This window comes from Muntiacus reevesi, chromosome 4, assembly GCF_963930625.1.
Source record: "Muntiacus reevesi chromosome 4, mMunRee1.1, whole genome shotgun sequence".
Classification (NCBI taxonomy): Eukaryota; Metazoa; Chordata; class Mammalia; order Artiodactyla; family Cervidae; genus Muntiacus; species Muntiacus reevesi.
Genome location: NC_089252.1, coordinates 118,171,544 through 118,310,717, shown reverse-complemented (window position 1 = coordinate 118,310,717; position 139,174 = coordinate 118,171,544). Strand labels below are relative to the sequence as shown.

Sequence of the window (139,174 nt, the reverse complement as noted above, 5' to 3'; positions counted from 1 at the left end):
AAGACCCCGAAGGCGACACCCCCACCAGAGTCGCGCGGGATTCCTCCTCACTTCAAAACAGTGAGGGCAGGACGGGGTCAAGTGGAAAACAGACCTCAACAGAGCATGCAAATAGCATATCGCTGCCAAGGGAAGTATCTAACCTCACCACTGATCCAAGAAACGCCAAATACCCTTTCATCCAATTGATCAGGATATTTTAGAGTGATTCCACTGTTGGAAAGACGTGAAGTTAGTACCTTCCCAGGAAGCAACCTTGAATTTTGTACAGCAGCCCTGAGTCAGTACATGTCCTTTTAGAGCCTGAGCCCAAAGAAATGAGCAGATTCGCAGTCAGATTTATGAACAGACTTCTTCTCAATATTACTGACACTTGAGAAAAATTGGAAACCAACTAAAGTCCAACAAAAGGAAAAAGTGATAATGGAACCGCCTATGTAGCAGAATACCATTTGTCTGTTTCAATCAGGATTTTAAAAGACTTGCTGTTCACTCACTAAGTCGTGTCCAACTCTTTGCCACCCCAGTCCCTTGTCGTTCGTTATCTCCTGGAATTTGCTCAAACTAACATCCAGTGAGTCACTGATGCCATCCAAGCATCTCAACCTCTGTTGTTCCCTTCTCCTCCTGCCTTCGATCTTTCCCCAAATCAGGGTATTTTCCAGTGAGTCAGCTCTTCGCATCAGGTGATCAAAGTATTGACGCTTCAGCTTCAGCATCAGTCCTTCCAATGAATTTTCAGGGTTGATTTCTTTTAGGATGGACTGGCTTGATCTCCTTATAGTCCAAGGAACTGTCAAAAGTCTTCTCCAGCCCTTGTGCTCAGTTGCTCAGTCGTGTCTGACTGTTTGCAACCCCATGGACTATAGCCCACCAGGGTCCTCTGTCCATAGCATTTTCCTGGCAAGAATACTGGAGTCAGTTGCCATAGTTTAGAGACTTCTCCACTCTTTAAAAGACTATCTGATGAAAGTTAAAGTGAAAAAAAAAGCAGGATGCAAAAATCTATAAAGGTATACTCTGGATATGATTATTTAAAGAAAAAACATTTGTAGAAGAAGAAATAGATATCAAAGTATTTACAGTGATGATTTTTAAGAATATTTACTTTGAAGTGATGAAATTATAGTTTCTTTTTTTAAGCATTATCTCTTTCACTTTTCCAGATTTTCTAGAATGAATTTGTATTACTTCTATAACCAGAAAAAATTACGGTTCTGCTGTAGGGTGATGGCCAAAAATTCCTCCAGTTCTTAGGTAAAAGTAGAAGACACATTGTTTTCATTTTCACCAAGGACTTTATTGAACAATATATTCACCATTTTGTCCCACTGCCTTCCGCCATTTTTCAGACAGCTTCATAATTCCATCTTCCTAAAACTTTTTATCTTTTTGAGCAAAGAACTGTTCCAGGTGCCTCTTACAATCTTCCAGGCAATTGAAATCTTGTTCCATTATGAGAATTTTGTAAAGACGGAATAGATGGACATCCAAAGGTGCGATGCCTGGTGGGTACGGAGGATGAATCAGAACTCCCCAACAGAGCTGTAACAGTTTCTGACTGGTTGTCAAAAAATCATGGGCTCTTGGTTATCCTGAGGGAAGATTGCGCATCTTCTCTCGGCCAACTCTGGAGGTTTTTCATCAAGTGCTGCTTTCAGCTGGTCTAACTGGGATCAGTGCTTGTTGGAATTAATTGTTTGGTTTTCTGGAAGGCCCTCATAACAGAGGACTCCCCTCCAATCCCACCACATACACGACACGCTTTCTCAGATGAAGACTGGCCTTGCTGTGTTTGGTGGTGGTTCATCCCACCTGCCCCACGATCTCTTCTGCTCCACAATATTGTATAGCATCCACTTTTATCACCCATCACAGTTTAAAAATGGAACATTTTCAATATGTTTTGAGTAGAGAATCACATGAAGAAATACAGTCAAGAAGGTTTTTGCTCACCTTGTGTGGAACCCAGACATCAGCGTGAGAATGTCACCCAGCTGGTGCAGATGATTTTCAGTCCTTAATGTGGGTATTTTGAGTATGGCAGTGTCTCCTGTGTGGTACGATGTTGATTGTTCTCTATTAATATCTTGATTGGATTCCTATCAGCTTTAGCTGGTCTACACGATGTGGAGCATTGTCCAGCAAGAAGCCTCCACCACGAGCTTCGCAGACTGCCTTTGACACGTTCCATCAGTTACAGCACCCACCCCCACACTCTGCACAAATCAGTTTTTGCATTTCAGTTCCATTTTTACCTTTCATGAAATAACAAAGTATAGTATGCCAAAAATGTTGCTTTTTTTCTTCCATCTTTGATATTAAAATAGCTACACAAAAATGTACAAATTTGATTCTTTTTAATGCATGCTGGTATGACAGCTGTCACACTACAACCTATCAAAATTGCTTCGAATGAGATTAGAGACCACAAAGCCCTACTAGAACCATCTCACAGGAAAAGCAAGTGGCCATTTTGGTCAGCCCAATACGTCTGATTGCGCGATTTAGTGCGCTATTTTTGAAATGGCTTTTTAAAGTGGTATAAAAATTACTGTTCTCACTGCCCAAAATATCAAAAAGTACAGACAAGTATAAAAAAAGAAAGGACATTCATAATCACACCATTGTTAACATTTCTTGCTATATTACAAAAACGGAAAATTGAACTGCTTTGGAGCCTTTTTTAAAAAATGTGACAAAAAGTGCATGATGTAAAATTGCCATCAGAGCCATTCAGGTGTGCAGTTTGTGGTGCGAGGTGTGTTCACATTGTGGGGCAAACATCAGCACCATCTATTCTCAAAGTTTTTCTTCTTTCCAAACTGAAACTCTGCCCACAGTGCACTCCGCCTCCCTGCCCCTAGCCCCTTGGAAGCCACCATGGTATGAACCTGACTGCTTCAGGCCCCTCGTGGGAAGGGAATGACACAGTACCTCTCATTTAGTGACTGACTCACCTCACTAGGCATAATACCCTTAAGGTTCATCCACGTCGTCACGTGTGTCAGAATTTCCTTCCTCGTCACAGGTGTATAATGTTTCATTGTGTGTATAGGTCACATTGTTGTTCTATTGTCCATCAGGGCACACTTGGGGGTGCTTCTGGAACTTTTTAAAAACAGCAACAGATGTATGCTTCTTCCTATGCCAATAATGAAGAGCTGATGCTTTCAAACTGTGGTGCTAGAGAAGATTTTTGAGAGTCGCTTGAACAGCAAGGAGATCCAACCAGTCCATCCTAAAGGAAATCAGCCCTGAATATTCACTGGAAGGACAGATACTGAAGCTGAAACTCCAGTCCTTTGGTCACCTGATGCAAAGAACTGATTCATTAGCAAAGACCCTGATGCTGGGAAAGATTGAAGGCAGGAGGAGAAGGGGATGACAGAGGTTGAGATGGTTGGATGGCATCACCGACTCAATGGACATGAGTTTGAGCAAATTTGGGGAAATAGTGGAGGACAAAAGGAGCCTGACACACTGCAGTCCCTGGGGTCACAAAGAGTCAGATCTGACTTAGCAACTGAACGACGACGACAGGTTAGTAGCTGTCATTTACAAGAATCGTCTACTCTTCCATAGAAGTGACTGCATCATAATTTACTTAGCAGATCCATTCCTGAAGGACATTTATGTGGTTTCCAGGTTTTCACAATCCTATCAGTTCACTTCAGTTGCTCAGTTGTGTCTGACTCTTTGCGACCCCATGTTCTGCAGCACGCCAGGATTCCCTGTCCATCACCAACTCCCAGAGCTTGCTCAAACTCGTATCCATCGAGTCGGTGATGCCATCCAACCGTCTCATCCTCTGTTGTCCCTTTGTCCTCCCACCTTCAATCTTTCCCAGCATCAGGGTCTTTGCTAATGAATCAGTTCTTTGCATCAGGTGACCAAAGGGCTGGAGTTTCAGCTTCAGCATCTGTCCTTCCAGTGAATATTCAGGACTGATTTCCTTTAGGATGGACTGGTTGGATGTCCTTGCAGTCCAAGCGACTCTCAAAAGTCTTCTCCAACACCACAGTTCAAAAGTATCAATTCTTTGGTGCTCGGCTTTCTTTATAGTCCAACTCTCACATCCTATACAAAACGGCAGTAAATCTCCCCAGTGGGCACACGCTTGTCTCCTTATTCTATAACTTCTTACAAATAAATGTGGAAAGTGAGGTATCTGAGTCAAAGGGTGTCATTAGATCTGATATCCATTGCCAACTCATCCTCCGGAGGCTGTGATCGGGTGGGATCCCTGCCGTCAGCGAGTCCTGTATCTCTCTCAGCCTCGAGTTACGGAACCACTTTATAAAACAGTGATGCATTCTGGGGCCAGTTTTCGACAGGGGTAGTCTGTTTGTTTTTTTCAAAAGGTGCCATTGCTTTAGTCTGTGCCCCCTGCATTCCTAGCAAAGTTGAGTGTGTTTGCTAGTTTGATTGTCTCCCACTGGCAGTTGCGATTCTTTATGCGCTGCCCACTTTTGCCCTCCACTCTTGGGACCACACTGAGCTGCTTCTTCCTGGCAGGCGTGGATGCTGGCATGTGCAGGTGTGTGGATCCTGTTGTCACAGCTGTGGACGCACGTGTGTGCAGGTGTGTGGATCCTGCGGTCACAGCTGTGGACGCACGTGTGTGCAGGTGTGTGGATCCTGCGGTCACAGCTGTGGACGCACGTGTGTGCAGGTGTGTGGATCCTGTGGTCACAGCTGACCCTGTGGTCACAGAAGTGGCTGCGTGGCCTGGAGATGCTGTCACGGACCCTGCCTTTGGTGTCCTGCTTTTGGACGCTGGACACAGACTTTCCCAGGTCACCTCCCTGCACCGTTCCAGCCCAGTGCTTCCATTGGCCTCTTTATTCCGATGGAGACGAGTGAGGTGGAGCCTGGGTGCCTGCTCCTCCCCCGTGGGCCGGGCCCCCCTCAATCCACCTGTGGGAAGAGAACTTTGCTTCTTTAATGGGTGAGCCTGTCCCAGAGGGTGTTGCCTTCAGAAGAGGATTCCGGAGAAGCTAGCGGGTGAGGGGTCAGATGGGGCCGTTTCGGGCAGTGCCGCCATCCCAGGTAACGGATGAGCCGACCGATGGCCTGACCACCCGAGCCCCATCCTCAGTCCGCTCTGAGCAGCCAGCGGAGCCCCGCCCACTGTCTGCACTGAGCAGTCAGCGGAGCCCCGCCCACTGTCTGCGCTGAGCAGCCAGCGGAGCCCCGCCCACTGTCTGCGCTGAGCAGTCAGCGGAGCCCCGCCCACTGTCTGCGCTGAGCAGCCAGCGGAGCCCCGCCCACTGTCTGCACTGAGCAGTCAGCGGAGCCCCGCCCACTGTCTGCGCTGAGCAGCCAGCGGAGCCCCGCCCACTGTCTGCACTGAGCAGTCAGCGGAGCCCCGCCCACTGCCTGTGCTGAGCAGTCAGCGGAGCCTGCCCGTGGTCTGTGCTGAGCGGTTGCCAGCCATCAGACTGCAGAGCCGGCCCCCAGCAGGCCCGAGCACCACGGCCTTGACTTCTCTGGTCGAAGGCCTCCTGGCATATCTCAGCGAGTTGACGGCTGGGATGGTGGGGAGGGCACATGGGGCCCATGTGGGCGAAGGGGCTGCGGGTGGCCCTGGGGTGGCCCCGAGGGTGGAGCGTGGCAGGCACCCTGGGAATACGCCCTGTCCACCATGCAGGCACACGTTGGACACACTGTGCCCAGGGGACAGCGCAGTAGCCCGAAGGGCGGCCGGCCAGTCCAGTCTGAGAAGCCACTTTCCTTTTGGGCTTCTCTGGTGGCTCAGATGGTAAGAAAATCTGCTTGCCTGCAGGAGACCCAGGCTTGAGCTGGTTCAGGAAGATCCCCTGAAGAAGGGAATGGCTACCCACTCCATTGTTCTATACTGGCAACAATCAGAAATTGACGTAAAACACCATTTATAGTTGGAAAAAAATACTAACCCTAAAAGGTAAATCGAAGAGGCTAAAAACTGCAAAACAGTTTTAGAGAAATCAATGAAGACCCAAGTAAGTAGAGAGAGAGTCTCCATCATTGGTCGGAAGACTAGACATTGTTACGTTTGTCCCCAGGTTGATCCATAGAGTCAATGCAATCTCACTCAGCTTCCCAGCCGGCTTTTCACGGACACCGGCTGATTCCAACACGCGTGTGGCAAGACCCCAGAGCTGGAGCAGTGAAAGCAGCTTCGGGGGCAGCACCAGGGCCTGAAGCTGCCTGATTGCCAGCTAGTTTCCTGCACTCGGTTGCCCTCCTTCTATCCTCCTTGGTGTACTATCTGTTGAAATCTGCGTCCAGCTTGTAAAAATCAGACGTCCGTTGTCTTTACTACTTTGAGTTTTGAGCAGAGTGGCAAGACTGTGTCACGTGTCCAAACCCATTATGGAAGCTGTGGGCCTGCCCGCCCGACGGGCTCCCGCCTGGTCAACAGCCAGGCCTCAGGCCTTGGTTGTTGACGCTCCCATGAGGCAGACAGCCAGGGAAGATGTGACTGCCTGGGCTGCTGTTAGTCCTTTTGCTGTTTGAATTTTAAAAACAATGACCTAACCTGTATAGTGAAAGCATGGATGTGTGTGTGTATCACACGTGTGTATTGTGAGTGTTTATGTATGTGCATGCATGCATGTCTACCTGTGGGGGCTGTGTATGTATGTGTGCATTGCATGCCTATATGCGTGCACATGTGTGTGTGGAGGGGAGGGCCCCCCACAAAGCCCCTGGCTGTAAGAGATGCAACCAGGTGGCTCAGTGGTAAAGAATCCACCTGCCAATGCAGAAGACGTGGATTTGATCCTTGGGTTGTAAAGATCCCCAGGAGCAGGGAATGGCAACCCACTCCAGTACTCTCACCTGGGAAATCTCATGGACAGGGAAGCCTGGCGGGCTACAGTCCATGGGATCACGGAGAGTCGGACATGACTGAGCGACTCACACTTTCACGAGAAGGTACAGCAGAGTAGGAACAGGGGGTGCAGCTCTGAGAGATTGCCTCACCAAGGAGGCAGGTCTCGCTCCTGGGAGGGACACGCCAGAGGACGCAGACTGGGGGCCATGTGCCTTGGAGACCCGTCGCAGTCAGGCGAAGGCTGAGAGCCAGGAGAAGCCGGGGGTACTTGGTCTCGGGAGCCTCGCTCTCCCTCCGGCCAGGCTCCAGCCAGGCTCCAGCCAGGGAGTATGGCTTAATCATTCATGCTGAGACACGAGTTAACATCTTCCTTACAGAGTCCAGCCAACCCACGTGGAGCAGTGGCAGGAGACGAGGCGAGCCCCAGAGCCATGCAGCACACCTGCCCCTCGGGAGGCCGTGGCCCCGGCGGCCATGGTCCTTCCCCAGCATGGGGGGACATGCATGGTCTTGGGGTGCGGGGAGCTGGGTAATGGGCTGATGAGCAGGTGGGTTAACATAGCCCCCGGTCCTGGTCCGCTAACGCTTCTGGGAGCCCCTGCTGTCCTGAGGGTGCCCCTTGCCCCCTGAACCTGTCCTTCCATGAAGAAGCACATTCCTGCAGCTCCGAGCAGCCTGCAGGGCTCCCCCGCCATCCAGACACCCACCACCGTGAAGGCAGCCCGCGCGCACACACGTCGGGGGGTGGTTAGCTGCAGGTGGGCCTTGGGCAATCGCTCCAACTCCAACACTGTTGAAACTGCTGTTTCACAAGCATGGCCTCTGTGATGTCTGCCAGGGGGGATTGTGTCACGAAGCACTGAAGCGTTGCTCTCAACTCTCTGGATACTAAACTGAATGTATTCTAAAACAGAAGAGAGGGGAGCAGGGAGGAGGAACGTAAGCAGAGGCTACCGGGAACAAAAGGACTGAGTGAGGAGCTGTGGGTCTGCGTGAAACACTGGATCTGAGTGTGGCTCCTTTCCTTACACGCGTCCCAGGCTTCCTTGCTCACCGCTTGCCACACACCCACTGCTTGCAGAGTTACCTTTGCACCAAGGCCCCCGGTCTGGTTTCACACCCAGCGAAGCCAAGTCCAGCCTAACAACCTATCAGTGGCCTTCGGGGGTGGCTTGCACTCCCCACTGGTGGGGGCGGGGAAGAGATGTGGGTATCGGTCCGGCCTCCCAGGGCCAGAGAGCCCCAAACCCGGGGCAGGGACCGCTGGAGTCCTGGAGGTTCCCTGGGTGTAGCAGTGACCCTGCGTGGACTGGCACAATAGGAACCCTGGAGCCCAGCATCAGCCCTCGGGGCCGAGGGTCCTTCCCGGGGACCCCTCTGAGGTCTCACAGTAGCCGAGGCACCTAATCCTCCCCCAGTCCCTCCACAAGGACCCCCCTCCCTTCTGCTGCGGCTCAACCCCCAACCCCCGCCCGCATCCTGCTCAGCTTCGCCAGGGATCCCTCACCTCTCAGAGCTTCTGCCTAGAGGCCCGGACCCCGGCCACAGCCGCCCTCCCAGAAAGTGGCCACTTCCCTCAAGGTCACAACGGGCCCTGTGTTGGAACCACGTGTTTTATCATGCACTTAACCTTGGTCTTCACATCAGCTGCCTGCCTAAACATACTTCTTTTTTTTTAACATACTCATTTAAAAAAAAATGCCAGGGACTTCCCTGGAGGTCCAGTGGTTGAAACTCTGCTTTTCAATGCAGGTGTCACGGTTCTAGCCCTGGTCGGGGAACTAACATCTCCCACGCCACAGGATTCAGTCAAAAATTTTTTCTAAAAGTAAAGAAAAAGAAATGCCATAGGTTTCCCTTAAATAGAAAACCGGTACTTTCCTAGTAGACTCTGAGATAAACAGAAAGCTATTAAAATGTAGATGACCCCTCCAAGGACCACTTGCCATCTTCCTGCCACCAGTTAAAACCACACGCTCGTCTCCACGCATCTGTGTGAAACGCTGTGAACCCTCAGCCTTTCGAGGATGAGGTAACATGAGGGACAAAACACACTGAAGAAGGGGAAACGGTTTAGAAAGGGAGATGCCCCTGAGATGACCTCCTAAAGGACCACAGAAGACAGAGGCAGTCACCCCTGCCTTACACCGGCAGCTTCTCCAGACGCTGATTCGGGTTTTGATTTAAGCTTTCAGTGGGTGACCTTTTTTTTTTTTAAAGATAATTGCTATTTATTTATTGTTCTGTGGCTGCATCAGGTCCTGCTTGTGGCAAGTGGGCTTAGCTGCCCTGTGGCACTGGGATCTATTAGTGGTTCCCCAATGAGGGATTGAACCCACGTCCCCTGGATTGGCAGGGGGATTCGTAACCACTGGACCGCCAGGGACGTCCCCCGGGGTCGACTCTCTGTTTGTTTGCCTCACGTGCTTTTCTCTCATCGTGGATGCCGACTCCGCGAGGACAGGGCTTTTCTGTCTGTCTGTTTTCGCTGCTGGAGATGGAAAATCGCTGCCTGGATGAATGTGGCCAGTTTTGTTTTTCTTCCTGTGTTGGCGAAAAGTTGGAAGAGCTCCTTGGTCCGTTTCTAAAGCGAAGATCTGTTTGTATTTATTGACACAATGAAGTTTTGAAATTTTTCTGGTCAAACCCGTTACCTTTTCCTTATTGTTTTAATCTCTGGTTTCATGTTTATTAAGTTCTCCGTCACCCCCAAGATCACACAAATATTCACTGAAATATGCGTCTAGTGTTTTCTTGGTTTCATCTTACAGTCGAATCTTTAATCCATCTAGAAACACAAAACAGGAATCTAATTTTATTTCATTTCAAGGAGTTGGCCATTTGCCCAAACTGTTTATTAAAAATGGCACTGTCTTTCCCTGCTGATTCAAAAGGTCATCTTTCCATGTGTGAAATGATTATGTAACTTCAGGCTGACCTGTAGATTTTTACATGGTTTTCCACTCCATTCTTGCATCAGGAGTTCAAGGTTTAAGCGATTTTCATTTTCATGTCTGACGATCCCACCCACTCGCTTTCCTTTTCAAGTATTTCTGCTACAAAATGGACATTTGAAAAATAGCATGTCTTTCTACCTAGAGTCACGGCTTTCTCCCCGCTGACTCGGTGGTTTTATTTCTCAGGGGACAGCGGGAGTCTCCTGTCCTGTGCTTCTTTGTTTAGTTTCTTCCCGGGATTCCTAATTTTTCACTGAATTATGAATGGGATCTTTTCTCCAACATATGTTGTTATAGTTATTTTGGGGAGTTGGGCAAGCCGCGGGCTTGGTGTATTTATTTTGTAACTGGTCACCGGACTGAGTTCTCTTTTCCGCGGGACTGCCTTTCCCCAGCGGCTCCCCGGGAGGCAACAGCCGGGCGGTGAGGACGGCCCTGGCCCTTGGAGGGCCCTGGCTCGGCCGTCAGCACCCAGGCGTCCGTCTCCAAGCAAAGCGTTTTGTCCGCGAGGAAACTTCTGCTACGTCAGTTGGTATTTCGGTCAGGACTCACATGGCGTACTTTGCGACAAGCTCAGAGCCCAGCACTCTCTAAAACCAGGCCTTTTCCAGCAAGACCAGAAACAACGTGTTACTTTTCTCACACCTCGGACATGCCGGAAAATGTGTGCGCGGGGAGCTGGCCGCGCGCCCGCCTGGGGAAGGTGCCAGGCGAGATGAATGCGCTGGGCAGGGGCTGCGCTGAGTCTTGTTTGCTGGACTCGGAAGAGCTGCTAAGAGTCCCTCCAAACCCCACGGGCGCCTGGGGCCTGGAGGGAGCTAGCCAGCTTCCCCCAGGACGGAGGAGCCTGGGAGAGGCCGAGCCCCGAGGATTTCCCCACTGGGTGTGCCAGTGCCGTGTTCCGTCTCCAGCCTCACATGCCCAGCAGGCACCAGAAGCAGGCACCGCTTTGCCCATTTTGAGAAGAGGAGCCTCAGGTCCTCATGATACGTATCTGCTCATAGACGTTCAGAGACAAATCCTGGGTTGGAATCAGGTTTGAACAGGTGATTCTCAAACATCTTGCTCTCCGGATCCCTTTTTAAATGAATTAATTGGCCCCCTCAGTGGCTCAGGCAGTGAAGAATCCGCCTGTGATGCGGGAGACCCGGGTACCATCCCTGGGTTGGGAAGATCCCCTGGAGAAGGAAACCCACTCCCATATCCTTGCTTAGGAAATCCCATGGACGGAGGAGCCTGGCGGGCTACAGTCTGGGTCGCAAAGAGTCGGACACGACTGAGCGACTGAAACACAACTTTCACGAGAAAGATTTTGAAGCGCAAGGAGACACGGCTCCATTGGCTGTCGGCACTGAGCCTGCACATCAGCCTGGAGATGCTGCGGAGATCTCTGCAGAGCACCAGAGAGGAGGACAGCCTCCTGGCACCACCACGAGTGTGGTTATCACCCCAAAGATCCCCCGAAAGAGCCTCAGGGGCCAGAGCTCTCTGGACCAACTGCAAGAAACACCACGAGCAGGACCAGCCACACGCACTCTCTGAACCGCTGAGGCAGGGGCCTCTGTGAGTGCTGATCGAGAGGCTGGGTTCTGGCCCTGGGAGGACAGGTCGGGGAGCCCACCGTGATGAGGATCCGGTGGGGGGGGGGGCGGAGGCAGAGAAGGGCTGGGGACCAGGGGAGCCACGTGTTCACTGAGTGCCCCCAGTCACTGCCTCCGGCAACCCTGCCCCGGAGGCAGCAGGACAATCACTGCTTACCGTGTCGAGGAGAGGAAAGACTGACCGGACAGTGATGCACTGAAATGCCCGCCCGGGAGAGGCCCCCCCGGGGCCCTGGCTGCTGCTTGGCTGACTGAGCGGGGACCGTACTCCCCGCCCCACGCCACTTCCAGCAGCTCCCTGTTAATCACAGAGCCTCCACGGATCATCGTTCAGGCTAACCCGGGGGTCACAGAGCCCCAGCTGGATGGAGACCTGCAGTGTACAGGTGGACGTGTCACTGTTCTCTGACTTTGGGACGGGCCTCTGCTACCCACCATCTGCCTGCTGCATGAATCTAAGGTCCATCCAGTGCCCCCCAAAGAGTTCCCTGGGCCGGAGCTGACCTGCCACCCGTCCTGCCTCCCAGCCCCCAGCTCCATAAGGCCATCCTCAGACACGCAGCAGAGTCTGCACCCAGGCGGCCAGGGCCAGCAGGCCTGGGAATGGACCGCCTTCTCCACGTCGGCCCTGCTCCACCCTGGGACTAGGCCACAGCTGTGCCCTCCGTCAGGGCTCCTCCCGCCCCCCACCTCCCTGTCCATCTGGAGCCGCGACGGACTCAGGGCTTCTCTCCTGTTCTTGCTGCCACGGTCTCCAGTAGAGCAGTGGCCGGCCAGGTGGACCCCCACCCATAGGCAGGACGCGGGCCCTGTGGTTGGGGAAGGCATGGCTCAGCTGGGGCGCAAGACCACCACCCCTCAACCAAAGGCAGATGGGACAGCACACCCAGGCCCCACCCAGCTAAGGCAGATGTGATTATCAGGCAATCAAAACTCCCCTGAAGGGGCCAGGGCTTTGCAAAGGCCCCTGCTGCTCTGATGATGCTGCCAGGGCACAAGCTCCTTCATCTCTGAGCCTCAGTCTTCCCATCTGTAGAATGGGAGTAACACCAAAATCCACGGTGAGCCTGCGGGGCACGATTCCCCGTGCTTAGGCCATCTGGGGCGGTCACTGCCCCCTCGGCCGGGCACCGCGGCGCTGGGTGCGACCGGTGAGCGCACGCGGGTTCCGGAAGAGGAGGGCTAAGGCGCTCCTCTCCCCCAGCGCGGCTCGCGCCCAGCCACGCAGAGCCTCCTTGTCCCTCCGTTTAATCACTAACTCTGCGCCCGGCCCGGCCTCCCCCAATCGCGGGACTGTTATGAATGGAATGTTCCGACTCCAGCCTGAGCGCGCAGGAATGCGCCCTCCCCGGGGCGGGCGAGGCTCCGCTCCTCCCAGACTGAGAGCGCAGGGCGGGCGAGGGGCGCAGCTGAGGGTGGGGCTGAGCGCGGCTGCGGACAACGTCGGGGGCGCTGGCCTCCTAGATTGGCGCGCTCGTGAATGCACTAAGGGGATGGGCAGATCCTACAGGTGTGACGCGCAGATGTCTATACGATCCCCACCGCGCTCCCCACAAATACAGAGAGCCAGGGTGCTCTCACACACACACACAGCCATGCACTCACGTGCAGGAGGCTTGCACACACGTGCATACACGCACTGCAGTGGAGGGCTCACAGAGACACCCCCAAGCACACCTGGAGGGAAGCCTGGGGTGAGCAGCCCCTCTCCTGCGCAGACAAGATAAAGGCAGCGGGCCCTGACGTCCTGGACACAGACGCACACCCAGCGCCGCGGATGGGGGCGGGGGGCACCCGGGTTCCTCTCTGGCCCGGCCCAGCCCCTGCCCCTCTGGCCTGGACTCGGGGGCCCCAGGCCTCCTGGGAAGAGCTGCACCAGGGGGTGGGGGGGGGGGGCAGGCTTCTCAGGGGCTGCAGTAACTGAGGTTTATGTGTTTGTGTTGAACCACAATGAAGGGGTTAAGGAGAGGCAGCCACTACCTGAAGTGGAGAAATGGAGCGTTGGGGGCCCAGGTCTGAGCCCAGGGCTCCGACCTCCTGCCCAGCCTCTCACCGCCTGGCCAGTGGCCAGCCCTCAGGCCCTGCGGCTCCAGCGCCTGTGTGAACATGGCTCCGGCTGGACACGGTGTTCTCCCACGGGACGCGGGGTAAACAACCTCTGGGCCCCATGGGAACCGGGCGCCCTGCCAAACCCTCATTCGCCCATCCATCACCCATCCATTCATCCCCCCATTCATCCGTCCATCCAGAAGTGCTTGCTGAGCGCCTTGTCATGCCAGGCACCTCACCCCCTTCACTTGGGACACCCCAGTCCCCACCCCCACCCTCTGCAATGGTCCAGCGCCCAGATAGGCTTTGTTTGGCCTTGCTGTGATTTTCAAACCTTTGATTTCCTAGAAAAACCGAGATTTCTGCTTTTTTGGAAAAATGGGTGAAGTGTGACGTCAAACCTGCCCAGACGCCCCCTTCTGACAGCCCGGGGGGTGACAGGGGCCCCCAGCCAAGTCAGGGACACTCCCCACGAGTCAGAGCAGGGACGTGCCCCCCCACAGTCAAGGCAGGGACAGCCCCCAGTCACTGGAGGGACCGGACAGACTCCCCTAATTTGGAACTCTGGGCAGACGTGTTTTCACCGTGAGGCAGGCAGGGAGCCCATGTGCTTCGGGAGAGAAGCCAGTGGGAATCACGAGCCTCGGATTCTTCACAAATGACTGCAGCGTGAGACATCTCAGGCGCTGAGCTCGGAGCGCTGCCCTCTCCATCAGCGACGCCCCCCCACCCCCACCCCCCCGCCCCCAGGGCGGCTGCACAGCCAGGCTTCGGGCGAGGGGCGTCCACCCCAGCGGCTCCGATCCCATGGAGCCCCAGGCACTGCCTGCCTGAGTCGCTGACAACACCCGTCCATGTTTCTGTACTTCAGGTCATCCTCCGCTTTCATCAGGGGACGCCTGGTTGCAGGCTGAGGTCCAGAGCCCGAGTGAGTGACCCACACACGTTCCCGGCCCCAACCATCCCCCAATGATTCAGGCCCAGCACCTTCATACCCGCTCATCTCTTTGTTCTGATGATGAGAAAAAGTGCTCCCAGACGTCTGGACGCCTGCACAGCTGGCCTGCCCGTGGTCAGGGTGATGCAGCTGGGTGGGTCAGCTATGCCCCTCTCTGCAAGACTGTGTCCGAAGAAGTCTGCCAGTTTCCCTCATATCCCATGTCTTCGTCCTCACACCTGAGCCACAGGCCCCTTGGAAGGTGGACTCGCGAGCCGACCACCTGCAGTCTCCTCTCTCCCTTGGCCCTAGGGCAGGCCTGCTTCTCTGCCCATCCCAAGATGCTGGTGGGTGGTGTGAGACCACAGTCATGCATGCGTGCATCTAGGCCTCCAGCTTTCCTGAACCCATAGTCAGCACCAGGATGAACACAGTGCTGACTCCCGCCTCACACACGGGGGATGGAGGAGGCCCCAGAAAGGGGAGGCGTGTTCCTGAACTGACGGGGATTTTGAGCAAGTTCCATATGGTCAAAGCTTTGGTCTTTCCAGTAGTCACATGTGGATGTGAGAGATGGACCATAAAGAAGGTTGAGAGCCGAAGAATTGATGCTTTTGATCTGTGCTGTTGGAGAAGACTCTTGAGAGTCCCTTGGACAGCAAGGAGATACAATCAGTCCACCCTAAAGGAAATCAGTCCTGAATATTCATTGGAAGGACTGATGCTGAAGCTGAAACTCCAATCCTTTGGCCACCTGATGCAAAGAACTGACTCATTGGCAAAGACCCTGATGCTGGAAAAGATTGAAGGCAGAGGAGAAGGGAACGACAGAGGACGAGAGGGTTAGATGGCATCGCTGACTCAATGGACGTGAATTTGGGCAAGCTCCAGGAGACAGTGGGGGACAGGGGAGTCTGGTGGGCTGCAACCCATGGGGTCCCAGAGTCTGACACAACTTAGCGACTGAGCAACAACGATGGGAAGGGTAGTCTGCCTGATGAATTCCACTGAAGACCTGTGCTTCCTTACGGGCTAAACTTCATTCTGAACACATGGATTTCGTGTTAAGTTTTTTGTAGAAAATCTCTAACTTTTCATTCCATCAAAACCTAGGTGATTTTACTTCTTTTACAGCACTGTACTCGCACGCTTCACTCCTATATTCGGCCTGGGGAGCTCAGCCCAGCCCCTGCACAGGCCCTTCTCTGCTCTGAGACTCTGGGGTGGAGTGGGGACTGGCCGGGCAGCAGTGGGAGAGGAGGCAGTGGCCACAGGAACTGTGAGGCCAAAGCAAGAGCTGGGACATCTCTGGGCCTTGCTCCTGTCAGGAGGGTCTCCTCAGACCCCTCCCCCACCGCTCCGTCAAACCTGGGAGGCAGCCGAGAAAGCCCTGGAAATGCTCGTTTGCATGCTGGCCAGGCGCTGAGCTGATGCAACCTGTCTCTGTTGTGCAATGGGATGACAGGGCCTCCAAGGAGGGCAAGGCACACAGGGTCTGTCTGTCAGTCTGTCGAATGGGGCCAAGCCCTCAAACTCACTTGCAGGCAATGGGAGTCCGAAAGCCCAGGAGAGTGTGGCTGGGGAGGAGGCAGGCACCCTCCTGAGTGCTCTTCCTGAGTGCCCCTCCTGGGTGCCCCTCCTGAGTTCCCCTCCTGAGTGCTCCTCCTGAGTGCTCCTCCTGAGATCCCCTCCGGAGTGAGTGCTCCTCCTGAGTCCTCCTGAGTTCCCCTCCAGAATGCTCCTCCTGAGTGCTCCTCCTGAGATCCCCTCTGGAGTGAGTGCTCCTCCTGAGTCCTCCTGAGTGCCCCCCCTGAGTGCTCCTACTGAGTGCTCCTCTCTGTCCATCGCTGTCTCTGGTGGAGCAAGTGCAGCCCGCTGGCACCGCCCACCCGGCAGCAAGTCTCCATTCTGGGGGATCTGGGAGCCCCCAGAGGCTCCCCCACGCTGGGTGGCACGCTGACCCACTGCAGAGGCACCTGCTGACTGAGCCAGGCCAGCCACCCACAGGTGTCTTCCGTGGGACCTTAGACCTGTCCGCCCAAACCCTAGAACGTGGCCCTGGGGGCACCACCTGCCGCCCCAAGGTCTTCAACAGAACCAGATTCCAGAGGGTCTGCTGCGCACCACTGCCCCCTTCTGGCCTGTCTGCCCGCAGGTCCAGCTCTGGTGTGGTCTGCAAGTGACGGCGCAGGGGAAACGGCCTATCCCGTGAAGGGATGAGGCTGGGGTGGCTTGTAGGCCACCTGTTGTTATTTCTACGAGGGTCTTCGCAGGGGAGGCCGTGCCCTGCACACTCTGCGTGTGCACTGTCTCCGCCTTTCTCCTTCACCGGGACCATTCCTGCAGCGTCCGGCGCTGTGAGCCCTCCCAGGGCCTTGGCTTCTCCATCTGTAACCTGGAGCTCCAGGGGTTGGTGATGGACTGGGAGGCCTGGAGTGCTGCAGTCCATGGGGTTGGGAAGAGTTGGACACAACTGAGCGACTGAACTGAATTGAACCTGGAGCTCTTGGGCCAGGAAGTTTTGAGCTCTTCTAGACAGGGCAATCGAAGAAACTTCTCGGCCTCCAGGAAAAGATACACTAATGGGGTCTTTTCCATTTCTGGAGGCTGGGAAGGGCAAAGACAGAAAGGCCGATCCACATGGATGGGTGGTGAAGCAGAGCACATGGGCAAGAGCCCCACGAAACCCACCCCTCAGCCAGCCCCATCCCCGGGGGGCAGAACCCGCATTCAACGGCCCGGGCTGGGTCCCCGCTTTGTCTCAGCCCAGCCCCCATCCTTCTCTCTGCTGAGCCTCCATCCGCACATGCAGGGAGCCAGCCACCACCGTCTCTCCATCCACGCTGGCCATTCGCCCGAGTCACTGAGCCGACCCTTCCCTGGAGCCAGAAAGTCCCACAGAGAAGCAGGGACTGCGCTTCACAAAAAGCATCCATCCCGGGACAGTGGTTATAGTCATGGGGTCAGGGACAGGAGAGCGTTGGTGTCAGGCCATGTGCTGAGCCACAGAGGTGGCCACGCCTCACCCCTGATGAATGTGGCCCTGAGATCAGGCAGCCCATGGGCCCTCTGAGCAGGGCGGGCTGGGAGCCTTGGCTTTAAACCTTCCAGGCAGTTACTCTACGCTGGCCCGAGGCCGGCTGAGGGCTGGAGCTGCCTGGGACCGAGGTGTTAAACTCCAGGTCCAGTGCTGTCTGCACCCCAGGCTGCCTCTGGCTCTGGGAGGACCCTGAGGTCAGCAGCATTCCTCAGCCTCCCCAGACAGCTGCAGACACTGTGAGGTATGCAGAGGGTCTGAAGGGGCTTGTGTGCAGTGAAAGCTGAGCGCCAAAGAATTGATGCTTTTGAACTGTGGTGTTGGAGAAGACTCTTGAGAGTCCCTTGGACTGCAAGGAGATCCAACCAGTCCATCCTAAAGGAGATCAGTCCTGAATATTCACTGTTTGGACTGATGCTGAAGCTGAAACTCCAATCCTTTGGCCCCCTGATGTGAAGAACTGACTCACTGGAAAAGACCCTGATGCTGGGAAAGATTGAAGGCAGGAGGAGAAGGGGATGACAGAGGATGAGATGGTTGGATGGCATCACCGACTTGATGGACATGACTTTGAGTAAACTCCAGTAGTTGGTGATGGACAGGGAGGCCTGGCGTGCTACAGTCCATGGGGTCGCAGAGTCGGACATGACTGAGTGACTGAACTGAGCATGTACACTTTTATTTACTTTTATTCTCTTATAGTTTCTTTGTATTGTTGCTCAAAGAGACATTTGTCCAGGCGTAAGCACTGCAGCAAAGGGTCCCAGGTGCTGCCTCTGTTGTGAGGAGTCCACAGGTGCTGTTTCAGCGGGAGACACGGTTCGGGAGGGGGTGATCTGCAGAGAGGAGGGCAGAGACGGGGGTGCTGCTCGCCCCCCGCTCAGGAGCCCCGCAGGGGAGTGGGTCCTGGACTCACGAGGTCTGCAGCCACACAGGGCGGCCTCAGCGGGGACCTTGGCTTCAGGGGACAGCACCCCCACCAGGGCTCCAGTGAGGCGGGGGAAGCCACCCAGACACCCTGCTCTCCACCAGCCTGGAAGCCAGCCCTAGCTGACCCAAACCCCGGAAGTCTGGAGGATATTTTTACTATCTTCTTCTTCTTCTTTTTTCCCCACTGTTCTGGGTCTTAGTTGCTACATTCAGGCTTTCTCTGGTTGTGGCGATCAGGGGCTACTCTCTGCTGTGATGCACAGACTTCTCACCACAGTAGCGGTCGCTGTTGCAGAGCACAGGCACTGTGGTGTTCTGGCTTCCGCGGTCACAGCGCCTGGGGTCTAGAGGACAAGGTAAACAGTTGTGGCTTACAGGCTTAGTTGCTCTGCGGCACGTGGAATCTTCCCTGACCAGGGGTCGAACCTGTGTCCCCTGCATCGGGACCACTGGGCCCCCAGGGCAGTCCTGCGGTCTTCTTGCTGTTTCTATCCTGTGATCACCCTTACATTGCATCGTCATCTTTTTGACAACTGATGTGTGAGTTTTTATACCTAAATGCTGTCAACTTCGTGTATGAGTTTCCCGGGTGGGTAAGCACAACAGAAATGGCCCGTCCGTGTCCTGAGACCAGAAATCTGAGGTCAGAGTGCTGGCGGGGCCTGCTCCCTGCTCGCCTCTTCCTGCTACAGGCCGGTGGCTGTCAGCCTTTGGCCTTCCATGGCCTGAAGATGCATCGCCCTGACCTTCCATCTGCCCACCAGCTTCCCTGTGCGTCTTCCTCACCACCCGATCTTCTTCTTCGTAAGAACCCCGGGTGTGGGACTGGAGCCTGCCCTGGGACTTCACTCTAACTAGACTGCCCCTGGAAAGAGCCCGTTCCCAAGCAAGGCCACCTCGTGAGGCGCTGAGGATTGCGACCCCAGTTTGTGGGGTGGATGCAACCCAGGCCATCGCACTCCGCGATCTTTGTGTTGGCTGTGAGTTTTTTCACCAGTGACTTCTTCCTCTCTTAATATTTGTGGTACTTTCAGCACGAACATTCACATTTTCTGTAGCTGAATGTGTTGTCTTTCCTCTCTGACTGCTGTCTCTGGAATGACCCCTGCACCCGCAGCTGCTGCTGAGCCGTCAAGTTCTGGGCGACCCTGTGCCCGCCGGCCTGAGCACCCCGGGCTCCCCTGTCCTCCACCCTCTCCCAGAGTTTGCTCAAACTCACGTCCATTGAGCCAGTGATGTGGTCTGACCATCTCAACCTCCACTGTCCTCCTCTCCTGCCTTCAGTCTTTCCCAGCGTCAGGGTATTTTCCAGTAAGCTGGCTCTTCTCTTCAGGGGGCCAAAGTATTGGAGCCTCAGCATCAGTCTTTCCAATGAGTATTCACGGTTGATTTCCTATTGACTGGTTTGATTACTGTCTATCTTATTGAAATTATTTCTTAGTTTGTCATGTTTAAATATTTAATCCTTCTAGAAATGAATGTGTGCGTGGTACAGAAGTAGCTCTTGAGTTAAACATAATCACACACTTCTTCACGATTGATGTTAGTTCTTGCCACCCTGAGGAAGGAAGCGGCTCCTAACTGCCTCTTAATTAGCAAGGAGACGGCTCCTCCAGAGACCCAGTAAATCTCACTATTATCTCAAGTCTGATATTTCCCTGTTTCTCTTTCAGGTTTCACAGCTGAGAAAGTGCCCACAGACCCTTTCCTCTGCAGGCGGCTCCCTTGGCAACGCAGTGGAAGCCTGAGAAATGAGCAGTCCAGAAAGCAGTGGATTTGATGGTCAGCCAAGGGCTGTTAGTGTCCTCGGCCTCCATCTGGGAGAGGAGAAAGGAGGCTGCCCATTTTCACAAGTGTGCACAGACACACACCCATGTGCACACGCATGTTACAGTCATAGATGAAACAGCAAATTTAAAAAGTGTAATTTTGAAATCCATCTGCACGCTCTTATTGTTTTGAAATGGACAAAGGATAGAAGGACATGTCCATCTCCTTCCTTGCCCAAGGTTTTGCCTCTTTTCTTTATCTTTTTGCATTATATGGAATTTTGTGGGCAATTTTGATTGACAGCACAGGTCTTCAATACCGTATCTGCCAAGAACCTACAAGTCCTTTCATAGGTCTGTGGCACACTCTTGGGGAAGCAAACCCTGACCTGAGCACGTGTCAACTGTTCACACTCCTCAGGTGCACACCTGGGTGAGCACGCCTGCCTGCTGAGATTCCCATGTGCTTGATTTCAGGGTGTGCCACCCCCCCAGGGGTGGCCTTGAAGAGCCAGGAGAGCTGCTCCCACGGGTCTCAGCTGAGGGCCTCTGCACTCTCAGCTCATCACATGTTTGGGCTCTCCGACTGGAGAGAGGAGCCTTGGCAGTCAGTGGCAAAAATTGCGTTGGATTTTGGAATAAGGCTACTTGTTACCAAGCACTAACTCTGAAACTGAGCTTTTGTCTCTCTCCAGCTAATCCCGTCCTGAGAGCTGTGTCTTGCCTCTGGAGCTATTTCTGGCAGCATCTTTAGCTTTCTTACCGTCTTTACATTCTGGTGAGCAGCACGCTTCCTCTGGGATGCCTCCGTCACTGGTGCACACTACAAATCCACCTGGTTCACACTACAAATCCTCCCGATTCATACCAAATCCACCTGATTCACACCAAATCCACCTGGTTCACACTACAAATCCTCCTGATTCACACCAAATCCACCTGATTTACACCAAATCCACCTGATTCACACTACAAATCCACCTAAAATCTACGATTTTTGCTTCCTTGCCGAATTCCAAAGTTGTTCATCTCCAACTACCTCCTGCTCCCTTCGACCTAGCAGGTCTGATGCTGGAAACAGACGCCCCCATCCCCCACAAGCAGTGTAGCTGGTTACATGGACCTGCCTTACCCCACAGGGATGCAAGTTCTGGAGCTATGCCCCCACACTCAACTTTTCCAGAAAATGAGGAGAAATAACCCACACCATTTGGAAACCTCAAGACCATTTTGGAGGTTTGGGGACACATTTTGAGGTCTTTCTAGAGCTTTTTTAAAAAGTTTACTAGACTTCATACACATTACCTTATTTAATATTCTTTTTAAAAAATATTTTATTTCTTGGTTGTTCTGGGTCTCCGCTGCTGTGCGCAGGCTTTCTGTAGCTGCGGCGAGTGCAGCTCTCTTGTCATGAAGCACGGGCTCTAGAGGTGGGGCACAGTCGTTGTGGTGCACAGGCTTAGCTGCCCCACGGCACGTGGGATCTTCCCAGACCAGACATCGAACCAAGGTCCCTGCACTTGCAGGCAGATTCTTATCCACTGCACCAGCAGGGAAGTCCTTATTTGATATCCTTGATAGTCGTCCTACCTGGTAGCACCACCATGCCCACGGCACAGGTGAGGAAGCTGCGGCACCCGGAGGCAGAGTATTAGCAACGTCTCATTGCTGGCCAGCAGGGGGACTGGCCATGGTTTCTGTTCACAGGCCAGAGCTGGTCACCGGCTTCTGCTAAGGACGAAGAGAGCAGGAGTGACTGTGGTTGGCAGAATGCACAAATCTCATGTGACAGGGAGATGAAGTTTTACACATATGTGGACAGTTACATGACGGACATTGGTGTGAGGGCACCGAGGTCCAGACACACAACCCCCATCCAGGTGCCTGCTCCCAGGGAACTGGCCCAAACGTCCACTCCAAGCCATGCTGTGTAGATCAGTTCTGCTTGGTTTTGTATTTTATTTAATAGACTCCACAGCTGTCCTCACGCGTGAGAATTCAAGACTACGCCTGTATGTGCGTGTTCAGTCGTGTCCGACTCTTTGCGAGACCCTGGACTGTAGCCTGTCAGGCTCCTCTGTCCGTGGGATTCCCCCAGGCAAGAATACTGGAGTGGGTTGCTATTTCCTTTTCCAGGGGATCTTCCCCACCCAGGAATCAAACCAGCGTCTCTTGAGTCTCCTGCACTGGCAGGCGGGTTCTTCACCACTAGCGCCACCAGAGGCTGACTACGCCTGTGAGGTCCACCCATGCCGGTGCTCAGCAGCCGCCTGCGGAGCTCATCGGGGCGGGAGGCGGCGCCTCACAGACCCAAGGGTCCCAGCCACTGAGGGCCCCGGGGATGGAGTCTTTCCAGGACCCACAAAGGCCGTTCCCCTGTGACTTAGACTCTGGAGCTCCCAGGCAGGAAGGCGCATGTCCTGGGAGACAGCGCTTTTGAAATCGGGGCAAAATGACTTTGGCTGTAGGCCCGGAACCTCGGCCACATGGTGTGCAGGCAGACAGGATGGCGGGGAGCAGGGGGCGGGGGGCTGGGCTCCGATGTGTGTGAGGGGTCATCGCAGTGGCCGGAGGAGTGGGCAGCCCCCAGTCCCTCAGGCCCAGAGCAGGCGGCCCTTGGAGGAGCCCCGGGCTCCGGGGCGGAGGCGGGCTGTGGCAGGTGTCGGGGGCTGGGCCCCTCCCGGCTGGGCCCCTCCCCCAGCCGCCCCAGGTTTCCGGCCCCATTGTTTTTGCAGCAGGACGAGCCGGCTGTCCTCGGCCTCTCTGGCAGGGCGGCCGCGGAGGACTGGCCGGGGCGCAGGACTCCCCTGCATTCAGATGAGCCCAGGGAGGCTCGGCCAAGTCCCGTGTGAGTCTCAGCCCCAAGTGTGACTCCAGGCTGGGTTTTCGGCGCTGGGGGAGGAGCGCCGGGGTGCGGTGGGTGGCGCACGGCGGAGCCCCGGTGCTCCGTGTGCCCTATCCCCCTTTAATTAATTAAGGTTTTGGAGGAGATTATAGGTTTACAAAGTTCAGAATCCAGAGGATAAGCGTGTGCGCTTGCGAGGCCTGCTCCTCTGCGCCCCCTGCTGGCCCGTGATCGGCTCTGCAGTTTGTCCTGACGTGCCCGCAGCCCGCGGCCCGCGCCCCACTGTCCTGGTTCTCGGGGCGGGGTTGGAGGGGGGCATCCACCGGCCACGACCGGCATGTGGTCCGCAGACCTTACAGCCGAGTCAGAGGGCCCCGCACTTGTCCCTGTGTAACTGTAGGGCCCTTTCAGCATCCCAGGAGCACAGGTATGGAGGGGGGCTGTGTGCCTATTTTGAGGGGTGTGGGGGGGGGCGCTCTGCAGAGTCAGGTGAGCTTCTCAGCTGACCCAGGAGTGGGGTCACAGGCTCCAGCCCCTCCGGCAATGTCTGAGAGGGATCCAGACCTCTCAGCACCGTGAGGTGGGCCGGAGGTGGGGGCGGAGGGTCTCTTGAGATGCAGAAACATCTCTGGCCCTGGGTGTATCCACTGAGTTTTGCAAAAACAAAATCTGCACCTCAGGGGCGTGTCCTACAGCACAGGAGATCCAGTGCCGGGCGCTGCCCGCACACGTCCTGCTGGAAGGGGAGGGGCGGGCAACGCTGAGGTTTACCCTGGGCTCCGGGAAGAGGAACCAGTCCTGGGGACTCCTGAGGCTCAAGGTCTGGGACGGTTAGGGTCAGGGTCAAGGAGGGCCAGAAGGGCTCTGGTGGGGAGGATTTTTAACTCTTCCTTTACCACCTTCTGATTGTTTCGCAGTTTGTGCTGAGCAACATTACTTGGAGATGAACCTGTGGCCTTTGTGTGACTTCTGTACAGATCTTCTGCAGCCAGTTTGATGAGGTTTGACAACTGAACAGCCCGTGTGGCCACCACTCCAGAGAGCCTAGGACGCTTCTGTCATTCTAGGAAGGCCCCCCAGTGCCCTTCCAGCCAGTGCGCCCCGCCCCAGGCAGCCGCTGTCTGACTGACCAGCGGAGCCTACAGTCCACGAGGTCGGAAAGAGCTGGACCCCACTGAGCGGCTGAGTGCGCACGCACGTGTGGCTGACACCGCCGGCCGGGACAGGAAGATCCACGAGCGCCGGCCCTGTCGGCGGTGACCTGGGCCTCCCCGGTCCACCTGGCCTGCGGGTGGCGTCTCCCTGTCTGCCGCCCCCGCTGGGGCCTCACCGAGTGCCGTCTGCACCCTGAGCTCCTCTGGGGCCCTCATACCTGCGTCTGCCCTTCGGCTTCCTCCCCTGCGCCCGCTGGGGGCTCTCTCCTGACTGGCCTGGACCAGCTCACCTGCTGGGCTCCCCACCCTCCTCCTTCCTCGCTACTCTGGAGTCAGACCTGGAAAGACCATGTCCACCAGCCTCTTGGCCCTGACCTATGGTCACCCAGAGGGAGATGGAGCATGTGAGGAGAGTGGCCGATTCTCCAGGCAAGGATCCTGGAGTGGGCAGCCATTCCCTTCTCCAGGGGATCTTCCAGACCCAGGGGTGGAATCTGGGTCTCCTGCATTGCAGGCAAACTCTGTACTGTGCCACCAGGGAAGCCATTTGAAAAAAAATTAATCCTGGTCAAATAACACAAAATGCACCATCTTAACCACTTTTAAGTGTCCAGGTCAGAGGCATTAAGCGAATTCACATTGTTGTGCAGTCACGGCCACCATCCAACCCGATTAACACTTCACTTCGTAAAGCAGTCACTTTGTCCCCATTAAACACCAGCTCCCACTCAGCTCCCCCAAACCTGGCCCCCACTGTCTAACTTTCTTTCACTATGAATCTGCTTGCTTCTGGGGCCTCGTGTAAGTGAAATCATGCCCTGCTTGTCCTTCCATGACCGACCTGTTGCAGTGCACGTAGTGTCTTCAAGTTTCCTCCATGTGGCATGTCAGGTCTTCCTTCCTGTTTAAACCTGAATAGTATTCTGGGAAATTGATTATTTTTCAGATGTTCTTACTTGGCAAAATAAAAAGCTAGCCACCCGATGTCAGTTGCCCAAATGCCTATGAAATGGCTCTTCCAGTTACCACCGGACCTCAGGGGGAAACACAGACTCCCCTCGTGTGCAGCTTCTCAGGGATCAGGCAGCCACCATGGGCGAGTCACGCTTCCTCACGCTTCCTAGAGACCACCTCACGTCTGTGCCCCCCAACACTTGCCCCGCACACTCCCCCACCCCTGCCCCACGCCCCGCCCCGCCCACACACCCCACCCAGCCCCCCAGGCGCCCCCATTCCTCCCACACACACACGCCCTGCCCACACCCCCGCCTCCACTCTTACTTCTCTCTCCATCTGGATGGAGCCTTTCTCCGCTTTCCCTGACTGATCTCCCCCCAGTCCTGACAGGCCTTGTTCCCCCGAAGGCCCCAAGGGCCCCAGGCCCCTCTCCCGACCTTCTCCTCCCTCATCATGGCGGCCCCCAGCTTTCGGTTTCTGCCCCTCACTGGACTGAGAACACCTCCAGGAGGGACGCTGCGCCCCACCCCCCAGGTCTCACTTCTTCCCTGTGATGAGCCCCGGGGTGGGGGATGCACCTGCCGGCCCGGCCCTGCCCCAGACCCGGGATCTGACCCTCCAGAGGGGTCAAGAGGCCCCCACGAGAGGCCTTCGCAGGAGAACAGCTGTGCGCTCTGTGCGCCTCGGCCCACTCGCAGAAACACCTGATTGCATTTCCGGGTCGCTGGGTGGATCCTGGTTCAAGCCTGGAGCTGTATGAAGGCTCCCTCTGACGTCACCTCCCTCTGCTACGGCTGTGCCCCCCTCCCCCAGTTCATATGTTGACTCCTAACCATAAAGCTGATGATATACGGGGGGCGGGGGGGCCTTCAGGAAGTGGCCAGATCATAGGGTGGAGCCCTCAGAGTGGGATCAGCGCCCTCATAAAAAGACCCCAGAGCCCCCTCACTGCCTCTGCCATGTGAGGATGCAGAAAACGGCCCTCACTGAACCGGGCTGGCACCCTGACCACAGACCTCCAGACCCCCGGCAATGAGTGGATGTTGTTATAAGCCACCCAGCCTGTGGCATCATGTTCCCAGCCTGAATAAGGCAACATGTAAATCATACGTTGCCTATCCCAAGGGGAATATCGCGGGAAGCCATCCTGAATTCTCGGTTCCCACTGGGGGCCGGCATCAGGTGCCACTGTGAGTAACTCCCAAGGTGGGCAGAAGCAGGGCGGGGAGGGGAGAGGCAGTGGGGCCCTGAACAGGGGCCCTTAGGACCCGGCCAGAGGGAGCAGCCGCCTGGAGCTGGGGGGAAGCGGGTCACGCGGCCGTGGTCCGAGGCCACACACCTGACGAGTTAATGTTTTCCCCCAACGCACACACAGCACTGGCTCCCAAATCCCTCGAGAACAGCTGAGTCATCCTTACACAACAGAAAGAGCCTCCATCGGGTCACCTGTCCACCTGGCTTGAGCCAGACTCTCCCTCTAAGCTGCCCCCAGCCTGCCCCTCACCCACAACGAGGGCTGAGCAAACCCTCACTGTGCTATCCACACCCCCGACCCCCCCACCGACCCCGGCCACTGCAGGCTGAGCATCGTCCATCTACACTCACCCCTCTTGGATGCAGGCCCTGCTCAGGCTTTTGGAGTACACAGCTGACCGAGACCCTGTCTCCACCTCAGGGGTCTTGCTGTTGTGAAGAGAGACAAACAAGCATGTGGAAAAGTACATTAGGGTGTGATCTGCGCTAACATTAAAAAAAAACTAAGATCATGGCATCTGGTCCCATCACTTCATGGCAAACAGATGGGAAAAAAGTGGAAACAATGACAGATTTTACTTTCTTGTGCTCCAAAATCATTGCAAACAATGACTACAGCCATGAAATTAAAAGTCGCTTACTCCTTGGAAGGAAAGCTACGGCAAACCTAGAAAGCGTTAAAGAAGCAGAGACGTTACTTTGCCAGCAAAGGTCTGTGTAGTCAAAGCTATGGTTTTTCCAGTGGTCGTGTATGGATGTGAGAGCCGGACCATAAAGAAGGCTGAGACTGAAAGCTGCGTAATGTATCTGACTCTTTGTGACCCCCTGGACTGTAGCCCACCAGGCTCCTCTGTCCATGGGATTCTCCAGGCCAGAATACTGGAGTGGGTAGCAGTTCCCTTCTCCAGGGGATCTTCCCAACCCAGGGATCGAACCCAGGTCTCCTGCATTGCAAGTGGATTCTTTACTCTCTGAGCCACCAGGGAAGCCCCAAGAAGGCGGGGCACCAAAGAATTGATGTTTTCAAACTTCGGTGCTGGAGAAAACTCTTGAGAATACCGTGAACTGCAAGGAGATCCAACCAGTCCATCCTAAAGGAAATCAACCCTGAATATTCATTGGAAGAACTAATGATGAATCTGATGCTCCAATACTTTGGGCCACCTGATGCCAAGAGCCTACTTATTGGAAAAGACTGATGCTGGGAAAGATTGAAGGTAAGAGAAGGGGGCAACTGAGAATGAGATGGTTGGATGGCATCGTTGACTCAATGGACATGAACTTGAGCAAACTCCAGGAGATAGGAGCCTGGTGTGCTGCAGTCCACGGGGTTGCAAAGAGTCAGATATGGCTGAGTGACTGAACAACAACTGTGCTATGAATGTAGGAAGGGAGGGGGACTGGGGCCGCAGGAGGCGTTCCCTGAGGGTCCTCACGTTCAGCCATGTATTCCACAAATTTTATTGAGCACCTGTTAAACACAAGGGCCTTCCCAGGTGGCTCAGTGGTAAAGAATCTGCCTGCCAATGCAGGAGACTCAGTATTCTTGCCCTTAAAATCCCACGGACAGAGCAGCCTGGTGGACTGCAGTCCATGAGGTGGCCAAGAGTCGGACAGGACTTAGCAACTGAACGAGAACAGAGAACACCAGGCCCTGGGTGCTGGGGATCCCTGCAGACCATGCAGTGGGAGAGACAGTCGGCCAGATGGCCTCTGAGCCTGTGATAAACCTGCGGCTGAGAGGGTGCAGAAGCACCCTGAAGCTCTCCATGGTCACGTGGTGAGGGGGGTCTGTCTTAGTGGGTACGTGGTTGGGGAAAGCTTCCCTTAGGATGTGACCTTGAAGTCGGGGCCTCCCGAGGTACAGTGGGTCTCCCCAGAAAGGCATGACCACAAAGTGGGAAGTTCCCGGGCCAGTGAGTGAAGTTACTGCCTCTGGGTCAGCCCTGCGAGACCCACCACCGCGGGCCCTTCTCACAGCCGGTGACTCCTGGAAGGGTCCTCCCTACCCCTTGGCGTGACTTCCCGCCAGCCGCGTGCCCCTCCCCTCTGGGGTTCTGGCCTTGGCCGGGGCTCCGGGACTGGCGGGGACCGGCCCCACCTCTCCGCCGCCCAGGCCGAGTCAGCGCCAGCGCCTGCCCGGACCTGGACTCAGAGGTCCCTCTGGACAGGCAGGCTTGCGCTCCTCCGTGCGTGGTGAGTCCCCGGGAGGCAGGCAGGGAGGCTGACCCGCTCGCGCTCTGGGGCCCCAGACTCTGGGCCCGCGGTGGGGACGCGAGCGGGGATTCCGCTGGGGCCGGCAGAGGCTCCCAGCCTGGCTGGGGGTCCTCTGGCCGTAGGACCGCGGTGAGGGGCCGGGCGGCCGGGGGATCGCGCGGGAGGGACGCAGGAGGGGAAAAGGCGCTTCCCGAAGCCGCACCGTGGGCGGTGGGCATCCTCAGTCCCGCTTCCAGGACAGAGAACGGAGGCTGGAGGGGAGAAGTGACCAGAGGGTTCTTCTGCCTCCTAAGGCCCTCACCCCATTTTCAGGACTGGGGGTGGTCCGCCCTGATTGGCCAGAGCTGGGGGCCGGGCGCGAGGACCTCTCGTGATTGGACAGCTCCAGCCCACCTGCCGCAGTTCTTTCCGCTGGGAGGAGCCGGGACCCCAGACCCTAGCGAAGGGGTGGGGGTAGCCCCTTCCTGGTCTGGGGATTGCATTACCCAAGCTGCTCACAGCGCGTGCCCTCCTGGGGTCTGTCAGGACTCTCACCTGCCAGCTGCCTGGGGGAGGCAGGCACCCCTGCCAGGTACCCCAGTTCTCCCGCACCCTCAATTTTCCAGAAATCGGGCCACTTTCTTAAGCCCTGGATCTTAGTTTCTTGGGCTAAAATTGAGGGGGGTATAATAATAGCCCTCAGCGGGTGAGGCCAATTCTGAAAATCAGGGGCCTGTGCCTGACTCTGGCCGCAGACCCTCTGCGAATCTCCCCTATGTGAACCTTCCCGATGGTGCTGGGAGATGCCCCTGTTCTTCTAGGAGACAAGGAAATTTTGAACCCAGGGCAGCTACGCGGTGGCCCATCCCCCGGCCCAGGACCGTGGGAAGGGCCGCGGATGGAGCAGGCTGAGGGGTGCCGAGTGTGTGGACCACCAGGTGCCCAGCTGGAATGGATGCAGGCGCGGAAGTGGCGCTGGACCAGCAGAGGGCAGCTGGGGACCGACACCTGTGGCTGACTGCCCAGCTCGAGGGCCTTCCGACTGCAGCTCAGAACAGGGGCCTTGAGCAGGGCCTGGCCACTGGGCAGGGTGCCTGGGGAGCCCGAGGGGCCCCCTGCTGCAGGCGCAGCCTCACAGCGTCCCTGAGCCCTGCAGGAGGAGGCCCTCCAGGGGCTGTGGGTCTCCTCCCTCTTCCACTCGCCGCCCCCGGCCTGACCTTCCCTGTGCCAAAGCCCAAGGCGGGCAGTCCCCACCCACGGCTCCTGCCCGCCAGCTCCACAGTGGCTTTCCTGACCCTCCCTCCCTGCTTCCAGAGGGACCTTCTCTGTCCTCTTAGTTTTCCACAAGTAATGTACACCCAATACTTTAAAAAACAACACTCTGGTAATAAAAAGGTAGTTATGGCTATCAAAAGACTTCCAAACCCCCAAAGCCTGCCTGGTGACTCTTAATATTTCTGTGTGAGTCCTTCCAGGCTTTACTCTGCCAAACGCAGGTGTGCAAACACATGCACCACACACAGCACACACACCACACACGCACACACCACACACACAGCACATACAACACACACACGCACACACCGCACACACAGCACATACACCACACACACACACACAGCACATACACCACACACGCACACAACCCACACACAGCACATACACCATACACGCACACACAGCACATACACACACACCATACACACACCACACACACAGCACATACACCACACACGCACACACCACACACAGCACATACACCACACACACACACACAGTACATACACCACACACGCGCACACCACACACAGCACATACACCACACACACGCACACACCACACACAGCACATACACCACACACGCACACGACACACACACACACACACACCACACACACAGCACATACACCACACACGCACACACCACACACAGCACATACACCACACACACACACACAGTACATACACCACACACGCGCACACCACACACACAGCACATACACCACACACACACACACCACACACACAGCACATACACCACACACGCACACACAGTACATACACCACACACGCGCACACCACACACACAGCACATACACCACACACGCACACACCACACACAGCACATACACCACACACGCACACGACACACACACACACACACCACACACACAGCACATACACCACACACACACACCACACACAGCACATACACCACACACACACACACACCACACACACACACACCACACACACACACACCACACACACACACACACCACACACACAGCACATACACCACACACACACACCACACACACAGCACATACACCACACACGCACACACCACACACACAGCACATACACCACACACGCACACACACACCACACACACAGCACATACACCACACACACACACCACACACACAGCACATACACCACACACACACACACACCACACACACACACACACACACCACACACACACACACACCACACACACAGCACATACACCACACACACACACCACACACACAGCACATACACCACACACGCACACACCACACACACAGCACATACACCACACACGCACACACACACCACACACACAGCACATACACCACACACACACACCACACACACAGCACATACACCACACACACACACACACCACACACACACACACACACACACCACACACACAGCACATACACCACACACACACACCACACACACAGCACATACACCACACACGCACACACCACACACACAGCACATACACCACACACGCACACACACACCACACACACAGCACATACACCACACACGCACACACCACACACACAGCACATACACCACACACGCACACACCACACACACAGCACATACACCACACACACACACACACCACACACACACACACACACACCACACACACACACACCACAGACACAGCACATACACCACACACACACACCACACACACAGCACATACACCACACATGCACACACCACACACACAGCACATACACCACACACACAGCACATACACCACACACACAGCACATACACCACACACGCACACACACACCACACACACAGCACATACACCACACACGCGCACACCACACACAGCACATACACCACACACGCACACACACACCACACACACACACACACCACACACACAGAGCACATACACCACACACACACACACACACCACACACACAGCACATACACCACACACACACACCACACACACAGCACATACACCACACACACAGCACATACACCACACACACACACACACACCACACACACAGCACATACACCACACACACAGCACATACACCACACACACACACACACACCACACACACAGCACATACACCACACACACAGCACATACACCACACACACACACACACACCACACACACAGCACATACACCACACACACACACCACACACACAGCACATACACCACACACACAGCACATACACCACACACACACACACACACCACACACACAGCACATACACCACACACGCACACGACACACACACAGCACATACACCACACATGCACACACATACCACACACACAGCACATATACCACACACGCACACACACACACAGCACATACACCACACACACACACACCACACACACAGCACATACACCACACACACACAGACCACACACACAGCACATACACCACACACACACACACCACACACACAGCACATACACCACACACGCACACACACACCACACACAGCACATACACCACACACACACACAACACACACACAGCACATACACCACACACGCACACACACACCACACACACAGCACATACACCACACACACACACACAGTACATACACCACACACGCGCACACCACACACACAGCACATACACCACACACGCACACACCACACACACAGCACATACACCACACACGCACACACAGTACATACACCACACACGCGCACACCACACACACAGCACATACACCACACACGCACACACCACACACAGCACATACACCACACACGCACACGACACACACACACACACACACACCACACACACAGCACATACACCACACACACACACCACACACAGCACATACACCACACACACACACACACCACACACACACACACCACACACACACACACCACACACACACACACACCACACACACAGCACATACACCACACACGCACACACCACACACACAGCACATACACCACACACGCACACACACACCACACACACAGCACATACACCACACACACACACCACACACACAGCACATACACCACACACACACACACACCACACACACACACACACACACCACACACACAGCACATACACCACACACACACACCACACACACAGCACATACACCACACACGCACACACCACACACACAGCACATACACCACACACGCACATGACACACACACAGCACATACACCACACACACACACACATACCACACACACAGCACATATACCACACACGCACACACACACACAGCACATACACCACACACACACACACCACACACACACACACACACACACCACACACACACACACCACAGACACAGCACATACACCACACACACACACCACACACACAGCACATACACCACACATGCACACACCACACACACAGCACATACACCACACACACAGCACATACACCACACACACAGCACATACACCACACACACACACACCACACACACAGCACATACACCACACACACACACACCACACACACAGCACATACACCACACACGCGCACACCACACACAGCACATACACCACACACGCACACACACACCACACACACACACACACCACACACACAGAGCACATACACCACACACACACACACCACACACACAGCACATACACCACAAACCACACACACAGCACATACACCACACACGCACACACACACCACACACACAGCACATACACCACACACACAGCACATACACCACACACGCACGACACACAGACACCTCCCATATACACACCATTCTCACCCATTTGACAGCGCCTTGTGCAGAATTTTTAATCTTGATGATACCCAGCTTATTTTTGTCCTTTTCACGCCTTTGGTGTTGACTCTGAAAAGCACCACACACTGGGTGTTCTCCTCTGTTGTCCCCAGAAGTTTCATACGTCTGCATTCTACATTCACATCTGTGGTGCACTTCCAGTTAGCTTTTGTGAAGACTGTTGATGTGTATCTGGGCTCATCTTTTGCATGTGGGTGTCTAGCAGTTCCAGCAACATTTGTAGGGGAGACTGCCTTTGCTCCTCTGTCAAACAACCAGAAGGTGAAAAGAAGGTGTGCAGGAATTTGGAGGAGGCAAAGATTTCTTAAACAGAATACAAAGCCCATTCAGCATAAAGGGAGACTTTGGTGCAGGGTACTATGTTCAGTTTGAGAACTTGGGTTCATCCAAAGGCACCATGGAGTGGACAGGCCCCAAGCCCTCAGCCCCGGCCTGTGGCTGGAAGCCTTTGAGGAGCTGCTTCCTCATCAGCAAATGAGGAGATGGAAGCTGATGTGACTTGATTGAGGTCGCAGGGTTTGTTAGTTGCAGAGATGCACTCGGATGACCCGGGAGGACACCGCACACAGCGCTGGGTGCTGGGCTGGGGGCTACGGGGGTGGGGGTGGGGTCCAGAGTCTGTGACAGCACACCACTTACCTCTGTGGCCCCTCCTTCTGTCCCCCAGGTGGACCCCTCCCCGCAGTAGCTGGCCGTCCTGGGTGCCCAGAGCTGGGCCCAGGGGTTGGGGTGGAACAGGTGGGCTGCCCCTTGGGCCAGCGAGCCCTGTGGGACACTGTCCCTTGCCCAGGTCCTCCCGCCCGGCCCGCTGCCATGAAGATTGCAGTGATTGGACAGAGCCTGTTTGGCCAGGAGGTCTACTGCCGCCTGCGGGAGGAGGGCCACGAAGTGGTGGGCGTGTTCACTGTGCCCGACAAGGACGGGAAGGCGGACCCCCTCGGTGAGTGGGTCCTGGTGGACAGCGGTCACAGCGGGGCCTGCGGGTCTTGTGTGGGCTTCCCCGGCCTGAAGTGACCACCCATGGTCCTCCCTGGATCCTGCTCAGGGCCCACTGACCGCCGGGCTTTTCTGGAACAAAGTGGATCACAGGGACGGGTGGTGGAGAAGGCCGGCCTGCACCCAGGACCCCACAGCCTGAGCACCCCAGGCTCCCCTCTCCCCTCACCCAGGCTCTGAAGGGGCTGCCGGGCGGGAATCACTGCGGTCAGGTTCTTGGACGTGAGCGTGCCCTGCGCCCCATCTCTGGTGGGGGCACCTGTTGAGCAGAGGCCCCCGACCCACCCGCAGCCCCAGAGTTTCTGCCCCCAGGATGGGACGGGGCCTGGGAGTCTGCACCTCTGACAAGCTCCCAGGGATGCACCCCTTCTCCAGGAGGAACACGGTGTGAGAATCACTGCTGAGCTGGGGCCTCAGTTCGAGGGCCGGGCCTTCAGGCCAGCCCCGGGTCCTCCTCAGGCCTGAATGTTTCAGAATGCGGGGCCCGATTCTGTAGGAAGAGGGGGCTCCCGCGATGGAGCGCTGCAGGCCAGGGCACCACCACTCTGCACCTGGCCCAGTGCAGCCTGTGACGGTGACCCCTGCTCGGGGCTGCTCCTTGACCTGGCCTCAGAGGGTCCAGGTCTAGTCCGCTCATGCTGACCCGCCTCCCTGCACACAGGGCAAGGCCGAGGGGTCACCAGGGCCATGCGGCAGCCGTGTGTGACGGAGCTGTCACACCTGTCCCCAGACCTGCCGGGGAGCACTGACAGGTGCAGGCCAAGGAGAGGGCCCAGGGCATCGTGCCCGCAGGGGGCAGGGGCGCGGCAGGGCAGACGCGGCGGGGGGTGCTGCATCCTCAAACCTGGAGACATGGGGACCACACATCAGAGCCGGGGGGCAGGGAGACCCACTCGTGGGGCCTGTGGGTAAAGAGGTCAGGGGCCACGCAGGCATCTGGGAGATGGAGGCGCTCAGAGGCCCTGGCGGTCGGCAGGGTCCGTCCAGGCAAAGGCGTCCCTGAGGCTGGCCCTGGCTGGGGCCATCGCTCCGTGCTGCCCTGCAGAGCCTGGCTAGGCGGCAGGGCTGTTGGGAGGGACAGGCCTAGAGAAGGGTGCAGGAGCCCCCCCACTCCACAGGCAGCCAGGGGCTCAGAGGCTGGGGGTGGACTCTCACCTGCTGTCCCGCAGGCCTGAAGGCTGAGCAGGATGGCGTGCCGGTGTTCAAGTTCCCCCGCTGGCGGGCCAAGGGTCGGGCCCTGCCCGAAGTGGTGGCGCAGTACGGGGCCCTGGGAGCCGAGCTGAACGTGCTGCCCTTCTGCAGCCAGTTCATCCCCATGGAGGTCATCAGCGCCCCCCGGCATGGCTCCATCATCTACCACCCGAGCCTGCTGCCGCGCCACCGGGGCGCCTCCGCCATCAACTGGTGAGACAGGCTGGCCACCCAGGGGTCCGCGGCTGTGCTCCAGGGCCCCCGAGGGGTCAGCGCTGCCAGACGCCACCCACCCCGCCCCTCCCCACCTGGAGAGAGAGAAAGACGGACTAGAGACACCAGGAGCAGACAGCTCTAGATGAGAGGGCGAGAGTCTGCAGGGTGGAGCCATCGGAGGTGCCATCAGGGAGGCAGGCATTTGAGCCGGAAGAGAGGGCAGGCTTGTAGCCGGACCAGTTGGGACGCAGCCCCCTGACCTCGAGGCACGTCTCCTTGCTTCGCTGGGCCTCAGTCTCCTCATCTGTAGAAGGGGCATGCGAGGCTGTCACACGGCAAGGAGGATTAAGTTACAAGGGCATTGGGGCTTCTATAGCATGGTACCTGGCACGAGGTTGCATCAGTAAACACCGTTTTCCCTCCTTCATCCCCCCTGGGGAGGCGGGGAGGCCCCCAGGCCCCCTTTTCCAAGGTCCTTCCTTCTGGACTCAGGTGTCACTCTTCCGTCCCTAGGACCCTCATCCACGGGGACAAGAAAGGGGGGTTTACCATCTTCTGGGCAGACGACGGTCTGGACACCGGGGACCTTCTGCTTCAGAAGGAGTGTGAGGTTCTCCCAGATGACACCGTCAGCTCCCTGTACAACCGCTTTCTCTTCCCCGAAGGCGTCAAAGGCATGGTAAGGCGGGGCCGCGCACTCACCCCAGGGCTCCCGGTGCCAGCTACTGCCCTGAGCTGGCTGGGGTCTGCAGGTGGGAGGGACTCTCATTTCAAGGCTTCACAGAGGCGGGGTTAGAACATGTAATGGATGCTCTCGAACTGAGGTGCTGGAGAAGATGCTTGAGAGTCCCTTGGACTGCAAGGAGATCCAGCCAGTCCATCCTAAAGGAAATCAGTCCTGAATATTCTTTGGAAAGACTGATGCTGAAGCTTCAATCCTTTGGCCACCTGATGCCAAGAGTTGATGCATTGGAAAAGACCATGATGCTGGGAAAGATTGAGGGCAGGAGGAGAAGGGGACGACAGAGGATGAGATGGTTGGATGGCATCACTGACTCAATGGACATGAATCAGAGAAAACTCTGGGAGATAGTGAAGGACAGGGAGGCCTGGTGTGCTGCAGTCCATGGGGTCGCAAAGAGACAGACACAGCTGAGTGACTGAACGACGACACTGTTCTGTTAGATGGGACTCGCATACAGTTGTTAAAACAACTCAACAAACCTTGGCCAAAAGGGCACATTTTGGGCTCCTCTCCGAGAGGAGACTCCAGACAGCGACCTCTTCAAGCCTGGCTGGACCCAGTGGCTCGGGCCTGTTCCTTCACCCTGACTCTACTTGCCTGTCTGATTAGCTTCCTCCTCACATTGGCCGCCCTTGGTCGGGAGGAGGAGTTGTCCCTGGTGGCTCAAGGGCCACACCTCCTGATTCCAGGGGACAAGAAACCCTCTTTACCCAAGAATTCATGAATGGAAAGTCCGAGAAGGCACTCAGGAGCTGGAGGCGGAGGGCAGACCTGAGGGGTTGATTTTGGAGCCGTTGTACAGTCCCAAAGGGCAGCGCGTCCAGCAGGGGAGGAGGTGGGACGGGGGCAGATGGGGGCGTCTCCATAGCTCAGCAGTGGTCGCCCCCTGGGCCTCCTCCTGGGCCTCGCTTTCAGCCATGGATCCACCTGCTCCCAAAGCAGGCCCCGTGGTGCCTGTCCCGAGCTGGGCGTGGTGCTGGGTGGGCCTATGCAATCCCACAGTTCAGACTGTGAGCCTGGGGCCGAGGGGAGGGTCCTGGTGCCTCCAACACTCCCACCCCCCGCCTCCCAGGTTCAGGCTGTGAAGCTGATCTCCGAGGGCAAAGCCCCCAGGCTCCCTCAGCCCGAGGAGGGCGCCACCTATGAGGGGATTCAGAGGAAGGAGACTGCCAGGGTGAGTGCCAACAGACCGGGCATCTGAACTCTCCCCGGTTCCTCTCTAGGGAGGGCGGGGGCCCCAGGGAGACGGGCTGGCGGGGGGGCGCTGGGCTCCTGGGGGCTGCCCAGGTCTGGGAGCCCAGCGGGGCACAGGGCTGGGTCCCTGACCGGGGTTAAGGGACCTGGTGAGCCCTGTGTGTCGGGCCCTGGTGCTCGTGACCACAGAGCGTCATCTTCCCACAAACCATGCTGTACTTCACATCCCGTCAAAGACCAAGGGCCCCCGCGCACCCAGAGCCGGGGCCCCAGGTGGAGGCCGTTCCAGCTCTGGGACTCAGAGGAAGCCGGACTCCTCAGCCCACCCGCAGGGCTCCACCCAGTGTCAGGAGTGTCCACGGGGAGGAGGGGAGGCCGGGGGTGGGGCCCCAGGGTTCGGGGTGCAGGGAGGGACCGCTGAGCACACACATCCTGCCCCGCAGATCGACTGGGACCAGCCGGCAGAGGCCATTCATAACTGGATCCGTGGGAATGACAAGGTGCCGGGCGCCTGGACAGAGGCCTGTGGGCAGGTGTGTCCCTGCGACCAGGACAGCCGTGCTCCTGGGCCCCCTGCTGCTAAGCTGCGGGAAGGTGTGAGCCACATGGTCCCAGGCACTGCAGACCCCAGCCCCAGCCCCCTGGGTCCTGGAGGGGTGGGGCCCACACACGAGGCCTCCGGGCCAGGCAGCAGCTCTGGGGTCAGACTTTCACCCCCTGGCGATCAAAAGTTCCGAAAAAGCAGAAGTGAAAACAGTGAATCACCGACGTGGTGCTTAGTACCTGTGTGCTGAGCACTCACAGAAAAGACGGTTCAGAGCTGAGAGGCCTCAGACCATGCACGGTCTGCTGACATGAAGCAGGTTACACGGTGAGGAGGCAGTGACTGGCTGTCACAAGAGTTTTCTTAAATGATAGGGATTTGGCTAAAGGTCACTTCATTTCAATTTCGAGGAACAGTTTAAACTTTGCTTATGATTTCCAGAGACACAAGCAGGGAGTGATTGAGGTCAACTTGGTTTTGCTTGTCTTGCAAAAGAAGCTAAATCAAGCTCTGCTGTGTGACTGAGCTGTCTTGTCTGCTCCGCGCTTTCCAAGGCCCGTCTCTGTTTAGACAGCATATTAAAAAGCAGAGAAGTTACTTTGCCAACAAAGGTCTGTTTAGTCAAACCTATGGCTTTTCTAGTAGTTGTGTATGGATGTGAGAGTTGGACTATAAAGAAAGCTGAGCACCGAAGAATTGATGCTTTTGAACTGTGGTGTTGGAGTTCTTGGACTCTCTTGAGAGTCCCTTGGACTGCAAGGAGATCCAACCAGTCCATCCTCAAGGAGATCAGTCCTGAATATTCATTGGAAAGACTGATGCTGAAGCTGAAACTCCAATCTTTTGGCCACCTGATGCGAAGAGCTGACTCATTGGAAAAAACCTTGATGCTGGGAAAGATTGAAGGTGGGAGGAGAAGGGGACGACAGAGGATGAGATGGTTGGATGGCATCACTGACTCGATGGACATGAGTTTGAGCAAGCTCCAGGAGTTGGTGATGGACAGGGGAGCTTGGCGTGCTGCAGTCCATGGGGTCGCAAAGAGTTGGACACGACTGAGTGACTGAACTGAACTGAACTGAGTAGCCCTCAAAGACCCCAGTCCAACCCTGACTCGCCCTCGCCCTGGGGGCAGGGGGGCTTCAGCCAGGCCCTTTCGAGGACAGCCCTGTCCTCCACGAAGCCCCTGACCATCCGAACCCCTGCTCATGGGCGGGCTTTCCCAGACCATCCGGGGTCTCTTGCCTTGCCACCACCAACCCCCTTTGCACCACGGCCAGGGCGTGGCACATCCCCAGGCAGGCACTCCCTCAGTACACTCTCTGCAGGTGTCTGACCCCGGGGTCGGAGGTCATGGTCCCATGGAAGGTGGGAGGGGCCCCCTCTGGGGCCTCCCGCCTGCCCAGGTCTCATCTGTGCTCCGGGCACTGATACCTGGGCTGTCACAGCCCATCATCCCCCACTGGCTCAGCCCCTCCTGGTGGGCCACGGAGCCCCCCTCTCATCTCCACCTTCCGGTTTCTGGTCCCCAACAGAAGCTGACGTTTTTCAACTCGACGCTGAGCACCGCAGGCCTGGAGCCTGAGGGAGAGGAGCTGCCCATCCCGGGCGCCCACCGGCCGGGGGTAGTCACCAAAGCGGGCCTCGTGCTCTTCGGAAACGACGGCCGGATGGTAAGGGTGCTGCTGCGACTCCTGGTCTGTGCTGTGGGCTCAGGCCCCGCAGGGAGACCCCAGCCATTCTGGAGAAAACTGGGAAAGGAGACCACAGAATCCAGGAGGGAAGACCCTCACCTGCTGGGTCGGCCACTTTTCCATCCCAGGAAGGCCTGCCCCGGGCTCTTACTGACCAGGTGCCCTGTCCGAGCTGGAGACCCTGGGGTGCATCAGAGTCGGGGGGTCTTGTCCAGAGAGCCCCATGCCTGGGCATAATTGGGCGGTCTTGAGCTGGGAGCCCTAGGGGGCGTCAGAGTCGGGGGGTCTTGTCCAGAGAGCCCCGTGCCTGGGCATAATTGGGCGGTCTTGAGCTGGGAGCCCTAGGGGGCGTCAGAGTCGGAGGGTCTTGCCCAGAGAGCCCCGTGCCTGGGCATAATTGGGCGGTCTTGAGCTGGGAGCCCTAGGGGGCGTCAGAGTCGGGGGGTCTTGTCCAGAGAGCCCCGTGCCTGGGCATAATTGGGCGGTCTTGAGCTGGGAGCCCTAGGGGGCGTCAGAGTCGGGGGGTCTTGTCCAGAGAGCCCCGTGCCTGGGCATAATTGGGCGGTCTTGAGCTGGGAGCCCTAGGGGGCGTCAGAGTCGGGGGTCTTGTCCAGAGAGCCCCGTGCCTGGGCCTCGTGTCAGCCCAGCAGAGTCCAGGTGCACATAGCGTGCAGAGTTTCCTTCTCTTTGAATAAAAGTCCCGCCGGGCACATAAGCTGCTCTGACTCACTTTAGCAACTGCAGCTCAGGGTGACACGTAGGATTTACGCAGCTAAATATTTATGTGTGCTTGAAAGCCACACTCTGTTTAAAGCAATTGAGTTCTCCCCACAGCTGTATGAGATCCGTGTTAGCATTTCACCATTTGACCAAGTAGAAAACTGAAACAAAGAATTCAGATCCCCTGTCTATTGTTATCCATGCACGTGACACTCACCGCGCCAGGTGGTGGACAGGTGGCCTGGGCCCGAAGGTACCAGAGGCAGCAAAGCAGGAGGGCAGGCAGGGTCTCGGGGCACTGGGGGAGCTCCAGGCGACTCTGCGGATGCTGAACGCATGGTGGCGGCCATGCAAGCGGGCCAGGGCGGGGAGCAGCTTGGCTTGGACCAGTGAGCGCTCGCTCTGGGTGCCCGTCCTGCTGGCCCGAGGCTGCCTGCCGGTTGCAGCGCCTGGGTGACCCTTCGTGGGCAGCACTGCAGTTGAACGAGGGCATCTGTCTCAGGCCAGGTTCCCGCAGCAGATCCAGGCGGGAGCGTGTGCGTTCGGGTTATGGAAGGATGCAGCTCGGGAGGAGGACAGTGGTCACAGAGAGGCGGGCCTCTCTGCTGACCATGACCGAGCTTAGCTGCCAGCCGCAGTGCAGGATAGGGCCCGGGCGTAGGTCCTGGTGCAGCCGCAGGAGGAAGGCACCAGCCACGTGGATTTGGGCCGCATCTTCCCTGATATCCCCAAGGGAACTGCGAGGCCTAGAGGCAGCCATGGTGGCCCTGGGATGAGGGTCTTTCAGGAGCGTCCAGCCAGGCTTGGCTGGGCTGGGGCTCCAGAGCATGCATGGAGGCAGCATTCGGGGGAAGGGGGTGGTGAGCAGGGAGCCCAGCTCCAGTTCTGGGGGGCGGCACTCTTCACAGAGCATCTCACCCGGCAGGCGCGTCCTCTGCTGTGAGCACACACGCTCCCTGACCCAGAGGGAGCCTCTGATGACCAGGGCCAGTCTCCACGCAGTTTCCGCAAGCTGGGGGCTGGGTGCTGGATGACTAGCTGTTTTCTCCATTGGCCTTCAAGGCAGAGCTGGGATGACTTCCGTCTCACATGCAGGCATCCGTTTTGTAGAATAATATAGCCACTGCTGTTGTGAGTTGCTTAGCCGTGTCCAAGTCTCTGTGACCCCATGAACTGCAGCCCGTCAGGCTCCTCTGTCCATGGGCTTCTCCAGGCCAGGCAGGAATACTGGAGCGGGCTGCCATTTCCTTCTCCAAGTACAGCCATCATGGGTTTTCAAGCCTGCGAGCGTGCTGGGGTGGAGGACACGGGTTCCCCCCGGCCGCTGCCCACAGCCCCCGACCGTCTGGTCTCCTGCCTGCCTGGGGGAGAATGGGGGCGAGCGCATGCCTGCCGCGGGGCGGCTCGGGGCCCTGACGGCCCTCCCGTTGCAGCTGCTGGTGAAGAACATCCAGCTGGAGGACGGGAAGATGATCCCAGCTGCGCACTTCTTCGGGCGGGCGGACAGCAGTGCCCTGGAGCTGACAGAGGAGGAGCTGGGCACCGCGGAGGCCGTGCGGGTGAGGAGCCGACAGGACTGCCGTTGGGGGGTGGGGGGAGGCGTGCGTGCACTGGGTGTGTGTTCTGCTGGGGGCGGGCCGTGCACATCCTGAGTCCGTGTGTCCTGGCCTCAGGCACGCCGTGGTTCTGTCTTCCGGATGTCCCCCGGCCCTACTTCCTCTGCTGGGTCCCACCCCCCAATGGCGAGAGGGCCTGCGACTGGGTGCTGGGAGGGAGGCAGTCACCCCAGGACCGTCCAGCCCAGGGTGCAGCAGAGCCCAGAGGGGACAGGCCAAGGGGCCAGGCTATGCCAGGGGCTGCCTTCTGGGCCCGGGAGTCTGTTCTCACCACCCTGCCCTCCAGGGTGCCTGGAAGCGGATCCTCCCCAGCGTGCTGGAGGTGGACGAGTCCACGGACTTCTTCAAGTCAGGGGCCGCATCCGTGGACGTCGTCAGGTGAGGCGGGGGGCGGGGGTGGAGCCTCCGGGGTCTCTGGGTCGGAAGTCACCCCCAAACTGAGGAGCAGGTACTGTGTAGGTCAGAGATCCAGAAAGGATGCGGGTGTGCAGGCCTGAGCCTACCTGGCGTGGGACAGCTGGTGGGCGGATGCGTCCATCCCCCATGGGGTCACAGCCCTGGAGCAGCCACTCTGGGCCTGGACATGTAACTGGTGGCTCACGGCTCTGCAAGCGGGAGCCCAGCAAGCAGACAGATGAGGACCACCGCCCCAAAAGTTCTTGGCATGCACAGGGCAGGGCAGGGGGCTGAGGCCCCACCATCTCGGGAAGAAGAGCAAACTGTATGCAGCAGTTTTAAAGCAATCGCAAGCCCTCCCGAAGCAAATGATCACGAGTTAGTACTGATAGAGTCGGAACTTGAACCCAGAGCCTCTGAATCCACAAACTGGGCTTTCAAGACTGATTCTAGACCAACACCCACGCTCTGGGTGCTGAGCGGAGCCACCAGCTCTGCTGAGAGAAGGGCAGGACCGCAGGCCTTGTCCAGTCTGCCATTCTCCCCCTTCTGTCCTCCAGGCTGGTGGAGGAAGTCAAGGAGCTGTGTGAAGGCCTGGAACTGGAAAATGAAGATGTCTACATGGCAACCACCTTTGGGGACTTCATCCAGCTGTTAGTGAGAAGGCTGCGAGGGGACGACAAGGAGACCGAGGGCCCCATCGACTACGTGAGTCCCGGGAGCCCCGCAGACAGGCCTGGGTGCGTGGGCCGTGTGAATCTGCACACCCCACAGGCACCCACATCTGTGGGTCCACAGGGACACCTGGGGAAGCCTGGGCATCCAGAAGGCCAGGACTCCACGAGCCTGCCCTTTGGTGACCAAGCTCCCCTTGGTAACTCCAAGCAGCCTGAAGATGCCAGGCAGTGGGGCAGACTCTACAGAGGATGCTGCTGTCTAAGATTCAGGGCAGGAAACAGGGTGTCGAGGAGACATGTCCACAATGCATCTCTCCTGCCCCCTTCTCCGCTGGCGGTTTTCCGGTGTGGCCTCCAGCTCCCGTCCTGCATCCCCTGCTGATCCTCACCCCTCGTTCGGGTTCCACCACCTCCTCCCTCCGTCCTGATCCAGCAATGGCAGTGCCTTCCTGCTGGGCCTCTGGCCTCACTCACCGTTTCTTAGCTCTTCCGTCACCTGGGCGACCAGTCACTGCATTAAAGGCCTTTGGTTGACACAGGAGAGAGAGAGACTGAGGGAGAGAGAGAGGGGAATTGGGAATGGTTTCCCAAGAAGGGCTTCCCTGGTGGCTCAGCTGGTAAAGAATCCACCTGCAATGCAGGAGACCTGAGTTTGATCCCTGGGTTGGGGAGCTCCCCTGGAGAAGGGAAAGGCTACCCATTCCAGTATTCTGGCCTGGAGAATTCCATGGACTGTATAGTCCATGGGATCACAAAGAGTCAAACACGAGTGAGTGACTTTCGCACTTTTCGCTTCCAAGAAGGAAAACAAATGACCCTGTACATTCAGCTCGTGTGTGTGCAGTGTGAGGAAGTAATGCAGATCTGTTTGTAAAGAAACTCTGTAAAAACCACCCTTGGGGTGTCTCGTTAGGCTACTGCTCCTATAGGAACGAGCTTTGTGATGGTTTGTCTGGCTGCGAGTTTGGAGCAAGGCTGATGAAGGAAGGACAGGTGACCAGGGTGGACGCCAGGCTGGCCTTGGGCTGTGGACATTAGAGGAGAAGCCCCCCAGTGGCCCCGTGTGCGTGTGATGCAGTGGGGGCCGTGTCACGTACCGTGTTTGTTGCCGCTGTCACTTCCTGAGTGTGGAGCCCAAGGGTTGGGGCTTGGGCAGCTCCGGCCGGCAGGCTGGCCCTGCATCTCTGCCTCAGAAGTCACTTCTGCCCCACATGACGGCCCCGGGCAGCAGGGCTGGATCTGTGAGGAGACCCCAGGCCTCTGCTTGTGTGCTGAAGGGTTGCAGGGGCAAGTAGTACCCATGTCTCTGGGGGGGCGGTCCCTGCCTGTCAGGGATGCCCCTGTATCTCCAGCCTGCCATCCTTGCCACCCAGGTGGAAAAAGCCGTGAACAAGCTGACCCTCCGGATGCCCCACCAGCTGTTCATTGGGGGCGCGTTTGTGGACGCCGAGGGCGGCAAGACCTACGAGACCGTCAACCCGACAGACGGAAGTGTGAGTGCAGTCCTGGGGCCCTCGCCCCACCGCCCTCTGTGACCCCTGGGGCCTCTCCTGTCCACTGACACCCCGCCTTGCGTCGGGAGGCCCCCTCCCCTCCCCTTCTCCCCCTCAATCAGGAGCCCCCGCCCCCTCGACATCGGGAAGCCCTCAGAATTCCCAGGCTCTCAGAATCCTTGACTGTGGCTGTCAGGCATCAGAGCATACACGGTCATGTTCACACACACACACACACGCGTGTTCCACACTCCCACACACGCACACCTGCAGAGGACTGGGCCCTGAGGGGCTTAAAGAGAGTAACAGGCGGGCCGCGTGGACCCAGACAAGGGCCCCCGGGCGAGCCTGTCAGGGGCTGTCACCACCTCCAGTCCAGCGCTGGGGACCCTGAGCGGGAGGCCGTGTGAATGCCTGGGCTGTGGGCTCGGAGACGCCAGCCTCAGCGGCCCCCGTCCCGGCCCGTCCAGGTGGAGGCCTGAGCTGCAGGGCAGGTGGGGAGCTTCAGGGCACAGGATCCAGGGGCTCGGGCGGGCGTATTAAGAAACAGGCCTCCCAACCGGGACCCACTCAGCGTATGGGTCAGCTTCTGCTCTTGGTGGGGGACACTGAGCCGCCCCTGGCCTGCAGCTGCAGTCTGGGCCTGTCTCCCTGTTTGGCATCGGGGCGGCAAAGGCCCCAGGGGACATGGAAACACAGCCCGTCCCGCCAGCCGCGCCCCCCCCCAGCCCAGCCTTCCCTGCGGGGCCCCCGGGGGCCCAGAGACCTTCAGGGCTCAGCTTCCCCGCAGGTTCTCTGCCAGGTGTCCCTGGCCCAAGTCAGCGACGTGGACAAGGCCGTGGCTGCGGCGAAGGACGCCTTTGAGAACGGCCTGTGGGGGAAGATCAGCGCGCGGGACAGGGGCCGCCTCCTGTACAGGTGTGAGCCCCGCCCCCATCCCCGTTCCCAGGGCGCAGGGATGCTTCTGGGAGGAAGGACTCGCGACTGCACAGCCAGTGGCCCCCAGGGGAGGACTCTCTTATGGCACATCCCCCTCCCGGTGAAGCCCGGGGAGGACTTGGTGTGCTCCCGCTCATGGCCAGTCAGCCAGACAGGAGCTGGGGGCTGCCTCCCTGGAGGTCCCTGGAGGGGCCAGCAAGCTGGGAGCAGACGGGGGTGCTGGGGCCGTACTGGTGACCGGGGCAGAAGGATGGGTCAGCTGCCTTCAAGGCTAAGGGCGGCTCTGGATGGGTGGTCTCCACCTGCCCCCCTAACCCTGCCCCCAAAGGTGAGGCCCTCACATGGGGGGGCGTCCCACTTCCCAGGAGCCCACAGCCGCCCCTCACACCCTTCCAGCCAAGGGAAGACCATCCCATCTCCAGATGAGGACATGGAGGCCAGAGACCGAGTGGGGGGCAGACCCCCAAGAGGGCAGGCAGGTGGTGCCAGCCTGAGGCCAGCGCCTCCTCCATGCCCCCCGCCACCCCCCTAGGCTGGCAGAGCTCATGGAGCAGCACCAGGAGGAGCTGGCCACCATCGAGGCCCTGGATGCGGGCGCAGTCTACACATTGGCCCTGAAGACGCACGTGGGCATGTCCGTACAGACCTTCCGCTACTTCGCTGGCTGGTGTGACAAGATCCAGGTGGGGCTCTGAGCACCTCAGCCATCCCGTCTGATGCCTGCTGGGGCCTCAGGACAGGCAGTCCCACCCCGCCCTGGACCCGGGTGCAAGGAGCTGCCCCGGGGCGGGGTGCGGCCAGAGCCCCGCCAGTGACGCCACTGCTGCTTCTCCAGGGCTCCACCATCCCCATCAACCAGGCCAGACCCAACCGGAACCTGACCATGACCCGGAGGGAGCCCATTGGGTGAGTCACGGGCCAGGCACTTCCGAGAATGCGTGTGGGGGCTCAGAGGTCCCTCCCTGGCCACGTGTTTCTCAGATAGTGATTCCTTTGCCTGGTGGCTCAGATGGTAAAATCATCTGCCTGCAATGCTGGAGACCTGGGTTCAACCCCTGGGTAGGGACGATCCCCTGGAGAAGGAAATGGCAACCCACTCCAGTGCTCTTGCTTGGAAAATCCCATAGATGGAGGACCCTTGTAGACTACAGTCCGTGGGGTCGCAAGGAGTTGGCCACGACTGAGCAACTTCGCTTGCACTTTTCATTCCTTTGCGAGCCCTGCCTGCCAGCCCTCTTGCTCCCAGATAAGGTCACACCCTCAGACAGGGCTGCAGGCACAGCCCAGCCCTCCTTCTCCCCGGGCCCTCACCCGCTCCCGCGCAAGCCTGTGCCTCTGGGTCTGCCCGGTGTGTCTGGGGTGGGCACCAGCTTTCCCAACCCGTCAGCACACCCCACCGCTCCTAGGAAGGTGTGCGGGCCCCAGTCTGCCTGCACTCCTGCTCTGCCGGCCATGTGGCCCCTTACTGACCCGTCTGCCCTTGGTCTCTGAGCACCCTCCTCCCACTGCTGGGCTCAGCCAGGCTTTCCTCTGGGGAAACACTTTCTGACGATGGTGGAGGAGATGGTGATGAAAACGATGGTGAAGAAGGTGATGAAGAAGATGGTGGTGACGGTGATGGTGAACAAGATGCTGATGAAGAAAATAGAAGTGATGAAGATAATAGTGAAAATGATGGTGATGAAGACGATGGTGAAGACAGCAGTGAGAGTGAGGAAACAGCGGTCACCTGACCTTCGAGGGGCTCCCGTGGGGATGAGCTCGTCTCAATGACCGCAGCCAGGGGTTGCCATCTCCAGGTTCTACAGGGCCACGTGGTGTCATCAGTACGTCTCCTAGGTCGTGGGGTCCCTCCGTGGAGACACCGCCCAGCCAGAGGCTTCTCTGGGACGAGGAAAGGCATCGACGCTGGACCCCACCGCTTAGCACAGTGTCAGGCTTCGTCCTTCTCATTCCCGTGGCGATGGCCCTGACCTAATGCCCAGGAAGACCCTCATCCACACCCACCCAAGTGACACTTGACGATCTCTCATCCTCCTGCCCACACACGACCTCTGACCCTCTCTCATGGCCACCTGTCCACCCCTGTGGTCCCAGACTGTCTCCCAGGCCCTGCCAGCCTGCTGTCACCCTCCTCCTCGGGCGGCCCCTTCCAGCTGCATCCCTAGAAGGTGCCCCAGCAGAAACCGCAGGGTCCTCTGCCATCACCCCTGCTGGCCCGGGGCTGCCGCAGACGGGGCACACCGCCCCGTCCGGCCTGGGCAGGCAGCTGCGTGCTGGCCCTGGGCAGGGCCTGGCCTGGAGTGGAGGGAGGCGGCCGTGAGGTCTGGGCGGGGACCCCGGGGGAACCGACAGGTGAAGGCCAGCCTCCCTCCCCGACAGGGTCTGTGGCATCATCATCCCCTGGAACTACCCCCTGATGATGCTGTCCTGGAAGACGGCCGCCTGCCTGGCCGCGGGCAACACAGTGGTGATCAAGCCTGCCCAGGTGGGTGCGGGCACGGCCCGGGGCCCACAGGCTTGGAGGGCGTGGGCGGGGGCGGGCCACAGGCCCCTGCGACCCCCACACGCCCCCCTACCCCGCACAGGCAGGGAGGAGAGGGCTCTGCAGGTGACGGCAGCCTGCGAGGCCCGGCTCTCGGGGCAGACCTGGTGTGTTTGGGTCTCGGGCCGGGCCAGGCTGGCCGGACCGTGTGCCGCCACTCGGTGAGCGTCCACAGCTTTTCTGGGGACACCAGCTCAGCCCCCCTGTGGACCCCAGGACCCAGGCTCTGGGCGCTGAGCCTGGGGCGTCTACTGTTAAAGCTGGGCCTTCAAACCCCAAACATCTGGGGGAAGTTCCTGTGTGTCCTCCACCTGGGCCTCTCAGGGAAGCCCCGTGACGGGGCGCCTCTCGGGGGAGTCCCGTGACAGGCTGCCTCTCGGGGGAGCCCTGTGACAGGGTCCTTGCACTGAAGGGGCCTGAGCAGCGTGGCCTGTGGTGGGATCACCCCACGAGCCACCATCCTTCATCTGGACTTCAGAGAGATCTGTTAGGAGCTGCAGGCCTGATGCTGGGGCAGTGGGCCGGGGTGTCTCACTCCCTCAGCTCCTTTGGGGCGGTTGGGCCTCAAGGATATTAACATAACAGAAACCAGTGAAATGATACCTGCTCAGCAGAGTCCTGCACTCCTCAGGCATTTTAACACACAATGAATTCCCCACTGACTTGCACACACATCTGCTCACGGAAGCATTGCCGCAGCCCCTGAGGTGACCCTTAACTTCTCCCTTGAGGCTGGGGGGCTGCTGACAGGTCAAGGCAGTGGTCTCTGGAGCGTCCACTGGCCTAGCCCCTCAGGGTCCAAGCACCCACCCAGGCACCACTCAGCCTGAGGCCCAGTGGGGGGCGGGGCGCGGACCCCCACACCAGACTTCCCCCAGACTGGGGGGCGTGGAGGCAGGTTGGCCACGGCAGCATCACACAGGGCGGGCGGGATGAGGCTGGGCACGGAGGAGCTCTCGGAGGCCAGCGGGCACAGGCAGCGGCAGAGGAGGGCCAGTGGTCCTGAGGGCTGGGGAGAGGCACGCCCTCGGCCTCTGGGTGTGGCCCTGGCACCCCGGGGCTTGGCACATACAGGTGGAGGTGGGGGAAGGTGCGGGGCACAGGCCTGGCGTGGGGCTGCGGGGGAAGTCGCTGAGGTGAGCAGCCTGGTGCCTGGCTCCCGCTGCCCAGCCCTCTGGACCTGACCGCCTGTCCCGCATCCTCAGGTCACCCCGCTCACGGCCTTGAAGTTTGCAGAGCTGACCCTGAAGGCAGGCATCCCGAAGGGTGTGGTCAATGTCCTGCCAGGATCCGGTACGGCTGGGGATGGGGCACAAGGCCTACTGCGTGACACGCCCCAACATGCAGGCGGCGGTGGGGGTGCTGCCTGGGGGAGCCCCAGGGCTGGGGACTCCTGGATGGGGGTTGGCGAGTCTGACTGTTGGCTGTAGCCGCTGACTGCGAGGAGAGGCTGTTGACCGAATGGGGAACCTGGAGGGGGAGCAGGACTGGGGAAGCTGAGGAGTTGACTCTCAGATACGCTGAATTTGAGAGGCTGGAAGACCTCCCAGGGGAGGTTCTGAGCCCCTGGGGAGGACAGGCGGGTCTGGCCCTGGGTGGCTAAAAACGGGTGGCCCGGCTCCGTGGCTGCCCTGACCCACCCCCGCCCACCCCGCACAGGCTCAGTGGTTGGCCAGAGACTGTCGGACCACCCGGACGTGCGGAAGATCGGGTTCACAGGGTCCACCGAGGTCGGCAAGCACATCATGAGAAGGTAGGCGGGGGAGAGGGCGGAGGGGCCGGGGGCCGCGGGCCAGGGGCCCCATGGCCTCCTTCTGGGGCCAGCCTGAAGGGAGAGAGGGCGGAGGGGCCGGGGGCCGCGGGCCAGGGGCCTCCATGGCCTCCTTCTGGGGCCAGCCTGAAGGGAGAGAGGGCGGAGGGGCCGGGGGCCGCGGGCCAGGGGCCCCATGGCCTCCTTCTGGGGCCAGCCTGAAGGGAGAGAGGGCGGAGGGGCCGGGGGCCGCGGGCCAGGGGGCCCCATGGCCTCCTTCTGGGGCCAGCCTGAAGGGAGAGAGGGTGTGGGGGGCGGGGGGGCCGCGAGAGCAAGGCCTGCGCTGGGACGGTGGGGGAGGGGAGGGGTGCGGGCCTGGCCTCACGGGGACCCTCCAGTGCAGACCCTCAGCTGCTCTTCTGAGTGACCCCGCACTGGAGCTGCCCTCAGCCCCCATGTCCCGTGTCCCCCACCCCGTGTCCCCTGTCCCCTGTCCCATGTCCCGTTTCCCATGTCCCGTGTCCCGTGTCCTGTGTCCCGTGCCCTGTGTCCCGTGCCCTGTGTCCCGTGTCCCGTGTTCCATGTCCCGTGTCCTGTGTCCCTCACCCTGTGTCCCCTGTCCCCTGTCCCATGTCCCGTTTCCCATGTCCCGTGTCCCGTGTCCCGTGTCCCGTGTCCCTCACCCCATGTCCCGTGTCCCGTGTCCCGTGTCCTGTGTCCCATGTCCCGTGTCTCCCATCCCCTATCCCATGTCCCGTGTCCCGTGTCCCGTGTCCCGTGTCCTGTGTCCCTCACCCCATGTCCCGTGTCCCGTGTCCCGTGTCCTGTGTCCCGTGTCCTGTGTCCCATGTCCCGTGTCTCCCATCCCCTATCCCGTGTCCCATGTCCCATGTCCCGTGTCCTGTGTCCCTCACCCCATGTCCCGTGTCCCGTGTCCCATGTCCCATGTCCCGTGTCCCGTGTCCCCCACCCCGTGTCCCAGCCCACCTCTCCCTGTTCCTTTCAGCTGTGCCTTGAGCAACGTGAAGAAGGTCTCCCTGGAGCTGGGTGGGAAGTCACCCCTCCTCATCTTCGCAGACTGTGACCTGGGCAAGGCCGTGCAGATGGTGAGCACTGTGGGGGGTGGGTGGCCGCCTCGGGGGTCGTAACCCAGTGCTGTCCTCCCCTCTGCGCAGGGCATGAGCTCCGTCTTCTTCAACAAAGGCGAGAACTGCATCGCCGCCGGCCGGCTCTTTGTGGAGGACTCCATCCACGACCAGTTTGTGCGGAGAGTGGTAGGTCCCATCGCCGGGACTGACGCTGCCCGCTCGCCAGCTGCAGGGCGTTGAAGGCCAGGGAGGGCCGGGCAGGGCAGTCCGGTGCCAGCCCATGGGTCTCGGACCCCTCAGGGCAGCTGTGACAGGTCTTCCCTGGTCTTTAGCATTTCAGCAAGAAGCAGCAGCCCCGTGGCTCCAACCCACATGCTGTCTCTCCCTGCCCCGCCCCTGCACACCTGCCCCACCCACTCCTTGCACACCTACCCTCCACAGTCCTGCCCTCATCCTTGCACACCTGCCCCCCCTGCACACCTGCCCTCCCCTTCCCTGCACGCCTGCACCATCCCAGCTCCCACACCAAGCTCAGATGCCCTTGAACTGAGGGTGCATTTGAGGTTCCAACCCAGAAGGCAGGTTTGGAACTAGAACGTGTGGCCTTTCCAGGGCCCAGTGGTCGGTCGCCACAGATGTGTTTGGGGCAGGCGGGTCAGGTGCTGATGGCGGTCAGGAGCCCTGGCAGCACTGACCAGGAGGGCGTCCGCAGGTAGAGGAGGTGGGGAAGATGAAGATTGGCAATCCCCTGGACCGGGACACCAGCCACGGGCCGCAGAATCACCTGGCCCACCTGCAGAAGCTGCTGGAGTACTGCCAGCGCGGCGTGGAGGAGGGGGCCACGCTGGTGTGCGGCGGGAGGCAGGTTCCACGGCCAGGTCAGAGCCCTGCGGGCTGGGCAGCAGGCGGCACGGCCTCTAGGGCATTGTCTGGGGCAGGCCCCTGCAGTCGGGCTCCCGGACTTCCGCTCCCCCATCTAGGACCTCAGGGGTGGGGGAACTTGGCTGTTGGGACACCTGCCAGATCAGGTGTAGGCCCTGCATGCAGCCTCCTCCCAGCTGGAGGTCAGACCCCAGCATGCAGCTCTCCTTGGCAGGGCAGAGAGGGGAGGGAGCGGGAGGGGTAGCAGGGTGCAGAGCCTGGCCTGTGGGGCTTCAAGAGCTGGGGACACATTTCCTTTCCAGACAAGTGAATACAGGCCACACCCACACCCTATGAGCCAACAAGTGTCCATACACAATACATGTTTTAAAAATTATAATTGCTGTTATAATTTGTAAATATATATAAATACAGAATATTTTATTAAATTAATGGGGGCTTCCCTGGTGGCTCAGAGGGTAAAGATGGATTCGATCCCTGGATGGGGAAGTTCCCCTGGAGGAAGGGCATGGCAACCCTCTGCAGAATTCTTGCCTGGAGAATCCCAGGGACAGAGGAGCCTGGTGAGCTACAGTCTATAGGGTTGCAGTCAGACACGACTAAGCAACTAACAACACTATTAAGTTTATCTTTTTGTTGTTGTTCTTCTAAACAGTTGAGAGAAAATTTCAAGTCTCTTGATTTTCCCTAAATTGGGTCAAATTCAATCTCAGTTCAGCGGGTCTCAGGGCCCATGACTCTGTGTCCAGAGGTGAAATAGTTACAGAAAGCCTTTCTGATGCCAGAAATGTTTCCGTGGAGTGGCCAGGGCCTGTGGGGCGGTAGTCGGGATGGGAAGAGGTGTGTCCGGCTGACAGCACTGGCCCCTGGTGGTGGGTGGAGCAGCTCCATCATGGGGTGTGTGGTTGAAAGGCCGCGAGGCTTGTGGCCGGTGTGCGGGAGCAGGGGAGTCGCTGGAGGGTCTCGAATCCCTCGTCTCCCCCCAGGCTTCTTCTTCGAGCCAACAGTCTTCACAGACGTGCAGGACCATATGTTCATAGCCCGGGAGGAGTCCTTTGGGCCCGTCATGATCATCTCTCGGTTTGCCGACGGGTAGGGGTCCCACTTGGGCCTCTTCAGAGCCCGTCCTGTTCACTGGGGTTTTCATGCGAGCTGCGGGGAGGGAGCTCAGACCGGTGGGGCTGTGGACGCAGCCAGACGCTGCAGAGTCCTCTTGGCAGAGGAGGAGGCCCCGGCTGGGGTGGCTGCAAGGCCTCAGGCCCTCTGGGGGTGTCCTCCATATCTCTCTGGGCGGCTCCATAGCGCGCTGGCTTCCGCCCTGAGTTCCAACAGCTGCATCGTGAACCGGCCAAACCTCAGGGGCCCGCAGAGCAGTCCTCACTTATTTTGCTCGTGAACCTGCAGTGTGGTTGGCAGGACTGGCCGTTCTTGGCCCTGTGCTCTGCCGGGCTCCGCCTGGGGCAGGGGTGCAGGCCTCTTGGTGCCCTCCGTCCAGGGCTGGGCTGTGCCCTCCTCACGGAGGCCCTTCTGGCTTTCCCTGCAGTGATGTGGACGCGGTGCTGACTCGGGCCAATGCCACGGAGTTCGGCCTGGCCTCTGGCGTCTTCACCAAGGACATCAACAAGGCCCTGTACATCAGCGACAAGCTGGAGGCTGGCACCGTGTTCATCAACACGTACAACAAGACGGACGTGGCCGCTCCCTTCGGAGGGTTCAAGCAGTCAGGGTTTGGCAAAGACCTGGGTAAGCCAGCCATGCTTGCTTTCTTTTATTCATTCAACAAACACCCGTTAGAGGCTGCTCAGCCCAAGGGCCAGGGTAGAGCTGACAAGATGGCCACTTACTTCTTTCTGGGAGCCGACAGGCCAGTGACCAAGGCAGGGAGTCAGAGCCTGCTAGAAGCTGTCCAGACAGTGATCTGAACAGGAAGCTGGACAGTGGCTTGAGCTGGGGGCTGGGTCAGCCTTCTAGAGGAGGTGTCCCTGGGCCAAGACCTGAGCGACTGGAGGATCTGCTGTTGGCCCTGCAGAGAGAGGCTGAGTGCGCGCGTGGGCCGGGGGGCAGGCAAGGGCAAGATCAAGGGGGCCTGGGAGTCCCGATCAGGCTCAGGCTTCATCCTCAGAGAGAGAGCCCGTGGGGGCCGAGCGAATCCGAGAGGACGATGTGCGTGCCAAGGCAGAGAGGGTGGCACCGGGCCCGGCCTTCCCAGGAAAGCGGACCTCTGCCCAGCGCCCCCCCTTTCCCTGGCCGCTAGTGGCTTGGGGTGGCTCCCACCCCCCACCCTGCCACTGTGGAAGCCGGTGACTGGGGGCTGGATCCTGTGGTGGATCCGCTCTGGTACCCAGCTTGGCGGGGGGGCAGGTAGCAACGTGCGGGAGAGCAGCAGGGCCCCTCGGATCCATGGGAAGACGGGGGTCTGGGAGGTGACACGGGGAGTGGGGGTCCTGAGATGACCACAGCGCCGGGCACACCAGCGCCACCCACCAGAGCAGCTGCTGGTACCGTGACGTTGCCCCTGGCGTGGGGTTTCTTGCAGGAAAAGCGGCCCTGAACGAGTACCTGCGGGTCAAGACGGTTACCTTTGAGTACTGAGGAGGGTCTCAGGACCGTCCCCAGCTGTGGCTCAACCCCGAATGCAGTGGAAGCCTCTGGCCTGCACCCCTGTCCCCATCCGGGACCCCCACCTTGCCCAATCCATGTGACCTCGGTCAGGAAGTGACCCCATGCGAATAAACGTCCTGGCCAGCACCCATGTCCCTGCCTGTCTGCGTGCCCTGGCTCTTGGGCTCTGTACCCTGCCTGGGACCTGTTGTGGAGACGTGCCGTAGAGGGGACCCACCCTGTCCAAAGGGGCCGTGACCTGCCTCTCCAGCCCTGACTGTCTCCCGTCTCTGGAGGATGGGGTCGGGGCAGAACTGAGAGTTGGAGCTCCTGGTCCTGGCCGGGTCTTTCTGGTGAGCAGCCCACCAGGAGCCCCCAGAGTTGCCCCAATAAACAGATGCTCCTCGTGTTCCTTTCACTCTGGGCATGGCAGGGGCTCGGGGCTGTGTGCCAGGACCTCAGGGGCAGAGTCCCGTGTGCAGTCTCCATTATCTCACAGGAAGGAGCACAGACTGAGTTATCTACATCTGTTTGCCTTTATTCCTCCTTTCCTAACTCCCTGGGCTCATGGATGCCTGAAGGGGGCAGTTACCAGCCTCCTCTGCAGCCGGATGGTGGTCATGGCGCACCGTTGAGTGGACAGAGCTCCAGGGGACGTGGAGCCTGCCGGTCCCAAGGCCCAGCTCTGAGGGGAGTCAGGGCTCAGGCTGTCCCCACCGGGGCGAGTGTGGACCCGGTGATGGGTCCACAAGCAGATGTGGCTGTAGCAGGGGGCTGGGGTGGGGGAGGAGAAACCACTGAACACCCGCCGTCACAGAGGGGACCCGCCGGCAGCCTGTCCCGTGGGGAGAGTGAACCTGCCCCCTCTCTGTATAATGTTTAAATGCGCTTATCCTCACCATGTTAACAGAAGCGTTCCAGGCAGTTTAGAAAAATAATACTATTAAAATACTCATGAGAGAACCAGGGCAGAGAGTGTGCGGTGGGAAGGTAGGCAGAAGACACCCACGGGGAAACTCAACCTGCTTCTAAAGCTGGAGAAGCGTCAAAGCGTCCCAGCTGCCGTGAGGAGGAGGAGACCTGGCCAGCGACCTGACCCACGGCGTCTGTGGGACAGAAACAGACTCGCTTTTCTGGAGGAGAGAGAGAAATTTATCTTACAAATCCTCCTGAAACATATTAGTTCTCATAAAATTGCAGTGACCACCGTCTTACATGATTTTACACAGGGTGGTGATGAAATCAAATCCACATTTTAAGGCAAGACGAGAAAAATGTAAGCAAACATCACCAGCATCAGAACGCTCTCATCTCAGAACGCTCTCATCTTGCTGAACCGAAACTCAGAGTTTCAGTGACCATGGAGCTGAGCTATCGCTTCCCGCCAGGAGGAGGAAGGCCCACACTGCCCACCGCAGACCTGTGCGCAGTCGCCACGCAGGACACAGTACAGTTCAGAGCTTTGGGTGATCCGTGTCATGGCTCAGTCCTATCACAGTCACGTTCCGCCACACTTCGAGCGCTCACGCTTCCACACTCAGAGGTTCTGCAGCAGATTCGAGCGTGTGTGGAGGGGTCCCCAGACCTCCCAGCGGTTCCGACAGCAGCTGGGTCAGCTCAAGCCAGTCCTGACTCCATCTCCCTGGAGGCAGGGAGACTTAGCCCCAAGAGACTGCCACTTCAGACACCAGCTGGGGTCCTCAGTGGAGCTCGGTCCTGACCCTGTCTCCCTCAGGCTAAGGGCACGGTCCTGCGAGGCTCTCCCCGCCCCCAGCCTCAGGTGGGCACGTGTGGTCCTGACCCACCCACCGGCTGCAGAGCAGAGAGACCCACCCCCACCGCCCACCCCTCCACGGCCCCCTCTGCAGGTCCAGTTACTTTGCCAGAGGAGCTCACAGAATTCAGGAACACTTCACTTGCTAGATTGTAGGTGTTTCTTATATTAATAAAAGGTTGCCTCAGGAACAGGCAGGTGGCAGAGACACAGCGGCAGGTGGGGGGGTCCCAAGCTCCCACACCCTCCCCAGGCCCCTGTCTCTCGCAGTCTGGGCCCCTCCTCTGGGGCTTCCATGGAGGATTCCTCCCTGGTTTGACCGGCTCCTCACTGGCGGCTGGTCCCACCTCCAGCCCCTCCCCTCCCCGAAGGTCAGGGGGCTGGGACTCCGGTTCTGAGCTCTGGTCACATGATGGCTCCCCTGGCAGCCGGCGCCTCCTCCTCTTGGGTAAGGCTTCCCAGAGTCACCTTATCTGCAGGATGAAAATCACCTTCATCCCGCTCACCAAAGGGAATTCCAAGGGTTTAAGGAGCTCTGTGCCAGGAACCGCAGACGAAAACCAAGTGTGTGTCTTACTAATAAATCACACTGTCACAGATACTGACACTGACGATGTACCACAAGCCCACTTGGCATTCATCTTTTTAACACCCTGCCAACCTCCATGCCAGGGCGTGGCCTTTGGGGCAGGGCCAGGGGACAGGCTCTCAGTGACCCCAGGTCTCCTCCTTTGCCAGCCTCTCCACAACATGAAGTCAGCCAGACCTGTGAGGCTATTTTTAGCGGTGGCTCCGTCACCTCAATCCTTCAGGTTCAGGGCCCTGAAGCGTCTTCCCGGCGGCTGCTCCTTCCACAGCTCCTCAGGTCGGGTCCTGGGAGCTGGACCATCTCTCCTGATACCCCACCTGGAGGAGGAACCCACAGTTCAGCCACACCTGAGTCCCTGTTATTGCTGGCAGGTAAGTCCTCCTGCTTGGGAATCGGCCCGTGGGATGGAGAAGATACCCTGCCTGCCTGCCCTGGGAAGCCTTCTGGCTTCCTGAGAATTTTACATGTGATAAATTATACATGTGATATGAATTGAATACCAAAGCCAGATAACCCATGGAGCGATCACCTCTCAGCTGGACCCTGAGTGACCAGAGGGTGGTCCTGCATTTGCTCAGCTGGTGTCCACAGAGCTGGCCGGGTGGAGAGAGTGGTCGGATCCGCCTCTGCCTCTCCAGGCGTGGCCTTGGGCAGGTGCAGTGACTCTTTCCGAGTTTCTTCATCACCTCACAGGTGGGTCCTGGGGGTCAGCGGTGACGTCCAGAAAGCACACACCATGCCATCTGCACCCCTGCAGCCGGCCCGTGGGACCTTCATGGATTCCCAGGAGGGCTCTCTGCCGGAGGGAGCCACCTACCCACCTGGCCTGAAGGTCCAGGGCACCAGTCCTCACTTAGGGTTGGGCAAGATGGGAGCTGTGCAGGGCCTGGGCTGGGGGTACTCTGAGGCCCCCAGAGTCCCGACAGGACAGGGCTGAGCTCCGAAGGCCCACGGCTGCCACCCTGCACTGTCCTACCGGGATTTCTGGGACCACCTCCCAGATACGCTCATCGCCAGGTCTTTTCTGGGGATGGGAACCTGAGGATGAACCCACAGAGTCCCCTGGGGAATTCACCGTACAAGAGGCAAAAATATCCTCCTTAATATAGCACACGGACGCGGCCAAGATGCCTCCGAGGAGCGAGGAAGGCCAAAGAAGACGGCCTGACACTCCCGGGGGCCGGCCGAGCCATAAGGAGGTGGGGCAGCCTGCGCTCTGGGGGTCCGCTGAACTGCAGGGCAGGTGGGCTTCCCGTGGGAGGAGGTCCGAAATCCCAGTCCCTGAGGGGTCACTCCAGGGCCGGGCTGCACCCTTCCCCTCCCTGCAGAGGGTACCCACACTCTGGCTCCACCCTGAGCATGCTCCCAGGAAATCCTGCAGGTGAGCAGTGCCTGAGACCGCCCCCTGAGGCGGGGGACGTCTCTCATCCTTCCTCCCACCTTGGCCAGAACAGGCCAACGGTCAAAAGACAGTTTTGAGTCCATTAGGGAAAACTGAACCGCTGGGTGTTGTCAACTTTGTCAGTATGATGCTGGTTTTATGGGAATGTCTGAGAAATCTGGCCTTATCCACTAAAGACTTAAGTATGTACAGGTGATGCTGGGAAAGATGGAAGGCCGGAGAAGGGGACGACAGAGGGTGAGATGGCTGGATGGCATCACCGACTCAATGGACATGAGTTTGGGTAAACTCCAGGAGTTGGTGATGGACAGGGAGGCCTGGCGTGCTGCGGCCCACGGGTCGCAGAGTCGGACACGCCTGAGCGACTGGATTGAACTGATGTACAGGTGTAACACGTCCGCTGGATGCTTTAAAATGACTGCAGGAGGGAAAACAAAAATGTGTGCGGGGGCGGGATTCAGGGGGAAAAAAGGCGCGGCGCAGCGCACGCCCGGGCCGCCCGAGCGCTTCCGGGACGAGCCGGCGGGGGCTTGCGTGCCCTTACGCCCCTCCCCCGGGCCGACCGGCTCCCCGCGTCCACCCCGGCAGAGCCCCTCCCCACCCCCGCGCTGGGCGGGTCTCGGCGCCAGAGTCGGAGGACCCGGCGTCACCGCCCGAGGAGGGAGCAGCCGCTCTGAGGCGCGATCCTCCCCCTGCCCCCACCCGAGTCCAGGTCCGCGCGGCCTGCGGGGCGAGGGCGGCACCAGACCAGAGGGACCCTGGACTGGGGCGAGGGGCGGGGACTCAGGTCCGGGGGCGGGGACTCTCGTCCTGGGCGTGGCGTGGCGGGGGCGGGGACTCAGGTCCGGGGGCAGGGACTCTGGTCCTGGGCGTGGCGTGGCGGGGGCGGGGATTCAGGTCCGGGGCGGGACTCCGATCCGGGGGCGGGGCTCTGGGTCCCGGGCGGGCTGGGGTGGACTGTCGCCGTCCCGCCTTCTTGGTGGCCCCGCGGCCGCGCTGCTCCTCCCGCCGAGCCGCTTCCCGCCGCCGCCGAGGGCGTCCGGTGAGTGCGGTGCTCCGCCCGCTGAGTCCGGGGAGGGCAGCGGGCAGCAGGCGGGTCCAGGCCCGGGGAGGATGGAGCAGCGCGCGCGCGGAAGTGGCAGGGCTGGGGGCTGCAGGTTCGGTCCGCGGGGCCCGGCCGGGAGAGGGGAGCACCCCACGGCTCGGAGCGGGGGAGGGGCGCTGTCGCTCAGGCCGCTCTGAGACCCGCTCCCCTCCCCCGCCGCGGATCCGAAAGCACCCGGGTGGGCCCGGCGCCGCCGGCCTTTAAGGGCCCCCAGGCGCTTCGCTGAGGCTGCAATAAACGGCGCTGGCCTGAAACCGCAGAGTCTCCGAGAGCTTGTGCCGAGTGCGGGCAGGCCACGCGTCCTGCGATGCAGGTCATCTTATTCCCTTACCTCTTCGCCACCCTGCGGAGGCACAGAAATGTGACTCTTCCGAGGACACGCTTGTGTGGGGAGGAGGAGCTGGGATTCCGGGCCCGGGTTCCAGGGCTCCCTGAAGCAGAGGCCTGCAGGGTGGAAGGCAGTCACTGGGTCCAGTATCTCGCTCCCAGTGAGTGGTCAGGAGTGGCCCAGCCCCCCCAGCTGTGGACGAGCACCAGTGAGTGACCCGGTCCCAGACCTGGGGGAGCTAAGGGCAGGGCATGGAGGTGTGGGCGCTGGTGGGGAGCAGGTGTTTCAGAGAGGGGCTCGGGGTTTGGGGAGGCTGGGGGCGTTCTGCTTCTTGACCTTAATTCATAAGTGATTCATACATACTTTCTGCTGAGATGTAAAATCACCAAAAATCCGCCCTTTGAAATGTCCAGTCCAGGAGGACAGAAAGCCCCTGTCCACACAGAGACTTGCCCCAGAATGTTCAGGGCCGCATTAGCCCTAACAGCCGGAACGAGGGGCTAAGCAATTTGTGATCCAGCCACACGATCGGGATGTTACTTAGCCTTAAAAAGAATGGCGTATAAAAAAGGAATGGCGTGCTGACTCATATCAACATGGAACACCCTTGAAAATGCTACCCTAGGTGGCATCTTCCTGTAGTTTTGTTCTGCATTTTCCAAACAGCTAGTGCTGAGCATCTTTCACTGTGCTTGCTTATGGCTGTTGTATAATCTTCTTTGGGGAATTCAACTCCTGTGCCAGAGTTAAGTTGGGTTTATTGCTGAGTTGTGCTCTTTTTATATTCTGGAAATCAGACCCTAATCAGATATATGATTGGCAAATATCCTGTCTCATTTTGCAAGTGGTCTTTTCGCTTTCTTGATAGAGTTCTCTGAAATATCAAACTTTGACATTTTGATGAAGCCCCATTCAACTTAATTATTATTTGGTTTCTTGTACTTTAAATATCACATCTAAGAAACCAGAACCTAATCCAATGTCCCTGTGTTTTCTTCTGTTTCATGGTTTTAGCTCTTAGGTTAGCTCTCTGACCCATTCTGAGTTAGTTTTTGTGTATGAGCTGAGGTAAGGATCCAGGTTCATTCCTATGCATGTGGTGTCTCAGCACCGTGGGGCTGTTGACGAGACTTTTGTTTGCACATTGAATAGCGCCGCCTCCTTGTTGAAAATCAGCTGACCGTAGGTGTGTGGCTTTATCCATGATTCTCAATTGTGTTTCATTGACCTGTATTTCTAGTCTTACCCCACTGTTATGTGGCCTTGTTCACTCTAGTTCATAGTTCAGTCTTGAACTCCTCAAGTGTGTTCTCTAACTTTGAACATTTTCCTCCAAGGCTGTTTAGGGTTCAGGGTCCATTGCCTTTCCACATGAAGTCTGGGATCGTCATGTCATTTTCACTAAAATAGGCCAAACTTTAACAGGGATTCTCCTAAATCTGTAGATCAGTTGAAAAATATTGCCCTCTTAGCAATATTAAGTCTTCCAACCTGTAAACATGGAATATCTTTCCATTTGCTGGATTTGTAACATTTTCCTTCAACAGTGTTTTCCAGTTTCCAGGGTCAGAGTTTTACACATCTTTTGTGAAATGTATTCTTAAGTAGTTTATGCTTTTTGATGCTATTTCAGGGGCAACTGTTTTAATTTTTGGATTTGTATAGAAATAAAACAACTTTTTTGTATCGATTTTGTATCCTACGACCATAATGTACTTGTTTTTTAGTTGTAATAGTTGTGTGTGTATACATATGTGTTCATGTATGTGTGCATGTGTATACATATTCCTCAGGATTTTCTATGTGCAGCATATGCCATTTTTACATGGAGGTAGTTATACTACTTCCTTTTCAACCTGCACGCTTGATATTCACTACTGAAGTTATCTGATCTTGGAATTTGCTTTATGAGAGTATTTTCATGACTAATTCAGCCTTCTGTTATAGGTCTTCTACATTAAAAATTTTTTTTGAGTTAGTCAATATGTTTTTAGGAATTTGTGCATTTCATCTAGGTTTTCTAATCTGTCAGCATACCTACAATTCCCTCATAATTATTTAAAAATTTTAAGTTTGGAAGTAGTGTTATCTCCTAAATACCTGAGTCTTCTTTTTTCTTGGTCAGCTACAGGCTTGTCGATTTACTCATTCTCTCTGAAGACCCAGCCTTTGCATTTGTCGCTTGTGTTCCCAGGTTGAGGCTGTCAGGGCCCGGCTGAGCTCCTGTGGCCACAATGGAGACCCGACAGCGGAGGCCGGAGGAGCTGGGGCTGCTGCAGGCCCTCGGCGCAGGGAGCGGCCTCGAGAGCCCGAGGGCGGTCCCCACGCCCCCGGGGCCCGAGCTCAGCAGGGAGACTGCCTGGTCCATTGGCACGCAGGTGACCCTGCCCTTCGTGTTTGCAGGCCTGGGGCTGTCTGGAGCAGGCATCCTTCTGCAGTATTTCCAGGTAGGAGGGGACAAACGGGGGTGTTGGGGGGGGGTGCTGTCCAGTGTCCGCCCGGAGAGGAGGCGCTGCACACGGTCCAGCTTGCGGCCAGGGGGCGGGGCCTTCTGCTCTTGCACGCCACTTCTCTATAATTTGGGCAGGAGTCTTTCAGTTACTGATGACAGAGACTAATTTTGACCCAGGCTACGCTTTAAAAGACAATCATTAGCCCATATAATCGGAATAGCCGAGGGGTTGGATTTCAGGCATGGCATGATCCAGGTGTTAAATGGTATCAGGGTGCCGGCTCTTTATCTCTCAGCTGTTTCATTTACAGATAAGATTCTATGCTTAGAGGGGAGGGTGGCCTTTGGCACTCGATGCTTTGTGCATGTGCTCTTGAGAAACAAGAGACTTGTTTGTCACTCCATTATCAGTCTCCCCAGTTTTTTTTAAAATTAATGTATTTAACTAGAAGATAATCACTTTACAGTGTTGTGATGGTTTTTGCTGTGTATCAGTATGAATCAACCATAGGTATACATGTGTCCAGGCTTCCCTGGTTGCTTAGCTGGTAAAGAATCCACCTGCAATTCAGGAGACCCCGGTTCCATTCCTGAATTGGGAAGATCCCCTGGAGAAGGGATAGACTACCCACTCCAGTATTCTTGGGTTTCCCTGGTGGCTCAGATGGTGAAGAATCTGCGTGCAATGAAGGAGACCTGGGTTTGATCCCTGGGTTGGGGAGATCCCCTGGAGGAGGGCATGGCAACCCACTCCAGCATTCTTGCCTGGAGAATCCCATGGACAGAAGAGCCTGGCGGGCCAGAGTCCACAGGGTTGCAAAGAGTCGGACACGACTGAGCGACTAAGCACACACAGCACACACACGCGACCTCCATCCTGAACCCCCCACCCCATCCCTAGAGGCTGTCCCCACGTGTCACACACGCCCCTCCATCCTGAACCCCCCACCCCCCCACCCCCTCCCTCGGGGTTGTCCCCATGTGTCACACACGCCCCTCCATCCTGAACCCCCACCCCCTCCCTCGAGGCTGTCCCCACGTGTCACACACGCCCCTCCATCCTGAACCCCCACCCCCTCCCTCGAGGCTGTCCCCACGTGTCACACACGCCCCTCCATCCTGAACCCCCCACCCCCTCCCTCGGGGTTGTCCCCACATGTCACACACGCCCCTCCATCCTGAACCCCCTACCCTCTCCCTCGGGGTTGTCCCCACGTGTCACACACGCCCCTCCATCCTGAACCCCCACCCCGCCACCCCCTCCCTCGGGGTTGTCCCCATGTGTCACACACGCCCCTCCATCCTGAACCCCCCCACCCCCTCCCTCGAGGCTGTCCCCACGTGTCACACACGCCCCTCCATCCTGAACCCCCCCCACTCCCTCCCACCCCGTCCCTCGGGGCTGTCCCCATGTGTCACACACACGCCCCTCCATCCTGAACCCCCCCACCCCCCCACCCCCTCCCTCGGGGTTGTCCCCACGTGTCACACACGCCCCCTCCATCCTGAACCCCCCACTCCCCCACCCCCTCCCTCGAGGCTGTCCCCACGTGTCACACACACGCCCCTCCATCCTGAACCCCCCCACCCCCCACCCCCTCCCTCGGGGCTGTCCCCACGTGTCACACACGCCCCTCCATCCTGAACCCCCCCACCCTCCCACCCCCTCCCTCGAGGTTGTCCCCACGTGTCACACACACGCCCCTCCATCCTGACCCCCCCCACCCCCCCTCGGGGTTGTCCCCACGTGTCACACACGCCCCTCCATCCTGAACACCCCCACCCCCACCCCCTCCCTCGGGGTTGTCCCCACGTGTCACACACGCCCCTCCATCCTGAACCCCCCACCCCCCCACCCCCTCCCTCGGGGTTGTCCCCATGTGTCACACACGCCCCACCATCCTGAACCCCCACCCCCTCCCTCGAGGCTGTCCCCACGTGTCACACGCCCCTCCATCCTGAACTCCCACCCCCTCCCTCGAGGCTGTCCCCACGTGTCACACACGCCCCTCCATCCTGAACCCCCACCCCCTCCCTCGAGGCTGTCCCCACGTGTCACACACGCCCCTCCATCCTGAACCCCCCACCCCCTCCCTCGAGGCTGTCCCCACGTGTCACACACGCCCCTCCATCCTGAACCCCCACCCCCTCCCTCGAGGCTGTCCCCACGTGTCACACACGCCCCTCCATCCTGAACCCCCCACCCCCTCCCTCGGGGTTGTCCCCACGTGTCACACACGCCCCTCCATCCTGAACCCCCACCCCCTCCCACCCCCTCCCTCGAGGTTGTCCCCACGTGTCACACACACGCCCCTCCATCCTGACCCCCCCCACCCCCCCTCGGGGTTGTCCCCACGTGTCACACACGCCCCTCCATCCTGAACACCCCCACCCCCACCCCCTCCCTCGGGGTTGTCCCCACGTGTCACACACGCCCCTCCATCCTGAACCCCCCACCCCCCCACCCCCTCCCTCGGGGTTGTCCCCATGTGTCACACACGCCCCACCATCCTGAACCCCCACCCCCTCCCTCGAGGCTGTCCCCACGTGTCACACGCCCCTCCATCCTGAACCCCCACCCCCTCCCTCGAGGCTGTCCCCACGTGTCACACACGCCCCTCCATCCTGAACCCCCACCCCCTCCCTCGAGGCTGTCCCCACGTGTCACACACGCCCCTCCATCCTGAACCCCCCACCCCCTCCCTCGAGGCTGTCCCCACGTGTCACACACGCCCCTCCATCCTGAACCCCCACCCCCTCCCTCGAGGCTGTCCCCACGTGTCACACACGCCCCTCCATCCTGAACCCCCCCACCCCCTCCCTCGAGGCTGTCCCCACGTGTCACACATGCCCCTCCATCCTGAACCCCCCCACTCCCTCCCACCCCGTCCCTCGGGGCTGTCCCCACGTGTCACACACACGCCCCTCCATCCTGAACCCCCCCACCCCCCACCCCCTCCCTCGGGGTTGTCCCCACGTGTCATACACGCCCCTCCATCCTGAACCCCCACCCCCCCCACCCCCTCCCTCGGGGTTGTCCCCACGTATCACACACGCCCCTCCATCCTGAACCCCCTACCCTCTCCCTCGGGGTTGTCCCCACGTGTCACACACGCCCCTCCATCCTGAACCTGCACCCCCCCCACCCCCTCCCTCGAGGCTGTCCCCACGTGTCACACACACGCCCCTCCATCCTGAACCCCCCCACCCCCCACCCCCTCCCTCGGGGCTGTCCCCACGTGTCACACACGCCCCTCCATCCTGAACCCCCCACCCCCCCACCCCCTCCCTCGAGGTTGTCCCCACGTGTCACACATGCCCCTCCATCCTGAACCCCCCCACCCCCCCACCCCCTCCCTCGAGGTTGTCCCCACGTGTCACACACACGCCCCTCCATCCTGAACCCCCACCCCCTCCCTCGAGGCTGTCCCCACGTGTCACACACGCCCCTCCATCCTGAACCCCCCACCCCCTCCCTCGAGGCTGTCCCCACGTGTCACACACGCCCCTCCATCCTGAACCCCCACCCCCTCCCTCGAGGCTGTCCCCACGTGTCACACACGCCCCTCCATCCTGAACCCCCTCACCCCCTCCCTCGAGGCTGTCCCCACGTGTCACACATGCCCCTCCATCCTGAACCCCCCCACTCCCTCCCACCCCGTCCCTCGGGGCTGTCCCCACGTGTCACACACACGCCCCTCCATCCTGAACCCCCCCACCCCCCACCCCCTCCCTCGGGGTTGTCCCCACGTGTCATACACGCCCCTCCATCCTGAACCCCCACCCCCCCCACCCCCTCCCTCGGGGTTGTCCCCACGTATCACACACGCCCCTCCATCCTGAACCCCCTACCCTCTCCCTCGGGGTTGTCCCCACGTGTCACACACGCCCCTCCATCCTGAACCTGCACCCCCCCCACCCCCTCCCTCGGGGTTGTCCCCATGTGTCACACACGCCCCTCCATCCTGAACCCCCCCACCCCCTCCCTCGAGGCTGTCCCCACGTGTCACACACACGCCCCTCCATCCTGAACCCCCCCACCCCCCACCCCCTCCCTCGGGGCTGTCCCCACGTGTCACACACGCCCCTCCATCCTGAACCCCCCACCCCCCCACCCCCTCCCTCGAGGTTGTCCCCACGTGTCACACATGCCCCTCCATCCTGAACCCCCCCACCCCCCCACCCCCTCCCTCGAGGTTGTCCCCACGTGTCACACACACGCCCCTCCATCCTGAACCCCCCCACCCCCCCTCGGGGTTGTCCCCACGTGTCACACACGCCCCTCCATCCTGAACCCCCCACCCATCCCACCCCGTCCCGTGAGGTTGTCACCAAGCGCTGGCTTTGGGTGCCCTGCTTCGTACATCGACTCTTACGGGTTTTGTTTTATGTACAGTACTATGTATGTTTCAATGCTCTTCTCAAATCATCCCACCCTCTCCTTTTCCCGCTGGAGTCTCCCTAAATTGACCCTGCTGTCAAGTGTCCACTCCTGTTCCGATTATCACTCCCTGAGGGCTGATGTCTCTTGTCGTCAGTCTTTGAGGGGAGGCGGGGCCCTCGGTTTATACCCTAACTGACCACCGTAGAGTGAGGAACCAGAGGACAAAGCAGCCGATACACCATCCCTCTCTTGTTTTCTGACTGTCAGAGCCCATGACTGTATCAGTGTAATCTCTCCCTGGGAGGGCTTGGTTCAGGATCCCTGAAGCGGTTAGCAGCCAGGTCATTACTGCTGGTTGGAAGGAGCTGAGAACAGAGAACATCTGGGATGGCCGGCCAGACGGAGCAGGCTGGCCCCTGCCTCCTGCTTGCTGCAGCGCCCCATGACCAGGGAATCTGGGCCTGCCCCTCACTGATTTGGATCCAGTCAGGGTTTAAGTCCCAGTCTGCCACTTAGCTGATAAGGCTGGTGCTTTAAACTTTTTTAGTTCAGTTCAGTTCAGTCACTCAGTCATGTCCGACTCTTTGTGACCCCATGAACCGCAGCACGCCAGGCATCCCTGTCCATGACCAACTCCCAGAGTTTACTCAAACTCATGTCCGAGTCGGTGATGCCATCCAAACATCTCATCCTCTGTTGTCCCCTTCTCCTGCTTTCAATCTTTCCCAGCATCGGGGTCTTTTCAAATGAGTCAGCTCTTCACATCAGGCGGCCAAAGTATTTCAGCTTCAGCATCAGTCCTTCCAATGAATATTCAGGACTGATCTCCTTTAGGATGGACTGGTTGGATCTCCTTGCAGTCCAAGGGACTTTCAAGAGTCTTCTCCAACACCACAGTTCAAAAGCATTAATTCTTTGACGCTCAGCTTTCTTTATAGTCCAGCTCTCATATCCATACATTTTTTAAACCAACACTTAAAAATCAGGAGATGCTGCATAAAAATTCAAATTCCTGTTTGCTCTTGAAACCTTGGCAACCCTTCTGATGTTGGACCCATGTTCCCTCGTGGCCACAGTGAGTGGTCACTGCCCTTTCCATGGCCACAGTCCCCACTGTCCATCCTGCGTGCCCCCCACTTCCTTCCACTACCTGCCTTCCCCCACCACGGGGGTCTCAGTGGCCCTTCTGGGCCCTGTCCAGGTCCTCATGGCGGCCGACTGCCCCCCAGGCTCCTCGTGGACCTCGTCAGGCCCCAGCAGGGCTGCTGTGATGCCGGAGTCCCTGCCCCGGGCTGACTCAGCCCCAGACCCTCTGCCCTCTCCTTCCTCCTGTGACCTGGCGCCCTCCAGCCACACACACTTCTCTAACCGGTGGTGAGTCAGCACCAGGGCACGTCCATGCCCCGGAAGCGCCCCCCACCCAGGCCTCCCCTCCGAAATCCCTCCGCCCTACGCCCTGCTGCCAGCCTCCTTGCCTGGTCTGTCGCCCTGCAGTCTCTTCTCTATCCCAGAGATTTTCAAAAAGCCTATTTCATTGCGTGTTCATACCAATATAATATCCCTGAGCAGGTACACGCACGGGTGTGCAGATCATGTACGTGTGTGTATTTGTACATGCATGGATGCATATCTGGATATTCACACACAGAGATGTATCCCCGGCACACACACCACTTTATAAGTTGTACTTGGAGCTGCAGGTCTCAGACCACCTGGGTTGTAGCGCCGTGCTCACGTATAAGAACTTGCCTCAGAATCACAGCTTCACAGGGAGAGACTTCGAGACAGACCCCTGTTGTGTTTCTCTGACCTGTCTCTGGCCTGGCTGGGCGGCTACAGGTCTTCCGAGGCTTCCTGTCTCTGTGCGCTTCTCTGCCACCTCGTGGGTAGAATCCAGGCCCTGGATCGCCCACAAGCACCCGGCTCCTGCTGCTGTGTCAGGGCGGTCTCAGCCACAGCAGGTCCCAGGAAACCCGAGCTCGTGTGGCCAGGGTCAGAAGGAAACTTGGCATCTCCCAAAATGTGGTTTCCAGGGCAGGGTGACTGCGCAGGCGGACAGTGGTGTCACCACCAGCTGACGACACAGCCAAGGACCGGCATCTTCCTATCGCTGGCTGGTGGTGACGCCAGCGATGGTGGCAGGCCCCCCGGGAGACGCGGGCTGACCTTCAGAGGTGAAGGGCAAGACTCCGAGAGCTGTTGAGCTGAGCACTGGGCAGAACGTGGACGCTGCACCTGTGGCAGCAGGCACACTTGGGGGTTGCCGACTCGGGGGTCAGCGTCTGCCCCGTCCCGGGTGCTGGGTGTGGGCCCTCGGATGGGACGCCAGCTGCAGGGCTGTCATCATCCATGCTGAGGCCGTCTGTTTTTGTTCAGGACTAAGAACAGTCCACACTGGGCTGTCAGATGGAGGGTGGTCACTCAGCTGGCCTCCATCCCGGGGCTCCGTCCCGGGTCCTTCACCTTGTCGGGAGCTGGTTGGTCAGCAGAAAGCAGCTGGGTCAGCATCGGGGAGTCCCAGGGGGGCCCCCCACCCTGGGCGGAGGAGGTCTCTGTTTCTCAGCCACGCGCCCTAGGCCTGGGGAGGTCCTGCCTGTGAGGGCTGCGCTCAGGAGCGTGAGCTGCCCGGGGCAGGCAGCAGCCTTGCAGGAGCGCGTGCCCGGCTCCCCCAGGGGGTGACTGGCCTGTCTGATGCCACGGGCTGCTTGGGGTCTGGGCGGGGCCCCTGGGCTCCGGGGGGACCAGGGAGCGGAGTGGGGTGGCAGCAGAAACGGTCTTGTGGGGGCGGCCGGGCAGCCCTGGGCGGGGGTCCTGGGGGGAGGCCTCGGACAGGGGGGCAGGCCGCCCGCAGGCTGGGGACTTCGGTCCTGTGAGTTCACAGGTAGGTGGGTCCAGCCAGCCATGGCGGAAGCAGAAATGAAGACCACCTTCCTGTTTGTTACTGAAAATGTAACCACCTTGACCGCTGGGCCCACACAGGCTGGAGGCATTCAGGCCTTTAAGAGTGACCGGTTTGCTTAGAACCAGCCCGGGCTCCAGGTGACCTTGAGAATGGGAGGCCGTGGGGAGGCTGTGCTCCCAGGAAAAGGCAGTCCCCACCGAGGACCCCGAGATGATCACCCTCGCTGGTGAGTTGGAGGCGGGGTGGTTCTGACACGATGGCTCTGGGGGCTGGGCTCCCATTCTGGGGAGGTTCTGAACAGAGCGGGCTGAGACCCTCCTGGGGGGCTGGTCAGAGGCCCGAGGAGGGCGGGACCCTTCAAGGTCACCCAGATTCCTCCTGCCACCCAGCGCTGCCCAGAGTCCAGCTGAGCTCCCGCTGGAATCACATCCCTGGTTTCCTGGTTAAGACACATCTTGTTCCCAAGCCTCCTGGGAAAGGAATAACTTCCCTCACACAATGGCTTCTTTCATTTGTCTTTAGTGCAGTGTGTTTTTGATGGTTCATAGAAGCCAACAGTCACAGTAGATGTGCAGAAAGTTGTGAAATAAAGGTCACTTAGGGTCCCACCCCCCCCCAAAGGCACACCCACTTTTAGCATTTGGGGTATAGCCTTCTGAACTGTTCACTGCTTGTGTGTATTTTTTTCTCATTATTTTTTTACCAAAAATGAGAAACATTCGTTGTAACGATTTATAACGTGCTCCCTTGGGGGCCTCTTCCTAGATGTAACACCCAAACGGTTGTTTGTTTCCTCATCTTCCACCCTGATGAGAGTGGCTCAGAGGCCCGTAGTGCACGGTTACAGGTGGATTAGGATGCTGGACCACAGTCAGAACTAGAAAGAGACCACAGGATGTGCTGGGGCCAGAAAGTGGTCGCTAGTGGCTGCAGGGGACCTGGGCCAGCTTCAGGCCTGGGGACTGGGGCGGCCCGTGTCTAGACAGGGCCCACGGGGAGGGGTCTGTCTTGAACATGATGGCCTCACACTCAGTCCTCTGCCCATGTGGACTCGTGTGTGGACAGACTGACCCTCGTCTCAGAGGCAGGCACAGGGGCCGGGGGGTGCCGGACTTGGATCAGGGTTGATCCCCTGTGCCACTCGCTGGGGGTGGCTGTGAGCCAAGCCCTCGCAGGGCCTTCAGAGGCCGTGCTTCCTCAGAGGGCGTCCTGGGGACGTCTTGAGGGGCCGGTAATGGGCTGTGACCTGTGTGCACGTGAAGGGCGGGAGGCATCGCCGGGTTTGCGGCGAACAGCTCACCCTGGGAGTTCACTCGCCGTGTGGGGTGTCCTGTCCTTGTCGCGGTCGCGATTCCGCCCCTCTTCCCATGGCGTCGGCCAGACCGGCCCCGGGAACCCCTCTGGCCAATGTCAGGCCTGCGTGGGCAGGTCCAGGCTCTGCGGCCTGTGGCCTTGACCCTGCTGAGCCTGCCTCCAGGCCTGGACGCTGCCCCAGCCCCTCTGGGAGGCACAGCGGACCCTCATTCTCCTCCTATCAGGACCCCTTCTCCTCGGTGTCGGAGTCGGGGTCGGGGTCGGGGCTGGTCTGACCACATCGGGACGAGCCTGGGCCCAGGAAACCCCCTCCGGGTCTCCGTCCCTCAGGAGAGCAGGGCCACGTTCGTTCTGTGAACGCCGCCTTTCACTGTGGCCGTGAGCCCCGGACACTGGGGTGCGGCCTCTGGACCTTGAGGGGTGACAGGCCTCGGGGGCCCGGAGCTGCTGGGGGAGCAGGTCCTGCACGCTCTCAGCCGGACTGGCCTCACGTGGCCCAGCTCCCTGGTGCAGCCCCGGCTAGCGTGGGCTGGGCAGCTGGCCGCCGTCAAGGTCGCTCCAGGGGGACAGGGCGTGCCTGCGTGGGCGGCTAGCCGGGGGAGGACACGGCGGCCCCTGTAGGGGGAGAGCTGGACCCGCGGGGGGGATGGCAGGAGTGGCCCCGGACTGAGTTGCCGCCTTTGTTCCCTGCTCGTTCGCTCTGGGTTTGGCTGAGGGGCAGTGAGGACCACCCCCAAGGCTGGCAGCTCTGCCCACGTGGACCCCTTGGGAGACACGGCCTGGTGTGGGCGCCTCCCCGCCCGGCCATGGTGGTCACCCGGCTGGCCCTGGAGCTCTGCTTCCAGGGTGGGAGGCTGCGAGGCGTGCGCTGCGAGCTCGCTCGCTGGCCCCGGGGGGCGCCCCCTGAGACCGCCGCCAGCATCGTGGGCCAGGTCCTGGTGCCCGTGCTGCTCTCCGGCCTGGGCATGGTGGTGGCCGGCCTGCTAATGGACCGCGTGCAGGTGCGTACTGGGGTGTGGGGCGGTGGGGCCTGGTGGGGGGGCGCCAGCCGTCAGACCACGCAGGACAGGCCCCAGGGCCAGGCTGGGGTCCAGACTCGGGGGCGGGCAGGCGTGTCTTCCTAGGGACGCGGGCACCTGAGCTCCAGAGCTCCTGACGCCCCCGCACGGTCAGCCTGAGTGGACTCGCAGCCTGGGAGCTGGAAGGGCTTGGGTGCAGGGCCTGGGGGCTCGACTCGAGTCCTGCCTTTGTCTCCCCTCGAAGGGAGTCAGGCATCCCTGCCTCAGCCTCTCCGCCTGTGGGGCTGGCCTGGTGGCACATGGGTGTCAGGGGGCTTCTCGGGGGGGGGGGCAGGGTGCTGAGCCCAGCAGGCGTCCGGGTGCGCCAGGGGACGTGGAGCTGGGGGGTCTCTGTCGGGAGTGTTTGCTGGGAGGCCAGGGGTTCTGTGCACACTGGGTCAGCTCCAGGAGCCCCCCCTTAGGTCACAGAGGCAGGGAGTGTGTGTTGCGGAGACACTGGGCATGTCTGTGAGGATGCAGGGTGGGGGGTCACCCCTCACCTGGGGGTATCGTCTGAACAGCAGTCCTTCCTAACCTGAGACATCAGACGCGACTCAGGTTGACATCAAAGGGGACGTCGGGCGGCATCTCATCTCCCCTGGCTGGAGGGGCATCCGACATCCCCCCTGGGGGCCCCGGCTCTGAGCAAGGCTCTCAGACATCCCCACCACCCAGCTCAATGCACGGTGCACACTGGATGGCGCCCTTGCTCAACTGCGGCCAGCTGGAGCCGGGTCCCCGCCTCCTGCTTCTCCCTGGAGCTGCCCCCGGGTCACCTGCCCAGGTCACCTTCCTGCCCAGCTGGACAGCAGGACGCCCCTCCTGACTCTCAGGGATCCCGTCCGGGAGGAGGCCCCGGGCAGACGCCCTCGGGAGGACCAGCAGCCCTGGAGATCACAGCCTCCCCCCCTCCCCCCGCCCCTTGGCAGACGCAGTGTGTGAAGGCTCCCTCGCTCCACACTCCTTGCTCACCCCCACCCCTGGCCACAGCCTTGGGGTTCCCAGAGGGAAGCCCGCGTGGTGGGGGGTGTGCCTGGCTCAGCCAGCCCTGGGGTGTGCAGGCTGGTCCTGCCTGGAGCCATACACGCCCGGCCTCAGGCCTGATAGCCGGCCCCGTGGACGGCCCTCGGGTGGCCGTGTGACAGGCCGGGGCCGGGGTCACCCACGCCATCTGGGGCCAGGAGCCCGTTTGGGGGTCTGGGGACTGAGGCCCGTGAGGGCTGGTGTGTCAGCTGGCATCGTCCCAAGACTGTTTTCACCCAAGTGGGGAGTCGGCATTTCTCCCCACAAAACGAGGTTAAGCCCTGGCCTTGGTCCCTGTGGCTCCTCCCAGACCTCTCTGGGGCTTACTGCACATCTGGGCACTGGGAACCCCGCGGACACGTGTTTGCTCTTCTCGGATCGGGGTGAGCCGCGTGCCGGGCGGGTGGACGAGGCCACTTGTCGTCAGCACCTGGTTGAACCCCGAGCAGACGGAGGCCTCCCCACTGTCCTGGCATCTGCGTCCTGGCCACTGGGCCCCCCTGCACACGCAGGGCAGCAGGGAGGCGGCCGGGTCGGAGACTTGGTGGGCGCTGTGCTGGGCTCTGGGTGCTGTTTCCAGGGGGCGTGAGCAGCAGCGGACACTCCAGGTGAGGCCCTGGGTGTGGACAGTGGGGAGCGGGCCAGGGCGGGCGAGAGGCAGACGCTGAGGGCGAAGGCTTCTTGACTCCATCCTGGCTCTTTGTTCTAAAACACATACCACGTGCTGCTTCATGGGGACCAGCACGGGAGGGATGAAACTGCACGGAGCATGCAGTTTGGTGGACTGGCCGGGTTGAGAGCTCACAGCCCAGGTTCCCTGCACGCCCGCCCATTCCTGCGTGTGTCTGTGGTACGTGAGCGTGTAGGCGGGACTGGAATTGCAGCGAGGTGTTGTCAGGGCTGAGTGACTCGTCCTGCCCGTTGTGGACTATGTGACCTGGACTTGGGGCTCAAGACTGCAGGGGACCTGGGGACTGGAGGCATGGAGCCCGGGGGGGCAGGGGGCCCAGGGGACGTCTACGGCGGGGCAGGCGTCAGGCCAGAAGGCAGGCGTGAGCCGGCCATGGAGCCCCGTCCAGTCTGGGTGCTCTGGGGTTGGGCAGCAGACCCCCGAGCCTCCAGGGTCCCCCTGGGGGTCTGCAGGCCAGGCGGCTCCGGGCCAGACCCTCCCCTGGACCTGGGTGCCCGGGGCCCTGGCCTTCCATCCTGCCGGCGCCCGACGTTGCTGGCGTCCCTGCACAGCCCCCGGAGGTCACCTGCCCAGACGTGTCTACACCCCACTTCCTGCCCCTCTTTGGCCGTGACCACGTCCCGGCCAGGGTGACGCCTGGGGAAGGACAGGCGGTGACTGACAGCTCAGCTCCTGCTCCCCCTGTGGGGTGGGGGGGGGCTTGGGGAGACTGAGACCCCCAGCAGGAGGGGGTCTGGGTGGAAGGTCACGGCCTGGGGGCGCTTGCGCGGGAGCAGCCCCAGTGGGCAGGGCAAGTCCGCGAAGAGCGGGCGGGGGCGGGAGGGTCGTGTGGTGGCCAACCTCCTGGAGTGGGGACTCTCACGGGGGCTGAGCCGCCGGCGCCCGTTGGACGAACAGGGTTGGTTGTTAGACCTGGAAGCTTTCCTGCCTGTGGGAGGAAACCAGTCCCTTCCATTGCAAACGTGTAGAAGGTCGGGAAGGGACGGTGACACGCAGGCGGAGCCCAGTTATGCTGAAAGCGGACGTCCGTCAGACTGTGGTCACAGGGCAGGAACGAAGGGGTAGACTGTCCCCAGGACATGGATGCAGCGAGGGGAGGGCTGAGAAGGAAACAGGGGCGCTGCTATCACAGCAGGTGCTCAGGTCCGGAGCAAGGGGAATCCCCGGTGTCCCCTAGACAGACAGACAGTGCTGAAGCTACAGACTACGTGAAATAAGCACACTTCAGTAAACGGGGTACCTTCCAGAAAAACTCAGTAAACGTCCGGCAGGAAGGCCAGCAGCCCTCAGCGGGGCCGCGGGGCACAGTCTGAGGTCCGGCAGCCATGTGGGGAGAGGGGGTGCCCGAGGGGTGGGCCCTGGCGGGCGCCCGGGGCAGAGACACGCGGTCGCGAGCCTGGACTGACCCCGGCCCGTCCCTGCAGCACTGGCCCGTGTTCACGGAGATGAAGGATCTGCTCACCTTGGTGCCGCCCCTGGTGGGCCTGAAGGGCAATCTGGAGATGACGCTGGCCTCGAGGCTGTCCACCGCGGTGAGTGACCCTGCCCCCCCGGGGCTGGGCTCTGAACACCCAGTGAGGTCGGGGGTGGTCGCGCGGGGTGACTCGACGGTCACACCTGTGTCTGGGGTCTGGACGGAGCTGGAAAGCCGCGCGGTGCATACACACGGTCACGAAGCTGGGGGCTGACCTGCAGCCTGTGAGCCGTGAGTCAGGGTAGGCCGGGCGATGGGGGTTTGGGGCTCTTGCAAACTCTGGAACTCTGGCAAAGCCTCAATTTATTTGAAAATAAAAGCCTGAAAGGTCTTTCCTGTGTTCCAATCTGAGGAAGGAGGACAGTGAAGGTCGATCCTTTCTTAACCTGGAGTGTTTACTGGGCAAAGAACAGACAAGGAGTGAGGAGTCAGCATTCAGTAACTTAGTGAGCTCAGTACAGAGGAGCCAAGAGATGCAGTTTCTCTGAAACTTTTCTTAACTTGTCTTGAATTTGGCCAGCAAAGGCCATGATGTTGGGAGCGGTGACGGCTTCTCAAGGAGGAAGCCGTGTCTCTGGCCTGAATTCTTTTATCCCAAGAGAAGAGGGGCTGGAGTACCTCTCTTGAGCAGGATGCTTGGCCCAGGTCGGGGCGAGAGGCTCCTGGTCTCCAGGGGCCCATGTCCCCAACCCACCGCCTGAGTCGCCCTCTGACAGCCGGCAGGATGCTCCGCTCTGGCGGCAGTGAGGGGGCCCCCGCTGCCCTGCCGGGGCCTCCAGGGAGGGGGCACCCCTTTGGCCGTGCCCAGGGGACTCACGTCAGCTGCTCTCCCCGCCCAGGCCAACACCGGGCAGATCGATGACCCCCGGGAGCAGTACAGGGTGGTCAGCAGTAACCTCGCCCTCGTCCAGGTGAGCCTCCCCCTGGCCCCCAAACACTCCACACTCATCACTGCAAACCCGTGCACCCTCCTCATGGAGGGATCAGGGTCTCACAGCTGGGGTGGGCCTGCGTGGCTCTGGACAGGACGAGTCTGTGTCCAGTTCCTTTGGCTGGGGCAGCCTGTGGCCACACGCAGAACCTGGACCAGGGCCACGGGCCCGCAGGCAAGGCCGCCGCTCACCGACAGGCTGCCTGCTCCGTGCACGCTGAGCTCCATGGCCAGGACTCACCCTGGGTCCCCGACTGGGGTCTGGGTCGCAGTCGCCTTGGTGACGCTCGCTAGTTCTCCTTTCCTGTTTCCTCCTGAATCCTCCTTAACCAGCATCCCATCCGCTCCTGCTCTGGGCAGGCCCTGGGTGGGCACTCGGTCCCAGCGCAGCGTGGATGCAATCTTGCCTCCTGTTTTTTTAAAAAGCTTAACATCAAAGCATAAAGGATGCTATACACTGAATAATTAAGCTTTTTGGATAACTTCAGCATATCCTATCACAAAAATATAGAATCACATTTAAAATTCTTGACAACTGGCATTCTGACAACGGTATGGCCTGGAATGTCCCTGGCAGGACAGACGTGCAACCCCTGGGGGCGGGCTCTGCGGGGCCCGTGCAGACCCGGCCAGTGTGGCGAGCCTCTCCCGCACCCATCGCCCCGGGCGAGGACGGGGACGGGGGAGTCTGCAGCTACAGGCTTCTGCTGCACAAACTGCACTGCACTGGGGGTGCTCTGAAAAGAACTCCTGGCACGTTCACAGGGTTAGAACCGCCTACAGCTCTAGGTGTTTCCCGGAAGGATCACAGAGGGGATCTGATCGTTGTTTCTTAGCCACACATATTTCCTTTCTGTGAGTTGCCTGTCCTATCGCTTGTGCACAGTCCCATCAGATTATCCTTTTATCGTCATGGTTGTTTCAGACTTGTGAAATGGACTCATTGTTCTGGACACGGATCTTTTTTTAAAAATTACTTGGCGGCACAAGGTGCTGGTTGTGGCGTGACGTGGCTCTAGCTCCCCGACCATCGTTGGAACCCAGGCCCCTGCCTCGGGAGCGCAGATTACCCCGCTGGACCACAGGGAAGCCCTGGCAGGGGCCTCTCACCAGTCACAGGAGGGACGTGGTTTCTCCCAGTCTGATCCAGTCTCTGTTCTGTGCCATCTCTTGTCATACAAGTCATACTTGGCACTTCATATAGATTTTATCTATAGTTTTCTTTATAGATTTTGCATGTTGTAGGAAAGAGGCCTCCCCTAATCCAAAATCTGAAACATGTACTATTCCATATTTTCATGTCTCAGCTTAGGTTTTTGTGTTCAGGTACATGTGTGTGAATGACAGAAGTCAGAATCGTTTCCTTTCCCCAAGCAAACATGTTTCTCTTACCCTGTTTACTCCATCCTGATGGGACTGCACCTTTATCATAACGAACAGTCATATACTCACGCTTCATTTCCCAGACCCTGCTCTGCCCTGCCAACCCATTGGTCTGTTTTCTGCCAAGCCACCAGTTTTCATTCCTATAGCTTTTTGAACACACATACTCATGATAAAAATGCCCAAAAGAGATGCCACTTCCACCATCTTTCTTAAGACTGTCACGGCTGTCCTTGTATATGTCCTCGTTCTGTGACACTCGAATGTAAAAGGAGCTGTCGGGCGCCATGCTGGGACGCTGGCTGGAATTCTCTGTACGAGTGTCCTGGGGCCCCAGGGGATGGGGGTGCTGCTGGAGCTCAGACCCGTGAGAGGGCAGCTGACCCAGGATAAACACGGGACGCTGGGGAAGGCCAGGGCGGTGGGCCAGGCATCGGGCTGAGGTGGGTGCTGGTCGACGCTCCGGGGCGAGGGAAGGGCCTGCCTTAGCCTGGTCCCCGCCCACAGGTGCAGGCTGCCGTGGTGGGGCTCCTGGCGGCTGTGGCGGCTCTGCTGCTGGGCCTGGCCTCGGGCCAGGGGCTGGACGTGATGGAGGCCCAGGTGCTGTGTGTCAGCAGCGTCCTCACCGCCTCCCTGGCGGCCTGCGCCCTGGGTGAGTGGCCCTCGGCGTCCGGCAGGGGCTGGGGTGCCCCTCGGTCTTCATGCCCGCCGTGACCTGGACCCGCCCATCCTGGGCCTGGGATGGGGCTGGCGCCTGGGGTCTGGAGCAGCAGTGCAGGTGGCCCCTGGAGGGAGGGGCGAGGGGGCACACGGGGCACAGCGCGGCCCCCGAACCGCGCCTGCAGGCTCAAGACGCCTCCCTCGAAGCCACCACACCTCCCAGGGCCTGCGTTCAGGTCTCCCCCGAGGCCCAGGGTCCCCAGGGGTTTGGAGCCCCGGAGCCACCTGCCTGATGCTTCAGGGCCTTCATTGTTGGGGCCGCTCCGGTGTCAAGCGCAGGAGCTGCAAGGCAGAGCCGCAGCCTCGAGGGCCTGACCCTGCGGAGGAGCGGCTGGGTGGGCGCAGTGAGATCCCGGGTGGCCTCCACCCGCTCACCGCCCCCGCCCGCCACCCGGCTCCCCCCGCAGGGACGCTGATGGTCTGCATCGTGGTCGGCGCGCGGAAGCTGGGGGTCAACCCGGACAACATCGCCACGCCCATCGCGGCCAGCCTGGGTGACCTCATCACGCTCTCCCTGCTGGCTGTGGTCAGCAGCTTCTTCTACAGACACAGAGGTGCGCCCGACGGCTGAGGTCTCTGCCGGCTGAGTGGGTGGTGGGAGCAGGTACCCGGGCAGCCGGGGTGCCGAGATCAGCGCGGGCCGCGGGCGGGAGTGAGTTAGGGGCAGAGTGCAAGCAGGAGCCGCCCGGCTCCCGGGAGGTGGGGGCTGCGGGCCGGGGCGCGGGCCGGGGCGGGGCCCACCCCAGCTCCGCCCCAGCTCGCCCCAGCTCGCCCCCTCCCCCGCAGACAGCCAGTACCTGACGCCGCTGCTCTGCGTCGGCTTCGCGGCGCTCACCCCCGCCTGCGTCCTCGTCGCCAAGCAGAACCCCCCCGTTGTGAGGATCCTCAAGTTCGGCTGGTTCCCCATCGTCCTGGCGATGCTCGTCAGCAGGTGCACCTTCCTCTCTCTCTGTCTCCCCGGGCCGGGCCCCCAGTCCGCGGCTCTGTGGGCGCCGTCCCCTTGCTCGCTTGGCCGCTGGTGGGCCCCTCAGGGCGGTGGGGTCCGCTCCCGGGGCGCAGCCCCCCGCCCTGACGTGCGTTCCTGGCTGATTCGCTGGGAGGGCAGCGGAAGCCGTGGGGTCTCTGAGGTCGCGGGGTCGCAGGCCAGGCCCTGGCAGCGTCCACGGGAAGTCAGCACATCCACGCCCCCTCGGGGGCCTGGGGAGGGCCTGGGGTGTTCTTAGGGGTGACATCTCCGGTGGGCGTCCTGGAGAGGCGGGACTCGGGACGCAGGTGTAAATGCACACGGGGCCCCAGAGGGTGCAGGAGAGGTTGGATGGGGGGTGATGGGGCACCCGTGCTGCTAACGGTCTGCCGTCTGCCCGCAGCCTCGGGGGGCTTATCTTGAACAAGACCCTGTCCCGGCCGCAGTTCAGAGGCATGGCCGTCTTTGCTCCCATCATGTGTGGTAGGTACTGTGGCCGTCATGAGGGCTTTGGGGCCGGGGGTGCTGGGAGAACAGTGACCGCAGGGCTTCGGGTTCAGGTTCAGCCCCAAACGCAGCTGGGAGGCCAGGCTGCGGCCCTCAGTGGCTCCCCTGGGGCACGGCTGCCGTCGGGGCACCAGGACCAGGGCTGAGCCCACGCCTGCCGGCCGCCACCCAAACCCACCTGCTGGCATCGGGGCCCCACACGGCTTCCCTCTTAGATTCACTGACATTTACGCGGAAAAGCCCGGGTTCCTGTCTTCTGCTTGAGCGGCAAGGCTGCAGGTACCGGCTCACGTCCTGGAGGCCCCCGGGGTCCCCGCTCAGCGTCTGCAGTGGGGGCGAGCGCCGGGCCCCGTGAGGAGATGAGCTGGGGCGCAGGCGGGCTCCCGTGTGAGCAGTGCGGGCCACGCGGGCTCCATCTGCAGGCCCCCCGGCCCTGGCCGTCCTGGGAGTCCTCCGGAGCAGCCCAGGCAGTCGGCCTCCACCCTGGGGGGCCCAGGGCTGCAGTGACAGAATAGGGGAGGGACCATGGCCGGGGGCCAAGCCTTGACCTGCGCCCACAGGAGGCCTGTGGCTCCAGCACGCTCACCTCCCGGTGACGCCAGGAGCCCCTCACGCCCAGCTCAGCTGCATGCACCCCGCCCCATCTCCTCTCCTCCCGGCCATGAGGTTCCCTCAGACGTGCCCAGTCTGGACCATTCCTGAGCGGCTCCCCGAGACCAGCCCTCGCTCCCTACCCCTGCACCCTGCACACGGGCATCAGCCACTGAGACCCGAGGCTGCTGGTCACTCCTCCTCCACTCAGAGGTGCCCTGTTGAGGGGACCCTGCTGCTGCCTGGACACCTCCCTCGCGAGGTCCCGGCTGCCTGGTCTGGAGACAGACAAGGCGTGTGGTCAAGTGCGAGGAAAAGAGGAAATCAAGTGCTGAATTGGCCAAGGGAGGCTTCCTGGAGTTGTTGAACCTAAAATAAGGGACAGGCTCCGACACGGACGTCAAGGAGGGGAAACGGGCTGTCTTGCAGGCGTTGGTGGCAACCTGGTGGCCATTCAGACCAGCCGGGTCTCCACGTACCTGCACCTGTGGAGCACGCCCGGGGTCCTGCCCCTCTGGATGAAGAAATGCTGGCCCAACCCGTGCTCCACGTTCTGCAGCTCAGGTGGGTCTGGGGCCTTCCAGGGACCATGTGGTTATTCTTTCAAGGATGGCATCCCTGGAGTCTGTGTCACCAGGCCCGACCCCCAGCAGAGGCGGCCCCTGCGCCCCAGGCGTGCCGTCCAGGCCCCGGGTTGGGCCGTCCGCCCCGCCCTGTCTGACCTGCCACCTGTGTTCAGCTGTAGCCCCTGGGCCGTCCCAGAGCCGCGCACGGGGCGGGGGGACAGCACGCAGCCACTGGTCACGCCACTGCAGGGACCAGCACTCCACGGGCTGGGGGTCGCCCCTGGGGGTCGCCCTGTGACCCCGTCACCTCTAACTCCATCCCTGGGGATCAGGTCACAGCACATGGCTTTAGGGGGACAAGTATAGTTCTTGGTTTTCAGTGGATTTTCCTGAGTCTTCACGCCACCTGCTGAGAGTAACAACTATCTTTTCCCTTTCTAAGTTTTTTTAAAAAAAGATCCTTTTTAACTATCAGGCCTTGTGCAGTCTGTCACCATCAAGAGGTCTGGCGCAGCCTCTCCAGGGTGTTTTACGTTACGTCCGCGGGACTGTGCTGTCCTCCCCACCGAGCTGATGAGACGCTCTGTTTACTCAGAGCAGATGGAGCCTGGCTCTCACTGAGACCCCGCATCACGGGCTGGCTCTAAGCCTGCGGTCTCGGCAGGAAGGCGCGTCTCTCGCTGCCTCGCAGCCACGCGCACAGCCGCTGAGGACTGCCAAGGGGTCCCTGGCCGTGGCCCCAGCACGTCCGCACGGCGGCCTCTGGAAGCCGCTGCGGGTCCTGCCCCTCTGCCGGGGCGTCTGCGTCCACCTCCCTGTCACAGCCAGTCGCATCGCCTCCTAGTCGCCCTGCTTGCTGCTGTGGCTCCATCCCGGTTGTTGGTCTGACGCCGGCTCCCGGGAGCGCTGGCCGCACCCGTGGGGAGGACACGCAGCGGCTCCGTGACGCGTGCGGTAGGAACTGCACGTGGCCACCGCGCTGCGGCCGCCGCTCAGCCACGGCCCCGCCTCCCACAGAAATCAACGCCACGTCGGCCCGCGTCCTGCTGCTGCTCGTGGTGCCCGGCCACTTGGCCTTCTTCTCCGTCGTCTCCCTGCTAGAAAGCCAGTCGGTGCCGAGCGACAGGACCTTCGTGCTCCTCTACCTGCTGGCGGGTCTGGTCCAGGTAAGGACGCCACCGCGCCCCGGCCTGGGAGGGGTCCCTGGACAAGCGGGACGTAGTCCCCACCTCCTGGAGGTGCGGTCGGCTGGTCTGGCCCAGGGGCCGTGTCCAGAGGCACTGCTGGCGCCTCCCCAGCAGAGGCAGGGCAGCGGCGGAGGCTGGGTCCCGTGATGGGCAAGGCCAGCCAGGGGCTCCTAAGGGTGCGTGTGGGCTTCTGCTGGCAGCCTACCTGCCCAGGCCCTGGAGGCGGCCCCGGGAGGGCGCGTCGGCACGGCTGTGACCCCACAGGGTAGGCAGGGAGCCCAGGAGGCCGTCCAGAGCGGCGCTGGGCAAGATGGCCTGGACAGGCGGCTTCGGGGCCTGAGGCCTGACTACGCACAGGGCGCCTCCACACAGGCTTCTGGCGAGCCGGAGAAGTAGAGCTGGCCTGAGGCTCTGGGCAGAGACGTGCCTCAGGCCGAGGGGAGCCGGGGCGGCACGGGGCCCGGGACGGCACGCCCATCGGCACCTCCAACCGGAGGCCGGCGGCCCCTCCTGCACGGCCGTCACCCCGCCTCTCCCCCCACAGGTGACGGTCCTGCTGCACCTGGCGGACGTGGCGGTCCGGCTGGCATGGCGGCGGGCCCTGGACCCGGACGACCACTGCATCCCGTACCTCACGGGGCTGGGCGACCTACTGGGCACCGGCCTCCTGGCGCTCTGCTTCCTCATCCACGGGCTGCTGGGGACTGGGGCGCGGCTGGGCGGCCCCCTGGACCCAGCGCCTGGACCCTCCTAGGGACCTGGGAGACCCTCCCTCACACCCACGGGACCCAACGCAGCTCTTCTAGCCAGACCCCAGGGCGGGCCAGCCTCTGCCCAGCACACATGGGGTGCGCGGGGGCGGGGCCCTCAGCCCACAGGGCCATCCTCCCCCCTCTTCCGGGGACAGGCCTGCTCCTCCTTTCTGCTCCCAGCGTCTCTGATCGTCAGCAGAAACTCTGCTTAGATTTAAACCACCAGAGGAGGATAAAGGTGAGAACGGACGCCTGGCCCACCCCAAGGGGAGGGGATTGGCCCCAAACCACGGCGAGGAGAGGACGCTAGCGCTGCGGTCAAGGGAAAGAATGCCCAGCTTCCGGCTCGGCTACAAAAACTTTTATTCACTCACGCGGAGAGCTGGGCCCAAGCAGCAGGGACCTCAGTGCATGGGAAACAGAAGCCGGTCCCAAGCACCTCGGGGGACGAAGGTCCAACCCTGGCCCGGGCACTCTGAACAAGCAGGGAGGTGAGGTGCTGGTGAGGTGGCTGAGATCTATCTACAGATGAGGACGCAGCCCCCACCCCTGCCCCCGCAGGACACCGGGGGTCACCATGGAAAGCGGGGTCATTCCCACAGGCCCAGGCCCACGCTTCAGGAGACAGAAAGCAGAGTGAGAACCACCAGCATCTGAACGACAACACCTGCAAAGGCACAGAGACCAGCTCCGGGGGCCTGAGTCCAGTCCCCCCGCAGGCAGTAACCGTGCACGGTCACAGCTCGCGTCCTCCCGCAGGCAGGCGCACACCTGAGTGGCCCCAGGCCAGGGTCAGGGTCCGGCACGCGCCTCGGTGCACGGAGGACAGCTCTGCAAACCGCTGTCGGCTGCCACGAGACACCGACGCCCAAATAAAAACTAAGGAAGCTCGACACTGCCGGCGTGGGGGCTGCAGCAGAGCCTGCAGGGCCCCCTGCATCCTCAGCCTGTCGGCTAGGGGCCCTGCTGTCCTCAGGGCGCCCCACCTCCCCGTGTCCGAGCAGGGAGACCAGCACCTGCTCTCGCAGCCAGGGCGGGAGGCCCAGCCCCAACCGTCCCTGACGGAGAGGAGCAGAAACCCTCAACACCGTGCCCCGGAGTCTCTGAAGAACGGGCCTGGCCGCCCAGCAGCACCCCGGCCGGCCGGGTGGGTCACGGCCGGGCCTGCAGACCAGCCGCGCCTCCCGAGCATGGCGCCTCCTTGGGCCCCGCTGCGCCTCCGCCCGCAGGCAGCACCTCCTGCAAAGCAAGCACAGCAGTGAGCTCGCTGCCCAGGCTGAACCCGCTCACCCTCCCCCAGTTCAAGCATGTGTCACTTCAAGGGAGAGATTCCATCACCGACAAAACTGCAGAGAGGTGAGCTCTGTCCCCACCCCGGTCTCAGAGGGGGGACTCCCCGCCCCAGCCAGCCCCACGTGCATGGGCTCCAGCCGCCGCCTCTAGGGAGCCGCCCGAGCACTGGGCTCAAGACCTCCAGGGACACTGATCAGCACCCACCCCCTGCCGCCCCAGGAAGGAGCCCAAGATGAGGGCCGCCCCGCGGGTGGAGGGATGCTGTGAGGCCTTCCGGACGCTGCGACCAGGGGCCTCCAAGCTCCATCCAATGTCCACTTCTAATGCCACAGCCCAAGTTGAATATAAGAAAACCAAAGTTACTATTTGATTTTTACATACGTGTTTCAAATCTGATAAAGCACAGAGATCACCCTTATCTATCCAAATCTGAATTATCCACTGCCGCCCACACGCAGCTTAACCACTGACCCCAGCAAACCATTTAACATGCTTGGGCCTATCCGCAAAGGCTGAAACCCAGCCAGCCCAACTCTCACAGGCCTGAACACATGAACTGGAATACATGAAATCCCACCTTGCCCACCAAGACACGTGAACCCGAGCTGCAGGCTCAGCCTGTACTGCTCACACCCTCACCACCCCTTCAGAAAACACTGTGGCCACGTGGCCAGAGGCCCAGGGCGAGTCCACCTCAGGGACGAGTTTCATGGGGCACGACCAGCCCAGAGAACAGGGCGCCGAACCTGGAGGACGTAGACGGGCAGGTCAACAGCAAGCAGGGGGTGGAAGGCGGGAGGCTGCGGGCTGAGCGCCAGGGGCAAGACCCCATCCCCTGAGGGTTCGTCCTGCGGAAGCAAGAGCACCGTGTCAGGGACCCCGGTCCCAGGAGGCTGCCCCGTGGATGCGGCCGTGCCAGCTCAGCCCGCCCTCCTGAGGCCCACGGCGTCTGGGGCTGGGGGTCGGCCGCCTGCCCTCCCCGCTCCCATGGCCCTGCTCAGCCCCGAGGCCCACAGCCGCCAACACAAAGGCGCTCAGTGAAGATGCGCCAGGGGTCAGAGCTGAGCATCCTTGGTGTGGACGCCTCTCCCCTCCCCACCCCCTGCCAGCCCCGGAAGGCAAGGCTGAAGGCGACTGCGTCCCGCCAGATGGGGAGCCCAGATGCTGACCAGGGAGAGCACGGACACCGCGGCGTGACAGACCGGGGCGTGGGGGCTTGGTGGGTGTCTGACGCGTGCCCTCACCTGCAGCAGCTGCACCTGGACGCAGGGCAGGGCGCCGGGCACGGTGAGGCCGCCCCACAGCCAGGCTCCTGGGCCGGCACAGGCATCGCCGTCCCCCGGGCTCGGTGCAGAGGCCCCGGCGGCTCCTGAAATAGAGCACGACCTCCTGCGTCCTCCACACAGGCGGCGCGCGGGCCCCCGCCCTCTGGGGTGGACCCCGCCTCACCCTGCACGCCCGCCAACCAGGGGCACGCGGGCTCCCTGACACACGGAGCACAGCGCTCCGGGAGGAGGACGGAAGCTGCCTCCCCCCTCCCCCACCCCGACACCTGCTCAGCGGCCCTTCCAGTCCCACTTCCTTCACAAAACCATCACTGTCTTGTTTCATAACAATACTCTTAGAAAAACACTGACCACAAAGAAGACAAGCACCCAACCCCAGAAAGGTTCCCCTGACGCAGGAACAGGGCCCTGACCCTAGATGGCGGGACGGACAGGCGCGCTCGGGTGCCGAATGGCCTCGCACGGAAGACAAGCCACCCAGGGGCACGGCCACGCCTGCGGGGTCTCACTGCAGACGCCCCGCCCCCGGCCCCTGCATGGCCTCTGGGTCCACATTCCGGCCTCTGCTGGAATTTTACAGGAGTCCCTGTCACGCTTTCAAGTCTTCCCTCACCCTAGCACACTTCCCTGCTAAAAACATGTCCATAAATGGCAATTCCACTTATTTTTAAAGTTTATTTTACTGCGCTTTCTAGGAGTGAATGTTTTGCATCTGAAAAGCTGAGTCACCACTGTAGTTAGTGGTGCAAACCCATCGGGAACAAGACATTAAACTGCTAACTACGAACATCAGAGGGGAGACCCCGCTGACACATCAGGAGAGCACCGCCAGCATGCTCCAGGCAGCTCGTGTCTGTGTGAGCTTGCAGACTGCTGTCAAAACAATTTTTTAACAAAATGCTCACGTGCTTTAAACATACCTTCATCCCAACTCTGCAGCTGAGCTGCAGACTCAGCTCATTTGCTTTGGACGATGCCCATGTGGTACAATCAGACTTACCCCGATGGAGGGTCTGACCTCGTTCTACACCCAAATGGACACAGCTGCACGCCAAGTCGTTTCAAGGCATATAAGGGTAGCCCCTGTCATGAAACCACTATGGAATAATGAAGGCAGGCCCCAAATATTGCATCTTTTGAAGTTACTTTTAAAAGCAGACAAGATGGGGGGATGTCTGTGGTTGTTAAGAATCTGCTTTCCATTAAAGGGGGTGGGGGTTCAATCCCTGGTTGGGGGACTAAGAGCCCACACACTGTGGAGCAGTTAAGCCCGTGTGCACCACAGCCAAGACCCCGTGAGACCCGGCTAAGCCCGTGTGCACCACAGCTAAGGCCCCGTGTGACCCGGCTAAGCCCGTGTGCACCACAGCTAAGGCCCCGTGTGACCCGGCTAAGCCCGTGTGCACCACACCTAAGGCCCCGTGTGACCCGGCTAAGCCCGTGTGCACCACAGCTAAGGCCCCGTGTGACCCGGCTAAGCCCGTGTGCACCACAGCTAAGGCCCCGTGTGACCCGGCTAAGCCCGTGTGCACCACACCTAAGACCCCGTGTGACCCGGCTAAGACCGTGTGCACCTCAGGTAAGACCCCGTGTGACCCGGCTAAGCCCGTGTGCACCACACCTAAGGCCCCGTGTGACCCGGCTAAGCCCGTGTGCACCTCAGGTAAGACCCCGTGTGACCCGGCTAAGCCCGTGTGCACCACACCTAAGGCCCCATGTGACCCGGCTAAGCCCGTGTGCACCACACCTAAGGCCCCGTGTGACCCGGCTAAGCCCGTGTGCACCACAGCTAAGGCTATGTGACCCAGCTAAGCTCGTGCACCACAGCTAAGACTGTGTGACCCAGCTAAGCCCGTGCACCACAGCTAAGACTGTGTGACCCAGCTAAGCCCGTGTGCACCACACCTAAGACCCCGTGTGACCCGGCTAAGCCCGTGTGCACCTCAGGTCAGACCCCGTGTGACCCAGCTAAGCCCGTGCACCACACCTAAGACCCCATGTGACCCGGCTAAGCCCGTGGCACCACAGCTAAGAGCCCGTGTGACCTGGCTAAGCCCGTGTGCACTACAGCTAAGACCCCGTGTGACCTGGCTAAGCCCGTGGCACCACAGCTAAGACCGCGTGTGACCCGGCTAAGCCCGTGTGCACCACAGCCAAGACCCCGTGTGACCCGGGTAAGCCCGTGTGCACCACAGCCAAGACCCCGTGTGACCCGGCTAAGCCCATGTGCACCTCAGGTAAGACCCCGTGTGACCCGGCTAAGCCCATGTGCACCCCAGCCAAGACTCCGTGTGACCCGGCTAAGCCCGTGTGCACCACACCTAAGATCCCGTGTGACCCGGCTAAGCCCGTGTGCACCCCAGCCAAGACCCCGTGTGACCCGGCTAAGCCGTGTGCACCCCAGCCAAGACCCCGTGTGACCTGGCTAAGCCCGTGTGCACAGCTAAGACCCCGTGTGACCAGGCTAAGCCCGTGTGCACCCCAGCCAAGACCCCGTGTGACCCGGCTAAGCCCGTGTGCACAGCTAAGACCCCGTGTGACCCGGCTAAGCCCGTGTGCACCCCAGCCAAGACCCCATGTGACCCGGCTAAGCCCGTGTGCACAGCTAAGACCCAGTGTGGCAAACATGTTTTTAAAGTAGGCAAGGTTTACATGACGTGTGTCTCCTCCTCATCACCAGGTAGCATCGTAAAGATGAGGTGAGTCTGAACCCCCTCTCTCCTTGGCACTGACAGCGCAGCGCGAGCCGTGTTACCTCTGAAACCCCAGCTGGGATCCAAGCTCCGCCTTCATGCACGACTGTGGGCGCGCATGCTGCTTAAATGGGAGAATTAAGGAAAAATCACGCGAGTGGATCAGAAATAAACTCTGGTTCTTCTAGACACTGTGACTGGAGTCTGTTTCACACCTAGTGACAGTTGGGTCCACGGGGCTCAACAACGAGCCCAGTTTTGGTCAGCGCCTGGCACGTCACCGTGTTCACGAGGTCAAGCCCGACCAGCTCTGCCCACTCGGTCAGCACACGTTTAACTGAAGAGTCACACAGACCCTCCTCCCAGCGCCTTCAGTCCATGGGCGCAGGCCTGCAGCCCAGACGCCAGTCACCGTCACAGGGGTTGCTGCCACTGGCGCGGCGGGCACTCAGCTGGGCGCCCTTCCCCCTTCTCACCTGGGGGCCCCCTCCTCTCTCACCCGGGGCCCCCTTCTCCTCTCTCACCCGGGGCCCCCTCCTCTCTCACCCGGGGGGGCCCCCTTCTCCTTTCTCACCCGGGGCCCCCTCCTCTCTCACCCGGGGGGGCCCCCTTCTCCTCTCTCACCTGGGGGCCCCCTCCTCTCTCACCCGGGGGGACCCCCTTCTCCTCTCTCACCTGGAGGGCCCCCTTCTCCTCTCTCACCTGGGGGGACCCCCTTCTCCTCTCTCACCCGGGGAACCCCCTCCTCTCTCACCCGGGGCCCCTTCTCCTCTCTCACCTGGAGGACCCCCTCCTCTCTCACCCAGGGAACCCCCTCCTCTCTCACCCGGGGCCCCTTCTCCTCTCTCACCTGAAGGACCCCCTCCTCTCTCACCTGGGGGCCCCCTTCTCTCTCACCCGGGGCCCCCTTCTCCTCTCTCACCCGGGGCCCCCTCCTCTCTCACCCGGGGCCCCCTTCTCCTCTCTCACCCGGGGGCCCCCTCCTCTCTCACCCGGGGCCCCCTTCTCCTCTCTCACCCGGGGCCCCCTCCTCTCTCACCCGGGGGCCCCCTCCTCTCTCACCTGGAGGACCCCCTCCTCTCTCAGCCGGGGCCCCCTTCTCTCTCACCCGGGGGCCCCTTCTCCTCTCTCACCCGGGGGTCCGCTTCTCCTCTCTCACCCGGGGAACCCCCTCCTCTCTCACCCGTGGCCCCTTCTCCTCTCTCACCTGGAGGACCCCCTCCTCTCTCACCCAGGGAACCCCCTCCTCTCTCACCTGGGGGCCCCCTCCTCTCTCACCCGGGGGGGCCCCCTTCTCCTCTCTCACCCGGGGCCCCCTCCTCTCTCACCCGGGGGGGCCCCCTTCTCCTCTCTCACCCGGGGCCCCCTCCTCTCTCACCCGGGGGGACCCCCTTCTCCTCTCTCACCTGGAGGGCCCCCTTCTCCTCTCTCACCTGGGGGGACCCCCTTCTCCTCTCTCACCCGGGGAACCCCCTCCTCTCTCACCCGGGGCCCCTTCTCCTCTCTCACCTGGGGGGACCCCCTTCTCCTCTCTCACCCGGGGAACCCCCTCCTCTCTCACCCGGGGCCCCTTCTCCTCTCTCACCTGGAGGACCCCCTCCTCTCTCACCCAGGGAACCCCCTCCTCTCTCACCCGGGGCCCCTTCTCCTCTCTCACCTGGAGGACCCCCTCCTCTCTCACCCAGGGAACCCCCTCCTCTCTCACCTGGGGGCCCCCTTCTCTCTCACCCGGGGCCCCCTTCTCCTCTCTCACCCGGGGCCCCCTTCTCCTCTCTCACCCGGGGGCCCCCTCCTCTCTCACCCGGGGCCCCCTTCTCCTCTCTCACCCAGGGCCCCCTCCTCTCTCACCCGGGGGCCCCCTCCTCTCTCACCTGGAGGACCCCCTCCTCTCTCACCCGGGGCCCCTTCTCCTCTCTCACCCGGGGGTCCGCTTCTCCTCTCTCACCCGGGGAACCCCCTCCTCTCTCACCCGGGGCCCCTTCTCCTCTCTCACCTGGAGGACCCCCTCCTCTCTCACCCAGGGAACCCCCTCCTCTCTCACCTGGGGGCCCCCTTCTCTCTCACCCGGGGCCCCCTTCTCTCTCTCACCCGGGGCCCCCTTCTCCTCTCTCACCCGGGGGGGCCCCCTTCTCCTCTCTCACCCGGGGGGACCCCCTTCCCCTCTCACCCAGGGCCCCTCTCCCATGCACGGAACACCAGCGCCATCAGTGGACCGTGGCCCAGCCCTTCCCCAGCCGTGCAGAGATGCGTGATCTTGGGACAGGTCCACACTGGGGAGGGGCGGCAAGGTGACGTGTCGGGCACCATGGCCAGGGACAAAGCATAGGGAAGCGTGTTTCTACGCGTCTACAAACATCAAGGCTCTGGGGAAACACATGGCTGGCCCGAGGGCTCTGGAAGAGGGACGGTGGGCCCGTACTTAAGCTCCCCCCCGGCTGGCTGTCTGGGGCCTCGAGCTGCGGGTGGGGGTGTGAGCCTTCACACTCAAGGAGAAGCGCCCCCTGTCTCACATGAGAAGCCTGGATGCTTGGCAGGCTCCAGACTTCTACTTCCCTTGAAAGCCAATACAGTGCTTCAATCACCGAGCAAGTAAACATAGCCAACCACCCCCAGAGGACACAGACAAGCCAGCAGGCTCCTTATCCTGAACATGGGTAGATTTGGGGACACTGCTGCTGACCCTCCTGTGTGAGCAGAAATCTGCTAGCTGAAAGTGACTGAGGGGGGACATCAGTCAGCGTCTTCTGAAGTCCTGAGGAAGCGGCAGGCCCAGAGCCCGGGCCTCAGGGGCCGGATGGAGCCCCCGGCCTGACTCGCCAGGGCACAGCCTCCAGCTGGGTGACTGGAAACATGAGATACAGGGACCTGCATGCTGACAGTCCCGCCAACCAGCTGACACACCGCCCCAACTCTGCAAGTCTGCGCGCATGCACGCACACACACACAGAGGAGAGACCAGGGCGAGGGAGGGTGCACGGATGTCGAAGACCCGAAGCACAAAGCCTCCCCGGGCGCCGTGAACACACAGATGTGCAAACGTTCACGGCGTTTACGGCTGAAAACGGGACACAAGCGAGATGCCAAGCTGAAAGCAAGGCCAGCTGGTAACCTCTAACCAAGTGATGACCCTGTCTGGTATGTTTCTAAGTGTCTGGCTTCTAAAAAGTTAACGCTGAAGTATTAACAAAAGTAATAACAAAGAAAGAAAACCGCCCTGCAGACTCCGCCCCGGCAGCTCTGTCTCTACGGGCCCCACCCCATCTGTGCCCCCGCCACCCCAGGGCTTGGGGGCCTCCTCTCCAGTGACAGTGAACACCGACCACACGCGGGCGCCACGGGGCAGGGTTTACGTGAAGAGAGCTGGCAGAGAAGAGCGTGCCATCATCATACGGAGAAGAGACGCACGGACGCCAGAGCACCGCTGACCCCACACGCCTCTTACACTTTTGAGACAAGCTGTGGCTAAATATCTCACGTGGTGCTTTTGGAGGAAGCCAGCGTCAGAATCACAACGCAGCGAGCGCGGCCGCCCCGGACAGACAAGCTCACAAACCAGCACGGACCGTGCAGTCCCCTCAGTGTGTTTTAAAGACCCCACAAAGCGGCTGACGCTTTAAAACCAGAAGCCCCCCGCCCGGGCTCCCACACACCCCACCCAGCACACGCAGCCTCACCAGTGCGGCTCCCGGGGCCTCTCTGCTTCTTCTCCTGGGCTCGCTGAATGGACTGGGAATCAGTTCTCGCTGAGCCTCCACCTTCCTGAATCCAAAAAAAAAAAAAAAACAGCATCATCAGTTGGGACCCGAACAGCAGGGGGCGAGTGAGCAGAGGATGTGTTTCACGGTCAGAGGATAGAATGCCAGGTCGGGTGACGGGCGCCCAGTCAGAGCTGCGATGGGACTCTGATCCACAGAGGCAACGCTTATTCCTCCGGAGTCTAAAACACGCAAACACCTCACACGGAAACCAGCCTGTGAGCCGAAGACCCCTCTGCTGCCTGAAACACAGAGCCCAAGTCCTGGTGACGACCCGAACCCCGCCCCGTGGCCTCGGGGCCGGCCTCCACCTCCGGGGCTGCACTCCACCTCCCGGGGCTGCCCCAGGGGCCGTGAGGGGCCGGTCCACGGGCGCGGGGTTGGGAGCCCCATGGGGACACAGCCGACCCTCATCCCTGGGGTCGCGGGCCTACCTGCGGCCCCCTCTCCGCGCGCCTTCCGGGCTCCCAGACGCCAGGCCAGCCCCAAGCACACAGCTAGCGAGAAAACGGACAGGGTCGGGATCAGCCTCACGTGCCGCTGACCCTGGGCCTCGGCCACCGCTGTGTCCCTCACGGTGGACGCTGACTCCATGGATTAGCTCTTTGTTAAATCGTGGCAAAGTAAGATTTAACTTTTTGAACATAAACATCACTATCGAATTTAACCTGCACCACAAAGAGAAAGCTACTTGACTGCTCCCACCTGAGGCTGAGGAAAAGCCTGTGCCAAGACTCTGATTACGTTACTCTAAGTTACAGCGAACACATGACCGACACGAGCGCAGCTGTAACACGCGAGCGTCAGGCCTCACAAGTGGAGAGGCCATCATAACCCTCCAGAGACAGAACTCCCAGACCACTCTCTTTTTCTCGTCAGTCCTAACTGGTAATTTTTCCTGGTTTTCACGTCCATCAATCTTTAGACACAGTGATGTCGCAATTCCTCTCTGTCAGGAGTCCGTCTGAGGACCTGCTGTTACATGATACACTCAAACACCAGGACATTTCAACACTGTGAACATCCCAGCTTTTCTCAGGAAAAGACATGTTTTATCACCAAAATCATAGGATTTGAAAAGACCTTAGAAATTGTGTCAAAAAGCCCCTCATTTCAGAAATAACTGAGAACTGAAGGCTCGGACAAGTTAAGTGATTTGCTCAAGGTCACAAACACTAGTCCGTTCCAGATTCGAGACAGGAATTCGGGTTTCCAGACTTGTAGCCGGGGCGCCACGCTCTCGCAAGCCCCTAGGAAGCGTCTGCAGTAGAGGGTTAATCCAGGACACCGCACGATGGGGCAGGAGCCGAGCTAGAAGCTGGTGACCCCAGGGCACCTCGTACCAGGTAGAAGCCGCCGGTCGCCGCCGCAAGTCTAGCGTCTCTCCGAGGACCGCTCTGCTCCAAGGGGCTGGACTCCACAGGCCGCGACGCCCCTTCGCCTGGCTCCTGCTGCCAGCCAGGCTGGGCGCGGGGGGGCGAGTCTGGCTCCGCCTTGACGGGCACCAGTGGCTCCGGAACACTGCTGGCTCCCTGGGGGCCACCTGGGGTCAGAGCCTGGGGGTCCTGACCCAAGTTCTTCACAGGCACGGCCACCAGACAGCCCAGGGCCCCCGCACCCATGGCCGGCATGTCGTCCGTGGCGAGGCCGCCCTGCTGGAAACCCACAGCTGCCGTCCCGAGGACAAGGGGGCTTTCCGGGCCAGGTGGGATGTCGCCGTGGGCTACCAAGACCAGCGGGTCCATTGGCCCGAAGGAAGCCTGACCGGCAGGGAGGTCCCCTCCAAGAGAGGCGCCCACAGAAGTCACATCGATGGTCAGGATCCCAGCGCCCAGCGCCTCGTCAGGGGCCCCAGGGGCAGCACTGCCGTCGGCCGGCGGGTCGGAGAAGAGGACCGCCAGGTCCACGTGACTGAACTCGCCCTGCCCGGGGCTGCCAGGGTCACTGCTGGGCATCAGCGAGCTCGGAGCCCCCAGCGGAGGGAAGAGATCTGAAAAGGAAGGAACACTGGTGACCATGGTGACCAGAGAGGGGAGGGCCATCTGCGCTTAAGACGTGGACAAGACACACCGAGGGAATGTGGACGCCCCCCGCAGCCCCTGCCGGCCCCCGAAGGCACCATGCTCTGCAGGAAGGAGCCCTGCATGGGGGCTCAGAGCCTTGAGCCCCCGGGTCCTCCCCCAGCCACTGACGCTCCCAAGTAACAGCGAGACGTTTCACCCCGAGTCCTTCAGGCTCCGCACCCTTCACTCGCGCCATCCCGCAGTGCCCGGGGAGACCGACCCCTCATGGACCACGAACCACCAACCTCAGGCCACGCTGACCCTGCGGCTCGGGGACCCTTCTGGGGTCGACTGTCAGGCCACCTCTCAGCCTGCTCTCTGCCTCTCCCGAGCTCGAGGGGGGAGGACGGGGAGGAGTGCGGGGCGAGCTGGCCGGCCGGGCTGCAGAGATGCACAACAGGCCCTGCGCGCTGAGCCCAGGCCACGGCCCCCTGGACAGAGTGGCTCCCAATGGGCTTGGAGAGCCGCCCTGTTTCCAGACGACCCCGCCCCACAGCAGGCACAGGCCCGGCCCCCAAGTGGCCTCCCCTGACCACAGCGGCACCCGCGCCCAGCACTCGAGTAACTGCTCCTCAGTGAAGGAGCACCAGCCTTGAGGTCACCCTCGGGGGAAGGGACGATGGCGACATTAAAGGATGTCACTGAACGTCCGTGCTGGAGTTCAGATGCAAGAACACCCATCATCCCAAATCCTGGCGACTGCTCGCCAGGCATCAAGCCACCAGGACAACGGCAGCACGAGATCTGGCAGAGGAGCCAGCGGGTCTGTGACAGGCCTCTCCTGCAGCGGCCAGCACCCCCCAACCTGGAGCCAGCCCCAAGCTCACACTGCCCCGTGGACGCCGCAGCAGAGCAGCTACGAGGTTCCACTGGGGACCCGGGGAGGAACGCTGCCACAGACGCCGTCCCCGAGCAAGCGAAGGCCAGCCAGCCACGCGGAGAGCCTCTGCCCGCAGCTGTGCTGCTTCGGAGCTTAGACGCTGGGCCCACCCACTGGGGCCTCAACCACCATTCAGCACCAGGGAACATTCTAGAGAGACGGCAGGGGCTCTCTGAAGATGGTAAAAACGGAAACACGTCTCTTTCCCAAAACTTTCCAGTTTCCTACACAACCTTGCTGATTCAGCTCTCTATGAAAAGATCAAGAATGCTAATATGGTTTTTCCAGTAGTCATGTATGGATGTATAAAGCTGGACTATTAAGAAAGCTGAGCGCCAAAGAACTGACACTTTTGAACTGTGGTGTTAGAGAAGACTCGTGAGAGTCCCTTGAACTGCAAGGAGATCCAACCAGTCCATCCTAAAGATCAGTCCTGTGTGTTCATTGGAAGGACTGATGCTGAAGCTTAAACTCCAATACTTTGGCCACCTGATGTGAAGAGCTGGCTCACTGGAAAAGACCCTGATGCTGGGAAAGATTGAAGGCAGGAGAAGAAGGGGACAACAGAGGATGAGATGGCTGGATGGCATCACCGACTCGATGGACATGGGTTTGGGTGGGCTCCGGGAGTTAGTGATGGACAGGGAGGCCTGGCGTGCTGTGGTTCATGGGGTTGCAAAGAGTCGGACACGAGTGAGCGACTGCACTGAACTGAACTGAATCTAGGCAAACATCAAGAAGCACCAACTTGCTCATAAATTTCCTTAGCCTTTTGCTAATTCCATGAGTTTACTGGAGACCTGCCACGTGCGAGAGCCAGATGTTCACAACCCGTACACAAACAGTAACACCGACCACGTGAAGGCAACCAGCTCCCTCCACGCCAGCACTGCCCTGCCCCACCTCCACCCAGTGTGACTCCACCCAGGACCAGCGTGAGGAGACCCAACCCCTCCAGGGCCAGGCAGGGTTCCTCCACGACAGACACACACTCCCCAGCACCTACAGTCACGTCGAGCCGTGAGTCCCTGCCCACCCACAACAGACTTCCTCACCTACCCAACACGAGACTGCGTCACGTCGCAGGCCCGGGACGTTCACGCCCGACACGAGACCGCGTCGCGTCACAGACGTGGACAGTCCCAGTCCCCTTCCCTACATGCCCTACATTCCAGCTCCCCTCCCAGGAGCACAGAGCGGGCGGCGGCTGTGCTCGAGGTGGGCAGGCAGCCCTGAACAGAGTCCAGCAGCAGCTGCTCAGGTGACTGCAGCCAGGACTTCACCCTCGAGGCGCTGCAGGAGCAGCACAGCCGCCAGGCTCCGGGGAGAGGCCACTGCCCGACCACCCAGCCCCTGCACGCCACACCCGGGGGCCTGGGCTCACGGCTGGAAAGCCAGGCTGCCAAGTGACCAGCGCCCAGGGGTCAGGACAGCCAGCGCCGTGTGCAGAGTCACCGCGGGGCTCATCGCAGTTTGCGCTCTGCCCCTGCGCTCATCCAGAAACAGTCTGTTCTGTCTCCACAACTGTCCGGGCAGGGCTGGACAAGAGAAGCTGGAGGGGACAGGGGTGGTGGAGGGGCAGCTCGGCACACAGGATGAGGTCAAGGCGAGCTTCAGGAGCCCTGACTGCCCAGGCCAGGCAGGGGAAGCCCCTGAGGCCGGGCAGGCAAGAGGGTCAAGGCAGCACGGGCAGACGCGGGGCCGCGGGCATGGCAGCCACGGGCCCCGGGCCGGGCATCCAGGACGCAGCGAGCGGCTGCACCCAGGACGCGCCCTCGGGCCGCCGGGGGCCCACCTGGGTGCCGGCGGTGCTGCCTGAGCACGTGGGCCTTCATGCTGTGCTTAGAGGCGAAGAGCCGGTCGCAACTGGACACCGGACACCTGCTCTTCGGGGCAGTCACGTCCTGCAGGTGCTTCTTGGAATGGATGTAGAGGCTGCTCCGCGCCGAGAACCTGGCATGGCACCCTGGGGAGACAGGACAGCTGCGTGAGGCACCAGGGCCCCTGCCCCGGGCCGCACCCCAAGATGCGACGGCCGCACCAGGGTCCTTGCTCCGGGCCACACCCCAAGACGCGACGGCCGCACCAGGACCCCTGCCCTGGGTCACACCCCAAGACGCCGGCGGCCACACCAGGGCCAACAGGAGCAAGAGCAGCGCTCGTGGGAAACGCGTGCAGAGTCAGGCAACGGGACACAGGCTCCCCCTCAGGGCAACCAAGACCGTAGGCGCCTCTGACGTCTGACGGCCAGACAGACGGTCACCGCCCGCCGAGGAATTCTGAGTCACCCTCCCTGCTCTGTCACCTGAAGGTGACAGACACCACACCTTCAGAGGTCCAGTTACTTGATCTGCACACTCTCTCCACGGAAGAAATTTCAATTCCCTGGAAGACTGTAGACGGCATCTGGAAGAGCTCTTTGCTCAAAAAGATTAAAAAATGAGCAATCCAAATCCAACAACACATTAAAAGGGTCACACACTACAATCTAGTGGGATTCTCCCCAGCGATGCAAGGGTTTCCAGGATCCACACATCAGTCAGTGTGACACAGCACACCGATAAGCAGAAGAATAGAAACCACATGATTATCTCAATGATGCAGAAAGAGCTTCTGACAAATTCAGCATCCATTTATGATAAACACTTCAGAAGGTGGGCACAGATGGAACACACCTCAACATAATAAAGACCATACATAACAAACCTTCACTTCACACAACAAACTAATATCACACTCAACAGTGAAAAGCTGAGAGCATTTCCTCTAAGATCAGGAACTAGACAAGGATGTTCATCCTTGCTACTTTTATTCAGTACAGTTTTGCAACTCCTAGCTAAGGCCACGAGAAGAAAAAGAACCAAAGAGAATTGAAAACTGGAAAAGAAGAATGTAAACTGCCACTGTTTGCAGATGACACGATACTATACACAGAAGATCCTAAAGATGCCACCATAAAACTGCTGGAGCTCACCAGGGCATCTGGTGAAGCTGCAGGTTGAAAAATTAATGCACAGCAACCTGTTGCATTTCTAGAGACTAACATCAAGAGATCAGAAAGGGAAATTCAAGAAACAATTCCATTTATCAACATATTAGAAAAAATAAACTATGCAGGAATAAACCTACCTAAGGAGACGAAAGACACGCATTCCAAAAACTATAAGACGCTGGTGGAAGCAAAGATACAAACAGACATACCAGGTCCATGGAGCAGAAAAATCAACACTGTCAAAAGGACAAAATACTACCGAAGGCAATCTACAGATTCAGTGCAATACCTATCAAATCACCAACAACACTTTTCACAAAACTATAACCAAAAAAATGTTTTAACTTGTATGGAGACAAAAGACCCTGAATCCTCAAAACAATCCTGAGAAAGAAAAACAGTGCTGGAGGACTCCAGCTCCTTGACTCTGTGTGGATCACACCACAAAGCTACAGGCACCAAAACAGTATGGCACAGGCGCAGAAACAGAGATCATATGAACAGGATACAAAGTCCAGAAATAAACCCACACACTAAACAGTCAAAGGAGACAAGACTACACAATGTTGCAAAGAAAGTCTCTTCAGCAAATGGTGCTGGGAAAACTGGACAGCTACACAGTAAAAGAAAAAAAGAAATTAGATCATTCTTTAACACCACAGACAAAGATAAGCTCCCAATGGATTAAAGAGCTAAATGGATTAAAGACCAGACACTATACAACTCCTAGAGGAAAACAGAGAACATCCTCTGAAAAGAATTACAGCGGTATCTTTTTCAATCCATCTCTCAGAATAATGGAAATTTTAAAAAATTTAAAAAAAAAAGAACCTAATTAAACTCAAAAGCTCCTACATAGCAGAGGAAACCATGAAACAAAAAGACAACCCACAGAAAGGAAGAAAATATTTGCAAACGATGTAACTGACACGAGCTCAGTCTCCAAAATTTATAAACAGCTCTTGAGGCTTAGCATCAACAAAACAAAGAACCCAACCAGAAAATGGGCAGAAGACCTAAATGGACATTTCTCCAAGGACGACATATAGATGGCCAAGAGGCACAATGAAAAGATGCTCAATATCGCTAATTATCAGGAAAATGCAAATCAAAACTACAGTGAGGTACCACTTCACACCACTCAGAAGGGCCATCATCAAAAAATCCACAAACAAGACTTTCCTGATGGTTCAGTGGTGAAGAAGCCACCTGTCAATGCAGGAGAGGCAACTTCAACCGCTGGCCTGGGAAGATCCCACCCGTCTTAAGAGCAACTAAGGCCAAGCACGTGCCATGACTACTGAGCCTGTGCCCCAGTGCCCGGGAGCCGCAAGCGCTGAAGGCTGCACGCCACCGCTCCCCGCAGCGGAGGAGCAGCCCCTGCTCGCAGCAACTAGAGAAAAGCCCGCAGGGCAACCAAGGCCCCGCCCAGGCGCACCAAACCCTCACACTGTAAACGCAGGCGGATGCGCAGGGAACAGAGCCTCCCACACTGCCGGCGGGAATGTCAGCTGGTACAGCTGCTGTGCAAGTGTGGGGTCCTTCAGGAACTGAAAAGAGAGCCACCATACGACCGTGCAACCCCACTCAGGAGCACACATGCAGAGAAAACACCATCCAAAAGGATACACGCACCGCAGTGTTCACTGCAGCACTGTCTGCAAGGGCCAGGATGTGGAGGTAAGCTGTCCATCGACAGAGGAAGAGATAAGGGAGATGTGGGACATGCCTAGCGTGGAATACTACGCACCCACTAAACATGATGAAGAGAGGCCACTTGCAGCAGCGTGGAGGACCTACAGATTCTCCTGCTGAGTAAAGGAAGAGAAGGAGAAATATCATACGACACCCCTCATATATGGGGTCTGAAAAAGAAATGGTACAAACTCACCCACTCACAGAACAGAAACAGACTCAAAGGCTGGGAGAACAAGCTCATGGGTGCTGGGGAGGATGGCGGGAGGGGGTGGAGCGCCCCATGCACACACTGCGCGTTTCACACACGTGTGCCCCACACACGGGGCCCCACTCAGGGCCACGGGGCCACCTGGGGGTGCTGGGGGCGTGCTGGGGAGAAGGTGTGTGTGTGCGCTCGGCCGGTCCCTTCGTCATCTACCTGAAACTCTCACAACATGGCCAAGGACTAATTAGGGGGACTCCAACATAAAATGAAAAGTTAAAGAAAAAGAACAGGGGGCGCAAGGTAATGCTGGCCCGCTGAAGGGACTGCCCCGCGAGAATGTAATTCTGATTCACAAGAGTTGCTGACACAAGCGATTTTCCAATGACCCACTTCCTTGGATCCAGTGGAAGATGTGAGTGCATTCAGAACCTGAATGAAGACTCAATGAGAATGTCTTCTATTTGACTGGTTTTTCTATGAGGCTACTGTAGAATGTGGAAAAGTGGGTTCCTCCAGTTTCTGAACAAAACAGAAAGAACTGTCCTAGCTGCATTTGTTTTGATGTTCTTGCTGCAAATGAACCAGAGAATACGGCTGGAGGGGAATACAAGTGCTTCCCCAAACGCTGTAAATGCCAGCCACCGTGTTCTTACTGGGCTACAAGACCTTGAAATAAATAATGCTATGCGGTGGGGGGGGGGGGGGGGGGAGTTTGGGAAAGATGGAATCATGATGCCAGCTGAAAAGTGGCAGAAGGTAGTTGAACAAAATAGTGGGTAAGAAGTTCAATAGAGTTCTTCGTGAATGTGAGAGAAGTGTCTTTTATTTTTACTTAGAAGCTAAAGGAACCTTTGGGCCAGCCCAAAGGATCTCTTTAGCCCGGATTTCCCTGATGCCCAGCAGCACGCGCGCACGTCCACGTGTGTCAATGACCACCTCCTCCTGAGTGTCTCGTGTCATCTCTTCACAAAGACGTTCCCACACAGTCCTCAGGCTTCTACCCAGTCACCCCGCCCAAGGGAAAGGCAGCAACAACCCCAACAAACTTCCCTGCAGATCCCAACTCCCGCCCACCCTCCCAGGGGGCCACGATGCCGCACACACTTGGGCCGGGAGAAGCCCCGCCAGGCCCAGGCCGTCTTCAGCCCGCCAGCCACACTTCTGTCTCCAACCCCTCCCCGGCTCCCGGGAGTCAGGCTCCCAGCCCATGCCCCCAGCACCCCACACGTTAGCTGTGCACCTGTGGCCTGCCCCCCAACTGGAGCCCTGCGGAGACACAGGTCTGTGTCTGGTTAGACCACTGGGGTACCTTCGCTACATTCCAGGAAACACTCAGCCTCAAGTGGGTCTGTAGTGTCTCCTTTGAATGGAGCTTTCCCCATAGTATTACGCCAAATCCTTAAAACCATCAAACCAGCGGGGACTCGGCAGAGCCACAGCCCCGGGTCCCGGGTCCAGCAGTCGGACTCTGGACCTGCCTTGCTAGCACTCTGCTCCCAAGACGCATGCCCCCGGCTAAGACCTGCCGAGCCACCCCACCCCTGGCCCACATGGCACCTCAGACGCATCCACCCGCGGCGCCAGGTGGCCGTGGGGCCGCTCACACCTACCTTCCACAGGACAGGTGAAGGGCTTGGTGCCCAGGTGGGTGACGCTGTGGCCCTTCAGGTGCTCGGCCCGGGTGAACGACTTGCCGCAGCCCTCGACAGGGCAGGGGAACCGGCGGTCGTCATCATGCTTCCTGTGGGACAGACGGCAGCGAGGTGACCAGGCACGCCACCACCGCTCTGCAAGACGCACCCACCCACGAGCTCTCCATCACAGGGGAAACAACCCATCTCAGAAAAGCCTGGATTTGGTCTCTAGCCCTCACGGGCAGAAGTCCTCCTTCCTCATGGAGCCGACCACAGAGCTTCCACGCAGGGAGGAGCAGCCACCTCCCCCGTTCAGCCACCAGCCACCACACAGGCTGTCCCTGCAGCAGGGAAGCTCGCCTGACACGCACATGGTCTTTCTCTGCGCAGACGCCCTCAGCCCCGGCTGGGCAAGGACAGAACACCTCCTAGTTCTCTGGGTCCCCAGGCAAAACAGGAGGACACGTGCTTCAGAGTCAGAGCTGCTGAGAGGCCAAATGCAGGACAAAGGCCAAGCGCCAGGGTCACCCGCACAAGGCCCAGTCCCTCAAGGGGTCACCACAACCACAGAAGTGATGACAGCACGAGGAAGGCTTAGTCTATAACCTTGACTTTTCTAAAGATCAAGTTGCGTGTTAAGCATACTAACTAAATTTAAAAACAAGTAAACACAGAGAAAACTAAGTGATCGGATTCTGTGTGGTTTTCTTCTTATGAACTTTCTGAATTTTCCAAGTTACCCACACGTGTTTTTTATAACTGAAAGAAATCCACAGATTATCCCATCTACAGGCTTCTGCTACTAACCAATAACTCACTCGTTTTCAAAACGAAGAATTCAACCCAAATGTAAAGGTTACCTCTTGTGCCTCAAGAGCTTAGACATGCTGGTGAAGGTCCAGCCACAACTGTCAGAGTCACAGATAAAAGGTCTTTCACCTTAGGAAAGAAAAACCATGCCTCGTGATTACAACCAGGAACTGTGTGGATGCTGGGCGGGGGCCGGACATCCCCGGCTCATTACCTGTATGGCTTCTCAGGTGGATTTTCAGGCGACAGGCTTTGTCGTACTGTTTGCTGCATCCAGGAAAGGAGCAGGAAAAGAGTTCTTGTTCCCGGAAGTGGGCCCGGTTGTGGGAAAACAGAGCACTCACGGTGATAAATGTCTTCTCACAGCCTGAGCAGAAAAACACAGAGCCTGCTCACTGGTGGGGCAGAAGGCACATCACAGAGCTGACCCAGTCACGCCCGGGCGCCACTCGCACGGGGGCAGGTGGCGAGGACGACGACTCGGGGGTCTCCCTGGAGGCTGAAGTTGGGGCGGCTCGGGGCAGTTCACAGGCCACCCACCCCACGCAGCCACCCGACAGACCCTCCAGGTGCGCTGGGAACTCAACGACCAGTAAACCCAACAAGATGAACCAGATACTAAGGAACCAGATTCTGTCTGGTCGGGCTAAGTCTGAAAGGGCTGCCAGCTACTGCAGGAACACCTGAGGTCCCCTCACCTGTGGAGTCAGGCACACCCCACCCCTGTGCACGTCCTCCCGGAGGCAGACCAGCCCCTACTGCCAGCTCCTCCTCGCTCTGGCCCGTCTCCTCGGGGTTTCCTGCTCTGTCACGAGTCACCAGGCTCATCTGCGCTTAGATGGCCTTTTCCCACCTGCATCTTCAACCTGGGCTGACCCATGGGACTTGGAACATGACTAAGCTCTCCTCTGGGGAGAGCGAGAAGCCATCAGCTCCTTCCCTGCTGGCTCCCTGGTAAAGAATCCACCTGCAATGCAGGAGACCTGGGTTTGAGCCCTGGATCAGGAAGATCTCCTGGAGAAGGAAACGGCAACCCACTCCAGTATTTCTGCCTGGGAAATCCCATGGACAGAGAAGCCTGGCGGAAGAAGCAGGCTGTTGATGGAGAAGCAGAGCAGGACGCAACTTAGCTACTAAACTACCAGCTCTCCTTCGACAGAAAAGGTCAGTGCTCACATCAGGCACGACACACGAGGCTGCAAGATGCCCGTGAGCAGTGGATGCTGCGGCCCCTCCCAAGCCCTCCCGGGGCCTCCACGGGGTGCAGAGCCCGGCACCCCTCCTCTCTGCAGCGACACTCAGCGGGGAAACGCTCATCTCCCCAAACGCCCCCCACCCCTCCTCCCGTACACATCTGTCTCTCCCCAGCGCCCCGGCCAATCCTCACTTTAGGCTGCAGTGTCGTTGCCCCCTCGGTCAGGTAGACACATCTGAACAAGCAAAATCAGCGTCTGCCTCAGCAAGACGCACCCTCCCCCGATCGACGGAGAAGCCACAGGACCCAGCGCCTCAATCCACCCCAGCGACCCATGGCCTCCACCCGGATCAGCCCTCAGGCCCCTGCGGTCTGGAACATCCCACTGGTCCCTCTCCTCCTTCCGCTCACCCACCCAGGACAGACACCTCACAGATCATTCACTTCAAAATCCAGGGTGACCCCGTGCCCAGAGAAGGTGGATCCCAGATCCTGCTAGCACTGTGCTCGGATGGATGCCCTCTGAGCTTTTCACTAGAGTGCGGGACAGAGAGCGAGTGCGGGACAGAGAGCGAGTGCGGGACAGAGAGCGAGTGCGGGACAGAGAGCGAGTGCCCTCCAGCCATGCTCTCCACGGAGACGGGGTGCACAGGACCGGCCAGGGCGCTCGGGAAGATCAGAGAGAACTCCCTAACATCTGACTTTTCTTCCGCCCTTTCAAAATCCCTCATTCCTGTACACTTCCATGACCTGGACACTATGCGGAGCGCATTCCCGGTCCACAACTCATCAACCGATCGCCGGGCGCACACTCCAGCTTCTCTTTTAAGGAAGGCCCTCCAGAAGCCTCCCCCCTGCCCGCATTCCCTGCCTTGGCTCCGCAGCCCGGCCCCGGGTCCCCAGCCCCTCCTTCGCAGGCACACGCCCTCCGCAGCTGGAGCCGCCTATCCGGGTGAAGAGTCCACGGGCACTCACCCACCGGACCCACCACGCCGGGAGTCTCCATCTGAAGATGAAGACGAGTTTCAGAACTTCACACAACCATAAAGTCCAAACGAAACAAAGGTTTTAACGGCATAAAAGGCGGAGGCGCCGCAGCGGGCGTTGATCCCCTGGGGCGCCCTAATGTTTCGCGCTGGGTGCGCGGGCGACCCAGAGTCCCTGCAGCTAGGGGCGCGCGCCCGCAAGCCGGACTGAGCGTTTCCCAGTAACCAGACCTGCCTCTGGTTCCGTAGGTGGGAAGATGGCTTGCGGTCTCGCTCATCGGACGCACCCGGGGGAGGGCTCCGAGATTCCCCGAGCTACTTCGCGGCCAAGCGGGGTCCGGGAGCCGCCGCGCCCCCGGGGCGGGGGGAGAGGAGACACCGCACCCCGCCCGCGCCGCTCACCGGGAAAGTCGCACTTGTAAGGCCTCTCGGGCTCGAAGTGGCTGCGCTGGTGCGAGCTGAGCTTTGCGTGCGTGGGGAAGCGCTCGGCACACACCTCGCACTTGAACAGGCTCTCCTGCTCGTGCGCCCTCATGTGCGCCTTGAGGTTGTACACGGTGGTGAACTTCTTGCCGCAGCCGCCCACCGGGCAACCGAACGGCCGCAGCTTGTCGTGCGACTGCAGGTGCCGCTTGAGCTTGTAGGACGTGGTGAAGGCCCAGCCGCAGCCGTCCAGCGGGCACTTGAAGGGCCGCCGGCCCTGGCCGCTGCCGTGCGTGAGCAGGTGCACCTGGAGCTGGTGCTTCTTGGCGAAGGCGAGCGCGCACTGCGGCTCGGGGCATCGGTAGCCGGGGCGTGCGGGCGCGCGGCGGGCCTCGGCCGGGCTGCCGGCCTCTTGGCCGGGCGGCGGGCCCCGAGACGGCGCGGCCAGCGCAAGGACGCCGCGCTCCAGGCGCACCAGCAGGTCCTGGGGGCCGGCGGACCCGGGGCCCCCGAGGGGCGCGGTGCCGGGGGCCTGCGCGGCGCGGCCGGCCGGGTTCGAGGCGGCTCGGGGCTCGGGCTCCGGCTCCTGCCGCCCCGGGGCCGCGGCAGCGCCGCGCGCCACGTCCAGCAGCACCACGAGAGAGTCGCCGCCGGCGACGGCCGGCGGCCCGGCGTCCGCGCAGCGCGGGTCCCGCGCGCCGCCCTCTGGCTCCCTCAGCAGCAGCAGGCGGCGGCGCGCGGGGCCCGGGGCTCTGCGGGGCCGGCCGGGGCCACCGCCGAGTTGGGGCCCTAGCGCATCCGGGGCCGCGGTAGCAAGCAGCGCCGGCGCGTCCATTTTGGGCCGCGGCGCGTCCAGCCACCGCCTCGCCGGAAGCGCCGCCCCGCACGCACGCCCGCCGAGCGCGACGCAGACTGGCCGCCGAGCGCGACGCCGTGTGCGACGCCGTGCGCGATGCCGGCTGGTCAGCGCCCAAGCGCGCGGCGGAGCGGCCCAGGCGCGCATGCGCGGGAGTCGCCCAGGGTCCGCCGGGCGCGTGACGTCACACGGGGCGGAGCCTTCTTGGAGGGGCGGAGCCGTCCGGCGGCCACTCGCTGCGGCCCTGCCGCCAGGCTCGGCGTCCCTCCCGCGCGTCTAGGGCGATGACCCCGCGGCCCCCGCGCTCCCTACCCGAGCGGCCCCGCCGGCTCTCTCTCCCCTCGCCGGACGTCCCGCCGCCGCCCCACCGCCCCCCGCTCCTGCGGGATCCACGCAGGGTCTGTGTCCACGGCGCCCTGGTGTCCTTCGTCCCTCTTCCTGTGCGGCCCGTAAGGACGGAGACCCTGGGGCGCCCGCCACAGCTGAGCCCCGAGGCCAGCGCTGGAGACTCCGCCGACGTGCGGTGCGTTGGTGACCGCTTTATTATAAAAAGCACCTTGAGAATAAGGGACTTCGGGAGTTCCCGCGATTAGGACTCCATTCCCACAGCTGGTCAGGGAACTTAGACCCCCCAAACCCCAAGGTGCAGCACCCCCCCAAAAAAAGTACATCAACAATATTGGAAAGAATAGGAAACACACCTACATATACTTTTGAACTGTGCTGTTGGAGAAGACTGTTGAGAGCCCCTCGGACTGCAAGGAGATCCAACCTGTCCATCCTAAGAGAAATCAGTCCTGAATACTCACTGGAAGGACTGATGCTGAAGCTGAAACTCCAATCCTTTGACCACCTGATGCGAAGAACTGACTTATCTGAAAAGACCCTGATGCTGGGAAAGATTTAAGGTGGGAGGAGAAGGGGACAACAGAGGATGAGATGGTTGGATGGCATCACTGACTTGATGGACATGAGTTTGAGTAAGCTCTGGGAGTTGGTGAAGGACAGGGAAGCCTGGTGTGCTGCAGTCCAGGGGGTCGCAAAGAGTCGGACACGACTGAGTGACTAAACTGAACTGAACCTACATATATATATGTTTGTGCCAAAAATAAATTTTTCCAAGACCATTCAATAAAGGCAACAGTCTTTTCAATAAATAATTCTGGAATCACTGAATAGTCACACACAGCAGAGAGGGTTTGGACCTCTGCCTGATATCAGACACAAAAAGGAACTCAAAGTGGATCCCAGGTCTAACCTAAGAGCTGTAACTATAAAATGGCTAGAAGAAAGCATAACTGTAGATCTCTGTGACCTTGGATGAGGGAATGGCTTCTCAGATGTGAAACCAAAAGCCCAAAGAAGCAAACTGGGCTTTGTGAAAGTTAAAAAATTTGAATCAAAGAACAGGAACAAAACAGTGAAAAGATAACCCATAATATGGGAGGAAATTTGCAAATTGTGTATCTGGTGGGGATCTACTATCCAAAACATATTTTTAAAAATTTGTAAGTCAATCACAAAGACAACCCAATTTAAAAATACACACAAGATCTTAATAAACATTTTTCCAAATAAGAACTAGCCAATACACCCATGAAACGAAGCTCAGTTTCATTAGTCATCGGGGAAATGCAACTGGGAACCACCATGAGATACCACTTCGCACCTACGAGGGTAGTTACAATTCTTTAAACAGAGAACAAGTGTTGGTGAGGGTGTGGGAAAATTGGAACCCTCATGTATTTCTGGTGAGAATGTTGCTGTGTAAAAAAGGTTGGCAGTTCCTCCAAAAGTTAAAGACAGAATTTCCTTGTGTGCTAACTCACTGCAGCAGTATCCGACTCTTTGCAACCCTATGGAGCGCAGCCCACCAGGCTCCTCTGCCCATGAAATTCTCCAGGCAAGAATACTGGAGTGGTTGCCATGCACTCCTCCAGGGGATCTTCCTGACCCTGGACTCGATCCCATGTCTCTTACACCTCCTGCTCTGGCAGGCGGGTTCTTTACCGCTAGCACCACCTGGGAAGAATTTCCTTATAGCCCTGCAATTCCACTCCCAGGCATACATCCAAGACAAGTGAAGATCCATCCACAGAGACACTTATATGTGAACGTTCACAGTAGCATACTGCTACAGTTAAAAAATGGAAACAGGTAAGTGTTCATGAACAGACACAGGGGTAAACAAGATATGGCCTATCCACACAAAGGAATATTATTTAGCCGCAAAAATGGATGAAGTACTGATACACACTACAACACAGATGAACGCTGAAAACACACCAAGGGAAAGAAGCCAGACCCCCAAAACCACGTACTGCGTGATTCCATTCATATGAAATGACCAGAATAGGTGGACTTTTTGGCCAACTCAAGAAAATGTGATTATGGATTCAACAGATTTTTCAATATTTAAAAAAGAGGGAAATATTGACACATGGGACAACATGGATGAACACTGAGGATATTGTGCCAAGTGAAATGCTGGCAGCCCCTCTCCCCTCCATGGAGGTCAGGGTAGAAAACTAAAAGGTCACCCCTCCGGTCATGAGGCGGCCTACCCCCAGTAAGAAATAGGCAGCTCCTGTCCAGGAATGAATAGCAAACACACTATGGCCGGCCGCGCCGTAGAGACCGATGGCGTGTGTGAGCTAAGTCACTAAGTCGTGTCCGACTCTCTGCGGCCCCGTGGACTGTAGCCCACCAGGCTCCTCTGTCCATGGAATTCTCCAGGCAAGAAACTGGAGTGGGTTGCCATTTCCTCTTCCAGGGGATCTTCCTGGCCCAGGGATCAGACCCATGTCTCATCTGTCTCCTGCACTGGCAGGCAGCTTCTTTACCACTCACACGCCCTGGGAAGTCCCAGAGGCTGGTGGGGACTGTGGCAAGTTGGATAAAACAAGCCCAGGCCCCAGAGCCCTCCAGGTGATGACTGAGCAGGGGCGGCGAGCGCACGCTGTCACCTAAACTCAACTTGAAGTAACTCAAATCTGGATTTTTAAGTGGAATTTCCCAATTATTAAAAATTGGTGACAAAGTCAAATTTTAAAGGTGTGGGGGGCAAATAATACACATCCCCAAGTCAGGTCTGGCCCCAGACCCAGGACAGGGGTCCCCTCTGGAAAGCCCAGGGCAACAGCGCAGAGCCCTCCTGCCCTGGTCTGGGCTGGCCAGCAGGGAAAGTCTGTCCCCGGGCAGTCCTAGGTGCCGGGGAGCAGAGGTCGCCAGCGAGGGCCCTGAGGCTTCTGCAGTTCTCGAGGCAGCCAGGCCCACTCCCAACAAGGCCAGTTGGTTCCTGTCTTCATTGTTTCGATGAACACATTTCTGAGTGAACTATGCTCCCCTGCTTTCTTACAGAAGGCTGGCAGAAGGTGGATGCAGGCTGTGGGGAGTGGAATCTAAGCTAGTGGTTTTTAGTGCTCTCCTAACTGTGGTAAGAGGCCAGAACCCGGGTTCACAAACAACTTCTCTGGAAATATCTGACTACAGAGGGCCTGCTGCGCCAGTTGTCCCCGGAGCGCAGAGACATGTCCTGACCTCCGCCCCGAACGCTGGGGGCGTGCTGAAGGTCAGTGGCCGCAGGGGCTGGGGACTCAGTCGCTGCAGAGCCGGTGGGAGTGGCACACTTTCTCTGGCACCTCCACAGCTACCAAGTCTGTGGTCGGCTGCTCTGCCGTCCTCCTGGGCCCCGTGGGGGTGTCGGCCGTCCCTTCTCCCTGCTGGCAGCGGAGACGGGGGGAGGGGCATGCTCCCTGGTGGGCTCGGTGGGAGCCCAGGGAGGGTCTGGAGCCCTCGAACGTGGCCACAAGCCTCCTTAGACCCTGCCCTGAGGCTGGCCGAGTCCTGGCCCTCAGCCGTGGCCCTGAAGGACTCAGGGTGCTGGGCGGAAAGGATGACAGGAGGTCCTGGTCTTCAAACTGAACACACACATTTCCCCTGAGAAACAGGGAATGTTTGTGCAGATCCATACAACAGGGTGACCTTCAAGGAGACTTGTATCAACAAGTATCACTTACTCTCCTGACTTCAAGTAACTCAAAACCTGGGTTTGTTTTTTTAAGTGAAATTTCCCAATTTCTAAAAATTGGTGACAAAGTCAAAAAACTTTAAAGTGGGGGGGGGGGGAGGCAAAAAAATCTTCAACCCCAGGACTCTGGCCCCAGACTCCAGGATAGGGGACCACTCTGGAAAGTCCATGGAGAGAGAGTGGAGCCCTCCTCTACATCCGGACCCCACGCTCGCCATGTGCAACAGAAGCCTGCAAGGATGGCTTGAGCAGGTGAGGACCAAGGAAAGGAGAAGGCACCCAAGACTGTCACAGTAGCACCCAGCACTGCCAGAAGCCCAGGCACCTCTGATTTTCCACAAGTCCCCATGCGTTCAGTGATCCCCTCATGGTCACAGCAGAGCTGCTGTGCTTCCAGGCATCACACCTGAGATTCTGGCAGAAAGAAGGGGCAAAAGCAAAAATGTGACACAGCCACATCAGTTCATTTTTATTACAGCTTTACCAGCAGACCCGTCCAGCAGACTTCCACAGTCTGTTGGGCTGGAACCAGGTCAATGGTTATTCTTGATTACTAGGCAGGCTGAAAAATCAACTACTTCTTCTATGTATATTGCTACCCAGACAACACTGGGGTTTTGTGAGCTCAGACAAAGGCAGAATGGCCAGTGGGGAGGAGACAAGCCATATGGCATGGTTGAGACTAGACACAAAGGGGCGAGGTCAAGTTTTGGGGGCTCCTTGGAGACCCATCCCCAAAGTCTTTCTCAGTTTAAGCCTGTCACGGGCCCAGCAGGGGCTCAGCTAAGACGGAGGACAAAGAATAAGGAATATGGTCAGAGCCAGGCTGGTCTGTGCGCCAAGGTTGTGGGTCCCTGGTGTGGACAGTTAGTCAGGGGTTGGCGGGGGCGATGGATGTTAGATGAGAATCTGGCCAAATGAACCCTGCGCCCAGGGGGAGGAGGAACTGCAGGCCGCTCCGTGGGCCGGCTGGTGCCCCACTCAGCCAGTCTTCTGGGTACCAGCCCCTGGAGTCCCCTCCACGGCAGGCCTGAGCTCCTCACACTGAACGAGACCCTCACTGCCTGCCAGGCCCCCAGGGGAGCCTCGTGGTGAGAGCAGAGGGCCCTGCCTCGCTGGCTAGTCTGTAAGATGGGGATGTAGTGACACTGCCTCTGGGGTAGTGAGACGGAAAAGGGCATGCTTGCGTGTGTGTGTATGCTTGTAAGTGCGCGTACATGCTTGTGTGTGCATGCCTGTGTGTGTGTGCGCATCTACGCGTGTGCAAAGATCCGGACCTGGGGGAGCACTGCGAGCAGTGGGCTGGGGAATGTGAGGTGGGGGCAGGACCGGGGGCAGGGCACCGTGGGGCGCCCAGTCCCCTCACTGCTGCAGCGCCTGGAGCACACGCCCGTCCGCCACGGCGTGTGGCAGCGTCACCACCACGCCACTGTCCTCTCGCATCGTCTGGCAGATGACCTCGTAGGCCATGGGGCTCCCGGACCAGCAGCGGCGGGTCACCTGAGGGGCGGGAGGGGCGTGTCCCCGGAGCACACCACCTGGGCTCCGCTTCAAGCCCTCCCCAGCCGCTCCCTTCCTCCCATCTGGCCTGTGTTGTCAGGGGCCCCCGGACATGGCCCTGGCACCCCACCCGCCCCACCCGTTCCCTCCGGATTCCCGGCCTCCAGGAGGAAGCACAGCCCCCGTCCTGGGGGCCCCCGGGAGTCGCCCCACCGCTCTCCTAGGCCCGAGTCTAACCCTTGGCCCCTTGCAGTTGGGCTCCCCAGCCTCCTCCCCATTTCACTCACATCCTGTAAACCCACCCCTATCACCCAGACCCCCATCTATCATGCTTCCCCTTTCAGGCCCTAATATGTGGTCCCTCAGGGATGGGGCCCTGCACCACACACACACACACACACACACACACACACACACACACACACACACACACACAGAGTGTCAGGACACACACACACGTCAGGACACACACACACGTGAGGACACACACGCACGAGTGTCAGGACACACACACGTGTCAAGACACACACACCTCAGGACACACACACACGTGTCAGGACACACACACGTCAGGACACACACACACGAGTATCAGGACACACACACGTCAGGACACACACACACACGAGTATCAGGACACACACACATGTGTCAGGACACACACACCTCAGGACACACACACACACGTGTCAGGACACACACACGTCAGGACACACACACACGTGTCAAGACACACGCACGAGTGTCAGGACACACACGCACACACGTGTCAGGACACACACACGTCAGGACACACACACACACGAGTATCAGGACACACACACACGTGTCAGGACACACACACATCAGGACACACACGAGTGTCAGGACACACACACGTGAGGACACACACACACGAGTGTCAGGACACACACGTGAGGACACACACACGAGTGTCAGGACACACACACATCAGGACACACACGAGTGTCAGGACACACACACGTGAGGACACACACACGTGAGGACACACACGCACGAGTGTCAGGACACACACACACGTGTCAGGACACACACACGTGAGGACACACACGCACGAGTGTCAGGACACACACACACGTGTCAGGACACACACACGTGAGGACACACACAGGTGTCAGGACACACACACGAGTGTCAGGACACACACACATCAGGACACACACGAGTGTCAGGACACACACACGTGAGGACACACACGCACGAGTGTCAGGACACACACACACACGTGTCAGGACACACACACGTGAGGACACACACGCACGAGTGTCAGGACACACACACACGTGTCAGGACACACACGTGAGGACACACACAGGTGTCAGGACACACACATGTGAGGACACACACAGGTGTCAGGACACACACGAGTGTCAGGACACACATACTGTCAGGACACACACATGTGAGGACACACACAGGTGTCAGGACACACACACACGTCAGGACACATGAGTGTCAGGACACACACACACGTGTCAGGACACACACACACATCAGGACACATGAGTGTCAGGACACACACACACGTGTCAGGACACACACACGACTGTATGCAGCTGTGCTCTCAGATGCATGCAGAGGCGGTGGCCCCGTGGACACAGGATGGCCGGGAAGCAGCCCTGGTGAAACGCGGGCCGTCTGCTGTGGGGGGACACACGGGCAGTGGCTGGGGGGGAGACACCGCAGCGGCAGGAGGGTCGCAGACCTTTCGGGAAGGAGGAGGGTCTGCAGTCTGCACAGGGGAGAGCCTTGGGGGATGCTGGCAGTCACTCACTCCGTTGGCGACGTCCCAGCTGAGCACCCTCCTGGCCTTCCGCTCAGCGTCCTCAGTCCCGTCCAGCACGAGGCCAAAGCCCCCATTGATCACCTCGCCCCTGCAAGAAGCCAAAGGGTTTCAGGGTCACTCCCAGGCACGGACAGTCAGGGGGCAAAGGTGCTCAGCTCCAGGTGGCCTCTGCAAACCCGGTCGGAGGAGTCCTAGGCCCAGGAGGACGACCAGAGAGGGGGAGCCTTCTCATGTCATGGAGCAGTCACTGGCCAGAGAGTGGTCCCGGGGAGAAGGTCACACGTAAGGTCAGTGCCGGCTGTACTAAGGAGAACTTGGCACCATGAGATGAGCAGGAAGGCCCACAGAACTCAGCCACAAGGTCCTGGAGACCGAAAGCAACTCAGGGCGGAACAACAGGGTCAGAACTTCTCGGCCACTGAGCCCGTGGCCCCGGGTCTGACGTGTGAAGGCGGCCGGAGCTCAGGAGGCTATGCAAACGGGAGTCCTCACCCGGGAACTGGGAACTGTGGCCGAGCCGTCAGCGTCTGCAGGGTCAGGCTCTGGTGCAGCTGCCTCTGAGGTGGGACCGTGGGAGCTGACGAGAGGAGCTGACAGTAAGAGTCCTGGGAGGCCAGCGTGGGCCCTGCAGAGCCGCGGCTCCTGTGACGGGTCTTCACCGCGAGCAGCCCGAGAAGCATGCAGCTGTCACAACCGTTTGTCCCCAAGAAACAGTGAGGCTTGTGTGGACACGTCACCTCAGAATCCAGCTGCTACCACCCAGGGGCCCCATGGCATCACCACCCACAGCTGGGCAGGGACGCAGACCCCCGCCCCGACCTGCCGTCAGGATCCACGTATTAACAGGCCCCTCAGGGATGCCCACACACAGCTGGCTTCCAGATGTGCTCTGGTGGGGAGACAGTGTCAGCATCCGGATAAAGTGAAGTACCGGACCCCGTGGACTGCAGCCCGCCAGGCTCCTCTGTCCCTGGGATTCTCCAGGCACGAATGCTGGAGTGGGTAGCCATGCCCTTCTCCAGGGGATCTTCCCCACCCAGGGATCAAACCTGGACAGTGCATCTGTTCCTCAGAGACACGGGCCTGGGGGCTGGCCCCGCCCACAGGGACGTGCACACCCTCCCCAGAGGGACTGGGGTCCACCGTCTCTACGGAGCTGGCCAACCAGCCAAGACCAGAGCCTGACCACTGAGACTCCCGCTCTGCAGCCCACGGTCCCCATCTACACGGCAGCTGCTGGCTAGGGCTGTGGGGCAGACGGCATGGGCCAGACCTCAGCATGCGGTCAGAACAGACGGGGCAGGGCGCGGGGACTGTAGGGAACCCAGTGCTGACACGGATCAGCTCAGGAACAGGGAACTGACAGGCAGTGGGGAAACTTGGAGCAAACTCAGAAACATCAGCGCAAACTGTGACTTGGAAGCAAGAGACGCAGTTGAAACTGGAAGGAAGGCTGCGTGGGGGGTGGGGTGGGGGGGGTTTTCCCATTGCATTTCCGGGAAGGTTTGCAGGGGTATCTGGTGGATTAAATTACACACGTGTAAAAAAAAAATAATAATAAAATAAATAAATTACACACGCGTGTCTCTCACGGATTCTGCAGTCAACCTGAGGCAATTTCCCAAAGGAGCCCCCTAGGGCACCACGACTAACAGCCTTGGTGCCAGCGCCTCACAAGCCGCGCCGTCAGAGCCTGGGGGCAGCCTGGTGGGGGGGCCCCCATGGCGAGCAGTGCCCGAGGCCCTCAGGTCCTGCCCCGCCTGCCTTCTGCCGTCCTGGCTCCTATTTCAGGAATCTGGGGACGACAGATCTGAATCCAGACTCGGCTCCGCCCCTGACTCCAGCCCCGCCAGGGGCATCCCGTCATCTCCAGAACCCACTCAGCGAGCCCATCGAGTCGGTGATGCCGTCCAACCACCTCACCCTCTGTCGTCCCCTTTCCTCCCGCCTTCAATCTCTACCAGCATCAGTGTCTTCAGATAAGCCAGTTCTTCGCATCAGGTGGCCAAAGTATTGGAGTTTCAGCTTCAGCATCTGTCCTTCCAGTAAATGCTCAGGACTGATCTCCTTTAGGATGGACACCAGTTGTTCATTTTTCTCAGCAGCGAATGGGACATTGTTTCTTACAATGAAAAATAAACGTTTGGTCTTTGTCCACAGTTCCCAGCACAGAGCTCCTTAAACCCTTGTAATTTCTTGTGATGAGCAGGATGAAGGTGTCTCTCGTCCTGCTGATGAGGTGACTTTGGGAATTCACCCGAGGGAGCAGGGCTGGCTGCCGGAGGAGCCACCCTGTGACCGGCAATTGGAACCTCGGGCCCAGGCCCTGACCACTGCCGAGGGGGAAGGGCTGGAGGTGGAACCAGTCACCCGTGGCCAGTGATGGAGCCAGTCACCCGTGGAAGGAATCCTCCAGGGAAGCCCCAGAGGAGGGGCCTGGAGAGTGGCCGGCTGGGGAACCAGAACACAGGCACGCGTGGCCGCGCCTGCCCCGGCCCCTGCGGTCAGGTGATCCTCTGCGTGCTCACCCCATGTGCCTCCTCCTCTGGCTACTGATTCACACCCTTTGACGCCTTCTGTCATTTTTTTCAGAAATCCCTGCCTTCCGTGAGCTGCTCCAGCAAAACAGGGGAACTGAGCAGGGGGCTGTGGGGACCTGGGATCTCCAGCTGGGGGTGAAGGGGGCACAGGTGACGCTGCAGACCTGTGACTGGGGTCAGGAAGTGGGGTGGTGAGTGGAGGGGGCCGGCCCTGAGGGACTGAGCCCCCAGCTGTGGGATGTGGTGTCCTCTCCAGGCTGAAAGCCTGGGGCCTGAGCTGAGCTGAGCTGAGCTGCAGGACAGCCGGTGCTGGAAATGCCCACGGGCTGAAACTGGGTGCAGAATCAGGGACAACCTCGCAAGGGCACTCGTCTATGGCCCAGGAGGGAGCCTCCCAGAACCCCAGCTGGCCCGTGGCTTGGGCTGGAGACAGGCCTGGCTGGGCAGCACGGGGCCAGGAGCCAGGGAGCCCAGATCCAGGTTCCCGCCGCCCAGCCCAGCCGCCCTGGCGAAGTCAAAGGACGGGGCCAGGATGACTCTAAGGGTTCCCTGGAGAACATCTGAAAGCAGCAGAACCACACGGGAAAGGACGACTCATGATGTCCCGCGAGAGGCAGCAGACTGCACGGGGCAGGCTGGGCAGGGCCCCCACGTCCAGTCCACACAGGAGCCCTCAGCAGAGAGAGCTTGGAGAGACAGGCGCGGGAAGTGGGAGGGCCCCCGAGACTCCCGGGGAGGCCCCACCCACGCCATGGCCCCAGGAACCTTCTTACCAGCCAACACCACCGCCGTTGTGCAGGGCGACCCAGGTGGCTCCACGGAACGCGTCGCCCACAAAGTTCTGCACAGCCATGTCTGCAGAAAGCAAGCACGGTCAGCCCCGGGCAAGGCGGCCAGCACGGGCCAGGGTCGGGGGTCAGACGGGAACCAGCGAGGGCGACTATAGGAATTGCAGACACTGCGTTCTCAGAGCCCAGTGAAGCGGGAGCACCGAACGAGTGCCCGATGCCCACTGGAACCTGCCCAGCCAGGCACAGGTGCAGCACCCCAGAGGCACCGAGGATGGAGGAACTGTCACTCAAGAGACAAACAGCATCAGTCCCACCCTTCAGAGGAACATGCCAGCGGGCGGGGGACAAGCTGCACGCTGCGGACTGCTCCTGGGCATCACTGGGCGAGGCCCCAGGGCAGGCAACCAGACAGGACTCTGCAGGGAGACAGGCACCCGCACAGTGGCGGGAACCGAGCCTCACCACTGTCCAAGGACCTGCTGAAAGACTCGGAGCCGCCCTGAGACCAGCGCCCCAGGCCAGGGACAAAGGGCCTGGACCCTGGTGGGCTCTTCCTCAAAGCCCCCCCAGAGAAGAGCCGGGGTCCCGGGAATGATTCCATCTCGCATGGGCCTGTGAGATGCACCAGAACAGCTCCAGAACCTGGCAAAGGCCAAGGAGCTACCCACCCGCCCCTGGCTGCCTCCTGAGACATCGGGGCCCTCCCCACACTTCGACCCAGGCCTCGAGAAATTGACTTCAGACGTTGGGTCTTCAGAACTTCAGGGAACACGCTCGTGCTGCTTCCAGCCTCCAAGTTAGTGGTCAATTGTTATACTGGTCGAAGAATACCAATGTAAACTACATTAACGTCACAGAACGTGAGAGCCGGCAGTGTCAAGGGTAAAAGGGGGCGTCTCTGGTGGTCCTGCAGTTAAGACTCTGCGCTCCCAACACAGGGGGCCCAGGGTTCGATCCCTGGTCCGGGTACTAGGCTCCCACGTGGCGCATGAGGCAGCCAAAAAATGTTTTAAAACGAAAAAAGAAATAAAGAGAGCCGTCACAAGATGGTAAAGAGGTCAATTTTCCAAGAAGAGACAATACACCCAAACAAGAGCACGCCTGACAACATAGCTTTAAGACACGGCACCGCGGAGGAGGACGTGGAGGGAGCAGGCAAATGCAGAGTCGGGAACTGCATCACCTCACTCTCGGTCATCTAGGGGACATGTCAGCAGAAGGGCAGCGAGGGTCCTGGCCACAGGAGGAGCATTATTAACCGACTTCACCTAGGGGAGATGTAGAGAAGGCCCCCAGCACTTCTCTGGTGGTCCAGTGGTTAAAACGTCACCTTCCAAAGAGGGGGTGCAGGCTCCATCCCCAGTTGGGAAGCTAAGACCCCCATGCGCCTCACGGTCAAAAAACATAAAACAGAAGCAGTGTTGTTACATATTCAATAAAGATGGTCCACATCAAAAAAAACGCTTAAAATTAAAAAAAAAAAAAAAAGAAAGAAAGAACAAGCCCCCGAGTAGCAGCAGATCACATGTCCTCCCAGGTGCATCAAGACGGACCACCTCCGAAGCCACAACACAACCCTTAACACAAGTTTAAAATAACAGGATGGATACAAAGCAAGCCCTCAGACTATACTGGAATTAACTCAGAAGTCAGTAACAGAAAGAGTAACTGAAAAATCTCCCCACATTTGAAAATTTAAAAAGATACTTCACAATAATCCATGGTTCCAAAAGGATGTACCAAAGGAAATTTAAAAGTATTTTGAACTGAATGAAAATAAAATTATATTTTGCAAAAATCGGTATGATTAGAGAGAAATTCATAACATTAAAATATTCTTATTAGAAAAGAAAGCCTTATGAAACTGGAGAAAGAAGAGCAAACTAAACTAAAATAGTAAATAGGAAGAAGGTCATAGTAAAGATAAGACTAGACATCAATCAACTTGAAAGCAAGAAAGTAATAGAAAAAAATCTAACTAAAAACTTCTTTGAGAAGATCAATAAAATTGAAAAATGTCTAGCCAAGCTGATCAAGGAAAGAGAAAGAAGACAGAAAAGACTAACATCAGGAAAGACAGTGTGAACTCCACAGATATTAGAAAGATAATAAAGGAATATGATTCTATACCCATCAATTTCACAACTTATATGAAATGGACCTATTCCTCAAAGTGATGTGCATTGGTGTTCCTGGGTGTCCACTCCTTCCCTGGGGATCCCATCCATGACGGAAGGAGCCTCGGGTGCTGGGGACAAGAAAGCCCCCAGGAGCAGAAGGCAGAAACTCTATGTGATGGTAACAGCCCCTCACAGAACCTGGACTGGCGGAGCTGACATGACTCCCACACTCGAACTCAGTGCATCCTTCACAACAGAGAAGGACCCGCTGTTGGCCCCATGTCACAGACGAGGACCCTGAGGACCCTCTGCAGACCCCTTGGCACGTGATGGGGCCAGCTGTGCCCAGCTTTTGGGCATCCACCGGCCCGGTCCACTGGCTCCCGCTCACATTTACAACTGTGTCCCGTGTCCCAGAGCCGCCTCTGTCGTGGGCTGGCCACCCTGGGCCTTGGCCCCTCAGAAGCCAGCAGCCTTTTCCACAGCACCGTGACAGGCTGAATGAACCACTTGATTTTTACATAAAATCCAAATCCAACAGAAACACATCTTAGACGCGCCGTCCTCCTCACCTGCACAGAAGGCAGAGCCGTCGTAAATGTTGGAAGTCTCCCGAAAGGGGCTGTCGGTGCCACTCACGTCATGGTGGTCTCGGCTCAGGACCACCGGTGCCTGCGGTGTGGAAGGGCACGAAAGGTCAGTGGCGGTGTCCACTGCCTGGCCCGGGGCAGAGTTCAAGGGTCAGGCCACGTCAGACGCCCTTTGGACTACCCCGGGAAGCAGACTCTCTGCAGGAGGGCGCAGGGGGTTCCAACGCCCCTCGCCCCCGGTGACTGCCCAGAGATGCCCCTTCTGTCCACCCAGAGCCCGTGCGCCCCCAGGTGCTGGCTCAGAGTCACCGCTACCCTGTCCACAGTCACCACGCCCACCTGACGGAGCCCCAGTCTCAGGGCTGCAGGGACAGGCCGCGGCTCTGGCGCTCATCGGAGGTCGCAGGAGCTGCCCTGCGCTTCAGCAGGCCGGGCCTGACCCCGCTCTGCACGGGCCCCCCAGCGCAGTGCGCTGGCGCCGGGGACACTCACGGCTCCGCCTGCAGCACGGAGCCCAGTCCTCACCCTCCGCGCTCTCCTCGCTCACTTCACCCGCGGAGCGCAGCACGCTCACAGCCCGTGGGCCGATGGCCTTGCCCACGCATCCACAGTGTCCCTCCACCTGCACCGGGCGGACCCTGTCTGCCACGTGCTCTGCCGGGAGACCCGGGCGGCAGCAAGGTTTGCACCGGGGCGGGAGCGGAGGGCGCCGCTCAGGAAGGAGAGAGCGGAGAGAGAGGATGGAGATGAAGAGGAGCCGTACACGCATGCGCCGAGCGAGGTGAACGGGGCTGACTGGAAGGAGGCGGGAGGAAGGTGAGGCGGAGAGGGAGGTGGGACGAAGAGGCGCCCTGCGCGCATGCGCCGAGCGAGGCGGGCGGGGCTGACCGGAAGGAAGGAGGAGGAAGGCGGAGGCGGAGAGGGAGGGGGATGAAGCGCCGTAGCTGTAGCGCCATGTGCGCATGCGCCGAGCGAGGCGGGCGGGGCTGACCGGAAGGAGGGAGGAGGGAGGCGGAGGCGGAGAGGGAGGGGGATGAAGCGCCGTAGCTGTAGCGCCATGTGCGCATGCGCTGAGCGAGGCGGGCGGGGCTGACCGCTAGGGAGACGGAGAAAGGCGAGTCGTCGCGACGTGAAAGGGACAGTTCAACAAAGACAGCGTGAAACGCTGGAGGGGAAGCCACGCTGTGAGGTTACAAGGCTCAGAGATGGCCCCTGACTGCCCGGAGTCTCACGGCAGGGCCCACAGCAGAGCCCGGGCTTGAGGGCTGGCCTGGCGGGGCGCCCACCTTGAGCTCCCCACGGGCGATGGCTTGGTTGAAGGCCATGGCGATGGCCACACGGCCTTTTTGGTCCGAGTACAGGATCCTGGCCTGGGAGCCCACCACCTGTGGCGAGAAGGGTGATGCTCAGGAGACACGCCCCCAGCCGCTGGACGGCACTCGCGGGAGCCCAGCCGCATGCCCGGCCCGTGTGTCTAGTGCAGTCTGGGGGCGTCCCGTGCAGATATCCCTCCTGACCAGTCACCGCAGGGCTAGCCCCAGGGGCTCCAGGCTGCCCGACTCTCTCCTGGGAGGTGACCTACTGTGCCTCTCCGTCAGCCCCGCCCCCATCTCCACCTCCTGCCCCACCCTCCCCAGGCCCTGGTCTTCAAATCTAGCGGCGATCGCCGTGGACATCTCAGGCACTGGGTGGTTGGCATGAGGGGTTCCGCGGAGACACACCCGTGCAACCACTGGTACAGGCGGTGGCCGCAGTCTGGGTGGATGGGGATGAACTGGGAAGCCCCGGAACGGGGGCCACCGCTCGGGGCAGGTGCGGCTGAACCCCAGGCCAAGGACCCACTGGTGCAGACGTGGCAGCGTCCAGCCATCAGAACCAAACTCCCGTCTTTTGTTTGGTCTGGGCACATCCGGCCGGCTGCCTCCCCAGGCCTGTGCACTGGCTGGTCCCTCTGCTTCCCAACTGTCACCCCCCCCCCCCCACCCCGGACCCAGCCCCGCTTAGGCCTGAACTTGCAAGTCAGCTCCTCAGAGACACCATTCTGCTACACCGCCAACACCCCCCGCCCCCAACTCCCTGGGTCATCTGATCTGTGGTCACGCTCACAGGCACAGAAACACCCATCTGCCCTGCCCTGGCCCCGCAGAGGTCCTGCTCCAAGCCCCGCACCACAGCCAGGGGCTGTACCACCTCCAGTATCTCCACTGTGCAGACGGGAGGGGAGGCCCAGAGAGGCCAAGCCACTCACCCCAGGTCACACAGCTGAGAAGTCAGGAGGTCTGGCTTCAGGGACCTGCCGGGCCATGATGGAAGGACCTACCTGACCCAGGTCGCTACCCCAGAGTCCAGGCCACCTTCTGAAAGGCTTCTCTGTACAGTGCCCCTGGGCGAGGGGGCCAGTAGGGACTCCCCAAGCTGTCCAGATAGCGAGAAGCATCTCACCTGGGGCAAGGTCCACACTGCCCCCCCACCCCCCAGCTGGAGCCTCACCAGCTGGTGCTTGGCAGCCTCCTGGATCCAGCGGATGTTGTCCACATACTGGAGCTTCACGGCCGGGGTCACTGCAGGCAGGGGAGGGGGAGTCACAGGTACCAGAGCCCCTGCCCCACAGTGGGAGCACACACTCCCGCTGCAAGGCTGCTGGGCTAAGGCACCCGTCTGCACCCACCACTGGACCCCGAGCAGGGTTGGGATGCCCCCATCCCCAGCTCCCCACCAGCCCATCTGACTTCCGGCAATGGCAATGCCAGCAACGACCCGCAGCGAATATCTAAGGAGCATCTGCTACGTGCCAGGCTCCAAGCCAAGACTACTGCAAGCCAAGAAGGAAACGAGTGCAGTTGAGACTGGGGTGGGGGGTCAGGGGACCAGGGGCCTCTCTGGGGAGGTGACACTCAAGGCAAGTCCTAGATGCTAAAGAGGAGCCAGCTACATGGAATTGAGGGAACAGCATTTTGCAGAGGGGGCATCGAGTACAGAGGCACTGAGGACTCTCGAGGTAGGACAGGCAGGCAGTTAAGAGTGGAGGGCTGGAGAGGGGGGTCCGCCAAGGTGCTCATGGGAACAGACTACTAAATCGGCAGGAATTCTGTGAGCCTGTGGTTTACAGATGTCCATAAAGTTTCAGTCAAATAAACTGAAAAAATTGTATTAAAAATGAAGGTAATGTTCCCACATCACTTAGTGACGTTCCTGCTCCTAACTAGGAGCTGTGCCCCGAGGTTTTCTGGCTGGTGGACACTCTGCTCCCGCTCCATGCGGAGCCTCGCTTGCTTGAAATCGCCCCTGGAGGGTGGTTACGGTGGGAACACCAGCAGTCACCTGGCAGGTTGAGGGTCTGCAGCTGTACAAACATCCAGAAGCTGGAGGAGGCTCCACCCAGATCACAATGGTGTGATCACTCACCTAGAGCCAGACATCCTGGAATGTGAAGTCAAGTGGGCCTTACAAAGCATTACTACAAACAAAGCTAGTGAAGGTGATGGAATTCCAGTTGAGCTATTTCAAATCCTAAAAGATGATGCTGTGGAAGTGCTGCACTCAATATGCCAGCAAATTTGGAAAACTCAGCAGTGATCCGAGGACTGGAAAAGGTCACTTTTCATTCCAATCCCAAAGAAAGGCAATACCAAAGAATGTTCAAACTATCACACAATTGCACTCATCTCACATGCTAGCAAAGTAATGATCAAAATTCTCCAAGCCAGGCTTCAACAGTACGTGAACCATGAACTTCCAGATGTTCAAGTTGGATTTAGAAAAGCCAGAGGAACCAGAGATCAAATTGCCAACATCAGCTGGATCATCAAAAAAGCAAGAGTTCCAGAAAGAAAAACATCTACTTCTGCTTTATTGACTAGGCCAAAGCCTTTGACTGTGTGGATCACAACAAACTGTGAAATATTCTTCAAGAAATGGGAATACCAGACCACCTTACCTGCCTCCTGAGAAATCTATGCAGGTCAAGAAGCAACGGTTAGAACCGGACATGGAACAGCAGACTGGTTCAAAATTGGGCAAGGAGTGCATCAAGGCTGTATACTGTCACCCTGTTTATTTAACTTATATGCAGAGTACATCACGAGAAATACTGGGCTGGATGAAGCACAAGCTGGAATTAAGATTGCCAGGAGAAATATCAATAACCTCAGATATGCAGATGACACCACCCTTATGGCAGAAAGCGAAGAAGAACTAAAGAGCCTCTTGATGAAAGTGAAGGAGAACAGTGAAAAAGTTGACTTAAAGCTCAACATTCAGAAAACTAAGATCACGGCATCCAGGTCTATCACTTCATGGCAAATAGATGGGGAAACAATGGAAACAGTGAGAGACTTTATTTTGGGGGGGCTCCAAAATCACTGCAGATGGTGATTGCAGCCAAGAAATTGAAAGACACTAGCTCCTTGGAAGAAAAGCTATGACCAACCTAAACAGCATATTAAAGAGACATTACTTTGCCAACAAAGATCCATCTAGCAAAGCTATGGTTTTTCCAGTAGTCGTGTATGGATGTGAGAGTTGGACCATAAAGAAAGCTGAGCACCGAAGAATGGATGCTTTTGAACTGTGGTGTTGGAGAAGACTCTTGAGAGTCCCTTGGACTGCAAGGAGATCCAACCAGTCCATCCTAAAGGAAATCAGTCCTGAATATTCACTGGATGGACTGATGCTGAAGCTGAAACTCCTTTGGCCACCTGATGCAAAGAGCTGACTCACTGGAAGAGACCCTGATGCTGGGAAAGACTGAAGGCAGGAGAAGGGGATGACAGAGAATGAGATGGTTAGATGGCATCACCGACTCGATGGACATGAGTTTGAGCAGGCTCCGGGAGTTGGTGATGGACAGGGAGGCCTGGTGTGCCGCAGTCCATGGGGTCGGAAAGAGCTGGACACGACTGAGCAACTGATCAGAACTGAACTGCCTCAGTTTCCTCCCGAGCCAGTAGGACTGACTCCACCCACAAGGTGGCCCCGCCCATCAGGCTCTCCTCCTGGGTCCCCTGACCCTAAGCCCCTGCCAGTCATCTCAGTCAACCCAGATGTGGGCGGCAGGGTGAAACTGGGCCCGGAGGATTTACAATAAGCTGCAAAGGCTGACCCACTACCAACAGAGAAGGCTGCCTGGGCCCAGGGAGAAGCCGCAGAGCAACAGGGCAGGAGCTGTGACAGGCAGGGGGCTGGGGAGGTGCCATAAAGTAACTGGGTCCTCTTGCCCCGTCCACTGTACAAGGAGGGTCTGCGGCTGGGCCAGGGCCACCCACGGGGGGAGCAGAGCCACGCTGTGTCCACAGACAGCCTGGGGCAGCTCTGACGTGGAGGCAGCAGAGCGGCCTGGACACGTGGAGGGGGCGGCACGGTCAGCACAGGGCTGGCCACAGCAGCCCGAGCACCGTCCACAGGCAACCCCGGAGAGTGTGCCCTGTGCCCCCGGGGCGGGGGGGACCCTGCGTCCAGGCTCCGGGCACTGCCAGGCAGGGGGCCACCCGCACACCAGCATCTTCAGCCTCACCTCCGCCAGCAACAATCCCCTCCAACGCAGACGTGGCCAGCCGATCTGTGACCGCCAGGTCCTGGGGGTCCGCCGAGGTGCACACCCAGCGGAAAGGCCCAAAGCCCTGGGAGAATATGTCCCTGCAAAGGCAGACGGCTCGTCACCGGGGGGTGGGGGGGGTGGCTTTCGGGCCAGCTGCAGCCCCAGGAGCTGGGATCCGCATGGTTCAAGGTCAGGGAGGCCACAGATGCTCCAGAACTGACGGGGTGAAGGCTATGCACGAAGTACGGGGACCTGTGTCGGGAGTCGTGGCGTCGGCGACCAGCAAGGTTGCCGGAAGCCTCTCAACCAGCAGGTGCAGCGGTCCCCACCCTGCCCGCCCCCTCCATCACCACAGCGCCCCTCCCAGAGCTGCAGCTTCTGTGGCTGCAGGAGCAGGGAGCTGGGACACACACAAGCAGAGCTTCCCTAAACCGCGGTTAGAGACAACCCGAAAACCAGGCGGGAGTGCACAATAAACAGAAACTCTGCCCATTTGCTGGGACCTTCGAGGGGGCTCCAGGCAGAGGGGTGCAGGCCCTCCCTAGGCTTCGCGCCCACCCAGCCTCTGCTGGGCTCCCTTCCTTTTGCCCCTGGGGACCCTCCCTCCCAGGCTGTGGTCATGGCCCCACTCTGGCCCTCTCCCCTCCCACAATGAACCTGAGAAGGGTGCTGGCCTCTCTCACCCGCTCCCCCGCCCCCGCCGGGGTCCGCTCTGCTGCACACCCGGGGGCCTCCCGCCCCACCAAGCTGCCCGGCGCGGACTCCACCCTGTGTTCGCCCCGCAGCAGCTGACCTGTTCCCGCTAGGTCAGGCCCCCGTCAGCCAGGAAGGCGCAAGGGCTGCAGGGATGGGGCCCTTGGCCATCCGCTCGGGGCTGGGGCGCCCCTGAGGGTTGCGCAGCTCCTTGGCCACAGCGTCCAGGACCTGGTGGGGGTCAGCCCTGAGCACCCGGAGGTTGGGGTGCTCTCCGGAGGTGACCTCAGGCACTGCCCCCAACCCCTGTTCTCTCCCTGAGACGCTGCACAGACTCTCACGTTTTCAGCTCCTCTCCCCCTGCCCGCTAGGGTGGAAACCCCATGACTGGGGCCGTGGCCACCTGGGACCAGGCGTAGGTATCAGCAGGCGGCTTGAGCAGTGTGAGCATGTCTGCGGACCTGCGTGTATAAGGACTGGCGCTGGGAGCGCCCCCACTCACCCCATGATGTGCTGCACGTAGGAGGGGTAGCGGAACTCTGTCCTGTTGGCGCCCGGCTTCCCCACGTCGGCCCCTGTGCGCACAGGCGGGCCCAGAGTCACTGGGAGAGACCGAGGCCCGGCGAGGCGGAGGCCCGGCAGGGCCACCCCGGAAGGCACGCCGGGGCCGTCCTGCTAGCTGCAGCGGCGGCCGGCCAGGCCTGCAGCGAGGCGAGTGTGCCCGGGCCCCCTCCTGCCTCCCTCACCAGCTCTCTGGGCTTCCAGGAGGAAGGCGTTGCCATAGTCCCAAAAGAAGAAGTGCTCCCGGGCCAGCCTGTTGATAGCTGAGACGTGCCTCCGCAGGCTGCAAAGGAGCGGTCAGCAGTCAGCGCGAGCACCAGCACCACTGCCCGCCAACGCCTCCCCTCTCGACTCTGCCCGCTGCGGACTCCTCCCCATGGGACTCCTCCCCTCCTGACTCCACCCCTTTGGACTCCTCCCCTCCGGACTCCACCCCTTCGGACTCCTCCCCTTCTGACTCCACCCCTTTGGACTCCTCCCCTCCTGACTCCACCCCTTTGGACTCCTCCCCTCCTGACTCCACCCCTTCGGACTCCTCCCCTTCTGACTCCACCCCTTTGGACTCCTCCCCTCCAGACTCCACCCCTTCGGACTCCTCCCCTCCTGACTCCACCCCTTCGGACTCCTCCCCTTCTGACTCTACCCCTTTGGACTCCTCCCCATGGGACTCCTCCCCTCCGGACTCCACTCCTCCTGTCCTCCCCCCCACCACTCCTTCCCTGCTGACCCCACCCCTGCCTGCTCCACCTCCAGCACCTCCCACTGGGAAGCCCCCCACCCCTGGGGTTCCTCAGAGTCTCTCTCCCTTCAGGGAAGACCCTGCAGGCAGTCACTCAACTAGTGCCTACAGGTCCCAGCCATCCAGGCGCGGGGCCCAGGCTCCGTGCTGAACAAGCAATGACCTCTTCTGGAAGCGCCTCGGGCTCCCCTCTACCAGCATCTACTCAGCACCCAGAGGTGCTGGAAGCTGCCCCCAGTGTTTTGCAAATGCCACCCCAGTCTATCCCCAACATCCCCATGGAACAACGCACTCATGACCCTGTCTGACAGAGGAGGGGACAGAGGCGCAGAGAGGTTAAGGGTCTTGCACAAGGCCACACAGCTGGTGGTGGGAGAACCAGGCAGAGGACGGGGCCACCCTATCCAATGCCCCAGCAGGCGCTGTGCGCCCCCACCCCTCGCGCGGGCAGCCCGGGCCCACATCACCTCTCCTGGACCAGGCCTTTGAAGGCAGTGGGGTCAGAGGCCATGAGGCTCTGGGCCTCTGCGAAGCCCAGCTGCACAGGGTAGTAGCCACCATTGAACGGGTTGTGGCAGGACGTCTGGTCAGACCCCAGGTCCACCAGGAGTTCCCCCGTCGTGTCCAGTTCGTGGACCAGGCGCTCCCTGCGGGGAGACGGCCGGTCAGGGCGGGTACTGCCAGCGCCCGAGCTCAGGGTCCATCCAGGAGGTCACACAGTATTCCCGGCCTACAGGCCCCGTAGCCAGGCATGGGGCTCATCTGCACCCCCTGGCCGGGGTGGGGGGTCTGCCATGAGCTGTGCCAGGGCCATGACAGCCAGGAGCGCCGGGCCAGCATCGGGACCGCGGCCAAGGGCTCACTGGGGGTCCTCAAGGCAGCCAGCTCCCCACTCACCAGAGGTCCACCACGTTGCCATGGTAACCAAGGCTGAGCACCTCCTTCCTCTTCCTTGCTTCCCTGCAAGGGGCAGGAGCAGGACAGGCGGCCCCGTCACTCCTGCCCAGGGCAACACCCCAACATCCCGCACCCCAGTGCCCAGCTGGTGAGGACGCAGAGGCCCGGGAGGCACCCACAGCACTGCGTGAGTATGTGGCTGGGGACCCATGAGGCCCTCGGCCGAGGGGCACAGCGGACCGGTGAGCCCTCACTGAGGACTGGCTGACAAAGGTGCAGCCCCGGCCTGCTGTCTGGGGGAACAGGAGACCTGAATACACAAAAGCGGCTGCGGAAGCGGCTGTTACTCTGATTTGGACTTGTGTGTGTGTTTCTGTGTGTGACTGTGGGAGTTAAGTGCCCAACCTTTCTGTGAGTGACAAAAATTCAGAGATGACAGAAACGGCACAGTGGTTGGACATGTGTGAGCATGTGCGTGCCCATGAGCATGCAAGTGTGTGTGTGTGTGTGCGTGTGCGCGCACCTGTGTTCCAGATGCACCCACAGGGTCATGGCCAGATCAGGTTAAGACCCTCCCTGCCACACAAGGAGTTTAGAATTTCTCCAGTAATTAATGCAGTGTTTTCAGCAAGTTTTCAAAAATCTGTGTCAAAAGAGTCTCCAGTCTCAGTAATGGGAGTATTTCTTAAAAAGTGTCACCTAAGTCCCCTTGCACCCCTGGGCAGGTCTCATCACAGCAGGTGAAGCCCTCTGTGCCGAGGCGAACTCCCCCCACAGGAGGTGCTCAGCTCTGCAGAGCAATCAGCTGAGAGAATGCTTCAAAGACAGCATCTGCGAGCGGCCTCCTGGTGGCCCTGCCTGTCCCCATTGAGAAATCTCAGCAGACGGCACACAGCTGGGAAGGGTCCCGGGACCCTGCGCCAGCCTTGGTCCCCGTGGGGAGGAGCTGCGGGTCCAGACGTATCCTGTGGAGGTTCAGCAGCTCCGAGCAGTGCCTCCTGTGTGCCAGGCTCTGGGCTGGGCACCGAGGCACAGAAGGGAGAAATGTAAGACGTGGTCTTTGCCCAACCGTGGCTGAGCAGAGGGGTCACCCGCAGGACGACGGATGTCCGTGAGACCGCGTGTGTGGGCAGCACAGATGCACCGGGCCACTCCACACTCCCAGGAGCCCCCAGTGAGCAGAGGTCAAGCGTTCCCAGCCCACTCTCCCCCGCGCCAGGCCTCGCACCTGAGTCTTTCGATGCAGTGGTCCAAGCTGCCAGTCACTTCCATCAGCCAGCCTTGCCGGTGGCGTTTCATGAGGGCCGCGCCATCCACCTGGGGCCGCGGGGCAGGGGTGAAGATCACCCCCTTCCCAACAGGGCGGGGCGACCCTAGGAGCTGCTGTGAGCCGCCTCCTGCCTCCACGTCAACAAACCCGGATTTCACTCAGGGAGACACTCTGCTCACAGCTAATCCCAACTGCCCTCTCACGCCTTCCCTCCATCCTTGTAGATGATAACATCCATGTGAGTCTGTACTGACCAACGTGGTAAAACGAGTTTCTAAGGCGTTATTTTTCTGCTAGAGTCAGCCATAGCTGGCATTCCCCCTTCTGTCTGCCTTGAATATAGATGAGGGGGCTGGAGCTGGGGAAGCCACTTTGTATCCAGGAGGGAAGCTTAAGAGACTCTAGAGATGTTGGTCCTCGCCCACTCTTCCCCCTGACCTGACAGCTCTGTCCTGATGGTGGGGGTCTCTGCTCACTTGTTCACAGGTTTACCATCTCCCGGCTGGACCCCAGGGCCCCAAGGCAAGGGAGGCCAGGTCCTGGGAGCGTGGGTCCTGGGAGCGTGGCTCCAGGCCCAGCAGTGATGGGCACTTGGAAGGCAGGGGTGTCTGCCTTGCTGGGATGGAAGGGCAGAGGAAACAGCAGGGAGGGCAAGGGCGGCAGGGGGGCTCTCGAGGGGGCGGGGGGCTGCCCCTGCGGGCTCACCTCTGCGATCACACCGATGCACCCCACGATGACAGCAGCTTTGGCCTGAGCCCCGCTCATGCCGCCCAGCCCGGAGGTGACGAAGACCTTGCCTGCCAGGTCCTGGAGCCCCAGGTAGCGCCGCCCTGCGTTCAGCACGGTGAGCTGTGGGCGAGGAGGAGGGGTCACCACCCTCGCTGGGTCACCACCCCCAGCCCCGCGGCCCCGTGGCCCGCCGCTCACCACCGTGCCGTGGACGATGCCCTGGGGGCCGATGTAGCAGTAACTTCCCGCCGTCATCTGGCCATACCTGCCCGCGGACGCAGGGGTGTGAGCGTGTGCTGGGCGCCTCCCCGCCCCACTGCCCGGGGTCTGAGGCGCCCTATCGCCCCCACGTGCATCGCAGGTTCTCCTTCAACAACCAAAGGAGACACTGGGAGTCCTCCTGCCAAGGCAGGGGCGTGGGTCTGATCCCAGGTCCGGCAGGATCCCGCGTGCCTCAGGGCAGGTGAGCCAAAGTGCTCGAGGGCCTGGGAGCTGCACCCACCCGGGCCCGCGTGCCCCAGAGCCACCACACAAGCAATCCCTGCTCATGGCAACTGGAGGAAGCCCGCGCACAGCAACACACCCGCACAGCCAAAGATGAGTTCATTAATTAATCAAGACAGAAACCTGCAGAAAAGGTCAGTCCCCTAGTTTCTGGCAGAGTCGGGGCACAGTGCTTGAGGGGTCGCTGTCATTTACATAAAGGGCCCATTCCGATGACCAGGCCGGCGGGGGCATATCCACATGTCAGCTCCCGAGGTGAGCCCCATGGCCGGCTGCAGGAGCCCCTCTCCCTGCCGGTCAGCGGGCGGCCCGGCGGGCCACAGAACAAGGCTCCCAGGAGCAAGCCCCCGGCCTGCTGAGCCCTCTAGGCTAGATCCGGGGAAGGAGGCGCCCATGCGCGCCACGTGGTGGCCATTCAGCACTGGCATCTTTGGCCGCGTGATGGGAGGCGAGAGTGTCTGCGCCCCCCAGTGACTGTGAGGACCCGGTCCACCAGCCCCCAGCAGCCTCCCCGGCCCCCTCCCTCCTCTGAATTGAGGGCGATCCTGGATCTCACACATCCAAACTCCGAGCCAGTCCCAGAACTTGGGCCAAGCACAGGGCCTCTGGGAACCGCTGCTTCCTCTTCTGATAAATGGGGCATGGTTATCCTTGCCGTGCAACCTTGTGTGAATAGGACGATTGTGCCGACACAATACCCACCCACCAGGGAGGCGGGAAAAGCCCGCCATGGGGCGTGCTCCCCCAGGGCCGTGCTCCCCGGGGCCCCATCCACTCAGGCGGTGTCCCTTCATTTGCACACAGCTCAGGGGCCAGAGCCATCACCACGCCCCCTTTGCAGCCAGGACCTGAGTCCTTGCAAAAGAAAGCGAAGTCGCTCAGTCATGTCCGATGCTTTGCCACCCCGTGGAAGGTAGCCTACCAGGCTCCTCTGTCCATGGGATTTTCCGGGCAAGATTACTGGAGTGGGCTGCCATTTCCTTCTCCAGGGGATCTTCCCAACCCAGGGATCGAACCTGGGTCTCCTGCATTGCAGACAGACACTTTATCGTCTGAGCCACCAGGGAAGCCCCCTTGCAAAAAGTAGGATTCAAACTGCAGATTCGCTCACTCACACATGTATGAAAACTGCAGGGACATCCATGAAAACGAGCAGGAAATGTGTAAATACGGAATCTCGCTACAGAGCTTTGACGGTGAGGGCTTTTCACCATCGCCGTGCCGTTTTAACCACAGGGCCTGGCCAAGGCTACAGCATGAACCACAGCACTTACATGGTTACCCCCATGGCAAAGAGCTTCTCGTACTCCGTCCTGGAGGAGTAGTTGGGAATAACCTGCAAGAGAGGGGTAGGCAGAGGGCTGGGGGCCGCGCCCTGGCTTTCGGGGGCGATGGCTCAGCAGGTGGGTGGTGGCTGGGCCTCCCCGCGGCCCCGGGACCCACCATCCCATTGGTGATGACCAGCCTGGGGGCCTCGGGGCTGCTGGGAAAAAGGCCAAGCGGGTGTCCGCTGTACATGACCAGCGTCTGCTCCTCGGTCATCTGGGCCAGGTAGGACATTGTCAGCCAGAACTGCCGGAGAACGAGGCACAGGGCTGGTAAGGGGGTCCCCATCTGGCCCCAAGTCCCCCCACGGGGCCCCCCACTCCCCTCCAGTGGCCCCACACAGGACCTCTGACCTCCGGGATCTCGGGCATCAGGGAGGCAGAGCTTGAGCCCCAGGCCAGCCTGCCAGGTGCTTCCAGGCCGGAGGCCGGGGCAGAGTAGGTGGTGGACAGGCCTATGGTGGGCCCGCCCTGCCTGCCCACACAGCCCGGGGGCCATACCTGCGCCCAGTTGCTGAACACATGCCCATTTCCTCCGTAGGTCACGAGCTCCTGTGGAAACTGTGGAGGACGCGGGGCATGGGAAGGAGGCCTGCAGCTCGGCTGGGCACAGGGGTCATGGCCCCCCAAGTGGCCGATGGCCCCTGGAGGAGTGGGGGGCTGGGGGTGACCCAGTCAGGGCTCAGCAGAGAGCTCGCATCCTGGGACCCTCCTGCCCTCAAGTAAACTCTCAGGTCCCCCTGAAGGCTGTCCTCCCTCGAATACGGGTGCTGCAGGACGGGCTGGCATGCAAGGACGCCAGGACGGGCACCTGTGGCTAGACCCGCGTGGGCCAGCACGGCCACAGGCTGCTGTCAGCAGCCTTCGCGCCTTGAGCCACGGCCTGCGTGACAAGCTCTAGGCATGACACCCACCGCTGGTTTCAAAGACTTGGTAGGAAAAAAAAACACTATAAAATATCCTGATTTTGTATGATTACATGTTGTGATATTTTGGATATACTGCAACCAACCACAGTATTCAGCCTGTGCCTTTTCAGTTTTCACGTGGCCACCTACTCCCGTGTTCTGGCCTGGAGAATTTCATGAACAGAGGAGCCTGGCCAGCTGCAGTCCAGGGGGGCGCAGAGAGTGGGACGCATCAGGTGCAAAGTGACACCTTCTGAGGCCAAGGCGGCTGTCATGGTGCCAGTGCCAGGAGGCGGTGACCAAGCGGTGGCGCCCGAGAGGCAGCGACGAGCCCTCCCTGCAGTGGTTTTGCAGCCCCCTCGGGGCTTCCCTCATAGCTCAGTGGGTAAAGAATCCGCCTGCAACACAGGAGCCCCAGGTTCGATTCAGGGACAGGCCACTCCAGTGTTCTGGCCTGGAGAATTTGGGGTCGCAAACATCTGGACAGGACTCAGCAACTCGTGTCTATATCGCATCTGTCACTGCTTCCAAGTAGAAAGCTCGCGGGTGTTGGTTTCCCGCTGCCGACCCCGCCCGCACTTCCGGCCCGTTACCTGTGCCACGGCCGGGTCCAGGTTGTTCATGATCATGAGCATGATGGCTGCAGCCGCCCTCGTCCGGCAGGGGTACCGTTCCACTGGGTAGGCCCTGCAAGGGGTCCAGCTGCCAGGCCAGTCGAGGGGCGGGCGCCTGGAAGTTCGGGTCCCGCCTCGTCCCGGCCCGGCCCCTGGCCCTGCCGGCGTGGACGGCCAGCCCCGGCATCAGCAGAAGGCGCCCCACTTGGAGCTCCCACCAGCAGGAGGTGCTCTCGGCCGGCCCCTCCCCACCACTGGACAGGCTCCAGCCCAGAGGAGGCGCACTTCACAGCAAGGCCTCTGTTCCAGGGGGCCAAGCCGAGCCTGCGGCACTCACCTCATCTCCAGGTCGGGGCAAAAGCGGTACATGTAGATGTGGCCGTAGAGTCGCAGCTCCTGGGCAAACTCGGGGGCCAGCACCTCCTGGACATCCGGGGGGAAGTAGCGGAGGGCGTTCTTCAGCGCCAGCTGGCGGGGCGTCAGTTGGGGGGAGAGGTGAGGGCGGCAGAGTGTGAGGGCTCCAGGCCAAGCTCTGCCCTCCTGGATGTGCCTCTGCTCCACTCAAGAGACCCAGGGCCCAGCCCCGAGACTGCCCATTCCGCACCCCAGGCCCGCTACCCTGTCACCTCCTGCAGGAAGCCTTCCCTGACTGCCCTCTGGTTCCCTGTCAGCAGCCTTCCAGTTCCTCCCTCTGCATGCTCACTGGGCCCCAGGCGGCGTGAGCCCCAGCACGGGCCAGAGAGGGACGTGGCCTGTGGCCTGGGCCGCAGTGGGAGGTGCTGCCGGCCTCCCTGCACGTGCTCCCCTCCCAGGCTGAGCATCTCTCATGCTCCAGGGTGGGTTTGTCCCCTTGGTTCTCACTCTCCCCTGGGCTCAAGGAGGGTGGGGGTCCCACCAGACCCCCTCCCCCATGCTCTCCCTCCCAGCACCCAGGAGGAGCCTGCAGGCCAGGAGTGGGGTGACGCCCGGGTGTCAGGGGTGGACACCGAGGCCATGCATTCAACCAGCCAACCCTGCAAAACAAACTCCTTCAGGGGGCGTGATAAGGAGCTGGTGTGAAAGTATTCATTCAACACACATCCACCGAGGGGGCAGGGAGCTCGAGCCTCGGAAAAGACACTGAACAGGCGATGGCAGAGGCGGCCGGAGAGAAGCCTGCAGCCTGGCCTGGGCCCTGAGGCGCCAGCTCGCGTGCAGGGCAGAGGGCCGGCCCCAGAGACAGAGAGCGCCGGGGGCTGAGGACAGAGGCCGGCGGGGGGGGACAGCCTGACCTGTGCGCCCCAAGTCCAGCGCCGCACATCAAGGGTGCCCCGGGGGCCGAGGGGTGCGTGGGGGGGCGGGGGAAGGATGAGTCTGGAAGGAGTCGAGGGCGAGAAGGGCAGCGGGGAAACCCCAGCTCAGGAGTGAGGGGACTTGAAAGGTTTGCACAGCAAGTGCCTGGGTGACTTCAACGTGGAATAAAAGCACATGGTTCCTGCTCCCTGGGGAAAAGCGATCAGAAATGTGTGCGTCTCCCTCGCAAAAGGTGACTGGGAACCTGCCCGCGGGGCTCCCAGGCTCACCCAGAGGGTCAGGAGCACCGGGTGGGCCTGCCCTCAGGGTCTCTGAGTCTAGTTTCTGGCACGAGGGAGCCATGACAGGAGGGCCCGTGCAAGTTACACGCAGCGACGGGGCGGGAGGGGCACGGCGGGTACAGGGGGGCACGTGGCAGGAAGCTGCGGACTCGGGTTCAAGGGCAGGCGGGGCCCGGTGTGAGCTGGAGGTCAAGCCCTTCAAGGTCATGTCAGGCCCACGACACAGAGACTGCGTGTTTTCTTTTTTTTAAATCAGTGAACAGCTTGTAATCAGAGCTTGCAAGTGAAAACAAACATTGACAGAAGAGTTTCAAAAGCAACACGTCACAGGCACACACAATCACCCTCCCCGGTGCGGGTTGATCTTACACGCTGGCCCGAATACATCCTGCCGGACTCCGGCAGTTTCATTTTCTGATGATCTGATAGACTGGGCCTTGTCTGAGCCCCGCACCCCTGGGGCCCAGTCCCATGGGGCCCTCACCAGAACTGGGCAAAACTGAGGCCAGACCCGCCAGGTCCAGCCTGTAGGTCAGGCTCTTCCCAGCAGGGGAGGGGGGGCTCTCCAGAGATTGTGCCTCGGGTCCCAGACCTCTGCACCCCGGTCTGTGTCCACACACGCTCCTCTCTGATGCCTGCACCCCAGTCTGTATCCGCACACGCACCTCTCTGATGCCTGCACCCCAGTCTGTATCTGCACACGCACCTCTCTGATCCCTGCACCCCAGTCTGTATCCGCACACGCACCTCTCTGATGCCTGCACCCCAGTCTGTATCCGCACACGCACCTCTCTGATGCCTGCACCCCAGTCTGTATCCTCACACGCACCTCTCTGATGCCTGCACCCCAGTCTGTATCCGCACACGCACCTCTCTGATCCCTGCACCCCAGTCTTTCTCTGCGGGTCCCCGACCCGCACACGCACCTCTCTGATGCCTGCACCCCAGTCTGTATCCGCACATGCACCTCTCTGATGCCTGCACCCCAGTCTGTATCCACACACGCACCTCTCTGATCCCTGCACCCCGGTCTTTCTCTGCGGGTCCCTGACCCGCACACGCACCTCTCTGAGCTGCAGTCTCCTCTTTCAGAAGACAAGCGGACGACGGCACTCCCTCACACGGCTGCCTCGGGGCCCAGCCGAGTGGACATGGTCAGCGCCTGGCACGCATGGACTGCACAGGGCCAGCGGCCGGAACGACCGTGTCCACATTTACGGCTTCCACGCAGGGCATCTCTCTGCCCCCAGCTTCGTGTGGGCCTGGCTCTCTGTGGGCAGCGGGCCGGGCAGCAGGCCAGCCCCTGCCCGACGCAGTGCCTAGGGGTGGCATTCAGCCTCTCTGTGACCAGGCCAGGCCTGGCTTCCCAGGTCCACACCCAGCTCGGGCCTACACAGGGCTCTTCCACCCCAGTTTACTCTGTACAGACCCGTCTCCATGTGGTCACTCACGGCCTGCAGAATGGCCTCCCGCTCAGATTCCCCAGTCTGGGAAACTTGCCCCTGGCGCTAAGACCACCTCCTCCAAGAAGCCTTCCTCGGTTTCTCCTGCCCACTGAGCTCTTTCAGGGTGTTGGCTCAGCACACACTCCTGTTCGCTCATTCAACAGACGACTCTGGCATCACCGAAGACCCAGAAGTGAGCCCCACTGAGCCTCACTCTCCAGGAGCTGCGGGCAGTGAGTCCACAGTGGTGGGAGGTCCAGCACAGCCCCCTGAGGGTGGGGTGTAGTTTGGGGAGAGGTCACCAAGAGCAGCTGCATGTGGGGGCGGGGGGGATGCCGGGGACGATTCTAACGGATGTGACAGGAATCTTCCTCCGCACCGCAGCCTACCACACTCTGCAGGCGAACAGAAATCTACTTACAGAAGCTCCAGGACTTTGGCCACCTGATGCGGAGAGCTGAGTCACTGGAAAAGACCCTGATGCTGGGGAAGACTGAAGGCGGAGGAGAAGGGGACGACAGAGGATGAGATGGGTGGATGGCATCACTGACTCAATGGACCTGAGTTTGAGTAAACCCTGGGAGCTGGTGATGGACAGGGAGGCCTGGCATGCTGCGGTCTATGGGGTCACAAAGAGTCGAACACGACTGAGTGACTCAACAACAACTTCTCACAAAAGAACTAAGAGGGGAGCACGCTTTCGTTCATCCAAACTTCAACAACACACCGATGAGGAACAGCCTCAAAAGAAACCAGCCTGTGTGGACAGCTCCCACTTAGAGATTTAAGAAGGACACATACACAATCTTGTGTGCACCAGAATGTGTGTGGAAGGAGACGCCAAAAATTAAAGAATGTTATAACACGTGACACATCTCTCTTATGACTACCTTTAAAAGCTGATGTTGACATTCAAAGGGACATTTAAATAAAACAGAGAAGCAGCCCCGGGAAAGTGTGGAGGTGGTGGCTGAGGACGCCGTGCCGGGTTTGGGGTGGTCCAGGAGATGCCTGGGGGTCCTCCCACAGGCGCCCCCCGGGACTGGACATGTGGCTCCTCCAGGGCCCTCCTCTCCCCCGACCCCGCTGGGGCACTGTCGGTCAGAGTCCCCCCAGACCCCGGCCACAGGCTGAGGGCTCGGGCCCATGAGACACCCCCACTTCAGCCCCTGATCATAGACCCCGGTCATCACCTATACTCGTGAACAACCAGTGAGAACTGGGGGTCCCAGCCCCTCGGGTTTGGTAATCTGCTAGCACAGCCCCTAGAACTCAGGACACTCTCTCCTTGGTTTTTGTACTGAAAGGACCTGGAAAAGGGTGAGCTGATGAGCAGGAACCCGGGGTGCGGGGGGGCTCCCAAGTGTGCCCACCACCCCAGCACCTGCTCCCTTTCAGACCCGGACACGCCGGCCCTGGGGAGCGGCCTTGCGGTCCTTTGCGAGGAAGAGTCTGTCGCAAGGACTCACTCCCTCGTACTCTGGCCTCCAGCCCTCTCCAGTGGATGAGGGTGGGGCCGAAAGGCCCAACGTGTAATCAGGGCCTGGACCCGGTGACCAGCCCTGCCAGAAGCCCCCACCGCCCAGGGAACTGAAGCCGATTTAGGAGCTCGGTGTCAAAGACCGGGTCAAAGAGCAAACGCCAGCAGGAAGGAGGAGGTGCAGGGATCCCCAGGGGCCCTGCCCCCACGCCCAGGTCCCAGGCCATCGGGTGCTCCCGGGAGGAGCGGGCAGCAGGCCCCCTGGGCCCTGGAGGCCCAAGGTCGAGGTGATGGCGCCCACCCTTGACCTCAAGCCTCAGGGACCCTCAGTCAGTGGGGGCCAGAGGCCGACGCCCCCTGGGCAGCCGGGAGGAGGGAGGCGGGTGTGATGGAGGCTGGCATGGGGGTGCCCAGCCCGTGGCCACCCTCACCGGGAACCCCGAAGGCCAGGGTGGTGGGTGGCAGCTGGCGGGCAAAGCCCTCCCAGACCTCCCAGAGGGCGAGCAGCCCTGCAGGGCGGGGGGGCTCAGCCTCTCACCTGCTCCTCAGCGGGGCTGAGGCCGGGGGTCCTGACCGGGGCGTGGGGCACCCCGGCCCACCGGCCCCGGTTCTCCGGGAGGGGCCGCAGGGGCAGGCCGGAGCATAGCGCCTGGAGGCTGCACATGGCTGGCGGAGGCTGGGGCGGAGGCCGGCTGTGTGTGAGGGCTGCAGAGAGACCGGGTGTCCTGTGCGGCTGGGCGGGGCCCTCAGGCCGCAGGCCCACCCCTGTGGCCTTCTCTGGGCCCAGGGCCAGGGCGAGGGCCTGGGGTCAGGGCAGTGCTGACCGGGGGCGGGGTCCTGGGCGAGGCAGGCGTCAAGCGGGGGATGCCGGGGGAGGGTCCGCGTGTCCCCTCCGTGGGGTGCTGGCCTGCGGGGAGTGTTCTGGGACAGAGCGTGGGGAGAGGGCCTCTGGGTTGGGTCTGCCCGGTGCTCTCGGGGCGCAGTCTCACCATGAGGGGTGATGATGGGGGGCCCGTGACACTGACGGGGGTATCGAGTGTGGACACTCCGTATCCCTCCTTCCCGCCCGGTGGTGACACGCTGGGTGGAGCCCACCTAGTGGGAGTAACGCCCCCACGGAGGGGCAGCTCTCCCCACTCTCAGGAGACCCCGTCGTCATCTCTGGGGGAGGGGGTGCCCGTTAGCTACCCTGGCTCCGGATGGGGCCCAGGGCCACTCACAGAGCCGTGAAGAGGCGCCCTAGAGACCCAGCGGCCCCGGGTAGGGGTGGGCAACAGCCCTGGGTGTGGACCCAGCTCCGCTGCCGGCCAGCCCCGTGGCCTTGGGCGCCGTCCCAACGTGCACGAGTGTGTGAGTGCCCGCGCCTGGTGCGTACGCAGGAGGCTGACGCCTCTGGGTGTTTGCGCCCGGGGACACCGCCGTCAGCTGGACGCTCTGCCCCCACGACCGGCCTGCGGTTCAGTGTCCACCACGTGGGGGTGCAGACCGAGCTCCGCGGGGTGCGGGGGCCTGCCCACGGCCACACAGCCAGTCCTGCTGGAGCCGCCAAGGCTCTGCGTCAAGCCAGAAGGACTCTGGGGCATTTGCACTGTGCTCCGCGGACAAACCAATTGAACAATGCGTAAGTGACAAGGCGCCAAGCAAGCCGGCAGGCCCTCAGTGTGTGCCTCCGGCCTCAGCCCCGGGCCCCCGACCCTGGACGTGGCCCGTCCTCTTCAGCGTCGAGTGCCCACGCTGGTTTCTCCCCCAG

At 59.8% G+C, this 139,174-nt stretch overlaps 4 protein-coding genes across 13 annotated transcripts; 2 read left to right on the top strand and 2 right to left on the bottom strand.

The window, feature by feature from the left end:
* Positions 1 to 28,377: 28,377 nt before the first annotated feature.
* Positions 28,378 to 55,052, top strand: ALDH1L1 (aldehyde dehydrogenase 1 family member L1). 2 transcript variants are annotated; one of them, XM_065934065.1, is made up of 23 exons: positions 28,378 to 28,506; positions 34,409 to 34,558; positions 35,784 to 36,018; positions 36,535 to 36,700; positions 37,839 to 37,940; positions 38,404 to 38,493; positions 40,040 to 40,177; positions 42,352 to 42,477; positions 42,821 to 42,912; positions 43,491 to 43,638; positions 44,981 to 45,100; positions 45,891 to 46,018; positions 46,572 to 46,722; positions 46,875 to 46,945; positions 48,422 to 48,527; positions 49,790 to 49,877; positions 50,244 to 50,337; positions 51,341 to 51,440; positions 51,510 to 51,612; positions 52,139 to 52,300; positions 53,291 to 53,396; positions 53,848 to 54,047; positions 54,841 to 55,052. In XM_065934065.1, exons 2-23 carry the CDS (start codon positions 34,432 to 34,434, stop codon positions 54,894 to 54,896), a joined length of 2,709 nt encoding a protein of 902 aa, XP_065790137.1. In that variant the 5' UTR covers positions 28,378 to 28,506; positions 34,409 to 34,431; the 3' UTR covers positions 54,897 to 55,052. The 2 variants fall into 2 exon arrangements, with proteins under 2 accessions (XP_065790137.1, XP_065790138.1); XM_065934066.1 differs by having other exon boundaries at positions 28,413 to 28,506; positions 34,286 to 34,558.
* A 2,453-nt stretch (positions 55,053 to 57,505) lies between these two features.
* SLC41A3 (solute carrier family 41 member 3) lies at positions 57,506 to 85,944 on the top strand. 5 transcript variants are annotated; one of them, XM_065934061.1, is made up of 11 exons: positions 57,506 to 57,639; positions 62,298 to 62,550; positions 75,352 to 75,459; positions 76,241 to 76,312; positions 78,223 to 78,367; positions 78,843 to 78,989; positions 79,222 to 79,366; positions 79,803 to 79,882; positions 80,927 to 81,061; positions 82,081 to 82,229; positions 82,795 to 85,944. In XM_065934061.1, the coding sequence occupies exons 2-11, from the start codon at positions 62,338 to 62,340 to the stop codon at positions 83,002 to 83,004; spliced, it is 1,404 nt and encodes a 467-aa protein (XP_065790133.1). In that variant the 5' UTR covers positions 57,506 to 57,639; positions 62,298 to 62,337; the 3' UTR covers positions 83,005 to 85,944. The 5 variants fall into 5 exon arrangements, with proteins under 5 accessions (XP_065790133.1, XP_065790136.1, XP_065790132.1 ...); XM_065934064.1 differs by having other exon boundaries at positions 57,625 to 57,639; positions 62,507 to 62,550; XM_065934060.1 differs by lacking the exon at positions 57,506 to 57,639 and adding an exon at positions 59,611 to 59,712.
* On the bottom strand, positions 84,084 to 105,802 carry ZXDC (ZXD family zinc finger C). 5 transcript variants are annotated; one of them, XM_065934055.1, is made up of 11 exons: positions 104,895 to 105,800; positions 102,526 to 102,678; positions 102,362 to 102,440; positions 101,478 to 101,608; positions 96,768 to 96,938; positions 93,373 to 94,019; positions 92,464 to 92,526; positions 91,949 to 92,033; positions 85,540 to 85,664; positions 85,042 to 85,143; positions 84,105 to 84,241 (listed from the first exon to the last, which is right to left on the bottom strand). In XM_065934055.1, the coding sequence occupies exons 1-11, from the start codon at positions 105,748 to 105,750 to the stop codon at positions 84,155 to 84,157; spliced, it is 2,499 nt and encodes an 832-aa protein (XP_065790127.1). In that variant the 5' UTR covers positions 105,751 to 105,800; the 3' UTR covers positions 84,105 to 84,154. The 5 variants fall into 5 exon arrangements, with proteins under 5 accessions (XP_065790129.1, XP_065790130.1, XP_065790127.1 ...); XM_065934056.1 differs by lacking the exon at positions 92,464 to 92,526 and having other exon boundaries at positions 104,895 to 105,798; XM_065934057.1 differs by lacking the exons at positions 85,042 to 85,143; positions 85,540 to 85,664 and having other exon boundaries at positions 84,084 to 84,241; positions 104,895 to 105,801.
* A 4,444-nt stretch (positions 105,803 to 110,246) lies between these two features.
* UROC1 (urocanate hydratase 1) lies at positions 110,247 to 138,088 on the bottom strand. Its single transcript, XM_065934054.1, has 20 exons — positions 137,963 to 138,088; positions 133,263 to 133,393; positions 132,905 to 132,998; positions 131,905 to 131,964; positions 131,522 to 131,650; positions 131,353 to 131,414; positions 129,773 to 129,839; positions 129,551 to 129,694; positions 128,804 to 128,892; positions 127,576 to 127,638; positions 127,146 to 127,325; positions 126,125 to 126,222; positions 125,881 to 125,953; positions 124,662 to 124,783; positions 121,640 to 121,710; positions 120,436 to 120,534; positions 119,132 to 119,231; positions 116,422 to 116,503; positions 113,097 to 113,196; positions 110,247 to 111,301 (listed from the first exon to the last, which is right to left on the bottom strand). Exons 1-20 carry the CDS (start codon positions 138,086 to 138,088, stop codon positions 111,164 to 111,166), a joined length of 2,028 nt encoding a protein of 675 aa, XP_065790126.1. The 3' UTR covers positions 110,247 to 111,163.
* Between the last annotated feature and the right edge of the window lie 1,086 nt (positions 138,089 to 139,174).

Excerpts from the sequence above, each read along its gene's own strand:
- ALDH1L1 (XM_065934065.1), top strand. The coding sequence starts at position 34,432 with ATGAAGATTGCAGTGATTGGACAGAGCCTGTTTGGCCAGGAGGTCTAC. Across the intron at positions 37,941-38,403 it reads AGAGGAAGGAGACTGCCAGG|ATCGACTGGGACCAGCCGGC; the intron begins GTGAGTGCCAAC and ends CCTGCCCCGCAG. Across the intron at positions 50,338-51,340 it reads GGCAAGCACATCATGAGAAG|CTGTGCCTTGAGCAACGTGA; the intron begins GTAGGCGGGGGA and ends TGTTCCTTTCAG.
- SLC41A3 (XM_065934061.1), top strand. The coding sequence starts at position 62,338 with ATGGAGACCCGACAGCGGAGGCCGGAGGAGCTGGGGCTGCTGCAGGCC. Across the intron at positions 78,368-78,842 it reads CCTGGCGGCCTGCGCCCTGG|GGACGCTGATGGTCTGCATC; the intron begins GTGAGTGGCCCT and ends CTCCCCCCGCAG. Across the intron at positions 79,367-79,802 it reads CTGGCGATGCTCGTCAGCAG|CCTCGGGGGGCTTATCTTGA; the intron begins GTGCACCTTCCT and ends GTCTGCCCGCAG.
- ZXDC (XM_065934055.1), bottom strand. The coding sequence starts at position 105,750 with ATGGACGCGCCGGCGCTGCTTGCTACCGCGGCCCCGGATGCGCTAGGG. Across the intron at positions 102,441-102,525 it reads CCACCTGAGAAGCCATACAG|GTGAAAGACCTTTTATCTGT; the intron begins GTAATGAGCCGG and ends TTCTTTCCTAAG. Across the intron at positions 96,939-101,477 it reads CTTCACCTGTCCTGTGGAAG|GGTGCCATGCCAGGTTCTCG; the intron begins GTAGGTGTGAGC and ends CTGTCTCCCCAG.
- UROC1 (XM_065934054.1), bottom strand. The coding sequence starts at position 138,088 with ATGTGCAGCCTCCAGGCGCTATGCTCCGGCCTGCCCCTGCGGCCCCTC. Across the intron at positions 127,326-127,575 it reads GGCAACGTGGTGGACCTCTG|GGAGCGCCTGGTCCACGAAC; the intron begins GTGAGTGGGGAG and ends GTCTCCCCGCAG. Across the intron at positions 116,504-119,131 it reads CGGCTCTGCCTTCTGTGCAG|ACATGGCTGTGCAGAACTTT; the intron begins GTGAGGAGGACG and ends TGCTTTCTGCAG.